The 137,977-nt window shown below is 34.3% G+C and overlaps 29 protein-coding genes across 34 annotated transcripts in view; 15 read left to right on the top strand and 14 right to left on the bottom strand.

Annotated features, from left to right (window-relative positions):
• Window positions 1–613, top strand: part of LOC106715427 (cuticle protein 19.8-like) — a 1,336-nt gene extending 723 nt beyond the window's left edge. Inside the window, exon 2 of the mRNA XM_014508715.2 lies at window positions 1–613. This exon is cut by the window's left edge and continues 385 nt beyond it. Coding sequence (XP_014364201.2) covers window positions 1–539 — 539 coding nt within the window. The 3' untranslated portion in view covers window positions 540–613.
• A 1,960-nt stretch (window positions 614–2,573) lies between these two features.
• LOC106715446 (larval cuticle protein A2B-like) lies at window positions 2,574–5,698 on the top strand. Its single transcript, XM_014508736.2, has 2 exons — window positions 2,574–2,663; window positions 5,266–5,698. The coding sequence occupies exons 1-2, from the start codon at window positions 2,652–2,654 to the stop codon at window positions 5,635–5,637; spliced, it is 384 nt and encodes a 127-aa protein (XP_014364222.2). The 5' UTR covers window positions 2,574–2,651; the 3' UTR covers window positions 5,638–5,698.
• A 1,198-nt stretch (window positions 5,699–6,896) lies between these two features.
• On the bottom strand, window positions 6,897–8,678 carry LOC106715403 (outer dynein arm-docking complex subunit 4). Its single transcript, XM_014508688.2, has one exon. The coding sequence runs from the start codon at window positions 8,676–8,678 to the stop codon at window positions 6,897–6,899; it is 1,782 nt and encodes a 593-aa protein (XP_014364174.2).
• A 718-nt stretch (window positions 8,679–9,396) lies between these two features.
• On the bottom strand, window positions 9,397–11,178 carry LOC106715402. The gene has a single exon (XM_014508687.2). The coding sequence runs from the start codon at window positions 11,176–11,178 to the stop codon at window positions 9,397–9,399; it is 1,782 nt and encodes a 593-aa protein (XP_014364173.2).
• Window positions 11,179–12,199: 1,021 nt separating this feature from the next.
• Window positions 12,200–14,002, bottom strand: LOC106715400 (outer dynein arm-docking complex subunit 4). The gene has a single exon (XM_014508686.2). The coding sequence runs from the start codon at window positions 13,985–13,987 to the stop codon at window positions 12,200–12,202; it is 1,788 nt and encodes a 595-aa protein (XP_014364172.2). The 5' UTR covers window positions 13,988–14,002.
• Window positions 14,003–15,216: 1,214 nt separating this feature from the next.
• LOC106715475 (larval cuticle protein A2B) lies at window positions 15,217–16,841 on the bottom strand. The gene is made up of 2 exons (XM_014508768.2): window positions 16,748–16,841; window positions 15,217–15,907 (listed from the first exon to the last, which is right to left on the bottom strand). Exons 1-2 carry the CDS (start codon window positions 16,757–16,759, stop codon window positions 15,275–15,277), a joined length of 645 nt encoding a protein of 214 aa, XP_014364254.1. The 5' UTR covers window positions 16,760–16,841; the 3' UTR covers window positions 15,217–15,274.
• Window positions 16,842–18,383: 1,542 nt separating this feature from the next.
• On the bottom strand, window positions 18,384–22,895 carry LOC106715479 (larval cuticle protein A2B). Of its 3 annotated transcripts, XM_045682266.1 has the most exons (3): window positions 22,853–22,895; window positions 22,381–22,734; window positions 18,384–18,589 (listed from the first exon to the last, which is right to left on the bottom strand). In XM_045682266.1, exons 1-3 carry the CDS (start codon window positions 22,862–22,864, stop codon window positions 18,455–18,457), a joined length of 501 nt encoding a protein of 166 aa, XP_045538222.1. In that variant the 5' UTR covers window positions 22,865–22,895; the 3' UTR covers window positions 18,384–18,454. The 3 variants fall into 3 exon arrangements, with proteins under 3 accessions (XP_045538222.1, XP_014364258.2, XP_014364171.2); XM_014508772.2 differs by lacking the exons at window positions 22,381–22,734; window positions 22,853–22,895 and adding an exon at window positions 19,107–19,185 and having other exon boundaries at window positions 18,386–18,940; XM_014508685.2 differs by lacking the exon at window positions 18,384–18,589 and having other exon boundaries at window positions 22,167–22,734.
• Window positions 20,125–20,897, top strand: LOC106715477 (larval cuticle protein A2B). The gene is made up of 2 exons (XM_014508770.2): window positions 20,125–20,195; window positions 20,349–20,897. Exons 1-2 carry the CDS (start codon window positions 20,184–20,186, stop codon window positions 20,853–20,855), a joined length of 519 nt encoding a protein of 172 aa, XP_014364256.2. The 5' UTR covers window positions 20,125–20,183; the 3' UTR covers window positions 20,856–20,897.
• A 779-nt stretch (window positions 22,896–23,674) lies between the features above and the next one.
• Window positions 23,675–24,378, bottom strand: LOC106715476 (larval cuticle protein A2B). Its single transcript, XM_045682310.1, has 2 exons — window positions 24,367–24,378; window positions 23,675–24,214 (listed from the first exon to the last, which is right to left on the bottom strand). The coding sequence occupies exons 1-2, from the start codon at window positions 24,376–24,378 to the stop codon at window positions 23,675–23,677; spliced, it is 552 nt and encodes a 183-aa protein (XP_045538266.1).
• A 2,615-nt stretch (window positions 24,379–26,993) lies between these two features.
• On the bottom strand, window positions 26,994–27,704 carry LOC106715478 (larval cuticle protein A2B). Its single transcript, XM_014508771.2, has 2 exons — window positions 27,610–27,704; window positions 26,994–27,539 (listed from the first exon to the last, which is right to left on the bottom strand). Exons 1-2 carry the CDS (start codon window positions 27,685–27,687, stop codon window positions 27,036–27,038), a joined length of 582 nt encoding a protein of 193 aa, XP_014364257.2. The 5' UTR covers window positions 27,688–27,704; the 3' UTR covers window positions 26,994–27,035.
• A 2,295-nt stretch (window positions 27,705–29,999) lies between these two features.
• Window positions 30,000–30,521, top strand: LOC106715467 (cytochrome c oxidase subunit 5B, mitochondrial). Its single transcript, XM_014508760.2, has 2 exons — window positions 30,000–30,154; window positions 30,281–30,521. The coding sequence occupies exons 1-2, from the start codon at window positions 30,001–30,003 to the stop codon at window positions 30,454–30,456; spliced, it is 330 nt and encodes a 109-aa protein (XP_014364246.2). The 5' UTR covers window position 30,000; the 3' UTR covers window positions 30,457–30,521.
• Window positions 30,522–31,889: 1,368 nt separating this feature from the next.
• On the bottom strand, window positions 31,890–32,381 carry LOC106715466 (larval cuticle protein A2B). Its single transcript, XM_014508759.2, has one exon. It carries the CDS (start codon window positions 32,379–32,381, stop codon window positions 31,890–31,892), a length of 492 nt encoding a protein of 163 aa, XP_014364245.2.
• A 3,517-nt stretch (window positions 32,382–35,898) lies between these two features.
• Window positions 35,899–37,396, bottom strand: LOC106715461 (larval cuticle protein A2B). Its single transcript, XM_014508753.2, has 3 exons — window positions 37,362–37,396; window positions 36,777–36,990; window positions 35,899–36,302 (listed from the first exon to the last, which is right to left on the bottom strand). The coding sequence occupies exons 1-3, from the start codon at window positions 37,365–37,367 to the stop codon at window positions 36,115–36,117; spliced, it is 408 nt and encodes a 135-aa protein (XP_014364239.2). The 5' UTR covers window positions 37,368–37,396; the 3' UTR covers window positions 35,899–36,114.
• A 1,505-nt stretch (window positions 37,397–38,901) lies between these two features.
• Window positions 38,902–42,785, top strand: LOC106715418 (cysteine-rich hydrophobic domain-containing protein 2). The gene is made up of 3 exons (XM_014508703.2): window positions 38,902–39,134; window positions 41,123–41,333; window positions 41,672–42,785. The coding sequence occupies exons 1-3, from the start codon at window positions 39,016–39,018 to the stop codon at window positions 41,837–41,839; spliced, it is 498 nt and encodes a 165-aa protein (XP_014364189.1). The 5' UTR covers window positions 38,902–39,015; the 3' UTR covers window positions 41,840–42,785.
• Window positions 42,786–47,279: 4,494 nt separating this feature from the next.
• LOC106715497 (protein app1) lies at window positions 47,280–60,813 on the bottom strand. Of its 2 annotated transcripts, none has more exons than XM_014508797.2 (4): window positions 60,557–60,813; window positions 59,154–60,028; window positions 58,255–58,488; window positions 47,280–47,686 (listed from the first exon to the last, which is right to left on the bottom strand). In XM_014508797.2, exons 1-4 carry the CDS (start codon window positions 60,573–60,575, stop codon window positions 47,372–47,374), a joined length of 1,443 nt encoding a protein of 480 aa, XP_014364283.2. In that variant the 5' UTR covers window positions 60,576–60,813; the 3' UTR covers window positions 47,280–47,371. The 2 variants fall into 2 exon arrangements, with proteins under 2 accessions (XP_014364283.2, XP_014364284.2); XM_014508798.2 differs by lacking the exon at window positions 60,557–60,813 and adding an exon at window positions 60,125–60,138.
• A 376-nt stretch (window positions 60,814–61,189) lies between these two features.
• On the top strand, window positions 61,190–70,573 carry LOC106715398 (F-box/WD repeat-containing protein 4-like). The gene is made up of 8 exons (XM_045682150.1): window positions 61,190–61,552; window positions 61,629–61,704; window positions 67,513–67,748; window positions 68,432–68,676; window positions 69,185–69,308; window positions 69,498–69,642; window positions 69,845–69,982; window positions 70,361–70,573. Exons 1-8 carry the CDS (start codon window positions 61,365–61,367, stop codon window positions 70,526–70,528), a joined length of 1,320 nt encoding a protein of 439 aa, XP_045538106.1. The 5' UTR covers window positions 61,190–61,364; the 3' UTR covers window positions 70,529–70,573.
• Window positions 70,574–71,028: 455 nt separating this feature from the next.
• LOC106715435 lies at window positions 71,029–73,503 on the top strand. Of its 2 annotated transcripts, none has more exons than XM_014508724.2 (4): window positions 71,029–71,379; window positions 71,528–71,673; window positions 72,301–72,412; window positions 73,205–73,503. In XM_014508724.2, the coding sequence occupies exons 1-4, from the start codon at window positions 71,105–71,107 to the stop codon at window positions 73,413–73,415; spliced, it is 744 nt and encodes a 247-aa protein (XP_014364210.2). In that variant the 5' UTR covers window positions 71,029–71,104; the 3' UTR covers window positions 73,416–73,503. The 2 variants fall into 2 exon arrangements, with proteins under 2 accessions (XP_014364210.2, XP_014364211.2); XM_014508725.2 differs by having other exon boundaries at window positions 71,332–71,395.
• Window positions 73,504–76,218: 2,715 nt separating this feature from the next.
• LOC106715397 lies at window positions 76,219–82,660 on the bottom strand. The gene is made up of 11 exons (XM_045682309.1): window positions 82,288–82,660; window positions 80,614–82,214; window positions 79,905–80,036; window positions 79,467–79,774; window positions 78,943–79,034; window positions 78,121–78,206; window positions 77,894–78,001; window positions 77,755–77,804; window positions 77,578–77,671; window positions 76,877–77,082; window positions 76,219–76,433 (listed from the first exon to the last, which is right to left on the bottom strand). Exons 1-11 carry the CDS (start codon window positions 82,409–82,411, stop codon window positions 76,310–76,312), a joined length of 2,925 nt encoding a protein of 974 aa, XP_045538265.1. The 5' UTR covers window positions 82,412–82,660; the 3' UTR covers window positions 76,219–76,309.
• Window positions 82,661–82,923: 263 nt separating this feature from the next.
• LOC106715440 (putative riboflavin kinase) lies at window positions 82,924–90,106 on the top strand. Its single transcript, XM_014508729.2, has 4 exons — window positions 82,924–83,087; window positions 83,187–83,287; window positions 87,669–87,820; window positions 89,809–90,106. The coding sequence occupies exons 1-4, from the start codon at window positions 83,053–83,055 to the stop codon at window positions 90,019–90,021; spliced, it is 501 nt and encodes a 166-aa protein (XP_014364215.2). The 5' UTR covers window positions 82,924–83,052; the 3' UTR covers window positions 90,022–90,106.
• Window positions 90,107–90,622: 516 nt separating this feature from the next.
• On the bottom strand, window positions 90,623–92,648 carry LOC106715431 (40S ribosomal protein S27). The gene is made up of 3 exons (XM_014508718.2): window positions 92,553–92,648; window positions 92,019–92,238; window positions 90,623–90,777 (listed from the first exon to the last, which is right to left on the bottom strand). The coding sequence occupies exons 1-3, from the start codon at window positions 92,556–92,558 to the stop codon at window positions 90,749–90,751; spliced, it is 255 nt and encodes an 84-aa protein (XP_014364204.1). The 5' UTR covers window positions 92,559–92,648; the 3' UTR covers window positions 90,623–90,748.
• Window positions 92,649–93,003: 355 nt separating this feature from the next.
• Window positions 93,004–94,763, top strand: LOC106715448 (DNA-directed RNA polymerases I, II, and III subunit RPABC2). The gene is made up of 2 exons (XM_014508738.2): window positions 93,004–93,320; window positions 94,513–94,763. Exons 1-2 carry the CDS (start codon window positions 93,110–93,112, stop codon window positions 94,698–94,700), a joined length of 399 nt encoding a protein of 132 aa, XP_014364224.1. The 5' UTR covers window positions 93,004–93,109; the 3' UTR covers window positions 94,701–94,763.
• Window positions 94,764–97,994: 3,231 nt separating this feature from the next.
• Window positions 97,995–107,437, top strand: LOC106715485 (sarcalumenin). Of its 2 annotated transcripts, none has more exons than XM_014508782.2 (11): window positions 97,995–98,079; window positions 98,319–98,473; window positions 101,961–102,050; window positions 103,278–103,610; window positions 103,686–104,404; window positions 104,581–104,902; window positions 104,977–105,149; window positions 105,372–105,563; window positions 105,795–106,058; window positions 106,283–106,446; window positions 106,732–107,437. In XM_014508782.2, the coding sequence occupies exons 2-11, from the start codon at window positions 98,392–98,394 to the stop codon at window positions 106,940–106,942; spliced, it is 2,550 nt and encodes an 849-aa protein (XP_014364268.2). In that variant the 5' UTR covers window positions 97,995–98,079; window positions 98,319–98,391; the 3' UTR covers window positions 106,943–107,437. The 2 variants fall into 2 exon arrangements, with proteins under 2 accessions (XP_014364268.2, XP_014364269.2); XM_014508783.2 differs by having other exon boundaries at window positions 98,070–98,140.
• A 771-nt stretch (window positions 107,438–108,208) lies between these two features.
• On the top strand, window positions 108,209–108,725 carry LOC106715430 (COX assembly mitochondrial protein 2 homolog). Its single transcript, XM_014508717.2, has 2 exons — window positions 108,209–108,403; window positions 108,558–108,725. Exons 1-2 carry the CDS (start codon window positions 108,323–108,325, stop codon window positions 108,723–108,725), a joined length of 249 nt encoding a protein of 82 aa, XP_014364203.1. The 5' UTR covers window positions 108,209–108,322.
• Window positions 108,726–108,746: 21 nt separating this feature from the next.
• LOC106715428 (protein Abitram) lies at window positions 108,747–109,890 on the top strand. Its single transcript, XM_014508716.2, has one exon. It carries the CDS (start codon window positions 108,747–108,749, stop codon window positions 109,278–109,280), a length of 534 nt encoding a protein of 177 aa, XP_014364202.1. The 3' UTR covers window positions 109,281–109,890.
• Window positions 109,891–109,965: 75 nt separating this feature from the next.
• Window positions 109,966–111,343, top strand: LOC106715423 (aminomethyltransferase, mitochondrial). Its single transcript, XM_014508710.2, has one exon. The coding sequence runs from the start codon at window positions 110,111–110,113 to the stop codon at window positions 111,341–111,343; it is 1,233 nt and encodes a 410-aa protein (XP_014364196.2). The 5' UTR covers window positions 109,966–110,110.
• A 1,500-nt stretch (window positions 111,344–112,843) lies between these two features.
• LOC106715396 (centrosomal protein of 152 kDa) lies at window positions 112,844–128,009 on the bottom strand. The gene is made up of 19 exons (XM_045682090.1): window positions 127,836–128,009; window positions 127,449–127,557; window positions 126,986–127,195; window positions 126,829–126,905; window positions 126,509–126,653; window positions 125,968–126,125; window positions 124,814–124,863; window positions 124,447–124,513; window positions 123,939–124,157; window positions 123,595–123,733; window positions 123,363–123,468; window positions 122,716–122,938; window positions 121,735–121,914; window positions 120,412–120,676; window positions 120,221–120,328; window positions 119,465–119,661; window positions 118,410–118,985; window positions 115,433–115,609; window positions 112,844–112,935 (listed from the first exon to the last, which is right to left on the bottom strand). The coding sequence occupies exons 1-19, from the start codon at window positions 127,953–127,955 to the stop codon at window positions 112,855–112,857; spliced, it is 3,207 nt and encodes a 1,068-aa protein (XP_045538046.1). The 5' UTR covers window positions 127,956–128,009; the 3' UTR covers window positions 112,844–112,854.
• Window positions 128,010–129,112: 1,103 nt separating this feature from the next.
• On the top strand, window positions 129,113–130,766 carry LOC106715445 (pseudouridine-5'-phosphatase). Its single transcript, XM_014508735.2, has 4 exons — window positions 129,113–129,460; window positions 129,541–129,759; window positions 129,834–130,069; window positions 130,557–130,766. Exons 1-4 carry the CDS (start codon window positions 129,406–129,408, stop codon window positions 130,731–130,733), a joined length of 687 nt encoding a protein of 228 aa, XP_014364221.2. The 5' UTR covers window positions 129,113–129,405; the 3' UTR covers window positions 130,734–130,766.
• A 400-nt stretch (window positions 130,767–131,166) lies between these two features.
• On the top strand, window positions 131,167–133,961 carry LOC106715433 (pseudouridine-5'-phosphatase). Its single transcript, XM_014508721.2, has 4 exons — window positions 131,167–131,420; window positions 131,493–131,711; window positions 132,147–132,379; window positions 133,210–133,961. The coding sequence occupies exons 1-4, from the start codon at window positions 131,366–131,368 to the stop codon at window positions 133,393–133,395; spliced, it is 693 nt and encodes a 230-aa protein (XP_014364207.2). The 5' UTR covers window positions 131,167–131,365; the 3' UTR covers window positions 133,396–133,961.
• A 1,288-nt stretch (window positions 133,962–135,249) lies between these two features.
• Window positions 135,250–137,044, bottom strand: LOC106715395 (pseudouridine-5'-phosphatase). The gene is made up of 4 exons (XM_045682235.1): window positions 136,871–137,044; window positions 136,508–136,726; window positions 135,976–136,208; window positions 135,250–135,440 (listed from the first exon to the last, which is right to left on the bottom strand). Exons 1-4 carry the CDS (start codon window positions 136,923–136,925, stop codon window positions 135,264–135,266), a joined length of 684 nt encoding a protein of 227 aa, XP_045538191.1. The 5' UTR covers window positions 136,926–137,044; the 3' UTR covers window positions 135,250–135,263.
• Window positions 137,045–137,977: the final 933 nt, after the last annotated feature.

Here is a 137,977-nt window from a genome sequence, read left to right as displayed (position 1 = left end):
CACCTGTCGTAGCCGCTAAAGTTGCCGCCCCTGTGGTCGCGCAACCGGCTGTAGTTCCTGCCCGCTACGCTGTCGCTGCCCCCGCTCCTGCTGTCGCCGCACCAGTTGTTGCCAGATACGCCGCAGCGCCCGTTGCAGCACCCGTCGCCGCTCCCGTGTATGCTCGCTACGCCACCGCACCGGTGTATGCGCGTTACGCCGCCGCCCCAGTCTACGCATCCTACGCCGCCGCTCCCGTTGTTGCTGCACGTTACGCCGCAGGTCCCGTAGTAGCAGCCGGTTACGCTGCGCCTGTTGCCGCTGCTGTTAAAGCTGCACCCGTAGCTTACACCGCCGCGTACCCCGCGCCCGTCGCCGCCGCCTACACCGCGCAAGTGGCTTACAACGCTCCGATCTCTTATGCGGCCCCAGTAGCCGCTGTGCCGTCCCCTGCCCGCTTAGTGGCCCCTGCGGCTGCCGTGGCGCCAGTAGCCGCGGTGGCGCGCGCAGCGCCAGCCAAGCTCGTCCAGCCAGTTGCCGCCGGATACAGATACCCCTGAACCAAACCACGACTTGATGACTCACTTTGTAAAGACTTGATTTGTACATAGATAATAAATATCTTTTCACTATTCTTATGTTTTCTTACTGCTTTCTGATGAAAAATTTTTAAGGGTTTCTATGTTTAACTTCATTAGGTACATTTGGTATAATTATTTACTTATTTATCTTATTTATTTTTGTTATGACGTAATAACTACCTACCGTAAATTGAATAAAACTAAAAATTACTTTTAAAACAAAAACATAAAAAGTGGTAAGTATAAAATTATTCAACAGTGTTTTTATGACAGCAAAGAAGGCACGTAAATTGATTGTAAAATAATAATGGTGAACAAAGGCAGGAACTTTTTTTAATTCTCTAATTGTGTGGCGGACGCTGTTCCAGGCTTCATTGTTTTTGTACAGTTCCTGATCCATAGATAGGAACATGTAAGTTATACATGAATTTAGATTTTAAATTATAGGAGTGAGAGTTGTGTTGGAGTGAATAACAAATAATTACTAGCATAAATGAATAACGGAGGGATGCATTAGTCAAGGATTGAGCTAGATTTTAATCTAAGAAAGGACTAGAAACTATGCTAATTCTGTTTACACTTCTTGAATTAAATACATTTATTTCATTTTTAATTTATTAGAGTTGATTTCTATTGATCTTTTTTTAACTCCAAACAAAAATTGTACGTAACATGATTAACTGTGTTTTTAATATATTCATTCTGCGCCAGCGGAGTAAATAAGTAGGTATACAAAAGATAAACGCCTTGGTCTATGTGTTGTTCATAAAAAAATAAGTGCTCTTATTTTAACAACTGAATGCTCTATGCAAGCGCTCAGCGTTGTCCCTTCTGCGTTCAAGAATTACCTATATTTGTTGTAGATCATGCTAATAAATAATAATAATAAAAAAAAGAAAATACTATTTTTTTTTAAATTTTTTACATAAAAAATCAAACTACAAATACTAAGTATTCGGGTCTGACAACTGACGACATCGGAATAAATCATTTATACACAAAACCTTTAGAATAGTACCAATTTTTCCTACTCATAGGAAATCATCATATCATAATTATTTGGTAATTAAATTGATTAATAGAGGGCTATAGGGGACAGAAACATAGCAGTTTTTTAATGTACTTTTAGACGTCACTTTTTTATCACAGAAGTTGACCACTGCCCACAGCATTCGGAACAAGTAAACAAATGCCAACAGGACAAGGGAGAATGGACAGGCGAATTCCATTTAAATGATTATTACTTTATTAATGGTCCGATGCTCATCAAATCTACTTTTACTTTCCCTAGAGAAGGGATGGAATTAGGCCTCTACGACCTTAGTTATCACACTAGAATAACTACTTCTACTTGACGCCTGTATTCTTTACTGTCGTAGTACTCGTATATTACTGGTTTTAGCCGACATCGCGAACATATTGTTGCTGTCACACTGGGCCAGCGTGATTGACTATGACCTATTCACCCCTCACTTAGGATAGGCTTCAAGCCCCTCAGTGGGGACGTACAGTGAGCTGATGATTATTGTTGTTACCATTTACGCAATTTATTGTTGTTGTGGATTCTACCATTGCCTTGCAACGCATAAGCAGCTGTTGGTTAACAGTTTTATTTATAAATACACAGCTATGTTTACAGTTGAGTCGGCAGATAGATCGAATCCTAATTATGCTATGATAGATAGATCACGCCATGGTAGGATCTATCGGTTTAGTTAAACAGTTTCTTCTATAGCTCTTTAACTCAAGTAAATTAATGTAAATTATTCCATAGCCGTCAACGCACGTCAATTAGATCCAACGCACGTATCAAACAAGGTTAGGCTTTGATGTTTAGCTCAGTAAACACCATGCTCTATAACGTATTGATTAACTGCATCTATGTGATCTATATTATGAAAGTATTTTGTTTGTAAGCGATACGTGGCATCGCTGGCTGTATGGAGCGTAACTTGTAGCACTTTCTTCAATTAGACGCGATGTATTTCGATCACGTCTTTTGTTACGCATTGGACGATATATAACGCGGTCTCGGCCTGGGACGTCCACAGTTCAACTCTGCACTGCTCAACCAACCCCAAGCAAACAAACATGAACTCCAAGGTACGTTGAACATTATATATTTCGAAATCATTAAGAACATTTTTTTAATTTGAATTGTGAAATTATCACAAATGCTTAATACATGGATAAATATAGTTGTGATAGCTCAATAGCCCAAATAGCTACATGCGATCTATTGTCGAGCATTGGAGTCTACACCAAGTGGTCATCATCCATGCTTCTTTAGTATAACTATATGGCCTTTGTTTAATTTCGTGAAAGCATTTCTTTTCTATTTTTATAAATAAAGTCCTATGAATGTTGTATTTTTAATGCCGTGTAAAAAAATTGTCTGAAAAAATAGCTTAAAAGCATTTAAAATAGTGTTCAACTAATACTTTATCACGCAATAGTTGTCTTTACAAGTTTGCGTAGACTTATAGCAACGTGTGCATGCGCGTGACATTCAATTGACCAACGGACCCATATCGGGACCAAAGAATATAATACTCTCTATAGAGAGAAGAATGACATGTTACATACTATAGTATTATAACTTTGGTCTATACGCTTATACTACTAGCGCCATAATGGTCGCCCATATGAAAAAATAAAACGCGGGAATTTTGAATATACGTTTAGTATTTTAATTTATTTATAGTTAAAAATTTATATTGGAAATTATGATTATTTTGATAATTTGGCAAATGTAAGATTTTTTTAAAGAAAGAATAATTTTAAAATGAAATAATCATTATTTCCAATATATTGTGTTAGTAAAAGTTATTAACTTAAATTAGTTAAAGGAATAATGAAATGAAACAGAGTAATTTAACATCATTTATTTAATTAAATTTAGTTCCCGATTTTTTTTAATTAAGAATCGCTTAAAAGATATAAAAATTATTGATTTTATTATGAAATCACAATTTTCATTATAATGTCTGTCACAATTAAGTAAAAAGCTGAAATCCACCATGCGCATGTAAGGATGGATTTTAAATTTTTAACTATATAATTTTTGTATCCATTTGATTCAAGTTCATTATTAATTATTGAAGCACTTATCTCCACACATTGAATAAATTTTTTACTGGCGTAATTTAAGCTTTCAGCATAATCTTTAAATTGTGTAAAAATGTGTAAGGATTTATGGTCTGATGATAAAAACAATTCCTTACAATTATTACAATTTATATTTCGTTTTTTGACCATAAATCCACACACATATGCACAAGCCTGGGCCTCTGACGTACCACTATCAATGGTATGAACTGCTTCACCAATAATATCTTCAAATTGATCTTGATGTGGATCAAATTGCCATTCTATGTCATCTGACGTCTGTTCTATTTGGCTATCGCCGGCTATCAAAAATGCCTCTAGATTATTAATATTTCAATATTTCACTTATCAGAGTCAATATCTCAAAACTTAAACACTCGCGTTATTAGTTCAAAAATACAATGCAATATCAAAGATTTCGGAACCATACGAGAACACGTTTTGAAACAAATTTGAAAACTTATTTTTTTAACGGTTATGATTTAAAATTGCCATTACTACATTTTTTTGCGATGTAGATATAAGATAACAAGTGATCGTATATCTTGATTTATAAATACAAATGTAAGAAATAAGACAATTAATAATAGGATTTTTTTAAAATCATGTTTTCTTATTTTTAATTATAAATACTTTATTATAATAATAAAAGGATGAAATATTTTTTTTATATGGCAAGTATAGCTTGGACTATCGCGAGCGAAAACGGCATAGATATATGCTCTATCTCGTTCATATTATGGAACCCAGTTAACACAACAACAAAATTGTCTCTGTGTGAAGTTTCTTGTTTTTCGTTCGAAGTTGGCGGACCCTGATCGGGACTCTTTGCGACACTCACACTTTCTCATGAATACAAATGTAACAGTTTTTGGTTACTTAAATGAGAGTGTCATTTTAATTGTAATTAAAGTCCTAATATCGATTTCAGGTGCTAAAATGAATAGTCAATCATTTCTTATAATATGAGACATAGTACCGTCGCTAATATGTAGTACATATAGAGCCAATGTTTGTATTTTGTATTTAATGTACCATGATTGAGACTCTTCAATAACCTTTGATTTTTCAAATAGAATGAAGGGTATAACTTTTGTTTTTATACAGGGAGAATCCCACGGTTATACTAGACTACCATGTATTCTAGCGAATATACTGATGACGGTTTGATTCCCGGAGGGGGCGAAGTGTAAAACTATTCCTTAGAATGTTTTAAATCGATTATCAATTTAATATTCTTCCTGCAATCAGTTACGATAAGCGTTTCTTTTCGTCGCCGTGTCGCAAGCTGCACGTATTCGTTGCGCGCACAAGTCTCGCATGTCAATGGTCGGCCCAGTGCGACTGAGACTGGCCTATGTCAACTGCCTTACGCAATACGGCTGAAGTTATATATTGATAATCAAGTTCAGAATATAAATTTTATATAATGGGCGCTATAAATATATGCATAATTCATACCTTGAAAATAAATTGACAATAAACAAAATTTTGCACTACATAAATTGAACTGAAATGATGTATTCAAAAGTACAATAAATTATTTTGAATCATCGTGTTTTCTACCTATATAATAGTATGTCATGTGTCTTTTCAGATTGTAGTATTCATCTGCATGTTCGGCGCAGCGTGTGCCAGCGTGTTCGCGCCGGCGCCAGTGGTGGCACGGGTCGACCCTCTGCCCCAATACTCGTACGGCTATGACGTTCAGGACTCCCTCACCGGTGACTACAAGGGCCACCAAGAGAACCGCAACGGAGATCTCGTCACAGGCTCATACTCCGTCGTCGACCCCGACGGTACCAGGAGGATAGTCGATTACTCCGCCGACTCCATCAACGGTTTCAACGCTGTCGTCCGTCGCGAACCTTTAGTAGTCCCAGCTCCCATAGTCGCCCGTGCTCCAATAGTTGCCCCCGCCCCAGCCCCCGTCATCGCCGCCAGACTACCAAGCCCCTACTACTTCTAGATGAATTATTACAATTTTGTTGTGTTACTGTTTGTAAATACCTAGGCTTTTTATATCAATGTTATTTATATTATAAAATGAAATGAATTAAAAAATGTTTTATTATTTACTAACATACAAAACATTTCGGCGAACCTATCGAGAGAAATACTGGTAGAGTTAATTTTAAACATATCCGTTTCTACATCCGTGACGATGTGTGCAAAATTTTATAAAATCTTAACTTTGTTTTTTCATTGAAACAAACTTTAATTTGCATTTTAATATGAATTAGAATGGTCATCCTTTAATATATTTTTTTGAAAGTAGGTATCACTTAAAATTTTGTGAGGATATGCTCTAAAAAGAAGCCGGTATGAATATTAACAAGATCCGGTAATGCACAGAAAATAAAGAATAGTGTCTCGAATTTATGTAAGTAAATATATAAATTCTATATATGTAGTCTTTATTCTAATTGAATTCAGGTCATTCGGAATTCCAATTTAAAACTCAAATCTCGTAACAGCGAAATAAAAAAGGAGAACCAGCAAGACGTAATACATCAGTCATCAGGGTAATATCAATAGTGTGTTAAATATATCGTCTATAAACTATTTTTACTGTTGAGAATAACATACTTAATTAGTTAAAATGAAAAGGTGCGACCAATTAATAGTTTTTAAGTTTTGTCTTTTATTTAGATTTATAACAGCTACGTGACTTCGTTTTTGTTTGGTGATCACATTTCGCTTGCAATCGTAGCCTTGACTAGACGCTTCAACTAAAGCGCAAGCTGTAAAAGCTCCTCCGAACACTGATCATTAATTGCCCTTATAATGTACGTTACATTATCCAGCATACAGATATTAAGAGTACATATGCGATAAACAAAATGATGTACCCGGAATTTATAAGATACCAATGTTTTTTCTTTTGTTTACTATCCTATCAATACTTTTTTAAATTTGAATCTTACCAAATAACACTTCGTCAATAAAAGCATATTTATTTAATAACATAAAATACTATATATGTATCTTAAAAAACAAAGTATAACAATAATTTTAAACAAAACATTAAATACATTACAAACATTAATACCAGAGTATAAAACTTATAAAAGTAAAGTCATACATCTTTAAAAATATAACAAAGTACATATCATAATATAAAACTTAAAAAAGGTAAGTAAGAATTTAAAATAATAAAAAAATATTTATACGAATACGCGTGTATAAAACTTAAAAAAGTAAAGTCTAACAAATATAAAAAAAACATTAAATATCAAATTCTTGAAAACCTACTGTATCGGATTTGGGCGGCGGCGGCAGCGCGCGTGGCGGGCCAGGAATGACGGTGAGGCCGGGCTGGCGCCGCCGCCGCCTCTCTGTCTTCTGACTTGCGAAGTCGACTCCCTGAGGTAGCACTGGGAATCTACGTCCTCGTGGCAATACTGAAATTCTCTTGAATAGCACTTGAGTCTCGACGCGCTTCGCAGGCTCCATGATGTCCAATATTTGTTTTTCCCGTTGCTCGATGATTTTTTGCTCGTCTGTGGCAACCTGGTCTGCCATCATCTCGGCGCATTTGCTGAGGAAGGCCTGCACCTCTTCAGGATCTTGTAGTTTTTTGGAGTATTCGTAGGCCTCCTCGACTTGTGCCCGTACTTCGTTAGCATTACTCTGCTGCATATCGCCGCTCATCAATACGAACAGTCCGTTCAACCACCATGTCACATTCGATATGGTTTGCGCCTCCCGTTGACATCTCTTGGCGTAATACTTGGCGAGTGCGTAATTCTTTTGAGTCGTCAACAGTCTAGCCAATTCGTACATCAACCAACATCTCATTGTAGAGTTTTCGCACAATTCTAAAGTGGCCGAAACTTTACTCGTAGCTTTTTTTATATCAATAAACTTATAAGGATAATTACCTAGGACTGAGTCGTAGGACTTCGGCCGGCCGACTGGGAGTCCCATTAGGAAAGCAATTCTTCGTCTATTGCTTCTTTCGCTCAGAGTGTAAGAGACTCGGTGCTGACATAAGTAAGCCTCGCCAACCGCCCTATACAGGCGATCAATGTAAACATCTTTGTCGGGTAACGTACGCGGTGTCTTCAGATCGAGGAATATTTGCAAGCGCTCTGCGTAAATCATCACATCCATTACGCGTTTCGCTTTCAAGCTTTTCTCAATTTGTCTCAATGACCTTTCAACGGTCTGTGCGCCTATTTCACGTTCTTTAATAAGAACGTTTACCTTATATTTATTTTGATATTTGGATTCAGTTTTTTCGGCCAATTTTACTGAGTAATATGGTCTCTGTGCACGCAACATTTCCTGTCTTTCGGTTAATGAACATAATGTTTCGCTTACAATTTTCTTCAATTCAATACTACCACCTGAATTGGCCGACATTAGTCTTTGGTCTTCTGTTAGTTTCTGAAGAAAAAACTTATCATTTGCCATTGGACCCAAGTATTTCATAGCGAGAACGCGGGCTAAAATTGCATGCTTTCGAACCTGCATTTGAGTTAAGTTTTTTTTCTTTTCCGGTCGAGGAATTCGAGATACATGTAGTGTTTTCTTCGGCTCATTTTCGTCAGCTAGTGTTACCTCTGATTTTTTAATTAAAGGTAAAAAATCAAGCATCACGTTCCCGGCGTTGACTCCTATGCAATCCTGTATAGTTTCTATTCCTTGGATTATGCCTTCCACAAAATAAGGCGGTTGACGTCGCACCCTGGCTCCACGGCAGTTCATTACAACTGACCTTTCGAAGTTAGACATGGTGTACAAAGCTCGAGCTTGCATACTCCGGGCGTTCATGTTACTTGGCTCTAGCTTTAGAGCCATTTGGGCGTCCGAGTATGCTTGAATCGGTTGGACAGCATCAGAACATACCTGACTGCGTCCAATGAGAGTCCGTATATCTTCAGGGACGTTTCTAAATGCTTCATCGTATGAAGCTTTTGCTTTTTCAAATTGCTCCAGTCTCCTTAAATATGCTCCTCTCTCCCGATACACAGTTAAAGCACCAAATAGTCTTTTCTCTTCCATTTTAAAAATATATTCAACACAAAGCAATATTCCAAAGAGTACAATAATATATATGTATAGAAATATTCTTAAACGATGTTATGTTCGTGAGGTGACATAAATTGATAGATAGCAAAGATTGTCAAAAGATTAAAGCAAAGAAGAATGTGTGTCAAATACTGGGAAAATATTTTAAAAAAAATAACAGTTGTAAATGGGAAAGGAAGTTAAAAAAATATTTGTCTGCGTTACATAGGTAATGATACATTGGGTGAAGAAATATTTTTCATAACAAAATCTGTAACATACAAGACGCGTAAAAGCATAATGTGTCTAAAAATCTTTTGTTTGTTAGTGCACCGGACCTCAGTGGAGAGTGCCTTCCTCTTAACTTTCTTCCTAACCTGACACGAAATTCTTTCGCCTTCAGATTAAAATTTTCTGTCGTAAGTAAACGTCGATGGCATGATGATTGCTTATGAAAACTCAATAGGTCTAGATGTTATCATTTACATTCAAACTTATTGAGAAATGCAATGCTGCGAAGGCAAAAATAATACTTTGTTGACTCAGAATGAAACAACTTAAAATTGAAGTTGAACCACGAAAACAATGAAAGTATACTATAAACCTTATTTATTTAATAAAACTAAAATATAAAACTTAAAATTGAAGTCAAAGAATAATTAAGAATAATAACCCTCAAATATATAAAGTATACGACTTACAGAAAAATAAATTAAACATCAAATATCTGAAAACCTCGTGTATCTGATTTCTTTGGAGCCGGTAAGGTCCGCACCGGTCCTGGGATGACGGTCAGGCCCATTTGGCAGCGGCGGCGTCGCTCCACCTTCAGACCAGCAAAGTCAGTTTTCTGGGGCAGCACTGAGAACCTCCGTCCTCGTGGCAACGCTGACATCTTCTTAAACAGTACTCGAGCTTCTACACTCTGTACCGGGTCCATGACGTCTAATATTTGTCTTTCCCGTTTCTCAATAATTTTTCTTTCTTCGATTTGAACCTCGTCCTCCATCATCTGGACACATTTCCTGAGGAAGGCCTGTACCTGTTCCGCATCTTGTATCTTTTTTGAATATTCATAGGCCTCTTCGACTGCGGCCCGCACTTCATTAATATTGCTCTGCTGCATTTCACCACTCAGCAATGCAAACAGGCCGTTCAGCCACCACGTTGCATTAGATATTTCTTGCGCCTCCCGTTGTACTCTCTTGGCGTAAAACTTACTGAGGGCATAATTCTTTTGAGTCGTCAACAATCTAGACATTTCGTACATCAACCAACATCTCATAGTGGAGTTTTCGCACATATCTAAAGTTGCTGAAACTTTAGTCAAAGCTTTTTTAACGTCAGCAAACTTATAAGGATAATTACCTAGGACTGAGTCGAAGGACTTCGGTCGTCCGACTGGAAGTCCCATTAGAAAAGCGATTCTCCGTCTATTGCCACGTTCGCTAAGTCTGTAGGAAAGACGGTGCTGGCATAAGTAAGCCTCTCCTACTGCTCTGTAAAGACGATCGATGTAAATATCTTTGTCAGGTAAATGGCGTGGTGTCTTCATGTCGAATAATTGTTGCAGCCGCTCTGCGTACGACATGACTTCCATAACTCGTTTCGCTCGTAAACTTTTTTCAATTTGTTTTAATAAGCGATCGACGTTTCGGGTGTTAATCTCACGTTCCCTAGCGAGAACTTCTTCTTTATACTTATTTTGATACTTAGATTCAGCTCTTTCGGCAAATTTGATTGAGTAATAAGGCTTTTGAGCGCGCAACATATCCTGTCGTTCAGTTAATGAGCGTAATGATTCTCTTGCTATTTTTTTAAGTTCAATACTACCAGCCACATTGGCGGACATTAGTCTTTCGTCATCTTTAAGCTTCAGAAGGAAAAATTTATCATATGCCATCGGTCCTAAGTATTTCATAGCGAGAACGCGAGCTAAAGTAGCATGTTTCCGAGCCTGCATTTGAGTTAACTTTTTCTTATTTGCCGGTTGTGGAATTCGGGAAATGTGTAGCTTTTTTTTCGGATCATTTTCATCAACGACTGCCACCTCAGATTTTCTAATTAAGGGTAAAAAATCTAGCATAACGTCCCCGACGTTGACACCTATGCAATCCTGTATAGTTTCTATTCCTTGGTTAATGCCTTCCACAAAATAAGGCGGTTGACGTCGCACCCTGGCTCCGCGGTAGTTCATGACAACTGATCTTTCGAAGTCAGACATTGTGTACATAGCCCGACATTGCATGCTCCGGGCGATCATATTATACGGCTCCAGCTTGAGCGCCAGCTCGGCGTCTGTGTACGCTTGAAGAGGCTGAACAGCATCAGAACAAACCTGGCTTCTTCCAGTGAGCGTCCGTACATCATTGTTTGCGTTAGTGTACGCTTCATCGTAAGCAGTTTTGGCTTTTTCAAATTGTTCGAGTCTTCTTAAATACGCTCCCCTCTCACGATACACAGTCAAAGCACCATATAATTGTTTCTCAAACATGTTAAAATCTCTATAAATATGTAGGGAAATAATAACTGTGTAAAGGTTCAAAATACTTGTTATTAATCGTAATATACTTGATAAAACAAAATAATTGAAAGTAATGTCACAAAGATTGACCAGAAGTAATGATTGTCATTATTTTAAGAATGTATTTTTATTTTAGACTTTAACGTTTTTTCTATATTGCTAGTACAGCAAAGTAGTATCAAAGAGTATATAACTACTTCGTAGGTAGTATTCAAAAGTTAGTACTGAAAATAAAAGAAATATTTATTTGTATTTAAAAAAAGGAACATAAATATAAAAGTAGGGGTTTTGTAGTATATTTGACTCTTAAGTTAAGGAAGTACAGTGTAAACTCTATATAACGATACCGAAAAGACTGTGCACTTTATGGCGTCATAGAGGGCTAGGATAACAAAGCGACAAAAGAACGTATACAGCTGCGCAGTTTTTACCAATTTTAGCAACATAAAAGGATCTTTTTATTAAGTGGGTGTGATGCTATGTGTATCATTCACATCAACATAGCATAACCATAGCATAAAATAATTGTTCCGTCTTGGTTCTGCTTATCTTTAATCCGGCACTCTCCAGTTTATCCCGTCATTATCCAAATATCCAATTTTCTTTATTAGTATGCATATAATTAAGGATAGGACGCACTTTTTATCTAAAGACAATAATTATTAAGTTAAAATATGTCATCCGCAAATAAAAACATTTTAAAAGGTTGAGAAAAGATCGTTCTTTTCGTTCGAAATGGGATTACGTAATCCTATTTCTTAAAATAGCTTATACGGGTTAATCAGCCTTTCTTTTATATTCACTTTTATATGAACCAATGTTCACATTGTAACGTATTAGGCTGTTTTTTTAGAGTTTCAGTGTTACTGAGAAAACTTAATAGTGATTACTAGTACAACAAAATTTATTATATATAAATTTATTATATAAAAGAACACATAAACTTGTATATAAAAGTAACAAATTATAAAGTGGTAAAAATAAATACATATTATAAATCAAATACTTGAAAACCTTTCGTATCAGATTTTGGTGGAGGCGGTAAAGCCTTTTCATGTCCTGGTAACACAGTTAGCCCCTTTTGACGTAACCGGGTACGTACTGACTGCTGACGCTCTGATTCCGTCTGTGTTTGTGGCAAAACAGTAAATCTCCTACCCGGCGGAACATTTGAAATTCGTTTGAACAACACCTCCGTGTTGACACGGTTAGTTTCATCCATGACGCCCAATATTTCTTTTTCTCTTTGCTGCATTGCTTTCCGATCGTCCGCCGCACCTACATCGGCCATCATTTCACTACATTTCCTAAGGAACGCTACTACATCTTCTGGATCTTGTAGTTTTTTGGAATATTCGATAGCTTCTTCGACTTGTATTCGTACTTCGTTGGCATTTCCTTGTTTCATGTCACTACTCATTAAGACAAACAAACCATTCAGCCACCAAGTCGCATTGGAAATTTCTTGTGCTTCACGTTGACAACGTTTCGCATAAAACTTAGCCAGCGGGTGATTCTTTTGAGCGGATTGCAGTCGAGCCATTTCGTACAATAACCAACATTTCATGGTAGAATTTTCACACATCTCTAATAGCGATGCCACTTTACTCGTAGCTTTTTGGACATCAATAAATTTTTGAGGATAGTTTGCGAGAACAGAGTCAAAAGATTTCGGTCGGCCGACGGGAAGTCCCATTAAGAATGCGATGCGCCGTCTATTCCCTCGTTCGCTAAGTCTGTAAGAGAGTCGATGTTGACACAAGTAGGCCTCTCCCACTGCCCTGTATAGCCGTTCAATAAAGCTCTGTTTATCTGGCAAATTGCGAGGAGTTTTTGTATCTAAAAAGGTTTGTAATCGTTCTGCATAAGATATTACATTCACAATACGTTTATTATTTAAGTTATCTTCGATATGTTTTAACAGACGTTCAGCTTCGTGCGCCCCAATTTCTCGTTCTTTTGCGAGTACAGCTTCTTTATACTGAATTTGATGTTTTGATATAGCTTTTTCTGCTAGTTTTATCGTATAATAAGGTTTTTGTGATCTTAGCATTTCTTGCCGCTCGCTTAATGTGTTAAGCGTTTTATCCACCATTGTTTTTAATTCTTTGCTACCCCTGGAATTAGCGGACTGTAGTCTCGCATCATCTTTGAGGTCTTGGAGAAAAAATTTGTCGTATGCCATGGGCCCTAAATACTTCATTGCGAGAACACGCGCCAAAATGGCGTGTTTTCGAGCTTCCATTTGGGTTAACTTACGTTTTTTTTCTTGACGTGGAATACGAGAAACATGAGACTGTATTTGTGGCTCATCTTCGTCGAATACTGCTACAGCGGATCGTTTGATTATCGGCAAAAAATCAACCATTACATTACCAGCATTCAAACCTATGCAATCTTGTATTGTTTCTACTCCTTGATTTATGCCTTCAATAAAGTAGGGTGGGTACCGACGGAGTCTGGAGCCACGATAATTCATAACTACTGATCTCTCAAAATCAGACATCGTATACATAGCCCGAGCTTGCATATTGCGAGCCACCATATTTCGTGGCTCTAATTTTAATGCAATTTGTGCGTCGGTGTAGGCCTGAATGGGCTGGACGGCATCGGAGCACACTTGGCTGCGACCGATGAGCAACCGCACGTCTTGAGGAGCATTGTTGTACGCTTCATCGTAAGAAGCTTTCGCTTTATCAAATTGTTCCAATCGTCGTAAATACGCCCCTCGTTCCCTGTACACGGTCAATGCACCAAACATACGAGGTTTTTCTTCCATGATAAACTTGATAGAAAACAGTAAATTGATAAAAAAAATACAAAACAAATAGAAATTAAAAATTCTACTACAATGGCATTTTGACGTAATGCATGTTTTTTTATTTTTTTTAATCTGGTTTTTAGGTGAAAGATGAAAGAATAAATGCAGTATTATATAGTCGCAGTCATATTGTATAATCCGCCGTATTACTAATTCGTATTTTAGGTTAGATTTTCCACTATTTTTGACGTAACTTTGACAATTATCTATATATATAAAAGAAAGTCGTGTTAGTTACACCATTTATAACTCAAGAACGGCTGAATCGATTTGACTGAAAATTGGTGGGCAGGTAGCTTAGAACCAGGAAAAGGACATAGGATAATTTTTACCCCGTTTTCTATTTTTTATTCCGCGCGGACGGAGTCGCGGGTAAAAGCTAGATTTTAATAAACGGACAAAGGCTTTGTCTTATACAGTCTCATGTCATGTATTTTACTTCAGTAAATTAAAAAAAATATTGTATTTAATTCGTTTAAAGTTTTTAAACCAAATATACTATTTTAATTTTGAAGAAACAGAACGCAAAACGCAAGTCACAGAACTGAATCAGTCAACCCCGTCTCCACGTGATACTTTCTGTCCTACCCCTAGAGTGTTTGTGAAAAGCCGGAAGCGCGGAGTGTGAGCCGTTGCAAATTTCTTGATTTTCATTTTAAACATTGTTTCACAAATTAAGTATTAGTACGATGTGGCCAAACGTGGGCTTCCTTGTTTAAGAACGTATCGTAATGTCAATCCAGCTACTCGTTGAACCGCCGCATTACAAAACTGTTTTTGATAACAGCTAGTCGTAATGTAATACGGCGGATTATACAATCTGCCTGCGACATATACATTAATTACGAGAAGAAGAAATATATAATTCGTATTTCTATTTAATTTATATACTTAATTTAAGCACATTATTTGTACACTTCAAATTGTTCATAGTCTATGTTGTGTTCTTTATGTATGAATAATTTATTTTTATTTTATTACCAATATACAATTTTACAATAAAAATATTACAAATAATTAACGCTATATAAACCGCAGTGGTTTGTCACTCGCGCTAAAGTGACCGTCTTGCGAACATAAGTAATGTTTTAGCTTGCGCTTAATGTTTCTGTGTTATGCATTAAACATCCTGTTGGAGTAGGAGAAAGGTCTGGTAAGAATATGATTTTCAACATAAAATGATTCTCAATTAAAAAAGTTTATTATTCATTCAATCAATAAAATCAGTCCATAATTGTTTGAGATTTAAACAGCAACGAAGGGGGCGGCAGCGTAAGGAGCGGCGAACCTCGCTACAGGGGAGTACAGAGGTGAAGCTACCCTGGCAACAGGCGCGGAGTAGGCGACAGGCACGGCCGAGGTGTAGGCAGCCACCCTAGCCACGGGAGCAGTGTAAGCGGCGTAGGTCAGAGGAGCAGCTACTGGCGCGACGGGGGCGGCGTACTTGGCGGCGACCACCGGGGCGACGGGGGCGGCGTACTTAGCAGCAACTACTGGGGCAGCAGCAATACGGGCCGGCACCACAGCGGGTTCAGCAACTACAGCAGGTGCGGCCGCCACCAGGGGCTCTTTACGGACGACGGCGTTGAAACCGTTGATTGAATCGGCGGAGTAGTCGACGGTACGACGGGTGCCATCGGGATCGACAAGGGAGTAAGAGCCCTGGACGAGGTCACCGTCACGCTGTTCCGTTTGGCTCTTGTAGTCACCGGTGAGGGCGTCGGCTACGTCGTATCCAAACCGGTACTGGGGAGCGGGATCGAACTCCTCTAGCTTGGCGAGTGCGGGTCCAGCAACCACGGGGGCAGCGGCCAAGGGAGCGGCGACCACGGGAGCGCTGGCTCGGGCAAAAGCCAACAGGCACGAGAAGACGACAAACTGCAAGAGACGTTAAATATTAATAATGGAATTGTAATAAGTTGCATGCATTAAATGAAATGAATATATTGAAGACTAGAGGCGTATTCAAATTTGAAAATCTATCTGCAGTTGTTATTGCTTTCGGTATATATGGAAGTTAAAAGCAACTAAACGACGAATTTTAAGGGCTTTTGGTTGTTTATATTCTATATTTATGTTTCTTCATTTCTATGTTTACATATAATGTGGAGTAAAGCAACAAAATAAACTTTACAACGGCTGTACTTGAAACAGTGACACCGTTTAAGAGGGCAAGACTAGTACGGTTACGCAAGGTTTGCGTGGAGAAATTACAAACAAGCCAGCGTGGAGCCGTCAAGGACGCGGTCGCTGTCTCCCGCATCTCAATGAGCTTAGACGATGAGTGTGCGGCATGACACTTCTTTCTTAGACATTTGTAGTCGTGAACACTTTTACTTGTTGATTGTTATTGTACGTATTATATTGAGTTAGAAGAACTCGCTACTCAGGTATAGAACATATTATATTGGTAATTAAATGCAAGTTTACTATTTTAAAATATATCTTATGATGGCTGATTTCATTGTGATAATGGTTATAACAATAGTTAATATAATGGACCGTTTCTATAATTGATGGCGAATTTATAAGAATATTTTTATCTTCAGTGAGATGTAACTTAATAACAATTCCTGTTGACGTCGAAGTTTAGAAAAATGTTTTTAATATTCCCTATGAAATATAACAAAAAAATTTATTCAAAACTAATATTTTTCTGATTAAATATTAACTTTAAAAACAAAGACTTGGTGTCTTAGTAATAGTGATTTGTATTACCTTAAAGGCCATTGTTGATGGTTGAGGTTAAGATGAGATGTTTTGTAGAAGCCGAATGTGACTATGCTCCTGTTGGGTTCGCCAGTGTATATATACTGCTGACGAGTTGTGACACAGTACCAGAGTATGCTTAGTATTATTCAGGTGCATCACTCTGGATGTGCGCGCAATTGAAAATGAGCTTGTAATTTGTCAATGGCGGAAAATTCGAACGCGTTCTTGACTTTAGGCCAAGTTTGTTATGAAATTGTAACAGATTGGCGTGCGATATACTTACTCTATGTAAAGACTACTAGCAGTCATGCACGTATCAGATACCTGTTTTTAGTTACTTCGAATCGCACCGGCATACTGTACAGACGTGTACATCAAAGTTATGATTTTTTAAGTTCTTGTCTCCAACAAGTATGTTTTAATAATAATCTGATTGGTTAGTTGAATTATAAAATCTATAGTAAATATTGGACTGGAAACATAAAGAAGAAATTCACAACACCATCTTTAAACCCCTTATAACATATACGTATAACGAAGTGTTGGAGACTAATAAGTTGAATTGTAAGATGGACGTGGGCTAACACTAATGTAATGGCTATATAGAAAAAGCCTGAACAGAACTTCAGATATAGGAACAGGAAAACTGAATTTTGATATAGTGATTAAATTGGATATAAATATATTGTCTTGAACAAGTAGAAAAAGTAAAGAAAGTATTGTACATGTTAAACATTTTAGTGTGCAATTTAACATCTTCTTGGACGACATAAGACAATAAAACTAATTATTATTTTTTAAACAAGTAATAAACTGAGAAATTGAATAGGCAGTTTTATGTTTGTTAATAAAACATTAGTTGTTAAAGAAGTGACAATAAGTTCTAGCATATGCGTGTACTTGGAGCCTGCTACTTAGTGCAATTCATCATGCTAAATTTATCTCATTAAATTGATCAACGTGATATAAACCGAAATGTCAGATCAAGTCGAATTACTTAAGTTCACGTTTTGCCTCCATTTTACATATAAAGGTCTTGTCCGAAATATTAAATGCCAACATTTCTTTTAATGGTATATAACCTTATGAGTTTTGTAAACATTACTACATTATTATTATTAATCTTTGTATTTACAAAGGTATGTCTTTAAAATTCAATAAATAGTGTTTTTCTATACGATCTCTACACTTTGTAATGTTCTCCACAAAGTCTCCTATTAATTTTATATCATTAAGTGTGGATGTTTATTAAACTTTACTATCCCGCAAACATTGTATTAAGTCCGTTATCGTACGTAACATCCTATATGTTACACATATGTTGCATATTGTTGTGGATATTTGTTGTCTTTCACACTTTCAATGAAATTTGTTTTTAAAATAAAATATTTCTTTCTAAAATGTAATATATTGGAAAGCCATTAGTTACGCCAGATGATTTCTAAACTTTATCCTGACAGAATAAATACGTTTACTGCTACTTGCTAACACAATATAACCCCTTAAGTTTTAGTCGTTTATCAATTTAGTTTATGATAGTACATTTTTAATTACTGCTTTCTATGATAGTAAAGAAATACAAGTATTATATGGTACGTTTTTTTATTAAATAATTATTTTATAAAGTAAAAAAAATATTTTCTATTATAATGTTAAGAATTGTTTCTATTTACAGTGTTTGTGGTCAGTTTCCATTCGAAATGAAACATTAATTTAATGGTGGTAGATGGGCGCAGAGTACGCTAGGGGTGCGGCGTGAACTACGGGAGCGGCGTGGTAGGCGACAGGGGCGGCATGATAGGCAACGGGGGCAGCGTGGTAAGCGACGGGCGCGGCGACCTTGGCGACCTTGACGGCGACAGGCTCCTTGTTGACGACGGCGTTGAAACCGTTGTGCGGATCGGCAGTGTAGTCAACGGTGCGCTTGTTGCCGTCAGGGTCGACGACCGAGTAGGATCCGTGGACAACGTCGCCATCACGAGTCTCATGCTGGGACTTGGAGTCTCCGGTGAGACCGTCTTGAACATCGTAAGCGAAGCTGTACTGCGGATGTGCGTCGTATTCCTCTACGGCGAGCTTGGCGACGGGCGCGGCGGCGTAGGCCACGGGCGCGGTGTGGTAGGCAGGCGCTGCATACGAGACTGCTGCGGGCACCAGGCCGGCGCTAGCGGCTGCTACAAGGCATGTCAGGACGATGAACTGGAATTAATAAAATTTACATGAGTACTGATTTTATCAAATCTGTTTAAACTATTTAAACGATTTCGAACGAGAAGTGGGTTCTCAATATGTATTTACGTTTTGTTAACGATCATCAAGAACATAATTAGGTATATATCAAATTTTTCCCTCATTTACTACTCACTTTAAAAGCCATTTCTGCGAGTGTTATGATCGACTGCTAGATCGAGTTTGATGTTGAGTGGAACAACGCTACGAATTTATACTTTCGACGCCGTAGCCTGAGGCAAAGCTTTAACATATGACAGTATACGGTACACCGCTTTGATATAACAACTATTTTGCAAATACGAAATGTTTATCTAAGATTTATCGCATAACTTAATTGTTTTAAATAATTAATTTTAAAATTATGATATCCGAAACGTTCTTGAGTAGTTAAAAAGTGTTTAAGACTTCTAAGTGTAGCATTTACCCACTTTTACTTTATTACTTGAGTTTTAAAATGCACGTCTAAAGGTGTTGAATTGCTCGTCACCTCAAGTCGCGAATCGAAGCAAATCGGAAAGTAACCTATATATCAACGCTAATACATAACATAAGAACAAATATATACTTAACTGTGAATAAATGAGATGAAATGCACCTAATGATTAACAAAAGATGCGAACTGTAAAATATATACGAGTATTACTACAAAATCTGATTCGTATGAAACAAGGAATTCCAAATTAAAAATCGTAATTATAAAAATATTTTTATATTCTTATATTTGATACGATATAATCACTATACTTCATACTAATATTATATATTATTATACTAATATTACATTATAGTACATACTAATATTAGATACTAATCCAAATGTTTAGATGGATGGATGGATGGATGTTTTGGCACAACGGATCTTGACGAAATTTGGCACAGATGTAGAACATAGTCTGGAAGAACACATAGGCTACTTTTTACGTTTGTCGTATTGTTTAATTCATTTACCGTTCAACGATTTTTTAAATGCCATTGATTTGAAATGTAAGAAAATAAAATAAGGATAAATGTCAATATGCAAAGTGCTTTCTTTAGCAATAAATTATCGATCCGGTGACCTTGCTCTACTACCACGTGCGGTCTAGCTAAAAAAGTCGTCGGTCGCGGCCGGCACGCCGGGCTTCAACGAACTTTGTCGAGTATAAAAGCTCCAACTTCAATAATTTACATATCATTGTCATAACTGCACTAGTGCAAAACACACGTAGCAATGGCTTTTAAAGTAAGTGTGCAGAGACATCGTTTTATGTTTACTTACGACATTTATAGAGCGTCGAGTAATCAAATGGCAGAAGAAAATGAAACAGTTCTGTGATTTATTTTGTGACTTATGATTTAATGAAAATTTGATTGTTGCATTTTTTAAATTTTACAGTTCATCGCCCTGGCTTGCCTCGTGGCGGCCGCTAGCGCCGGCCTGGTGCCCGCAGCAGTCTCGTATGCGGCGCCTGCCTACCACACCGCGCCCGTGGCCTATGCCGCCGCTCCCGTCGCCAAGCTCGCCGTAGAGGAATACGACGCACACCCGCAGTACAGCTTCGCTTACGAAGTGCAAGACGGTCTCACCGGAGACTCAAAGTCCCAGCATGAGACTCGCGATGGCGACGTCGTCCACGGATCCTACTCTGTCGTCGACCCTGACGGCACCAAGCGCACCGTCGACTACACCGCCGACCCGCACAATGGTTTCAACGCCGTCGTCAACAAGGAACCTGTCGCCGTCAAGGTCGCCAAGGTCGCCGCGCCCGTCGCTTACCACGCTGCCCCCGTCGCCTACCACGCCTCCCCCGTCGCCTACCACGCCTCCCCTGTTGCCTACCACGCCGCACCCGTGGTACACGCCGCACCTCTAGCGTACTCTGCCCCCATTTACCACCATTAAATGAGCCATTGCCAAAGTAATTTGTAAATAGAATCAATATTTAATGACAATAAAAATAAGTTTATGAATAAAATGTTATTTTTATATTTCATAAATTTTTAAAAGTCCAGTCACTGCTAAACGGCAAATGAATACATTCATGTGATTTTTATGGAAGTTCAGTCCTTAATTATTAGGACTTGAAGAGACACGACACGGCAAAAAACAATGCATTTCCTATTCACTTATCTGCAAGCAAATTTTGCATTCATCTTTGCATTATTATAATTTTTTGGAGTTCTAAAAAATGGTATTGCAATGTTAACGTACCTTTCATTGTTTTTTATAGTATAAGGTCACAAACGAACAAGCGGCCATCTGAATTCGCTAAAATAGCGCAGTGACCATACATCTGCATTTGCAGTCACGTTGTCTATCTTAACTTTTTTTTTTACTTTTACTGTTAGCCTTTAGTAGATCAATTGGATGATTACCTTAATATTGTTGTTATAAAGACATTTTTAAATTGTTGTATACAATAGAAATAGTGATATGAAAATTTTGCTATGCTATTCTTACACAATTTATTGGTTCGCTTTCTGTACACATAAAACTGTAATAAAAGAACGAAACAATACTCTTACCGTAAAAGTTGTGTTATGATAATGCAATAATTGGGAAAATCCCTAATTAATTACAAAAAAAATTATATTCACTGCACTGCGTTGTATGTGATCATAGAATGTAATTTTTTATTTTTAAACAAAAAGATTCTAATATACATACATATGCATAGTTGATATAAAATGTCTTTGTTTCTCGGCTATGATAGATGTCGCCCGCGACTCCGTCCGCGCGGAATTAGGTAAAACGTAATAAGAAGCCTATGTGTTCTTCCAGACTATGTTCTACATTTATGCCAAATTTCATCAAGGTCCGTTGAGCCGTTCTAGAGATACCTTCAAACAAACATTCATCCATCAAAACATTTGCATTTATAATTATGAGTATGATTTTAGAGACAAATAGAAATCACAATTCAATCAATATTGAAATTAAAGTGTTGATGAAAAAGAAAAGAAATTATTTCGGGATTGAACAACAAAAGGCTTTCTTTTATTTTATGAGGTTTAAAAGACAAATAATATAATTAAAAATTAATTTGCTCAAATCTTTACTTTACAAATTGCATTCAAAAGTTGCCATGTTTTGATTTTATGGCGTCCTAATTACGCTGGACCATCACAAAAAACACATGAATTTAATAGGTTATAAAACTTATGGTTAACTGGAAATTTTCATAAAAATCTTAAGGTGAATAAAAATAAATTATTATTCATAAACTTATTTTATTAGCATTAAATATTGATTCTATTTACAAGCTGCTTTGTCAATGGCACATTTAATGGTGGTAGATGGGTGCAGAGTATGCTAGGGGCGCGGTGTGCACTACGGGAGTGGCGTGGTAAGCGACAGGGGCGGTGTGGTAGGCAACGGGAGCAGCGTGGTAGGCGATGGGCGCGGCGACCTTGGCGACCTTGGCGACCTTGACAGCAACAGGTTCCTTGTTGACAACGGCGTTGAAACCGTTGTGCGGGTCGGCAGTGTAGTCAACGGTGCGTTTGGTACCGTCAGGGTCGACGACCGAGTAGGAACCGTGAACAACGTCACCATCACGAGTCTCATGCTGGGACTTGGAGTCTCCGGTGAGACCGTCTTGAACATCGTAAGCGAAGCTGTACTGCGGGTGTGCGTCGTATTCCTCTACGGCGACCTTGGCGACGACGGGCGCGGCAGCGTAGGCCACTGGCGCGGTGTGGTAGGTAGGCGCCGCATACGAGACTGCTGCGGGCACCAGGCCGGCGCTAGCGGCCGCTACAAGGCATGTCAGGACGATGAACTATGATCACAAGAAAAATTAAATTAATTTAACATCATTTGAAACAAAGTAAATGATGGTACAGATTAATACTTAATAAATATTAATAAATGGATATAGTTTTAATGTGTCTACTCACTCGGAAAGCCATTGCTGCTGTTGCAAGTGATCGTTGTATGTGATGTGACAGTGCGAATAGCAGTGAGTTTTATACTGGCCGAGCGGCGCCTCGGGCACTGCTGCTACTAACTAGACCACGCGGACTCCTGTCTCAGTTGATAACCTGTCAGATTTGAGCCACTCTATAGGTCAGTACATACAAGGATACTATTCATTGATGTCACACGATTGAAAAAAGCTAAGTATATTTTATTGTTACTCTTTTTAATTACCATATACATATTTTTCTTAAGTTACATTTTTTTTATTTGTATAAGAAGGTCTAATACAAACATGCGGCCACCTGAATTCTCTGAAATAGCGAAATGACTACTGCTGATGGACATCTGCAATTGCAGATGCATTGCCTACCTTTAATCATCGGAGGACGACATCCCTTCCTACACATCCCCTCCTCCGCTAAATCCACTTCCAATTCCCATCATTTCGTTATAAGATAAGAGTAAGAAAGAACAGTGGACCAAAATTGAACCTCCGATACGCACACTTATCAGAGGTAGCGCTGAATTGCTTTGACTTGACGCCTGTCTTCTTTGTAGTATTTCACCGGTCGACCAGGCCCATTAGTGCACCAAAAAAAATATTGTTGCGGGATCTACCACTGTCGAAATGTTACTATATTTTTTCGTGATAACTTAATTACTTATCTTATAAAAAAGATTTATCAGGATGATTTAGGGAGGAATAATTGAAAAAAGTTTTAAAAATCAAACCAACTTTTATTGATAATAATAAATATACACAATTACGTACAAATTAAATACAGTTAAAAATTATTTATTTAGTGGTGATAGATGGGACCGGAATAAGCGAAGGGAGATGCGTGGACGACTGGCGCGGCGTGAACTACGGGAGCGGTGTGATAAGCCACTGGGGTGGCGTGATAAGTCACAGGAGACGCATGCACCACGGACGGAGCGTGATACGCAACTGGGGCTGAGACTTTGGCAACTGTGGCTACCTTCACCCCTAATGGCTGCTTGTGTACTACTGCGTTGAATCCATTTTGAGGGTCAGCAGTGTAGTCGACCGTACGTTGCGTGCCATCAGGATCGACGACGGAGTAAGATCCTTGAACGATGTCGCCGTCGCGAGTCTCGTGTTGTGACTTAGTATCTCCAGTGACGGCGTCATGGATATCATACGAAAAGCTGTACTGAGGATGAGCGTCGTAATCTTCATCGGTCTGACTTACGGGTACAGAGGCGTATTTGGTGATGGGAGCATTGTACGCAACCGGGGCTCCGTGGTAGGTGAAAGGGGCGGGGGCCACGGCAGCGCTGGCTACTGCCACCAAGCACGAGAGTACCAAGAACTGAAAGTAAAGTTTATTTTTAGAAATCAATCATCGAGTAGTTTTATTAGATTTTCTACAAAAACAAGCTATTACGCTTCAAAATTTATTATTATAAATAGGCACAAATACTTTTTCCCTGAACATTTACAAAATTTTTATTAAAGAGATTTACTTACTTTGACAGCCATTTTTCTCGAAAATGTATTCCTTAAACTTGAAGTGCAGAGAGGAAAGTGTACGTGATGTAAAGAAATTTGGGATTTTATACTGCAACCAAGATGCCTGAGGCAACGCGCCCTACGACATAAGGGTACTGCATATAGTGGTAATAAAAGCGGTTCAAAAACGTTCAATTTTACAACAACTTCATATCGAATCAACTGCTACCCAAATATGCAACTACAATTATAACTAATAGCTTTAGATTAACAAATAACAGGAGAAGAAAATTGGAAAGTGGGACTAATTGAACATTCTTCACCTCGCTTATTATATAATTAAAAAAATAAATATAATAAATACAATAACAATTACACTACAAGGTCATAAAATCCATACATCTTTAACTTAACATATCTTTACCTTTCTACATCATAAGGTGGAGAACGAGCAATTCGCCAAAATAGCGAAGCGACCGTTGCCTATAGACATCCGCAGTTGCAGTTGTATCGCATAGAAAGAGCATCTTCAGTCAAATCCATTTCATCTCTTCCTCCTTTTCCTTATGAGAAATGGGTGGAAGATTAAGAAGACTAAAAATAGGCCTCCAGCACGCATGAAATGTGTAAATACGCCTGTCTTTTGTGTGGGCGTGGTATATCAACGGTCATGCCGGATTGTGCCGTATAAAAACATCATAATCATTTGTTTCGTTTTAAATACCTATAATACATTATTATTAAACATTATCGTTTCCGCTTATGGATATAACGTAGGCCTAAGTTCGCGAGGCAACCGACTGCTGGGTCCGATGACAAGTTCTGATCGGGCCATGCATCAGACAGTGGCGCAAGGACTACCAGGTGTTGATGTCCAGTTTTAAATATATAATAAAAATGGACAATTTACACAATGCGACGTACGAATGAAGCTTTTGTATTGCAAAGGTTAGTGCCGCTGTAAACCAGTTAATTTTAATGCTATCCCTTTTTTAAAAAGATAAATAAGTTTAATGAAATTGGAGTGTCTGTATGTTATATCGACATAAAACATATTTATACTACATATCTATATATATAAAAGAAAGTCGTGTTAGTTACACTATTTATAACTCAAGATCGGTTGAACTGATTTAGCTGAAAATTGATGGGGAGGTAGCTTAGAACTAGGAGACGGACATAGGAACTTTTTTATCTTGTGTGCATTTTTTTTATTCCGCGCGGACGAAGTCGCGGATAAAAGCTAGTGATGTATAAAATAAAGTATTATTATTATCAACATAATAATTGTGATATGTGCAATGCATTTATCATTTTGCATGTGTGACCCTTAAAAATGGTTTAATGCTTTATTGTCACCTCTTGTAGTTTTAATATATTTACCGATTCTGTAGAGTGAGGTGCTAGTGCCATATGGTGCACATATCACGTCAGACTATAAATTATCTTATTATTGTTTTAAATGCGAATGTTCAGATGCATGAATGGATGGATGTAAAAAGGAATATCGAGAATGGCATAGATGTCGATCATAGTCTAGAAGAACAAAAAGCCTATTTCATCGCCGTAAAATATAAGATTCCCGTGGAATATTAAGGTATTTGTTATTTAAAAATTTACTCTTTAAGTTCGCAACATTCAACACATTTTATTGATATTTGCCACATAGTCTCGAGTAACACATGAGATACTTTTCTAGGTTTTTTTTTAATTCCGCGCAGACGTACAAAAGCTATTTGCTAATAAATTTATACATTGTAATTTTTAAAAGATATGCGTAGCTTAAATCACAATTCTGTATTTTTAGCAATTAGTATAAATCATTAAGAAGAATAAAATAATAACTTATTAACATTAACCATTATTTTAAGTTGAACCTGTGGAAACCAACGAATCAGAATGTTTGTTGTCTATGATAGGATAGAAACTTTTCAATCTAGTGTTAGTTGAATTCAATCAAACATCAGCCAAAGAACATTATAGAAATGTTTCTTTGAGATATCTATATATGTAAAAGAAAGTCGTGTTAGTTACACTATTTATAACTCAAGAACGGCTGAATCGATTTGACTGAAAATTGGTGGGCAGGTAGCTTAGAACCAGGAAACGGACATAGGATAATTTTACCCCGTTTTCTATTTTTTATTGCGCGCGGACGGAGTCGCGGGTAAAAGCTAGTTTAATATGTTTTTAAATTTTGTTGTTCTTGTCATTAGTACGAATTTGAGTTAAGATATAAGAATTGTTGATGCCAGTCAAGTGTCCACTTAATTCTTTCAAAGTAACAACGCTATTTTAGGTTTACATTTAGTTAACTGTATCTCTGCTATATTGTTAATATTTAAGTTTACAAAACCTTTTTAATTTTACTTTTCTTCTTCAGGGATAGCTTTTTCATTTATCAAAATACAAAATATAATTTGCTTTCCAGTATTCCTTTGTTCCATAACTGTGAAACTTTACTTCAAACCTGTGTTAATACATATTGCCTCGGTTCCGAAGATAATTAGATGATGACAATATGTTTACATACCAATTGTGTTGACAGTGGGAACTGACATTTAATATTTACAAATTTTACATAATTTATTTTGGTAAATTAAAACAGAATATTTATTATAACATTTTTATTTGCTTATCATAAAATAATTTAATACTTTTCATTTTGACTAGCGGCTTTCAAGTTTCTAGTGGTGGTAGATAGGTGCGGAATACGCGACGGGTGCAGCGTGTACAACGGGCGCAGCGTGTACAACTGGGGCGGCGTGTACAACTGGGGCAGCAACTTTAGCGATGGGGGCACCGATGGGTTCTCTGTGTACGACAGCGTTGAAACCGTTGTGAGGGTCAGATGTGTACTCCACAGTGCGCTTGGTGCCATCGGGGTCGACGACCGAGTATGAGCCCTGGACGACATCGCCGTCGCGGGTCTCGTGCTGGGACTTGGAGTCACCGGTGAGACCGTCTTGTACATCGTAAGCGAAGCTGTATTGCGGGTGCGCGTCGTATTCTTCGACCTGGGCAACTTTAGCGATGGGCGCTGAGTAGGCGACGGGGGCGGCGTGTACGACTGGGGCAGCGTGTACAACTGGGGCAGCGGCATAAGCTACTGGTGCGGGGTGAGCTGTGTACGTCACGGGAGCGACCACGCCAGCGTGGGCCGCTGCGAGGGCGCATAACAGGACTACGAACTGAAAATTAAAGCAAAAAGTTATTTCAATCTTATTATGTTATTGTTATTATGTGTACAATTAAACCCACCTTGAAAGCCATTTCGTAGGGTTTGATTGTGACTTCACACAAAGGGGAGCTGAATTTGAATGTGTCGTAGTAGAGCATCGGACAGTTTTTATACGCTCAGCCTCTGCCCCGGGCATTGCATTGTATCATTACGCTTGCTCTCAGCTCTCAGCCTCACGAGTATAAACCGGTCGCGTTTGAAAGTTTCGTCACAATGAAACGTTTTGTGGAAGTCGCTGCTCTCCCGAAACGGTAGTATAACAAGATATCAAGATCAAGCGGGCCATATCATTTTATTAATATTTCCATATCATATTTCTTTTAAATCAGATATTCAGAAATAAGTAATGGTTAAGAAAAGATAAAATTACTTGTATCGCATATTCAGTTCTAAACTAACACAGTTACAAGAAACTGTTTAGTGAGGTTAAAACACTTTGGTAGAATAACGAAATGTTACTCGAACGAAATAAAATGGCATAAAGATTAGGACAAGAAGAATCAAATTCCTCTATTCGAAATTTCCAAAAAAATCATTCTCAAAATCCGTTGCCATTATACAACTCTGTCAGATTGTGTTATGTAATTTGGCCTCTAGTCCAACAATCAGGACTGTTTCCTTTTAAGCGGTGAGCGTGGTTACCTTAGCTATGATTGATCTGTGACTTAAAGATCACTTGCATTTTAATTGTGCCGGCTTTCTTCAAGCACGATGTCCTTGCGCACGCGCATATGTATTGCTGACGTAAGTTTATTGTTTCATCTCGATCAATGCAACTAAAATATAGGTCGATTCACATGCACTTGTTATGTATACAAGAACAATAGACTCAACTGGTGAGATTGCTTGTTAATTATTTTTTTGATTCCAGATAAAGTTGTGAGATTTATTTTAACCCGACTGACTGTGAGTGGCAATGTTTTACGCGTATTATATATACGTGTTAGATTATATATTTATTATATTGTACGACGGTTTTGGCGAATGGGATGCCATTTGTATTTTTCGCCTCAAAGTATTAGGGGTACAGTGAAGTTCTTTGGTTTGTAATTAACAACTAAATTGGGTTATTTATTGTAAGGTTTGAATGATATTATGCCCAGTTTTCGTTTTTCCATTCTAGAACTTGAATACAAATCGTCACCTGATTACAATTAACCACACCGGAAACCACACATTTCATTTGAGTGTGGGTACATTTTTCCAGTTCTTAACTAGTGCTGGATTTGACCGTGGTACTGGATTAATTTAAACAAGACATTAAATTAAGAACACAGGTCTTAGCTATATCATAAATCTTATTATAGTACAAAAAGGACAGATAGATTAAAACACCGATGTGCAAGTTTCCATGTCCCAAATGTAATAATTTGTTGGGTTTTTAAATGCATAAAGTTCACAATGAAATCACATTGAACCGGTTTTTAACCAGTTCATGTTAAAGGGCAAAAGATTTGTACGTCATATATATTTACCTATTAATATAATTTCTGGCTGAAATTATTGCAAAATAGACAATTGCATAATTATAATAAATATTCGATATTTATAAAAAATAATGTAGATAAAATGATTTTATGACAATTTTATTGCTGCATATAATTTGTTGAGGTTGATCAATTGGATCTCTAAAAAAAAAATGTATATTGAGCAGTTGCATTATAGTTATTGTCAAACTTGAAATTAAAAGCAAATACGTCAATGTCTTGTTTGACAGCAGTTGGAGTTTAATTATTTTTTATTAATTTCATTTATCTTAAAAGAAAGCTTTGCTTTGGTTGTGTTTCTTCAGATCCCATTTTTTGTTAGAAATACACGGTAAGTCATGATATTTTCCATCTTTATAAAATTTATTGTTTACTAGCGGTCGTTCGATACTTCGTTAGCGCAGGATAACAAACTGGCCTATAATATGGCTACGGGCATCAGCTACCATCCCGAAAATGGCCTATCAAAATCGGTCGAGCCGTTCCGGTTATTACCTGGAGATTTTTACAGACAGAGAAACACAAAGACAATAATTTTTTAAATTGGTTTTTCGTCATCTGCAACGCAAATATATATGGACGTAGAATGATTTTTTCTCCATATTACACACAGACACTCCAGTTTTATTAATATTTATAGATTTTACAGTGAATTTGAACTGTCGTAACATTTGTTTACATAAAGCAAATTCTACACTTACTGCCTAATGAAAAGTAAACCAAGTTACGAGTTTTAGAGAAAGGACTAGAAATCTTTTGTTAGGCGCTTTAATTTTAAAAACGCATTATATCTTTCCATGTCAAATAATTTCATCGAATTATATCATATACGAATTATACATAGAATCGCTATAAAGAACCTACAATAGCTTAGACTATTGTATATTATTGCACTAAATAAGTTATTCATCACAACAGTTAGCAATGTGGCGGCGGCGTGCTATGAATATTTTGCGTGCTGGCACCAGGTACAAAATGCACGACCACCTGGACCACGTTACCGGCCTGGAGAAGCGGGAGCTCCTCGCACACCTTGCTGGTGACTGCGACCCTTTCCGCATGCTTGCCATTAAAAAAGGTTTAATTTTTCTTTATATATCTTATCTCCCGTAAAAGCTCGTACTGCTACACTCAGAGACAAATAGTCAAATACTACTTTATTATGACAAGACAGCATGCTTAAATCAAATCTCTTGTAACCTAGGTCCCGGTACTTGGGCGTGCCCGAATCTCATTCCTAGTGCGTTCAACAAGCGGATTGTGGGTTGCGTGTGCCATCCGGAGACTAACCACATCGAGTACATGTGGCTGCACCTAGGAGAGCCCAAGCGATGCGGCTGCGGGTACTGGTTCGAGTTATGTCCCGTTGCACCATTGTAGACGGTACACTCGCAAACATACGTATCACTTTGTCCTTTAATATTACGTCTTAGAGTGTGCAGTACAGCCACATAGAAAAATATTTTCAATCCTTACCGAGTGTGTACGAATGTGTTAACTCCCCTGAATGGCCATATCCGATATGGCCGTTATTTCAATTATTTCAGGAAACTGTTGAATTTCTATTTACTTTGTTTTAACTTGAGTTAGTCTGTTGTTAAAGTTTGTTGAACTGAACAATAATGATAGTAAATCTTTAAGTCTATCGAATAAAAAAACTATGGTGTTCTATTCTTTACTTATTGTTTGCTAGTGTAATATATAATGCTCAGCACACCGTATCTGATTTACCAAAAGTAAATAACTAGTTAGAAGTACTTTAGAAAGGCGAACTAACCCATAGTCTTTAATTATAAAAATAAATATCTATTACTAAGCAACGAAAATAGCTTATAGAAAAGCCCATTGAATGCTGGCGTTGCGCGTCGCGTATTGTTAGCAAGTAAGGTCGCAGAGAGTCCGTTCGCCGACCCACTTCCCGCGCGACCTTGAAGTTGGTCGCTACTCGGCTTAGCCTCGCTTATTATATCCTTTTGCAAACAGATTATAAATCAAATTATATCATTTATTGTAACAAATTACTTTATTTTTAACTTCTAGGAACTTATAGGTTGTTATATAAATTACTCGCGACTGCCAACATCACCTGTTCAAAACATGCTTTTATTTACCTTTTTTTTTAAATAAAATAAAAGTTGTTTTTTATACAGGTGTTTTGGTAGTGGAAACTTACAGTAAGAATAATTTATACATGCATACATCAACGTATTTACTTCCCGATGAAATAGTTTATGTTGAAACATTTATTAAAATATCTTCATATTTCAGATTTAACTGCAACATAAATAAATAATATCTATTAAAATAAATGTTGTTTATTGATACTTTAGTTACGTAGAAATATAATCACGTTAGTACAATTACCAACATTAATCAAAATCATTGTGTTAAAGTTACTATGATGCCATAAATCCCTTGCATGTATATTTTAATAAAAATTTAATAACGAGTTATTATTTTTATCAGCATATATCTTTACTCATTGTGGTAGACATTTAATTACAAGTCTTTGTGACTAATTTATTTCTGTATAAGATTATTTAATTGATTAATAAAATTAACGGCTTCCGCAGTTGGTTTCTGTAGATATTTATGACGAAATGATACTGCACAATCTCCGCTCTTTTTCAACAACTTTTAGCAGTACTTTCCGGTCTTGTAAAAGGAAGGAAAGCAAATTTTAAAGAAATCAAACACAAATATTAAATTGTTTTATTAAATTTACACAGTTTAATTATCATTTTTAAATTATTGACTATTATCACAATAAGGACATGATAATTTATTCGCAAATGAGTACTTTAATGACATAACTAGATTCTATTTGAATGATAATCTTTATTAGGTGCAAAATATTCTCCTTCATTAAGAGCTGGTTTATCCGCAACTGTGGGACCCGGCGTGAAGTATCTTCTATTGTTAGTTTTAGTAACTGGCACGTAAATTGGACGCGGCTGTACTTTATGCACGTAAGGAATCGGTGTTAGTTGAACTAACGGATGACTATGAGTAGGGATTTGTGGATTATAAGGTGTTTCAGGTTCACTGTGTACGATCGCTTTGAAACCAATCTTCGGTCCGGCGATGTATTTTACGGTGCGTCGTGTCCCGTCAGGATCTATAAGGGAATATGATCCAGTGACTGTATTTCCTTGTCTCACCTCGTGTATACTTTTCGCGTCGCCTGTCGATGGATTTATAACATTATACGAATAGTTATACTCCGTACTCGTAGGTGGGTAGTCCGTCACTATGATACTGACCACTGCAGGAATAACGCACGCACTCACGATCACACACCACATCTGGAATAATAAGAAGCACTGGCTTATAACTATAATTATTAATTAAAGACACAAAATCGACTGACTGTAACACTGTGAAACTTAGGAACTACAAATCGAATGACACTTCACTCGGCAAAGTCGGTTCATTTGTTTAGACTCCAGGCGGACATGATGGAACTTACATACAAACCCTCGTTAAAAGTTAAATACTTGCGATAAATATTGCCCTCCTGAGTCAGTCGCGTAATAATTAGATTTTAATTGTGGATTTAGGGTGATTTTTACCCTTGATATGTTCGAACCGGCTCGCTGTTAGGGTTGTAAGTAAATAGCGTGGTGCCTCGAAGCTGCGTGTATTTATAGAAGTGTGCGTTCACTCGAATGTTCCGTATTGCACAGCGCTCTTTGTCACAGAGTAATGCACCTGCAACTCGAGACACTACTTACCATTACTAATAATTAATAAATTATTATAAATCTTTACGTCCGACTTACGATCGCTACCTTTACTTTCGTCCCCAGACATGCTCTAATAACTTCAAATTTATCAAATCTTAAATTCCTTATTTCTTATTTAGATAACCAGATTTTACAATCCACTTATGGAAGGGAGAAGTGACAGTGTAGGCATTGTCATAAACCAAATAATAAAAATGCGAACAAAAACAAAATACTACGTAGTATTTTTAAAATAGCACAAAGATAAAAAGTGTGAAATTTAACGTAATTCTAGCATTACGTTACTTGACTAGTAGAAATACATAAAAAATATGATTTGTTACAATCTATGACTGTGCTATAATAAAATAACTAAAATATTTTTCATTAAACCAAAACTAAAACTATACATGTTCTGTTCATTATTCTATTCAGTGAACCACATAAAATTCAACGAACTATATGCAATATAACACTTCCTGTAATTCACGACAAGTGACGTCATTCGTCGTACTTTAATTGTACATATACGTTACTTGGGCTATGGGAAGTAACGCTGTGTAGGAAGTTTCCTTTATTTTTATTGTAAAATTAAACGAGTACTACTAATAAATAGAATTCCCATATTCTTGTAGAATGCTTGTGTACATTAACATGTTTAAAGTAAACAACAATAATTAAAGTAAATAAATAGCGCATGTTTCACTAACAACAGGTTAACTGATATTTTGCGTTCGCGATCAAAATTTCTGGCGGATTTTAATTTTTTATCGCAGGAAATATGCTTTATTTTTTAGCAAACGTATATATCCAGTAGAAGTTGTAAGTGCGTAATATATAGACCGAGTTAGGTAAGGCATTATTACAGCTTATACATGTTATTACCGCTCACCACGCTACCGACTCATTAAAGCTTAGAAATAATTTTCTTTGTATACAATTTCAATAGAAATTATATTCTATATTCACTTAGATTTTACATTTGAGTAAAAAAAATAAACGATTCAAATTACGAACTAATACATTGGTCTACGAATAGTTCAATACAAAAGACATCAACGCGCATCAAAACATCGAACATCTTTCGTACCACAATAATTTAATCGTCTAAGCCACGAAAAACCTGTAAATATCTATTCTCGTACTTTTTTCTACATTGGAAACCCACGGTTGTTTTAGATCAAAGCTAGTAACAAAATATCGTCAGCTTTAGACCAGTTTAGTTGACCGCAAACTTTTGTTACCGGTCCAGATTCGGATGTTTCGTAACGTTTTATATAGCCTGTGCCTTTGTAACTTAACCTCAGTTGACTTTGTTGACAATTATACTTTGTAGGTGAAAGGACACATACACACACAATTAATTACGCCAATGGAAATTTTTTACTTATAATTTTGTTTGTTTTTTCCGCAATTACAGCATAATTTCTTACCGTTAACAATATTAAAGCTAGTGTAGTTTTTGACCGCGACTTCGTCCGCGCGGAATAAAAAAAACTTAATGGGGGGGGGTTATGAAAAATAGATGTCGGCCTATTCTCAGACCTACTGAATATGCTCACAAAATTTCATGAGAATCGGTCAAGCCGTTTCGGAGGAGTTTAACCACAAACACCGCGACACGAGAATTTTATATAGGGTGTCTCAGTAAGAGTGCACTTTTTAAAATTGGAATTTTTTTTTTTCGTGCAAGTGGCAAGTCTGAAATTTTACAGTTGTCACCTCTGTTTATTCCGATTATTAAAAAAGGTGCGCTTTTCGAAAGAACAACGCGTTATAATTGTGAAAACTTATTACAAAAATGGGGAAAATTACAGCCGAGAAAGTGCACCTAATTTGTCAACCATTCGAAGAGTGGTCAAAAAATTGATATGATAATAAGAATCCTTTGCGTCAACGTACCGGTCGGTCTCTGAAAACATTGCTGCTGTAAATGAGAGTGTCGCTGAAAATCCGAAAACATCAATACAACATCGTTCTCAACAACTTTAAATAAGTCATTTTCTCCGATGATCGTCGTGAATACACAAAATTGTCGAATTTGGGACTCATAAAATTCTCATGCAATCCATGAGAAACAAATGCACCCCACAACGAGTAACTGCCTGGTGCGGATTTTGGTCAGGCGGCGTGATTGGACCTTACTTTTTTGAAAATGAGGCCGAAATTGCAGTGACTGTGAACGGCATTCGTTACAGGAATATGATAACGGACTCCTTGTGGCCTCAACAGAACGGTATGAATCTGGACAACATGTTGTTTCAGCAGGACGGCGCAACCTGCCACAACGCGAATGAAACAATCGACTTATTGCAGCAACGATTTCCAGAAAACATTATTTCACGAAATTCTGATGACAACTGGCCACCAAGATCATGCGATTTTTTTCTTTGGGGTTTTGTGAAATCTCGGGTTTATGCGAATAAACCCGAAACAATTCCTGAACTCTGATCGGAAATCTAACGCGTCATCGGTGAGATACAGCCACATATCTGTGCAAAAGTCATGGAAAAATTCATGAAAAGAGTAATGGCCTGTCATCGGAGCCGTGGTGGTCATTTGCCAGATTTTTAATTCCATACTTAATCGGAACATGTCTTCTTTACAATACAATAAAAATATCACAACTCTGTCATAAAATACTTGTTTTTATTTTAAAATGAAAAAGTGCACTCTTACTGAGACACCCTATATATTATATTAGATGTTCTACATGCCAAATTTCAGCGACATCTAATACAAATAAACGAGTGATGACTGGATGTAACATTCTCTTCAATGCAAGGCTTTATCATTTCTCGGAGATTTATTCATTTTATTAATTCAACAAACCCTAGCCGTAGGTTTTCATTGCCGTAACACCTGTACAAAAATGAAATGTCATCCTTATCATTCTCTCTATCTATATCAATGCAATTAATAAAATTGGTATTTCTATGTAATGTAGAAAATAAAATTTCCCATTTCTTTATAAGAAAAGAATGGGAAAGGACATGGAGTAAACTTAGTAATACGTAATAAAATATAAACAATTTCATATTTGTGTATATTAGCGCACAATGTGTGTATTATGGAAATAAAACGAAATATTGGATTCCTCTAATTTATTACCCTAGTATATTAACATTTAAAACAAAACACTACAAAATAAACAAACATTTCGGCAACAATACAAATAGGTTCAGGTCACAGAGGCCATATACGCTTGCTTAAACACAACTTTACATTCAAATAAACTGATAAAATATTATAATTCACACAATTTAGAGAGCTTTTAAAAAAAGTTGCAACAAGCGCGTTTATAGCATCAAAATTAGTGCAAGTATCCAGGTGCAACAGCTTTGACTGCACCCAGAGGTTGTCTGTGTACGACTGCGTTGAAACCATTGTGTGGGTCAGCGGTGTACTCGACCACGCGCCGAGTGCCATCAGGATCTACCAGCGAGTAGGAGCCTTGAACTACGTCACCAGAGCGTGTCTCTTGTTGGCTCTTAGAGTCACCTGGATTTACGAAATAAAAGTGATAAGTGCAACTTCAATGATATTCGTTTATAATTATGTAAGGTAAGTAAGTATACTTTCATATTAGTTTTGTTTCGCTACGTCAAGAAGAATTAAAAGTCTGGACTTTATAACTAGGTAATGAACAGTGGTAGTGTTGCCATGTATAATATAAAAAAAGACATTGACGTAAAGTTCTGAGCACATAACAACCTACAAATCATTTAATTCATTGCCTGATCATACTAATACTATTATAAATATTATACTATATATTGTACTATTATACTATTATAAATGCGAATGCTTAGGTGGATGGATGGATGTTTGTTTGAAGGTATCTCCAGAGCAGCTCAACGGATCTTGATAAAATTTGGCACAGATGTAGAACATAGTCTAGAAAATACATACTCGCGGAAGGAGTAGGGGGGACACCTAGTTAAAAATAAAGAAGCAAATACGTGACTAACTTACCAGTAAGAGCATCTTGTATGTCATAAGCGTAAGAATACTGAGGGTTAGGATCGTAATCTTCAACAGGGGCGACTTTAGCAATGGCCGGTGCTACCGCGTAAGGAGCCAACGCTGGCCTAGCGATTCCCAAGGGGCTGGTATATGCGTACGGCGCCAGGGGCAGACCTCCAGCCGCCTCCCTGCACACCATCAACACAGCTGCTAAAAATAAGACCTGAAATAAAAACATTTTTAATTACCTCTTCTCCTTAAAGTAACATCTGCTTTGGAAAGTCAACGATCATTACGACAATTGTGATTGCCAATTTTACACATACGAAAAGAGATTAGTTTAAAAAATATAAGTGAAACGAAATTTAATTATATATTTTAAATAGGAAAGAATATCATCTTTGTACGAAAATGTTTATTCCAATTTTTTTTTAATTCTTAATTGAATAAAATTGTCGAAAAAAAAATTATTCTATGTACTATTTTATACCAAATTAAAATGTAAATTATGCTTTATTATGCCATAAACTGCATTTTAATCTTATATATCTAATACAACAGCCAATAAGTTATTCTAAATTTTATTAGATTTACCTTCATTTTGAGAGCCTCTGTTGGGTACTGGAACGTTTAAGTGCTTTTGAATGCTTAGGGGTGTTCGCAGTCGCCTTATATACTGTGTGTCTAGACTGAACGCGTCGGGGCCTAGCAAAAACATTGCAATTGTCACGGCCCTATACCCTTTATCGATCACTTGAATTATTTATACCGAAATTCTTATGATGAAATCATTAATACTGAAGAATTTTTTGAAATGTACTGGATCTAATTTAGTAGTAATCATCTGTATTTTCGTTTGTCTTCAAGAGGTTTCTAAATATTTCAGAAAGTGATGAAATTTTAACTTGAGAAACAGAACAGAAAAAAGTTGACCCCATCAACCAATTCCAACAGTTCCCCAATCCCATCAACAAACGTAACTTTAGAAAAGTTAAGTTTATGGCATTACATCTCGTCTGTAGTTTTAGGACGATGACTTTAACCTTTTTTACCTTTTACTGTAACTCCTAAATTTAAATAAATCTTCCTTTTTTATTTCTTTCTTCCAGCAGAAGTATGAAAATTGTCAATGATTCTATATACAAAAATTCATCATGCAAGAAAAACGCTTTTATTCATAAAAAAAATCCTTGTCAGTAATTACATCACTTGGTATCATTCAAGTATAAAAGGCATAGCTATAGGGAGGTTGTATTACGAACATGATCGTTTTTAGGTCACAGCTGCACCTTATCAGAGCGTGTGAGACATTGCATGTATGATAATTTATAACAGCCTGTCCTTACACGACAAACACACCTAATCATAACAAAGAATGTCAAATAAATGCAATGAAATCATCAGAAACCCATCAAGTTTGTACTATAAAGAAATACTTTAGACTTTAAATTATTTCTTAATTAAAAGATATAAATTAAGTTAAATGATGCAATAAAAACCTGCGTTTCACTATTTTCTATCAGGTTCAATGTAGATTAGAAGTTTTGGAAAACGTACTAATATTCAATACGCTTAAATAAATGTTTTGATAACTGAATTCTTGATTAAAATTAGCAGATTTTCAAAAATATTGTTTTTAATGTTCTATATGTGAAATCTATAACATTATTGCATCAGTTCATATAATGTAATTCAGCTACATTCTAGTAATTACAAATCTAAGCCTGCTGAATAGTTCGAGTAAATTTCCAAGAACGTTTATTCACTAGTATAAAACTCACAGGCGCGTAATTCAAAAATGTTTTTGACTGTGCCTTTATTAGGTAAATTATAATCAAAGTCAATCAAAGAAAATATTTTCTAATGAAGAATTAGCTCAGTGACTCCAAAGGAATAAAAGGTTTTTGATACCTTCCAAAGGTGCTTCTAAAAGTCCTTCGCTTTTTCCTTCAAGTGGTCGGAGTATCCTAGGTGTAAACCTAGGATTCGAATTTCTTAAGCAAACATTTATTTTTTTTCTTCTTTATACATCTAAATTAGAAAACATAATATCTTACGTTATTTAATAAATGAAAACAAAATCAAAAAAATAAATAATAAAAGTGTATGGCAACATTTCGTGTTTAGATGAAACGTCATTCAGTACTTTTGTCATAAATAAAATCCAAGTCCACCAAACATTGTGCTTTGTTATGTCGTTACATCAAACAAGTTTATTTGTAATTTGCTAAGTTAGTGAATAAGAAAAATGGCAGACTTTGACGCAATATATCCTGACGAAACTGAAAGTGAGGAGAATATAGAAGAGACACATGTGACGTTAGTGCCTGATCCGATCGTCATCCGCGGAGCTGGTAACATGACAGTGTAAGGTTTATTTTATCAGCTGTTATTACAATTATCGAATAAAATATGTTTTATTGATGATTCAATATAGATATAACAAGAAAATGCGTTCATAAAAAGCATCCTTTGTCATTGTCGATCAATGGCATTGAAGCTTTTCTTGAACGAGGACATTGACCAGACGTCAATTTATGAAATTTAATAGGGCACTAAATTGCATTGAAGCGAAAGTAACAGGCTTAATATCTGCTAAGTGTCCGGTTACGTTATGAAAGCACTGCACATTATCACACAACAATCCTGTTATTTTTGCTCAGTACAAAAATAGATTTTTCATATGCATAGATTAAACTTTGCAACAGAATTTCCCTCTAAACCAAAAACATAGTTTGAATGACATCAATTACTTTTAAATTTAATATCTAGACTATTATTGAAAGTTATATGTGTGATACTATTTTTTTTTAAACATTGAGAACCATAAATTTAGTAAAAATGTGGAAAAATATGATAACAACTAATAACATACAAATGTAAATTTTGTGAGTCATAACAAATGTAACAAATAAACTGCCTGTTATCAAAGTGCCACATATTTTCCTGAATTCAATGAAATAGGTCACACTTTGATAACATTTATATAGTAGCTCTTTTTGTACTGTTTTTTATTCATTGAAGATGTTTGAGAATTCATAATGTTTTTACAAATTTTTATTGTTGTTATATTTTTAAAAGTAATTTTGAATTTAGCTATAATTATTTAGTTTATATTATATTTAAGATATTCCTCCCAAATGGGGTTGGCGACAGGCAGGCTGGCTTTACAGCTTTACAGTAAGAGATTAAGCCAAAACTTTAAGTTTTATAAAACCTTATTACCCAACCCCATGTAAGTGCAGTAAGGCCAGGGAGATGATGTTAATGTCTGAGAATTCATCTAAATCATCCAACTTTTAATTGATGTTTTATTTCATACTGAATTTCTGAACTGCCATTGCATATTAAAATTTATTTCAAAGATTTTTAAGGAATATCAACTTCATATTGATACATTTACCAATTTGATTAACCATCAGTTATGACTAAAACATGTTTTTGTGCATGTGCATGGTAACATTTTTGTTTATCATTTAAACTAAAACATGATTCCTAAGCAAAGTCTAGTTACATAAAAAAACAAATTGTTCATTCTGACAGTCTCTTTTTGCCATCCATTCTATTAAAGTTTAGATGATAGTTTAAAATCTGATATCATTAACAAATCCTGCTAAATCTCACTACTATAAAAATATAGGTTACTAGGTACTCAGAGTAGTCAATGTTGTCTATATTTTTATGTAAATACAACACTTGTATGGCAACTCAAGAAGTTATTTACAAAGTATTTTTCAACATTGTAAATGTAATTACTGGGCAAATTAATGTCACTAATTAACCATGTTATGAAGAATTTAATATATATTCCATTCGATAATTACAAGATATAAGTTTTTTTAACTTTCACTGAAACCTTTAAAAGCATTGTTGTCATAAAAATTAGTATAGATGATTATTTATCACACACTAGCTTTTACCCGCGACTCCGTTCCCGCGGAATTAAAAAAAAAGGAAACGGGATAAAAAATCCTATGTCCGTCTCCTAGTTCTAAGCTACCTCCCCATCAATTTTCAGCCAAATCTGATCAGCTGTTCTTGAGTTATAAATAGTGTAACTAACACGATTTTCTTTTATAGATTACTAGCTTTTACCCGCGACTCCGTCCGCGCGGAATAAAAAAAAAAGAAAAAGAAAACGGGGTAAAAATTATCCTATGTCCTTTTCCTGGTTCTAAGCTACCTGCCCACCAATTTTCAGTCAAATCGATTCAGCCGTTCTTGAGTTATAAATGGTGTAACTAACACGACTTTCTTTTATATATATAGATAGATAGATTTAAAAGTTAACTAATTAAAAAAAAAACAGCATTTTCATTTAACAATTCTTTTATTGTTGTCCATTAAAATTTCAGTTTTGGTTTAAGCAACCGTTTCAACAATGAGTTCCCCTCTGGTCTTCAGTCAAGAGTAGCCCCGGAGGAATATCAGGCTACTGTGGCTCGTATCAACAGCGTTCTGAAGAAGACATTGCCGGTTAATGTGAAGTGGTTGTTCTGTGGATGTGTTTGCTGCTGCTGTACTCTTGGATGCTCTCTTTGGCCAGTTATATGTCTAAGTAAAAGAGTAAGTGTTTTTTTTTAAATATAAATTAAGCGGGCAGAGACTAATTCATCCTGACATAACTCTTTATCTATATAAATACATGAATGCAAACATGCTTATGGATAATAATAAATAAATAGGACATAAGGAGATCTTACGAGCTATTTATTGAGTTCATATGGAACTAATTTAAGCTATATATTTTAATTTATACTGGCATAGCAAAAAATGCAAACATTATTTAGGAGAAAGTTTCATTTAAAAAGCTAATGTTGATCTAGTGCCCTATTACAGTTTTGTCTTTTAAGATAAATTTATAGTGAGATTTATGCATGAGATAACATCATTCATTATTTCAGACGCAACATTCACTTAATAAGCTATTGGAATGGGAGAACAGTCGACTTTACAACAAACTGGGCCTGCGCTGGAGACTCACCAAACAGCACTGTGACTCATCTTCCATGATGGAGTATGTACTTCTTATAGAATTTATACCCAAAATACCCATATACAGGCCTGACTAAACGCTACATCCAATGTCATTTGTAAATACATTTTTACCTATTAAAAAAAAATAATTGACATGACTAACTCTAATAAAATAAAAACAAGCCGAATGTACCATGTACAATTTATATTTAAGGAAACCTTTGTAATTGGCATTGTCATTCATCAAGCCATTTTATATTTTATAGAGCAAGTAGGTGATGTTTAATGCTTTTTGTGTATAGATGTCACTTCAATTGCAAGCTATTAAGTGTTAAGTCTTTCTAAGCATTTGCATTACACTTTATTGTTGATAATGCATTGTTAATGTAGTCATTCTAAATTTAAAAGTGCGACAGGCATCTTTTGTTACGTTGATGATATTGACAGTTAGAATTAGTGTTGCCAGATAATAAAAAGCTAATTCTTCCAAATGGGGGGAAAATTATGTATGGAATAATTACTTTTGTAAATATCATATCATTGGTGTAAATTAGATCTTAATTAAAACAGCAATAATGTGACTATAAAATAAGTAAGAGATAAACGTGACCATGAACCAACTTATTAGTCTATAATAATTTCTAATTTGGTTTCTAAAAACACCTGGCAGTTACTTTTGCTGTCAAAAGTGACAATTTACAATATAACGGAATAAACGCCGTATTTGGCCACGTGCCAAAAGTTTCTTGTCGCACTGAAATGAGGCTGATAGAAAACGAAGCGGATTTTCAGTATTTTAATGTTTATTTTGCAAACGCGAAAAATTTTTATGATGTTTAAATCATCTTTCCGAATCAAACATTGCTTCAGATGTAATGATCTGATAGTTTATGTTATAGTTCGGGAAAAGAACATGATTATTAAAAAAAAAACATTAACAAGTCAGGTGTTAATCGAAGTGGTTGAGTTTTTTAATAATAATACCGCGCACATCAAAAAGCGAAAAAAGATCTTATTATTTGCCCTTAAATTAAGTCTCTTTTATAAAAACTCGATATTTTTTACTAACGAACAATTTTTTAATCCAAAAAGATGTTTTGTTTAATATACTTATGTATTTTTTTATAACAAGTACCTGAATGACGACTTTAGTTTCGATATAAGATTTTCAGTTGAAAAAAAAAATTATGTGACATATGCTTGTTCTGTGAATTTAATTTAGGGAGACTATTTGGGACTGTGTTACTAGTAAATTAATTTTTGTAGCATATTTTATATTAGTGAAAGTTCGCCCTCTTTTCTCTTTTCAACATGTTGTGAAGAATATCAGTGGGTAGACGTTGTCACTGCATTATGTATATTAAAAAAAAACAATCTCGAAGTTTCTTTAAAAATAAAAATTATGAATAACTTAATGAAGTAACAGCAATGGAGTTGTCTTGCCACCGCCTTCTCTGCCGAGGACAACGGTTGAAAAGTGAACAGGGTATGTTGACATTAAGTTATTATATAAGCTAAATTGTAAATATTTGAATTACATTATACATATAGAATATTTTTGTTCAAATAATAAAACTCACTTTGTGATAATAAAAATCTTTTTCTACCCGATATATCTTTAAATGTTGCTTAATGAGAAAGAAAGAAAGACATTTATTACCACACAAAAAAAAATCAAAAAGAAAAAATACATACATACAAGGCATACATAAAGTGTGGCAAAAGGGAGCCAGTTCAGCGAAGCAGGGATAGACTAAACTGCCCCTGTGCTGGTTTTCAGCTGACACCTTTGTAATAAATAAAATCTACATATCGACGCTGGAAAGCATAAACGCTGTAACCCTTGAAATCGCGAATATGTTTTTCACACGTTAATAATTTCAACCATTATCAAACGATAATGATTTTATTATAGGTTAGCACAAACTACACAACATTGCTAAATACCGCATGCTTGTAGACGTATCAGCTCACGAGTTATCATTTTTTGGCTCTCCTGTAAAGTTCATACTTTCGGGGTTACAGCGTTTACGCTTTCCGGCGTCGATATATCAATATCCAAAATTAGTTATAGGAGTAGTTCTCTATAGTTAAAAATTCTGATGTGATCTTTGTTTAAATTCGTAAAATCACATTAAATCTTATATATGTTTCGCCAATGCTATCTCATAGTTAATGTGTAATAACAACGTTATCACAACAATCGGAATATTCCAATGAGCTCAATAGATGTAATTCGACGGCACAATCTGTTTTACTCGCAGCTGTCTAATCGTGGGTTTCTAATACCAAAAATCCCGTTTAAAAATTTGTTATCTCTCTTTTGTCCAAGATAAAAAGGATGACGATATATTTAATACAGATTTCGATCTCAGAAACCAACGGTAAGTAACGTTCATCTATTTATATTTCAGAATGTTTTCCGCATTGAGATGGTTCGTGATTACATAAATCTATACCTGACCTTCGTGGCACGGGTACAATTTGATACTGCACTATTGTAACACTTAATTCAAGGTCTTATAACACTTTAATTTGTTGTATGGAATCTCAAAATTATTTCATTTCTCATTCCCCTTGTAAAAATTGATTTATTGGACGGATGATATACAATACATCCCTGTATTCGTGATATGTACCAAATTTTTTGAATAAGCAAATCGACAGTTTTCCTCGATATTATTACCTGTAGTTGCTTATTAGGTAAGTTTTCTCGTTTGCTACTTTATTTCGTGAAAAAACTTCATTAAGAACCCGACTGCAATAAGGTCAGTGTAACAGTGTGTGGTTAAAGTAATTGTTTACTTGAAATATTTATATTTAATCCAAACGTTTTCCTTTATACGTACTTTAATTACATTTCATATTATCATGTTTTTTTTCCACATTCGCCAAAAAATTATGCAAAACAGTTTATTTTTCTTTATATACCAGTCGTTGAATTATATGTTAAATGAATTTATACATCTGCAAGTCATAATTACTATAGAAAAAAATAAAAATAATAGATAACCTAATCAGTGTTTACGAAACCAATAATGTGACAAATTTATTAGCAATGAAGTCTTAGGTGCGTCTGTATCTGACGTCAATAATTACCGAGCTGCGTTCTAATCGAGACTATGTTTTTAAAATTAGTAGACCGAAAAGAAATTCAGAAGATTACGAGCATATAATGAAATGGGTTTCATAATATTCGAAACTCGACTAGCAGTCAAGCAAGCAGCCACCTGAATTCACCTAAATAGCGAAGTGACGTCGATAGACATCTTTTACTCGACCTTTAAATGATGGAGGAGACGCACAGATAAGAGAATATTACCCCTTCCTATGCGTACCCTCTTTTATCAAATCCACTTTCCCTTACCATCCTGTCCTTGTAAGTATGGGAAAGAACAAAAATGAGACCTATACGCACACTCATCAGACTGTATGCGAAATTACTTTCACTTGACGTCTGTCTTCTGTGTGGTCTTGGTATTTCACCGGGCAAGCCGAACCATTCTTGCAACAGATGATTCTAGCGTCTACTACTGCTGTACAAAATGCTAAATATTTGAAAATTAATTACCTCTTAATGTATATAACGTCTGTTTTATGAGCAAAAAGTAATTTAAAAGTGTATTTACACAGAGAAATGCGATTTCTGTAACAATATAGTCTAAATTAACCCTGTAAAGTAGCCGTTAATAAAACAAAAATACACATTTGCATTAGATTTTATTATAAATTACATCATATTATACATATAAATGGAGTTAAAAATACCTGTTTAAGGCACTTTGTGTTATGGTCCCACCAACTAAAAAAAAAACAATTAAAACTACTTACAAATTAAATGACACAAAAATATTACAATGAAGCTACTTATATACATACAACTTAATAAAATATCAACCAGTTTTAAAGCTACAAAATCATTAATCACGCATATAACATCATCTCCATGATTATTATACAAAAACAATAAAAGCAAATGGAAAATTAATACATAAAATAGTAAACCACACTTTGGTATGACAAAGTATGTGGATACCATCACACTGGAGTTAACAAGCGAAATATAATTGGTTTATAATTTTAATATTATCAGATCAATTCAAGACTATACACAACCCATATTTATATGTTTATAAACACAAATAAAGCATATACTGGAATTGTAATTAAAATATTAGGTATGTTCCTTGAATATCGATGTTTAGATATATCAAAACTTATTATATCGATAGTCAAATTGATAGCGAAAGCTACTCTACATATTGCCATAATATGAGATTTTTTTAGTATTCAAAATTAATCTTTAAACATTATGTCAGTGTTTATTACATGCTTGTTCTGTTGTTTGTAATTCAGCATGTTCTTTTTCACAACAAATTAAAAAAAAAGAAACAGAATAAGTCAAATTTCATAAAACTATCGATATTATTCCCATCTCTAGTAAAACACTGACTCCAGTACATGCTCAAGTTATAGACCATATTTGTATTTACAAAGTTACGTAATATTTTTCTCTTTGCGTTATTTAGAGCGATGACATTTCATGTCAAATGGTAATAAATCTAGTTAGAGTATACTTATGTTATATGGCAACACTGGTTATGAAGGTTCGACTCATTGTACTGCATTTAGTTGCCAGTTAAAAAATTAAGTCAATAAAAAGCATACGTAAAAATACATCATATGAATAAATATTAAATTCAATTTTTACAATGGCGCATAAATTTAAAAATATAACATTATTATGATAAGAGCAAGAATTTTATTATTACATAATTTATCGACATACTTTAAGCCTGGATAAGAGAGAAACCTCTAGGAGCGAGAAATATATCGCGATCCCTTGAACTCTCGCTTATCCAGATTCGACTGTAATTAATTTATCATATCTGTACAAGATTTTTTTTTTATTATTGCACATTGAACATAAAATAATAATAACATAAATCATAAATTTACATCGTATTCCTTTTTAAATATGAACATATCATTTTGAACATCGCGATGTTATGCGAAAAGATTTAGATGTTCAGTTTTAGGGTGGTATTACATTGAAATTTAACTAATCGATTCCTGATCGAACAATATTCATTTTAATAGACGTAAGTCTTATGTTACGAGATAAAATTGTTTTTAGTATTAGGTTTGATAGCACCTTTTTATTCATCTATAATAAATTGCGGAATTTTACATAAAATACATAATATGGGCGAAATAAAAAATAAAAACAATTGATATATGAAAACATACAACAATAATGTTTTTCATTTACACATGTATAGTTGTACATAATGTTGAACAAAATTAGAAAAGCTAGGAATCCCTATAAATCCTAAGCGGCTAAACTCGGTATGTATCCAACATTGCTATTTCGATTCGTAACACATAAATATCACATCGTTGCGTTCATTGGAATTAACATTTATACCTGAATGTTAACATATTACATATTATATTATATTTATATAAGTGATAATAATGTAAAAAGATGAATTATTCTATTTTATTTAATCTCTTTACATATTCCAATTCATAATAAAATATGTAGTTCCTAAAATTTACGTTTATATTTTGAACCGTTTTACCAGATAGAATAAACGCTTAGAAATTAAAATATTACACCTTATTCAACTCATTTGGACGTAATTCGCAGGAAATTGTCCTTTTACGCCTTTACACTCTCCGAAGTACCATTCTTCGTTCAATTTTTGCATAACTCGTATACTATCGCCTGTTGAAAACCGTAAATCACCGGTTTGTACTGGATCGAAGTCGTATAATGCGATCGCCTCACCAAGTATCGGTTTTGTTGCTATATCATTTGGTAAAGGCACCTTAATCTCCACGTAATTGGACGGAAAAAGACCTTCGACGCCATTTTTTAATCTTCCCGACAGCCACTCCTCGTTGACACGCCTTGTTAGAAAGATCTTTGAATTCGCCTGTAAGTAATAAAAAGGTGGAAATTAATATATTTTAATCTTACTTTAACTATGAATACCAAAGATGTGATGGATGGATGTTTGTTAGAAGGTATCTCCATAACGCCTGCATTGATCTGGATGAAATGTTATACAGATGTAGAACATTGTCTGGAAGTACATATAGGTTCCTTATCAAGTTTTTTTTAAATTCCGCGTAAAGAAAGCCGCGGGCGAAAACTATATTTAACTAGCTGTCGCCCGCGACTCCGTCCGCGCGCAGTTAAAAAATGGGGGGTTATGAAAAATAGATGTTGGCCGATTCTCAGACCTACTGAATATGCTCACAAAATTTCATGAGAATCGGTCAAGCCGTTTCGGAGGAGTACGGGAACGAAAACTGTGACACGAGAATTTTATATATTAGATTAAAGTACACCAAAAATCTCGTATTAATTTTGACATGACCATGACGATCCGAAGGCGTTTGTCGCTAAAATTCGTGCTAAAACCACCGTTCTTCAGAACGTTTCAACGTATGTATTATGTATTAATATAAACTTTCATGTCTAAAACTATGATATACCGACAGATAATTTTAAACCTGCTTTATCTTACACTTGTGGTTTTGCAGTAACTTGATGCAACATTATAATTCTATAAGATATCAATAATATCTTATTTTTAGCCGACTTCAAAAAGAATTTAGCAATTCGACTGTATTTTTTTTATGTGTGTTACCGCGAAACTCCGCCCCTGGTGGTCCGATTTTCTAGTATCATAACAACTGGTTGTTTTTAATTATCTGTTTGAATGAAAAAAAAACCACTTTGTGTTCTAACCGTATTTACAAATTAAATAAATTATGTAATATGCCAAGAAAAAAACAATTATCAGTTATAATAATTAATTGAATTCTTTATGAATGCATTAACCGTTATCAGTAGGTTGTTGACCAGAGATACTGCAATACTTAGCCATTTAATTGTTAATATTACACTTTTATCTTACTTCTTACTAATATTATAAATGCGAATGTTTAGATGGATGTTTGTTACAAGATATCTCCAGAACGGATCAACCGGTGGAAATTTAGCATACATGTAGAACATAGACTGGAAGAACATAGGCTACTAATTAAGTTTTAGTTTTTAATTCCGCGCGGACAGATTCGCGGGCGACAGCTAGTATTTTATTATTACTATTTATTGCATTACAGATTGACTATAATTAGCTATTAATTGACTTTAACACACAGATAGGGAAGGAGTTAAAGTTCAGTAAAATAGTGTTCTTCGGAAGGAATAGAAAATTTACACTAATTCTATACAGATTTCAACCTAAATATTTCGATTCAAAATTAGTAATATATTTAATCAGTAATCAGTAATATGATCAAAGGAAGCTAGTAATATGAATCACACAGATAATATGAATAATTACATAGATAAAAAACGATAACAAATGAAAAATTGTACTGATAAAGATGCAAGCAAAATACATTTAATACAATTGTTCTGTCATATTTATAAGATAACCTTTATCTTTTAAAAAGTCCTCAAATTTATTTTAAAACATACTTTCTAATAAATTAACTTTTACAAATTACTAAAAAAGGTACAAACGACATATGTATTAAGGATTGGAAATTTATTGCGACTATGCTTTTTTTGGGCAGGACCACGAAATAGTGACGTCATTTGTCTTTAATCTATAAGAAAGATAATTTTTTAAAAGATACAAAAGTTAACAACTGAATAGAAGATGGCAGGAGGCGACAAATCCGGCCATTGTTGTATTCGAGCCAAGAATTTATTAGACGGAAATAAAATCAATAATAATAAAAATATTTATTACCTACATATTATAAAATGAGTATCAATTGAATTAATGTAACGTAAACACTTTTGTACAGAACTATACTAAAGCCGGAATAGATCTCATCTTTTCTAAGACATTGAACAAGTTCAAGGTAAAGATAAATTTAACAAAGTACAAGGTGAAAAAAAATTAATATACTAAGGAACGCATATTTTGCCAAATTATGCAGATTAAGACGTTTGCGTAGGATTAAGTACGGAATAGTTTTGAGTTTTTGTTCTTGAACCGACGTAAAAAGAGTTGCCTTCCATTGTTTTATGCGATTTATGGTTGTCACCATAATGCACGTTTGCATTATTCTAGTTCAGCGATCGTAAACTGGATTCACTGGACCACTGAACTGGAATAATGTAATATGGGCATAAATTCTGTGAAAGTTATAATAGTTACTTATGTAAGATAGATGTTCGAATACTTCAACAAATTTATTTTTTATTAGATACTAGCTGTCGCCCGCAAGTCCGTCTGCGCAGAATTAAAAAAAAACATAGTAAGTAGCCTATGTGTTCTTCCAGACTATTTTCTACATCTATGCCAAATTTCACCAAGATCCGTTCAGCCGTTTCGGAGATACCTTGAAACAAACATCCATCCATCCATCCAAACATTCGCATTTATAATATTAGTAAGATAGTAAGATTCTATACGAGTTTCAATAATACGTATGTAAATATTGGTACATTTAAAAATCAGTTGTTAGTGGAAATGTTATTTTGATAGCGGCCGTCAGTTCCTGTGAATCATTGATACAGAGCGATGAATGGAAACAGACATTATGATAGTTTCACACGAGGACAGAGCAATAGGACAGGGCAGTACTGCCATTTGAATGCACAACGCAACGACAGAAGTGTTTTAAAAAAAGGTGCGTTTAAAAAAACTGAAACAGAGCAGTACTGCACTGTCCTACATATCTGTCTCATTGTTCTACCCTAGTATAAAATCGCATTATCGCCCCGGTATCGGCCCGACTGTGCCGCGAATTGGCGCCTACGCATTTGATAAAAATTACAACAACAAAAATAAAGTAAACGCCCCGCTGTAACGATAACACATGGCTGAATGTCGTACATGCGGCGTAATTCCATTGCGTCAATTGCATACGTAAAATATAAACTTATAAATGTAGGTTTCCACTCAGTCATATAAATACCTATTTTTATGTCGCTGCGATACTTTTTAAAAAGATTCATTCATGCTGAAAAAAGGTAATAATACGTTTTTTATAAATGTTTTGGCTGAAGAAATGCACAGTTATTCATATACTAAAAGTAGTCATCGTGAAGACATTAACGCAAATTACGTAAATAGGTGCTACCAACATAAGAAAATAATACAAGACGTGTAATAAGCCACGATTCTCGCATATTAGTGCAAATATGTATATTGTCCCAAGTCAGACTTCACAAGCGTAACATTTGTACAAATAATATGAAAGACCAACAGCTTTGTTCACTTAAAAAAAAATACTAATTTTATATATCTTCTGATATCTAAAACATAGACTAAATAATAAAAACCTTTACTTAAAATATATTGATTTAAAAATAAGAACAAAATCAGATTGTCATTGTGTACAATTTTGGCAGAGGCCACCGATGATGACCGCAATTGACCTTTGAAAACTTCAAAACAACACTAGTTTTTTTACGTCTAAATCTATGAGCATGAAAAACATTTCTCACAAACAACGTTATTCTTCTTAATTACTGCGGATATAAAAATAAACAACGACCTTCATACATTGCAAATTAAAGTCGACAATAGTTTATAAGAAAATAAATTGTTCTAGAATGATCCAGTCAAAAATAATATAATATTTTAACCTTACAAGATTTCGGTGCGCTGATAAGTGAAGTACCTTTGTTACTTATACCGTAATTCAAAAATTAACAAAGGTAGGAGTATTTACGTAACTTTGTGATTATTTAACAAACAAAAAATTTTGACTCCTTTTTTTACCTTTAAATACACCGAATTACGTTCAGATAAATGTTTTCAACTTTAGCCACAGAAGAGGGTCAATGACTAAAAAGAATCGACACTTTTACGAAGACTTAGCCTACTTTTTTAGAAACACGACACTATTGCAAATGTTTCTCAAAGTGAAAACCATTTTTTAGTTTTAACTAACGAAAAGCGATTCGACTGATTGAACATTGTTGAAACTACAACTAATTAGTACTTATAACATAGATCTGGTCAGGACTATATAGATATGAACATCAATGCACCATATAGGTTCCTAAACTAAACATTAACGTCTTACAACGTACAAGTTTTATAACAGATAATCATACTAATATTATAAATGCGAATGTTTAGATGGATGGATGGATTTTTGTTTGAAGGTATCTCCAGAACGGTGCATGGATCTCGATGAAATTTGGCATAGATGTAGAACATAGGAAGGACACATAGGCTACTTATTAAGTTTTTTTTTTTTAATTACGTGCGGACGGATGGCAACAGCTAGTTATACATAAATCAGATAACAATAAACGAAAGTCGATGATGGAATCCTCTATCTAACGAAATATTAGTTACAGAAATAGATTTCTGTAACTGTCACTGTCACTAGAGTGAATGATGAATGAATAATGTAACGAAAAACAAAAAACATAATTTGCAATCGATCTGAAAATAATAAACAAAATACTAATGATCCTAGAATCGTAATAAGTCTTTGTAGTAGTATATCTAAATATGCAGTACGTCAATAACACAGCAGCACAATTAGGCACAAGTTAAATTAACAAATGTCAGTACAATCAACTTAATATTCGTCAACATTAATAACACGAACCGACAGGAAGTGCATAATTTAATGAATTGACAAAAATTATTGCTCTTTAACTGCCGCCATATGCTTATAAAAACTATTGCAATGAAAAAGAAATACAGGATGTTTCCTATTTTACGGTAAGTCGATCGGCCCAACGGAATTTTTCCCATTGGGTAGATTGAATCCATTGAATTAATCGGACCAATGGAAATTTTCTTTTTGATTCTATGAACTCAATCGCAATATTTTTTTGTTCTTTGATTGATCGGTAGACTGATCGGCCCAACGGGAAACACTCGAAATATCTCCTCCAATTTGATTTTCATTAAAATTAAATTAGCATGAACGAAAATAAATTCAACTTTAGCAAAACAAGTCTATGCAAATTAAAGAATTGAAACTATGCAAACATTTGTAATTAAAGGAATTAGCAAAAAATAAGTGCCGAAAGTAGGTCGATGGTAATATTTGCTAATTGCAAATTATACGCTGATTTGCCAGAAATTTAGATCAGGCAATAATTTTACTGTACAAATGTGAATAAAAGATTTTAAAACTTGTGCTATGAAATTCATATAAAGTACAAGAACAAAACCAATTATTCCATTGGTTGCAACAATATAAACTTTAGTAGAAATGAAATAACCAAACATTTGTACAAATATTGGTTTCCAACATTCCAAACCTATAAAAGGAAAGAAAAGAAGGTTGAAATTTTTCAACCAATCAATATTGCAATTCCAAGCAAATCATAAGGTAAATTAGCATTGAATGTAAAGTGACGGTCGCTTGCATCAATTGAGGCGGGTGACACACTCATCAAGTGTTGTAAAGTGAATTCACATTAATCAGTACGTCCATGAACGGATATTATCATGTGTTTAGATAAAAAAAAAAAACGCGCGCAATGACCGGGATATTTCCACGAACTAACTGCTCCAGATTATAACCAGAACAACTATTTGGGAGAAGACATAAATTGTATTTACACGTGTTTTCGTTACTTACGATATAACATTGCTTTCAAAATCTGAATGAAATATTTTAATGTAACCTTATAACGGCACAGTCAAATGTCAGTATTCAGTGAGACGTATTCATTTATTTCCCGATTGTAGATTTAATAAAAGAAATATAGACCACAAAGTACTGTTTAAATCGTTACCCATAAATTACAACTTAAACTTTCGTTTTCAAATTGCCTAATTTTCTAAGGGTCCTAAAGTAACATAGACTCTTTGTAAGTTTAAACCAATTTATTGTAACTTGTAAAATATTATGACATCATTGCTACCAAATTAGTGCGGTGCAAGATTTCACCGAAGTTACCTTCATTGGTATTGTGGGGGGCAGGAGTTGAAGTTTATTCGAGTTCCATAGTATAGGTGAACGGACGGACAATGAGTCATAACCACAGAAGCAATATTAATAATATACTAGCTTTTACCCGCGACTCCGTCCGCGCGGAATAAAAAATAGAAAACGGGGTAAAAATTATCCTATGTCCGTTTCCTGGTTTTAAGCTACATGCCCAACAATTTTCAGTCAAATCGATTCAGCTGTTCTTGAGTTATAAATAGTGTAACTAACACGACTTTCTTTTATATATATAGATTAGAAAGCATTGAGACTTGACGGATTCTTAAGTGAAATGCCTTCGTGAAAATTAATTTTAAAACATATTCCAAAACGCTACAATAGATCAAATAATCTCAAAATAACGCTGAATTACCAAACTTTAGTCTTCTTACTGCCACTCTCAGTCGCTTTATGGCAAATTAAATTAACAATTTAATCTATGGATTTTTCTAGTTTCTCTAAGTGTGGCAGTATTTTAAGTTTAACAATCATTGGTACATGTTTCGATCGCGACTGTACTTTGAACAATGAAGATGTCAAGTCAGACCGAGCCGACACTCTATAATCGCTTTTCCTCTCAACGCCCCTCGTACAAGCTTCCTGTGACGTCAGCCAACAGGACTGTACCTATAGACTATGAAGACAAGATTCTGTCTATATTTGGTGTCTATAATTGGTATGCAATAACTGACTATTTCTCAATAAAGAAAACAGATATATATTTAAAATCATACGTCATACTAATATTATAAATGCGAATATTTGAATGGATGGATGTTTGTTTGAAGGTATCTCCGAAACGGCTCAACGGATCTTAGTGAAATTTGGCATAGATGTAGAGCATAGTCTGGAAGAACACATAGGCTACTTATTACGTGTTTTTTTAATTCCGCGCAAACAGAGTAGCGGGCGACAGCTAGTATACAATAATCGAATAATTAAATACCTAAAAACTAAATCAAAAATCCAAAGCGCTGGTCTCTTAAGAAGTATTTACAATTGGTCATATTTCCCGTATTACATACATATATCATAAATTATACATAAACATACAAAGTATAAAAAATACAAGATATATTAGGCATATACATTACAAGTTATATTTAGATAGTTACAACAGCTGACAGTCTAGTCACTAAGCGTGAGTTAAGTAACGTTGGCTTCGAATCCTAATAAATACTAATTATAATTAAGTTGCCGCTTATTAGCCGACTGACGGGTAATTTAACTGGTAGATAAAATCTGTATATGTTACACAAATATAATATGTTTTCTAGCAAGCATTCAAACAAGAAAAGATTTATCCAAATGGAAAATTACAAGATGACACTCGTTTTATTTTTAAACATCGTCATTAAACTCATCAAGTTTATTGTCCTTTTAACCTCTTCTCAGGTAAAAAGAAACAATAAACTTGAAATGTTTTAATAGATTAGTTTATTAAACAAATATTACGACCAACAAAGAAGCGCTTGAACTTGAAAACTAAGTGTATTCGTATATTATTGTCTCCGTCATTGTTTTCGAAAAAAAAAAAACACTGAAATAACAGTATACAGTCAAAATCTGTTATAACGACATCGAAGGGACTACTCATATTGAGTCGTAAAAACCGATAGTCGTAACAACCGGTGACAGGTATTAATAGGAAAGATATGTAATAACATTCAGCCAGGACCTGTGATTTTGGTCAATTTAATCGGTATGTTGTTCTAAACGATGTCGCCATAAACGGTTTTGACTGTATTTTCGTTTAAATGTTTCGGCAGTGGATATTGACAGTAAGGCGTCAAACATACAAGTATGCGTCAGTAGAAAATTAACACATATAGTGCAATACATCTTCTATAATTAGATAAAGACTTGGCTTCCAGCCACGAGAAATATTCTGTCAAAACAAACCACTGTTTAGGCGTAGAGTCTAGAATATTTACACACTAAAAATAATTACTACTAGATATTGATTTTCCAGAATCTAATATATAAAATTCTCGTGTCACGGGGTTCGAACTTGAACTCCTCCGAAACGGCTTGACCTATTCTCATGAAATTTTGTGAGCATATTCAGTAGGTCTGAGAATCGGCCAACATTTATTTTTCATACCCCCTCCCCCCATTTAGTTTTTTTTTTCAACTGCGCGCAGACGGAGTCGCGGGCGACAGCTAGTTTTAGTATAAAAACTACTGAACAATTTCTTAAAACCCTTTCACTTATAGAAAGGTTTCTTATCTGCGAGAAATCTGACTATATGCCACAAAATAGATTTCTCATACTAGTGTACATCCCATATTAACGAAATGTGCGACAGTATATTTTTATTTGTCTATCTTTCTATTATCCTTTTGTATTAACAACATACATGTTTTCATTGTTAATAACCAAATAGCACGTTTAACGGTCTTTTAACGTCACGAATACAAGCCAACGAATCGGTTCCGCATTTTGTCATATCTATACTAGGTCACAAAACTAACGTATTGTCAGCGTTGTAACTAAAGAAGTAGATAAAATAATATACAAAAACAAATGCATATGGAATATAATTAAGTAGGATATAGTTTAGTTGTAAGATAACAGGATGTTTTATATTTTTAGGTTCTTGAAAATGTATCTAATTATAATGTATTGTAATGATTTATATTTTCATATTGATTTTTCAAATTATTTGAAACTGAAGAGTAAAGTGATAAATTATAATTATTGTTTTTATAATTTACTAGCTATCGCCTGCGCCTTCCGCGTGGAATTAAAAAAAGTTAATAAGCAGCCTATGTGTTCTTCCAGACTATGTTCTACATCTGTGCCAAATTTTATCAACCTCCGTTGAGCCGTTCCGGAGATACCTTTATACAAACACCCATCCATCACATTTACTAAATGGCTTTTGTTTTTTATCTTCTGAATTTAAATGTCACGATTACTAATAAGCATAAAAAAAAAAAAAAAAACAATTGTTAAAAGTAAAAATAATGCACAAAACATTATTGAATTACTTAATAAGTGAGATAAATAAAAAGGTCATAATATAGAACAATACGATTACACAATATTTTGTCTTTAAATATTCATTTGACTTCACCCATTATTGTAAACCATTTTTATTGGTTTTATGCGCAGCTTTGCCCAGAATACTTATTTACTACTTGTTAGAGATCATCGAATGTACAATAATATGCTGTCACAGTTTGCAAGATTTTTTTACGTGTTAAATATATCATGTGTCTTTTTTGAAACTCCTACCAAAATTATCTATTAAGAGGTTATGGTATTAAAGACTGAAAGTCAAAGAAATTAATATAATATTTAGTAAAGTATTATATATTATAAGTATATAAGATTTTATATAGTTCGTAAAAATAATCGCAGACATTCCAAACACCCTGTATCAACAACTTTAGTCTCTTTAATTTCCGTACCGTACGTTTTTCTTTTTGCTTCCTGTATCATACAATTCCAGACCCAGCATATTATATTTTACATAACAAATAAACACGGCAATGACAATACATGATCATTTATATAAATACTAGCTTTTACCCGCGACTCCGTCCGCGCGGAATAAAAAAAAATAGAAAACGGGGTAAAAATTATCCTATGTCCGTTTCCTGGTTCTAAGCTACCTGCTCACCAATTTTCAGTCAAATCGATTCAGCCGTTCTTGAGTTATAAATGGTGTAACTAACACGACTTTCTTTTATATATATAGATTTGTTACAAATCACAAATGTTTTTATAAATAAAGCAAGCTAACACAACACAAGACTAATGGTCTGTATATTTCAAAAATTACTGAAACTATGATTTTACACTGACCAGATGCAGTTAAAAAAATGTAAATTTGACATTTGACCTTTTTGGTTATCGTTCTCCTAACCAACGGGAATTTACAAAAATAAATGAATAATAATTCTTTGAAAAGTCAGAAATGTGCCAAAATTGTGCCACCACTGCATTCTAGTGATGTAAATACTTAGTTACCAAAAACAGACTAATCACGAAACGTTATAAGCAATTTAGCTTACGCTAATGCTTCACGATTATTTTACAATACAAACGATTTGAATTCATTGCCTAAAGTACTGATTGCGCGATCGCGATCCTATATGGAGCGAAGTTAAGGTGTTGCGCATATGTATTGATGCGTGTGCGCATGTAACGCAAATTTCCATGTTACCACGAAATGTTATTATTTAGTACATTATCATACATATTAGAGATAAGCTACATGAATAACGATTAACTAGGTATGGTGAACTAAAGTTTATTTAAAATCTAGAACATCAAATCTAGATTAGAGACATTACATTTTTAACGATGATTGTTCCCACAAAAAGACTGAGTACAATATACGCGTTATAAAATCTATAAAGCCAATACTACACCACGACTTAGCTAATATTCTCTATTGATTATTCATGATATTAATTATCATAATTCAGACATTAACCAAGAAATCTAAATTCAAAGACATTTTAGAGCACGCTATAAGTTATACCATTGACCTTGTCCGAGATTCGTTCACACGCTAGACAAAGGTGAGTAAAATAAAGAAAAAAAACTTACCGAAAAACATAAATCCTCTTCATGATCTGTGAAATAGTCGAATAAAGCGATCGCGTATGGTTGCGTATCTTCTATATTTTCGAGCATGTTCTCAGATAAGAAATCTTGGACGTCTTCGGGCCAGGTCGGGTCGTCGTCGACCACGGGCGGCGGTGGTGGTGGTATCGTCGGCATTGGGGGTGACGGTTCCCTCTCCGGTGAACTTTCGTCATCCCAACTGAATGGTTTCGACTCCTAATATAAGGAAAGAAATTAAAATATATAGTGGCTGAAGGAATGTTTGGTGGGTAGATAGTAAAAAATAAGCTTAAGAAAAAATGGGTAGAAGAGTGGTAGAAGTGGGTAAGCATCTTCAACAAGGTTGCAGATGTATTACCATGCCTAATGGACAAGGGAAATGACAACGAAAAAAATCCGTTAAGTTATCTACCATTACGAATTGTGCAACACAATATTTTAATGTTGTATTGGAGATCCATTTTTCCAGTTTTAAGTTTACTAACATTTTTGTTTGCCATAGTAATTTGTTTTATATAAATAATTAATACATGAATCACTCTATCTATAGCAGAAAACTATATGAAAACCCATTCACTATACTATAAATAATAATTACAAATGAATGGATGCATGTTAGTAAAACAATGAAAAATATATTGAAGAAAAACACAACTGAATAAACTGTTTACATAACTTAGGACAACTTCATATCTATAATATTTTTTATAAGAACAATCATAATTTATGAAATGAAATCAAATTAATCAGAACTTAATAAATTGCAAATTTAATTGTTAATTCAAAAAATTAAGAGCTTTTTATGTACACAAACATCAAAATTTAAAGAAATGGTTAAATACAAGCAATGAGTGAGAATATAACATATATCTATTACTTACGAAATCTCCAAAGCCACTGCTAATCTTCTGTATAGGGACAGTTGTGTTCACATTCATAAAAGAAGGTGCCATATTATTTATTGTACTTTTCAATATTGCTGAGCTATCAGGTGGTTTAGGCCTGGCGGGTTTCGCTCGTATTATTGTTGGCCCTTTAAACACAGAACCCTGAATATTGCTTGTTGAATCATAAATATCACGATATATCACCGGTTTTTTCATAATAGGCGGCTTTGTTAAAGGTTGGGGTGAGAACGGATCTGCTATGAACAAATCTTCTAATGTATCTTCTTTATGTATTTGCTTTCTATTGTTTAAGAATAAATCGAAATCATCTTCGAATCCACTCTCAGGTTGAGAAACGTTGCCACCATTAAAGTGATTATGATGATTTGTTGACGTAGTAGCATCTGAACCAAAGCTGTCAACACTGAGACCGTCACTGCTAGACCGTGTGGTGAACGTTGGTGAGCTCGGTGGTGATGAAAAATCAATCAATGCTCCAGTTTGCACATTCCTCGTTTCGCATTTGGGAAACATTTTATTAGTGTCTACTTCACTTCCAAAATCTGTGTTCACGATATGTTGTTTCACTGTTGAATTTTGTGTCACTGTTTTACTTTTACGTGATAGAAGTGATGAAAGAACTGTTGGTTTACGGATGAAGTGGGAAGGTTTAGCTGGAATATCCGGCTGTCTGGAGAGCTTTGGTGGTGGGGGGCGAGGTGGAGGCTTCTTTTTCTGTGCAAACTGTGGTGTAGGTTCAAAGACATCAGCTCCGAAGGGATCATCATTCCAATTGGTGACAGGTGAGTAGCGATTCACACCATTTAGCGGTGGAACTGAAGGTGCTGGACGTAAGGGACCCTTCATACCTGTTGACAAATTACTTACATTAAAAAAAAATCTAAAATTTTCTATTCTAGTGATTTATTAAAGATTTAATAAGTATATGTTACTATGATCATTACCTTAATCTTTTAAACACACAATAGGTATGTAATAATTCCTTGATTATATGTGAAATTAATTTCTATAGTTAATTTTAACTAATAGAAATTTACACTAAATAAAATAATATATAATTATTAAATCAATTAAGCAGACTGTCTTCACAGCTGAGTTATTCAACACTAAACTGTCATACAAACTTAGCACAGGCCGAGATAAAGCACTGATAACGTCGAGAACCACCCACTGACGTACAGCATTGCATTTGTTAGTATCAATGTATCAGTGCTTGCAGGTACCTGGCACCAAAGAGAACGGCCTTGATAACATACGCCGTAAAAATGCACAAAGGAATTTAATCCTTTATTACCTTTTCCAAAGTTATCCCACTAAATTATATTTAAAATTAATAAACCCATAGAAAATGTGGTGTAAAAACCTTAAATACATACCGTGCTTAAACAAGTCCATTTTTAAGTTATTTACGTCTCTAGCTTGACGGTTACTTAGCCAACGTTCATTTATAAATTCTACCCGGTAATATGAATAATTAAAAAAATGTTACTTTTAATAGTTACTATAAGTCCTAAAACAAGAAAGGAATGAATAGATACAAAGCTAACATCCGTGTAAACAGTTAAAAATGCGTAGGCAATGCGCCAAGCGCCAACCAGCAGTTTTCTTAATTTCTTATAAGATGACTCACTGTCAAGTGTCAACTGTCAGTGTCACCGTCACTTTCAAACTTAAAGTCAAAATACTTCAGGCAAAAGCATGATGCATCGTTCGACTTACGTTGTTTGCATGTTAAAAAAACAAGCATTTCAGAGGGAGTAAACTATCTGAGATTTTAAAACAAATTATAATGAATATTGTTTGTATAAAATAAGTCATTTAATCATAAATCAAAATTAACTGATACGCTTGAAAAATAAAAATAGACACAATTAAATGATAAACTTATTTCAGAGAAGTTTCAAAGTTACTTTTTCGATCAGTTGTTCAACTGTCATTGTCATCAACTGTCAAATCACAAAACCAAAAAACATTCCTCCAAACTCCAAATTGAAAAAAAAATAGGCAATGTCAATGATTGGTTATATTATTTTACCGTTGTTTTCTATTTATAGTACTTATTGGAGAAATAAAATTACTTTTTATGTACATTGTTCTGATGAAAAATAGGAATTACGTCTAAGCTGAGAGAATCTTAGAAATCATCGCTTCATAATGTTGTGAAACAGATAACAATTTATCAAGATGTATGGGATAACGTTATTAGAATTACCACTTGATATTTTAGCAAAAATATTCAGCATTTTACATGAAAGTGACCTTTCTAATTTGATACTCACATGTAAGACATTAAAGAACTTTATTCTGCAAGATAATACCATTTGGAGAAGCATAGCTAAGAAGAAATTAATAATACGAGATCCTCTAGCCAGGTACAATATTCTCCTTGTTATTGATTCACTTTTGTTATTCATTGACTATTGATTGATTTTATTACAAAATTTTTAGTGTCCCTGATTCTCGAAGTTGGTATAACAGATGTCGAATTTCTCATAATTGGTGTAAAGGAATATTTAAAAAACAGGTAGGAGTTTAGTTGTCTATTTATTTTACCCTATAATCTAAATCTGAAATTATGTTTTAAACATCTGTGGCTTTTTTTCTTTTCGGGTGACGTCGAGTGTGAACACAAGTGTCTTCGAAGTTTCCCGGTGTTTTTTTTGATAATATTCGCCTATTTGCTGTTGACTTGCGCTACTAATTCGTGTTGGTGTTGGTATATATCTACCGTGAGTGTAAATATATTGTGTTTGTTCTATTGTTAATAGGTAAGAATCATGGATGACCCGCACGATCCCGGGGGAGGTTATATAGGATCATGTGCGCCCCACTCGCAAAATAATTCCTCTCAGATGGATATTGATTCGCCCAATCCCAGAAAACGACCACCACAGACTGAGGAAAACATTCCCCCTAAAAAAACTATTACAAACCCTTCACAAACTTCGCCGTCGATTCAGTCTACGTACACACATCCCGATTTTGTAGAACGTAAGACCTGTTACTCCGAAGGTGACATTGCCCCTTTTCTAGTCCACGTTAGTAAAACGGTAACAGATGTGTCTGCCGGCACCACCTTGAAACCCATCAAATTCGGACACTTTCTATTTAGGAACAGCATAAAAAATATAATTCAGGATGGTGTGAAACGCATTGGCCGCAACAGGGTTTCAGTGGAATTTAAATCTGCTGCTGCGGCTAACACTTTTCTAGAACACCCTGCACTTCAGTCGGCTAAATTTGAAGCTAACATCCCATCTTATAATGTTACACGAATGGGAATTGTGCGTGATGTACCAGTAGAATGGACTTTAGAGGAGCTGGTCCAATCGGTAGAAGTTCCTGCTGGCTGCGGCGCAGTCATTAAAGCACGCCGCCTGAACAGGAAGAAGATAGAAAACAATATTCCTACCTGGATACCTACCCAATCTGTAGTCTTAACCTTCTCTGGTCAAAAGCTTCCAAAGCGTATTTTCTGCTTTTTTACTTCCCTCCCTGTTGAAGTATATGTCCTCCCTACTATCCAGTGCAACAAGTGCTGCCGATTCGGCCATATTTCAACGCAGTGTCGATCCGCCCCTCGCTGCTTTATTTGCTCCCAACCCCACGAAGGAATTACCTGCTCGAAGTCATCCCCACTATGCCTGTTCTGCTCCGGCCCCCACTCTGCCACTGACACATCCTGCCCAGAGCACAGTCGACAAAAATCAATCAAATTAATTATGTCACAGGAAAGCATCTCATATTTAGAAGCATCAGCTAGGTTCCCGCAGGTGAGTAGATCATTTGCCGATACTGCTCGAATGACTCCACCATTTATGTCTACGTATCCTCAAACAGCTCACTCCGACCCCTCTCAGCCACTACATTCCATTTCTCAACCCTCTTCTTATAAGAAGACTATTACTATAGCCCGACGCCCTCATTCTGCTACCCTAAACCCAGGCTACGACAGAGAAGCCCACCGTCATATTGTAAATACACCACCTTCTACCACCCCCGATGGATGCGCTTTGTTATCCCCCAACCCCCCTCAACAAGAAAATCTATTAGAACTTCTTTTATCCACCCTCATCAACATCATTTCGAAAATGAATGACGTGGCCCTACCGAACAATGTCTACCAAAAATTGACTCAGCTGATCTCCATTTTCAACAATGTCCCCAACAATTCTACAATGGAACTGTCGCAGCATTAAATTAAAAAAAGCTGAACTGATCTTCCTCATAAATAAACATAACCCCTTGATTTTTGCTGTCCAAGAGTCACGCCTACTCCCGGGCTCACGCTTCAGAGTCCCTGGTTTTGCCTGCCTTCGTGATGATAAAAACAACGGAAAATGCGGTAGCTGCATTTTAGTTTCGAAATCCATCCCATATTCTCAGTTGACCCTACCTCCACATGACAGTGACCGTTTCAATGTAGTGGCTGTTAGAACTTTAGATATATCATTTCTATCCGTTTATATACCGGATCCTAACATGTCCATTCTAACAAATCTATTCTCAATCATTGGTGCCCTCCCCCCACCTGTTGTTGTATTGGGTGACTTTAACATTCACCACACTTCATGGGGTTGTTATCATAACGATTCCATATCCTCCGCCTTTCTTGACCTAGTTGATGACTATAATCTCTGCATCCTCAATGACGGCTCCCCCACTCGCAGAGTACTCCCTGGCCAGAACCCAAAATCCGCTGTAGATCTTTCTCTATGCACTCCAGCCATCTCCACACGCCTCACATGGTTTACGTTGTGCAATTCGCATGGCAGTGACCATTTCCCCATCGTTATGTCCTTTCCTGACTCTTCTAATTATATATCCCCCCCTTGTAACCCTCGACTTAAATTTAATTTATCTAAGGCTGACTGGATTCAGTTCTCTCAGTCTGTTGACGCTCTTTTGGCTAATCTTTCTCCAGTGTCCCTTGAGAACACCCATTATGCTTACACTATCTTTAGGAATGCTTTACTTACAGCAGCAGAGACAACAATTCCTACTAAAAATGCTTCTAGGGGTAAAATCCCATCACTTCCTTGGTGGGACTCTGACTGTTCTAATTTATGTAAACAACGTAAAGATGCCGAGAAGGAATACGCGTTACACATGTCTCCAGCTAATTACATTAAATATAAAGAAGTAGCTGCAAGGACAGTCAGAACACTATCCGAACGAAAGAGACTGGGCTGGAACATGTTTTGTGAGTCTCTTTCCCCCAGTTCCCGCCCTTCATTAGTCTGGAAGAATGTCAGGAGATTTCGCGGATCTGTATCAGTAGATCACAATTCTTCTTCCAACGACCCATCGGTTTGGATCGATTCATTCTCATGTCGACTTGCTCCCCCTTACGTCCCCACCTTAGCTGAGTTCTCTTCCCTCCCCCCTCCGCTCTCATCTACTCATGATATTCTTGACGCCCCTTTTTCACTGGACGAACTCACTACAGTTTTGGAGTCTCTTAAGGACTCGTCCCCGGGAGTTGACGGAATACCTTATTCATTCATTGTTAAATGTAGCCCTACGTCCAAATTAATTTTTTTAAACATATTAAATAATATTTATTCTTTAGGAATCCCCCCAGATGAATGGAAAACACAAATAATCGTCCCTATCCTCAAGCCAGCGAAACCTAGTAACGAGTCAAGTAGCTACCGTCCCATCGCCCTATCATGTACCATGAGTAAAATTTTAGAACACCTTGTTAAAAATAGATTGGAGTGGTTTGTGGAGAGTAGAGGCATCCTTCCTAAAAGTCAATTTGGCTTTAGGAAGGGATTAAGCACCATGGATAGCGTAGGTTGCCTTGCAACGGATATACGCATTGCTTACTCTAAAGGAGAGTCCTTGGTCGGGGTGTTTCTTGACATTGCATCCGCATATGATAATGTCCTTCTTCCTATACTCAGACAAAAAATGATCCAGCTGAGTATACCAGAGAAGATGGTTAACTTCATATTTAATTTATTCTCCGCTAGAGCCATTTTAATTTCTTCCCAAAACTCTTTACTTCCTCCTAGACTTCTATGGAAGGGCCTCCCTCAGGGATCAGTTTTAAGCCCACTACTATACAATTTGTATACCTACGACCTAGAACTTTCCGTAAATTCATTTTGCAACGTACTACAATACGCGGATGATTTGGCTCTATACGTCTCAGCCAAGGACTTAGGGGATGCCTCTGCTCGCCTCAACTCCGCTATTAACTATCTCCATGACTGGTTAGGTAATCATGGTCTATCCCTTTCAGTTGAGAAGAGCAGTGTAGTGACATTCTCTCGCATGCGATCTATTCCCGACGTCATTATTTCATTTGATGGAAAAATATTCCCAGTGCGAAACTCAGTAAAATTTCTCGGGGTCGTTTTTGACTCGCGTATGACCGGTGTCCAACACATTAATCACATCATCAAAAAGTGCGAAAAGAATATCCATATCCTTCGTTCCCTGTCAGGCGTATGGTGGGGATCACATCCGTACACACAAAAGCTATTATATAACGCTTTGGTGCGCAGCCATTTTGATTATGGCACCCACATTCTAGAACCCTGCAATAAGTCTGCCTTAACCTCCTTAGACAGGGCCCAATCAAAGTGTCTGCGTATCATAATCGGAGCAATGAAGTCCTCTCCCATCAACGCCCTTCAGGTCGAATGTGCAGAACCTCCGTTGCACTTGAGGAGACAGTACTTATCGGACAGATTCATTTACAAAATTTTTCAGCTTTCCAACCACCCCCTTATTTCAAAGTTACATACTCTTTCAGAACACATCTCTTCCAGCAGTTACTGGAGACATAAGTCCCACCCAGTCCTCTTCACTAGTTTTGTTAGATTTATCAGCCTCCCCTGTCCCGTCTATCAATGTAGGTTAAATCCTTTATTTCTTACATCCTATAATGCAATTCCATACCGCCCGGACATCGTTCTAAATATCGGAATAAACAAAGACGACCCCGATGCAAACGCCAAATTTAACTCTGTCGTTAATGATAAGTGGAATGGTTGGCATACTATGTTCACTGACGCATCAAAAATAAGAGCTGATGGCTGTGTAGGCTTCGCTATCTGGATACCGGAGTACAACATCATTTTAAACTTTAAGTGCCCCCCTCAAGCCTCGATTTTTACAGGGGAGGCGCTAGCTATTCTTGAAGCCTTGATGTTTATAGAATCACATAAGCTTCACAACACGGTGATATTCACTGACTCTAGAAGCTGCCTACAGGCTATCCTTGCAAACCAATTCAGGTCCAAGTCAAAATTCCCTTTTGTTCTGAATATCAAAGAAATTCTTTTTCGGTGTCACGTATCTGGCATAAAAGTCACCCTAGCTTGGATCCCGGGACACAGCGGTATAGTGGGTAATGAGGGTGCTGATCAGTGTGCTAAAGATGCCACGAAAACCGGTAGTGATACTCATTATGCAACCTATGCACAAGATCTAACGTCTCTAGCTAAGGATGATCTTATATCATGCTGGAATGAAGCGTGGAACCTTTCGAAACGCAATAAAGGCAAACATTACGCGGATGTTCAAGACTCACTGCTCGCTCGGCCTTGGTTTTTTAAATATAGAAAAGCCAACAAGAGGGTCACGTCCACAATATGCAGGTTAAGGCTAGGCCACGCTTGTACCCCGGTTCACCTAGCTAAGATAAGGGTCAAGGATAGCTCCCTCTGTGAATGTGGGCTTGAGGAGGGATCAGCAGAACACATTTTCTTTAACTGTCCTAGGAGACCGTCCCTTTACGAAGCGCTACCGGACACTATCCCCAGACCGACGAATTTCAAATCTTTGTTAGGCCTCGTACATACTCCTTTTGTAAATATTTTATGTGAATATGTTAACCAGAATAACATTAGACTATAAGTTGTTTGTCTTTACTAACCTTCTAACAATCTGTTTTGTTATATATATTGTTTGTCTTGTTTTAGGTAAGTAATTCAACAGTCGATTACTTTGTCAAATAATTATAATCAAAATTGATGTGACCTTGTGCAATCACGAAACCCACCCAATAAACAAGAGCCCACACCTAAAGACACCTGGATTCAGTCAAAACCACAGACCAAGCTCTATGAACTGGATTTTGGCGAAATCAAAAAGGACCGCCATTAAAAAAGAAATTGAATTGAATTGAATTAAACATCTGTGATTTAGTATAGATACCATCTCATATTAAAGACCAAAACATTTACTCTGTATGTCCATTAGTATTTCCTTGATCTCTGAATAGCTGAAGCCTTCAAATAGCTTTTTACTTTACATGGTATCAATCCAAAATTATTTTATCTACAACTACATTTTATATCCAAAAACTTTTTTCTAGAGAGCACTTCACTATGATACACTTTATATACCATGGCTCGAGTTACATAAATCACAAATACTGCTATTGGCACTTGGTTCAGATATGTTCTGCTTTCCAACAGACAGAAAAGGTTCACCAAACTGTAGGACCAGTCTCTGGTCTCTACATGTGCCCATTGTAAGGAGATATGATATAAGAACCAATGATATATCAAGATTTGTCATCAGAGATAACATATTACTATGTGGAAACAGGTAAATTAAAATGAAAATTGTTATTAAGATGCAATGTGTAATATAAAAAAGGAATAGTGAATGTTAATTTAAAACTATCTAGTATTATTTAAAAAATACTTAACCTGATTTTATTGGCTACATAGTCATATAAATATGACCTATATTATTGTTATAATAATTTTCATTTTGTATAAGAATTACAAAAATCAAAATTTTTTATATTACAAGGTGGCAAACAAGCAAGCGGCCACATGAATCGCTGAAATGGCGAAGCGACCACTGCCCATAGACATCCGCAATTACAGATGCATTACCTACCCTCAATCAACGAAGGAGGGGATGCACAAAAAGAGAATATTTAACCTTCCAACATATTTCCTCCTCCATCAAATCTTTAGTTATTCAGAACAATAAGTTGTTTCTCTTTTATGTTACTGGAAAAGACAATTAGTATAATAACTTTCATTCTATCTATAAATAAACAAATACATAATTTATTATATTATATTCTACTAGCTGTCGCCCGCGACTCCGTCCGCGCGCAGTTAAAAAAAAAAATGAAAAATAGATGTTGGCCGATTCTCAGACCTACTGAATATGCTCACAAAATTTCATGAGAATCGGCCAAGCCGTTTCGGAGGAGTACGGGAACGAAAACTGTGACACGAGAATTTTATATATTAGATTATTATACTTTTCAGAGATGGATCTGCAGCTGTTTTTCTATTAAACAATCCAAGAAAGAAGCCATCTTTACTCTGTCATATTGATGATTGCCATCAGAATGGTGAAGTGGAAGTGACAGCTATTGAAGGAATTAAGACTGAAGATAAATTATGTTTGCTGACGGGTTCATGTAAAAGTTCAGAGCTTTGTTTATGGTCTTGGAACTATTCGGAGGATAATTATGACCATTTATATGACAGGATGCAAAATGCAAACAGCAGTAAGTTTTAATTTTTATATTTTAGCTAGCCTTTAACTTTCTTGATCAAAAAAATGCTAACAATAAACAGAAATTCCTAAATATAGTCCCAATCTTGTGGTAGTTTTTTGACATTGACAGGTACACCTACAAGTTTTAGGATGAACAAAAACTTCTGAAAGTTGTCCATGTTGCAACTTCAAGCAATTTATTTGCATGTGACCTGACTAGTAGCAGTAATTCCGTACTATATAAATTGATACAACCAAACAGATTAGCAAAATAACCTACATGTTTTAACATTATGCGTGATATTATTATGGAATTTGAAATTATGAATATGGCAACATTACACCATGTTTGCTGCCGCTCCCTCGTTGATCAAAATCTGACTCTGTCAAAAGATAACATTGCTATTTCACATATTTTCCGACTGCGACAATTTCCTTGTGGAACTATACATAAAATCTTAGTTTAAATATTATTTGGTGATTAAATCTTTATGTTTTCTTTTGGTTTTCATTTACAGAACAGACAATACAAATTCAGTCTGAAGAAGTTGGTATAAAATGCTTATCTATGAATAAAGCAAATAACAAACTTGCTATTGGCTTAGCTGGCAACACTAAACCACTTTTATTGGATTGCCAGATGTAAGTTTTTCATCTTATAAATAAAGATATGTATAGAAAAAAACATTTCACATATCGGTCAGATATCTGTAAAGATGCGTTTTTTTTAAAACAATAGAGGAGGAGAATTAAGAAACAATATTGGATTTTACATAAGAATGACCTAGACTGTAGACTGAGCTGAATTAAAGAAAAAAAACTGTATTCCAGGTGTGCCTTACAATTACCTATTGATCCAAGTCTAAATATGAAAAGAGATGCAGTCAAAGACATTACATGGCACAATGAGAACACAATAGCATATGTGTCACATGCAGGAAGAATGCAACTCCTGGATATTCGAACTAACCATGTGGTAACTTACAATTGTTTGTTAGCCTTTTAAATTGTAAATGGAGCTAAGGTCAAATAAAAAAAGGTTCTAAAAGATAATTTTTTATACGGCAACATTTTACTATAGCTAATCTATGTAGGTGTTGAAAATGTTGTTTTTTTTTTTTAAAACGAGGTTAATACAAAGGACTTATATTTTTGTTTGATGTCAGTTTATTTTGTAGATTTACAGAAATATGGATCCATTTCATTCATCATTATATTGCCTCAAGTCTGATGGCAACAATGCATTGATAGCAGGCGCCTCAGAATTTTCACGCTGCGTATTATTTGATGACCGTCAACCTGGAAGACATGTACAGGTAAACACACAATTCGCCGTTCTATCAAATTTGTGTTTTTGATGTGAAACATCTATAGGCTCACTTGTAAACCGAATTGTTGGCATGGCGACGGGTCGCCACGTTATACTTAGATATACATATATATATTTTATGTGTAGTAGAGTGTACGGTGTGGCGACGGGTCGCCACTCTATACTGAGGTATACATATATATATATATATATATATATATATATTATTTTAATAATATTATCTTTTATGCATATTACTTGTACACACGCGATGTTTCACATCTGCCAGGCGTCCCATGACGACTCACATTTTTTATTTGTTTTATTTATTTGGTAAAAATATAATAACTGAAAAGTTCATTTGAATAATTCTATCTTTATCCAGATGTATTTCACCCAAAAGAACGCCTCGCCAGTTTATAGCTTGGTCTTCAATTCAACGAAACTGATCGCGGCGGCTGATCGCAGCATCGGTCTAGTGGACTTTGACGTAAACTCTTCAGTCACAAGAAGATACGACTATTCTGACGTTTTTGAATTTGTAAAAAGATGAAAATTATTTGCAAATTTATGAACACACCATTTATAAATTGATATTACTGGATAATATATTTTAGTTAACTCTTGTAATGTCTTTTATTTACTTTTAATAATAACATGGTTATTAAATCTTCCATGGAGCTCGAATTTACTTCTGTTTTAAAGACCTGTACCTGTATTGTATTGTACCTGTATTCACACATATTGTAGTCTGTCCGTTGACAAAAAATAACGTAAAGGATGCCAATATTCTTAATGCGTTTTAGTGCAGTGGAGTTCTAGGGTTAGAACAAAGCATGGATTGACGGATACGGTGGTCATAAAAGGTCCACTTAATTCTTTAGTTATGCAAAAATATACTCTGGTGCACGACTGAATATCTTTTTTTATTACTTAACATTTATTTTAAAACAGTCGATTTTTCAATTAACTAATACTTTTTTTTGATCTGTGAAAAAATAATAGAAACATTGTCTAAAAAATGTCATTGTCACCGTCTATCACTGTCATGTGTGATAAATAAAAATAACGATGAAATAGTTTAAAGATAAAAAAAAATCTACAACAACCTGCAATCCTAGGCCTCACCATGTTTCAATATAGACTATTTACTGTATTAAGAGCAATAAGAAGAATTCCGTCTAACGTTTCAATTTCCCAAATCCGTAAATACACCCCTACTACTTTAGGGTTGCTTGGAACAGCAGTATTTTGTGCGGAAAACCACGACGGGTTTAGCAATGGTTTATATGATGGGACCTTAGAACATGAATTTTTAATACGACAAGCCACAACTGTAAACGTTAACGCAGCTACGCAACTCCTTACGGTTACCCTTGTTGCCATTCAAGATACGAGTGAGAGGTGACAATTTTTTTCGGTAATAAAATTTGATTGGGCGATACAGCTTATCCTTTCATTTTCTCATCTATCTGTATCTTGTACGTCTGCATATCTTGCCAGCCCACTCCTGCAATTTTGTTTTATTGTGGCTTCCCCAATTTTATTTAAGGTTAAGGGATGCTCTATCAAAAGAGATATGCCTTGTGCAACAAGCAATGGAGTGGGGGGAAGTAACTCCTCCAGAACACTGGGACCAGCTGGTTGCTGTGCGCGGCACTCTCTGTGACTTGAGGCACAATCTGAGAACACTTTATAGTAAGTCTGATATTACTTACCGATACAACTTTCTATGTAAAAATTTAGCAATTTTCAACATGTTCATTGTTATAATGTTTAGCTATGTATGTCTTGTATATAGACATGTCTTCCTTCCTGGTCACATTCCATGTTTATAATGCAATTGTTAGTGTAATATAGAAACTTTTCGTTCATAATATAAGGATTCATTGAAAACCATATTTGTAGCAGTCACAACCAGTTTGGTGTATTTTTATTTACTTAAAGTAATCTATATTTTGTTATACTATGTATGTGTTAAAACAAATAAAATTTACTTTATTTCTTAGTTTCTTCACTTATATCTGAATTTTTTCAATTAATATATCTCATTTGCCTTTATCTAATATTTAAAATTCTCGTGTCACAGTTTTCGTCACCGTACTCCTCCGAAACGGCTTGACCGATTCTCATGAAATTTTGTGAGCATATTCAGTAGGTCTGTGAATCGGCCAACATCTATTTTTCATTTTTTTTTTAACTGCGCGCGGACGGAGTCGCGGGCGAGAGCTAGTATTGTATATAAATATATATTATGAACAATAACTCATTTTAATGTCAATTTAACAAACTTTCTATAACATCTAAATATTTATACTGTTTAAGGTTATATGGATTATGCAGAGAAGCTTGCAACAGTAGCAGCAGAAATATCATACCTTTCAGGAAATAATGCAGCCTCCGATGCCATATGTGAAAGAATAGAGCAAGCTCTCAGGTAATGTAATAATAATTACTCTAAAGAAAAAAACTTTAATAAAGCATTTATACTTTGTTTAATCTAAGTTGATATATAAGTTTTATATTACTTATTTTAATTATATTGAAAAAAAGACATAACAAACTTTTATAAACACCAATATTTTCATTCACAATAATAATGATTGTCCAACTTCACTATATAGGTCTCCATATCAGAAAATCTTTTTAAAAAAATCATGTCATAATTTTATACATGTATTTCAGGAGTAGAAACCCATTGTATTAAGAGATGACATAGTATTTTATACACATATATTAACTTATCCACATTAGAGCTTATAGTAACAAAATAAAAAAAAAATCTATTGATTTATGTGTATATATTGAGATTACAATATAAAAAAATATTTTGGTTTTAATTTTTAAACAGAATTTCTTTTTTGTTTAAAAAAAATAATTAACACTGTTCAAATTAAAAGATGTCATTCTAGTTAAAAAAAAGTTATAAATCTTTTTTTGTTTGTGGAAAACATTACAAAAAAAAATTATCTAAACATGTTTAAAAAATGTTACATTTAACAATTTTTTTTTTACATGCCACATAATATATTAATAAATTTTAATTAATTAATTTTTTTTTTAATTAATTAAATTAAAGTGCATGCTTTGCATAAAATTTGCCACCTATTTTTTGACAGGAGTTTACATATGTATTAAAAATGAATATACACATTTTTATTAACTATAATGTTAATAATAAGCATTTAAATGATATATACATTATGTAAATAAGCTAATTTCTCCACAGGTCTTGCAACATCCAAAAGCAGTTAAATCAAGTACTTCAAGAAGAGAGCTTAGAATTACAACAGAAGGCGATCATCAGTTCACCACAACTTGAAGAGAAATTCGTAAACGATGACACAGACAAAGAGAGACTGACAATAGATGATACCATAGACAAAGGGAAACCGACAACAGATGATGCTATAGACAAAGACTCTGATAATAAATTATGAAAGTTTATTTTATCTTAACAACTTCAATGCCACTGACTCGGCTAGTTAATTCCATACGAAAAAATGGTAATGGCATGGAATGTGTTAACACATTATAACAAAGTAAACACATAGGCCGTGTTGGTGGCATTCAATGTGTTAATGCTACATCAATTGGGAAATTGGGAAGATCTTAAGTATCTACTTGCATTGGTAATTTTATATTACATCTCTACGTGTACATTATATCTATAAATCTAAATCATTTTGTTATTTTCACATGTTGTCCAACATTTAGTTTTAAATATTACTTGCTAAGATCATAATGAGATTAAAAAAATTAATTTTCTGAAGAAAAAAAAATTCCGAAATGCCGAAATGGATTAGCCCATTTTTGCTTGGCCAAATTTATCATTACGAAAATAAAAATACATTTATATATCTTGCAAGTAGAATAGGGTCCGGGAAGTTCAATAACTATTTTAAACTCTATTAAAATTATTGAATAGAACAAATAAAAGATTATGAAGATATAAGATATGTCTATTCAAATAAAAATCGTCTAGTTAAATGTTTTTTGAAGATCAAAAAGTGATTTAAAATTTTTAGATACAATGTCCCAAAGAAATAAAAAAAAATGTTAAAATACCCTCGGAATATATAAAACAAATATAACACATTTATGTGCAGAAGTTATTTCCACAACAATTATTTTCAATGGTACATACAACAATAGTCTTATATACTATCTTACCAAATATTTTGAACATAGACTACATCAGACATTTAATTGAAAATTGTTATATATACTAATACATCAATGTCAAAAAGTTAAAATACTAAAATTAACCAAACGGTCTTTTCATCAAAGATTACTACAGTTGGGTCTATTAGTCCATACCAATCAATTAGCTCTGCGGTAAACAGCTTTTACTGTACTTTACCACTGCCAAAGACATTTTTAAACACATATTTAAATACCGCTGAATCTCTGAAATAAAAATAAACAAATATAGGGTTTTTCAACAAGAACTTTGTTTTTCAATTGGGGCCACACCAACAACATGACAGTTTTGACATTTAGTTTTTTGACCTATTCGTAGTAGATGCTTTGGCAATTATTACAATGAATTCAATTTCGCTCGAAAATCGCATTAAAATAATTAAAATCCACTATGAAAATGGTGCAATTTATTGCAAACCAAATTTCCCGATCGCATAATTTGACGAAATTCAGCTGTTAAATGGCCAGCCAGATCGTGTGATTTAACACCACTGGATTATTTTTTGTGGGGCTATGTTAAGGTCTATACGGACCCAATTGAATCGATCGCGGCCTCAAAATTTAAAATCCGTGAAGTGATCAAGATCCGAAATAGACCCGCCATTTTGCCAAAAAGTGATTAAAAACTTTGATGAAAGAATCGACATCTGTCAGCGTGGTTGTGGTGGTCATTTGCCAGATATCATTTTTCATTCATAATTGTCAAACTTTTCTCTTCGTAATACAATAAAAATTTTAATCATCTTCATCTAAACTATTTGTTTTAGAAAACAAAGTTCTTGTTGAAAAACCCTATATAATGTCTTTTCTTGTCTTTTGACAGTGGGACTCCCATAATAATGATGCATATAACATTTACCTATTTGGTATTGAACATGATGAATGTACTTGTTAAATTTAATAACTATTTAATATTCTAAGGACATGACAATCTTTGTATATTTAAATAAAAAATATATTTACATTTATCAATCAATGTATGGATTATGGGATAGAAATGTATGTAAGGATTGTGTCAAAAATAAATATGAAGAGCCATGAGTTCAGCCATTCAAAGTTAAATATATTACATGGAACTACTTTTTAGTATTATTTTGCAATGAAAACTAACTTAGCAAGCTATTTTTGAGCTTCACCAAATTAATATTCACAGAATATCCATAGATGGGTAGAATTAAAAAAAAAATCACGGTAGTTCACATGTAAAGAAGAAAAATATTATACTATTGTAATTTTTGGTAAGATCAGGAGAGTATGAATAAAAAATGTGAAATATAATGTTTAAAAATGAATACTTAATAAAACTATTTTGATATTAAACGTTGGTTTCTGAGACCAAAATCTCTGTATAAGACAAACCAGAGATAACAATTTGTTTTATATGGAGATTTATGTCTCAGTAACCCGCTGTAAGTGAACTAAGAGTTAAAATTATACATGTAAAATATTATAATGTTTAATTCAATTTAATCTTATATCTTGTGCTTATTTTTATTTCTATAATCTTGCAAATCAAGTCAATAGACAACATTTGTCTATACTTAGGCCATTATGTTGTAAGATGTTGGTTATTTGTCCGATAAACTGCTGCGATGTCAGCATCTTGAGGAAAAAAGTTAATGCTTATTTGTTTCCTTAAAGACTATTACATAAATGGTTTGTGCCTGCTAAATTTATTCAGGTCAAAAAAATAAACAATTTTATCTATATTATAGCCCAACTGACAGAATGTTTTTGTGGATATGTATGTATGAATGTTCATCGATGACTTCTCTATCCACTTCCAATGATGGCGCCTCTCAAAAGTCAGCACAGTCGATATGGACTACTCATTTTTTGTTTTCACTCCGAATTATTATTTTTTAAGTTTTACTGCTTTTTTTTAATTTGTTTCTAATAGTAGACATTCATTAAATGTTAATTCGTAATAATAACAGAGTTTTTTATTTGTTAACCTACTAACCATCGTGTGACGTCATGAGGTCACCGACAAAATTTTGACATTCTGCAGCTAAAATGTTTTATCTGAATTTGTGTAGTTTTATTCAAGTAATTTCCAAGAGTGTCACATTTTAAGACGTATAATACCTGTAACACCGTGTATTGTTGTGTTGTCGCGTGTTGTACGCGGTTAGAACGCGGCGTCCTTGTTGAGGTGCGTCTCGATGTCGACGCGGCAGATGGGGCAGTGCTTGTTGGTGCTCAGCCACTGGTCCACACACTCCATGTGGAACAGGTGCATGCATGGTAGACGTCTGTTGACAAAATATTGTATGAAATGATGTCATTGTTTCAGCGTCAGAAATAAAATGTATGAATTAAGTTTTCGTTTGCACAAGTATCAAACAATATTACTATTAACCACTTTTCTTTGATATAACTATAAAATTTACAACACTTTTTTCTCAGCATGTATCAGTTGGTATTAAAAATTAACAATTGCATTCTAAGATTTTTTTTTGTGACTGAGTAGTCACTGTTTGCCTTGAAGAGGCATTAACAGTTCCACCGGGTTTAAGGTGGCCGGGCGCAGATGACGCTTAGCCTAAACCTCGTTTAAGAGTAACTCGGCTCGAGGGCTCCCTCAGAAGCCTCGGCTCGGGTTGTTACTTCATTATTATTACCGCATTCTTGGATGCATCTTTTGAAGTTGCTAGGGAACATTTAAATCCGAGTTTATTTTTTCTATTAATCTGACCTGCAATCGGAGTCAACTTCAAATATAGAGAGGCATATGGTGCACTTCTCATCCTGGTGGTGAGGTGCAGGTCGTGCGTACGCATGTCTGTATGTATTGCGCTCTATGACAGCGCGCGAGGCGCCGCGGGAGGAGCGCCGAGCGTCCGCAGACGACGTTGCGCGGACCATCGCCGCCATATGTGCCGCCAGAGACAACGATGGACCCTAACAACAAAGATATTATTAACTATAAATTACATACTAATATTATAAACTAGCTTTTACCCGCAACTCCGTCCGGGCGGAATAAAAAAAAATGCACACAAGATAAAAAAGTTCCTATATCCGTCTCCTAGTTCTAAGCTACCTCCCCATCAATTTTCAACTAAATCAGTTCGACCGATCTTGAGTTATAAATAGTGTAACAAACACAACTTTCTTTTATATATATAAGATGAGAATGTTTTAGTTGGATGGATAGATGTTTGTTACAAGTATCTCCAGAACGGCTCAACTGATTTGGATGAAATTTGACATAAATATAGAATATGGTCTGGAAGAACACATAGACAAGTAATTAAGTTTTTTTAATCTACGCGGAATGAGTCGCGGGCGACAGCTACTTTTTTTTGTCAATAAGAGAGTATACAATGTAATCTGAAAAGAGCATCTGAAAACTTGAAAACTTCATAAAGAACTTTAAGTGATGAAGAATCTTACCATAACTGATGGCTGTATTGATATATGCAGGTGCGGAGAGGGGTTGACCTGCATGTGATGATGATGCATGTGGTGATGAACATTCTGCCCGTCACTGAAATAATATTCATTCAGTTATTTATTAAGTTGAGAAGAATTAACAGATATTTTTTCATATATTAAATGTAAAAAACTTACAGCATAACAGGCATTTGTCCATTATCATTTTGCTCAAAGTGGTCCGGAAACTGAAAAAATAAAAACAAAATTGTCATAATGCAATAGATGCACAAAAGTGTCCCTTAGTAACCAATTAACAACTCAGAGTATATCTTACAGAGAGATATGTGGTGGAGCGCGGAGTGGGGGTGTACGCAGGTGGGTAGGGTGGGGGTACATTGAGGCTACCCGCTAGCTCACCGATCATACTCCGCCTTTGTACCTCCTGGACATAACAAATTTAAAATGCATAAAACTGTAAAATAATAATAAACTTAAAAGGATACCTAAAATTACAAAATTAAAATGTATGAGAAAAAAATCTATAAATATATAGCTATGTACCAGCATGTGGTGTTGCCTGTGCCAGAGACGCTCGTGCATTATGTACGGTGGCGCTATCGGCAATGAATTGCGACGTCTTTCACCAACTGAAAGTTAACAATTATCAGAATTCATACAACGTACAGATACGATTCTTCTCAACAAGGTGTGACGTCACTGAAGACAAGATGACTGATTATCGTGTTTTCGCTGGACTTTAAAATTTATTTTTGAATACACAAAATACACAATTGAGTTGTTTTTTAAAGAATTACACATTTAAAAAAATACTAAGTTTTTCATACCAACTGTGACAATTGGCATGAATAACTGGCATTAACATCACTGGAGACAGAAGTGCTGTCAGCTACCTCGGACAAAGAATTAGTCTAGCCATTCAAAGGGGGAACGCTGCCAGTATCTACGGAAGCTTGCCTAAAGGGACACCAAAACCAAGACCAAAAACTTGTTAAATTGATACATGCAATTGTAAAATTTTGTTGGATTACAACTTATTGAAACATAACTGGCGTATAAAACGCAATTTTAAACTTTACTTACAACTTAAATATGTCCCTAATTTTCGCAACGCATTTTGAAGTTAAACGCAAAATCTACTACTCTTCTAGTTATTTAAAAAAAAATAGGGGGTCCCATTCACATCTGCAAGCACTTCCTTTCGATTAAAATAATTTTTATCAAAATCTGAGCACCAGGGGCGGAGATTCGCGGTAAAAAACGGTCTAATTGATGACCTCATTCTTTTAAAGGCGGCTAAAAAGGTGAAGCAGCGAAGTGGGTACATAAATATTAAAGTATGTTTACTATGAGCTGTATACATACGATGTGCCATGGGGGGCGTGGCGTGCGTGCTGGGCACGTTGGGCGCGCAACAACACGTCGGACACGGCACCATGCACGTGCCCACGCGCACCCTACATACAAACACCAATCAAAAACAATTCATTATAAATAGTTGTCTTTGTTATCCAAAGACAATAAGAGAGGTGACTGTAATTTTATACAAGAGTTTAACAATGGACACCATTAAGGTCACTAACATATATAGTAACATGTGTTTGAACTTCTTTTTGAATAAAAAAAAACAACTATCTGTTATGAAATCTGTAAAAAGCAACAGTTATGTGAATTTAAGCATTTATTACTAATATAAAGAGGAAAAATTTGTTTGTTTGCATTGAATACACTCCGAAACTACTAAACTGATTTGAAAAATTCTTTCACTGTTGGGAAGTTGTACTATTCCCGGGTGACATAGATTATGTTTATAACTAGATTTGATTTAATTCCATGCGGACGAAGTCGCGGGCGACTGCTAGTAGTCAATATTCGTAACATATAATTACCTTGTACGAACAAACGAATGGTGAGGGATGTGTGAATTGGGATGGTAGATTGGTGCCTCAGTGACCCTCGGGGCTTCGTACATCCGGGGACCGAAGGGCGCGCGACCGGCGGAGCGACAGTTGCCCCGGGCTGCTTGCGGCTGAGGCTGCTCCCTAGATTGTGCTTGCGGCTCCGCTTGAGGCTCTGCTTGAGGCTCAGCTTGAGCCTCAGCCTGGGGCGGCTGAGGCTCCAATGTCGGGGATGCACGCACTGGGGACTCAGGTGGGGCACTCGCGCTTGGAGAACTTGTGAGATCAATCACCTCTTGCTGGAATTTAGGACTACAATTTTAGTATGCACTTCAATATATATATATTACAAAATTTTCATATATATCTTGCTCTTTGCAAAATACTTTTGAATAATCTATGATACAAAATTGGAAAAGATTTACTCACTTGATTGTTTTCTTCACCTAACACCTGGACATCATCATCGGAGCTGTCGGTGAACCAATCGAGTTGCAAGTCGGGAGCCGATAAACCTGGGTTATCTGACCTTCTTGCAGCTGCATTATCATACTGTGGTTCCTGAAATGTAAAACATGTCAAGTATTGCAACATTTTAAAGCAGTATGTAAAAAATCTAATGGGATTAAACATCATCATCATCAGCATACTTCCCCACTTAGGGGCTCGGAGCCTACCCTAAGTTAAGGGTGATTTTAACAATGTCAATGTAGCATTAAACATGCATGTCTATTTGTAAAATTAGTAGTTAATACAAGGTATTGTTGTATTTAAATTTGAGGTTATGAAATTTATTAAAAACTGTGTTCTTCCAGACTATCTTCTACAATTATGCCAAATTTCATTGAGATTCATTAAGCCATTTTAAAGATACCTTCAAGCATCCATTAATCCATCAATCTAAACATTCACATTTACAATATTAGTAAAATCTATATGAAATACTGAGAGATCTCTCTGTCTGTATGTGTGAACCTAATATTGGATTATTTATTTCCACTTTATAAGGAGAATTTTGATATTACAATATAAGTCAAATATTTCTTTGTGTGTTATTGACTTAACTAATATAGGAAACGGCTAAATTGTTGTTGACTTATACCTACTATACTGAACTATCGTGTGAATATGTACTAACCTGATTCTGATTGGCATGTGCATTATCATTATCATTTCCTCGTCTTGCACTTGGTCCGGGTTGAGGAGATATTCCTTTAACTTTCCTGTCTCCACCAGCATCTACAATACAGCATCTCCTAGTACTGTTGTCATTTGCATTTGGTTCAATTTTCACAATCACATTCCTGTTCTCGTCCATATTTCTCAGTTGATTTGAGCATCCTGGCTCTATTTTAATGACCTGTTGGTTTGCTTCCATTTTGATATTGTTAACTGCTGGCATTGGTTGGTTTTCATCTTGACGTGCTGCTTGAGATGCTCCAGGTTCTTGTTTCACTGCTGAAGCCTGACTAGAGTGACCGGGCTCTTCTTTGACGTTTGCGGAATTCAAGTTACCGGAATTTGGCAAGTTACATGTGCATTTTAAGACCCTGTGGTGGTGATGATGATGGTGGTGGTGGTAATAATGGTGATGAGCTCTATTCGGAGTTGCATTGTTTTGATTATTCCATGTACAGTCATTCCCACAATTTCTTTCTCTACAATTCTGATTTCCGGGGTGGCGGATAACGGGTGATACCACCGCGGCAGACACACTTGGTGCATTTTGTCTGTAATTATCATTACGTTTAAATGTTGCTCTTATATGAATAGTATTAACATTATTTCCAGTCCCAATGGTAATTTCATTTGGCCTTCGTACTACCTCGGCATCTCCTCGTGCTTGTGTAGAAGCGTCTGAGTGCTCCATTGGCTCCCTTTTTATTTCCACTCTAGATATAACATTGGCATTAATCTCATTTGCACTTGTGGACACCTCCATCCGCACATTGGAGCCTGACTGACCTGCACCATTATCACATTGCCTCTTCCTAGGGCCTGCAACATTATCTTCCTCTTCTGAACTTACTTCAATTAAGTTTGAATTCACCTCATTCTTTATAGACAGCCTTCTCCTAGGAGAGATATTTAATTTACGACTCGGTCTTTCTAAGCTACTTGGGGGATTCCTGTCCCCATAATTGTTATCTGGTGCAGATATATGATTATAAATATTATTTGATTGTATATCATCATAGCCTCTGTTCACATTGTCCTGCAATTGTGGAGGAGTTGAATGCACTGTGTAATTTATTGGCTGGTTTGAATAACCACTAGCTTCATTTTGCGAAAGTCTATTACTGGCATATGAATTTGCCATATAATCTCTAGACTCTCTTTGATTTGAATTTTGACCGTAATGTCTGTAGTTAGGAAAATAAAAATCTTGAACTGGAGGAAATTGTTTTGGTTGGTAGCGGATATTTACATCAGCAAATCTCTGCCCATTGCCATTAGTACTATCTGCATTGTTATTTCTAAGAACATAATCCAATGAACTTGAGCTATCAGGCAGAGGCTGATATTCTTCGGGTACGGGTGTGTGAGATGATCCAAGGTGTGACAGTGGTATATTTACAACATATGACTGGGCTGGCGAAGTTGAATTAACAAAGTCGGATGAAACTGCATTTTTAGACGTCGACTCATTTCTGGGCAATGAAAACTGATCTGGGACAGGAGGAAGCACTTCTACATCATCGTCGCTTTCTGCGAATAGCGGCTCACAATCCATTTCCTCTGAAAAAGACATGCAATACACAAATAATTAAAAGTCTGACCGCTTTATGGGAATGTTAACAATAAACCGTACCATTTCTTGGCTGGTTGTCTGAGGAAGACGTAAAAACGGTGTCTAGAATAGCCGCCAGTGATGAAGGACCGGGCATATCCCACGTAGGTGGAGATCGATTACCTTCGAACCCGTTTTCAGTCATGTTAATATTAGTTTTTATTAAACATATTGTAAGTTACTATTTTCGCCATCATTTGGCTAGCTCTTGTCAACAACACAATCCTAACATACAGATCTAAGGACTATGTGCCATTATTTAAATTATTTGAGTCGCGAATTCCCTTAGATAATTTAGGCGATATTTGACTCAGATTTATTAGTTTCTCACTCACAAATAATAAAGTAAATAAATTTATGAAATAAATAGTGCGACATCACGAACGAAAATTTATTATTCCGTAGACATTATGACCATAGACCTCACAGATTATTAATAGAAAAAATTTTAGTTTTCACAATCAAATTAAAATTACATCACTCCAAGTAATTTGTGTCGAATAGTATGTCGTGATAAAATAAAGAAATCTGCAAAACTCTAGAGTTTTAAGCTACAACAACAACAACAAATGACATTTTGCATTTCGTAGTGATGCAAATGACGTTCCTTATCTACATCTGTCAGTTCTGACAGCACTAATCAAAAAATATATCAACCAAAAACATCAAGACTTGCGATGTGAGGTGATTGTGATATTCAAACTCAAGTACGAGACAACTACCAAAACGCCAGCATAACAAGAAGGACGTTTGAAAACGAGGCTTTAAATTGTTCTAATTATTTTTATGCAATGCTGTATTTTTTTTATGAAACATATTAGGTTTGTATAAATTATAGGTTTGCTAGTCGAATAGGATACTGTAAAATGTATAAGTACATGTTGTTACGTAGTATTCTAATAGATAACGCTTAATTTTAGGAGAATTAGAACAATGACATCGTCTTTATTACCATTTTTTATGGAAGGTGAGGTCGTGAAAGGTTTCGGAAGAGGCTCCAAAGACTTGGGCTGTCCAACAGGTACGTATATTGATACATTTTAATATAGCTTCAATAAGCTTATTAGGTTTTCACAATAGTAATAATAAATGATGACTTAGCCAATGGGTTAGTTGCAAAACAAGTTTGCTTCGTTTTAAACTTGATGAATATGTAAATATTGATTTAAATATTTTATTGTTAGATTATGATGATAATTTAAAAACCATATAGTTTAATAATCATGAAAATATATTAGAAACAGTAAAGATTACACTATTAAGGCCTCACAAGCGCATAAGTCTTCGAAATTAATATCATATCCTTGCGTCGCAAGTATCGCGTTGCGTGTTCCATACAAAGTTGAATCGTCGATGCATGTCGTCCATTCAGTCAGTACAGGTGTACCAACTACATGTTAAGTGTGGACCTAACACAAATGTTTGTGGCAATCACCATCATATCATCATCGTTAAAATATGTCAAAATTAGAATGAGATTTTTGGTGTACTTTACGACCGATAGGGACCGCTGCTCAAAATTTAAAATAAATCTTGTTGATAATGATTGTCACTAATATTCATGCTTGGCCCATTGTAAAGATTTGCTTCACCAACTTGAAAATCGCAGCAACTTTTCTCAAGATGATCTTTATAAACTGGTTTTGGGGACTAAAGAACATAATGTAGACTATGCATGCCTGTCTACGAACAAATAAGACATTGCAATGAGTAAGTCGCATAGCAACTGAAATCACCTGGTTTCAATAATCTATGTTTCCTTGTGTAGGAAGGGCCTAAGAATTTAGTCACTATGTAATAAATATGCTTTCAAAGTAAGATATAATAACATATAAAAACCTAAATATGTTTTAATAGTCAAATATCATTTTTGATATTGCATAAAATGTTATCTATCAGATAGACAAAACCTCATAGTATTAGATTGTTGACTCGTTGAAATTAGGTCTCTTTACAATGGCATACATGATATCAAACAACATTGAATGTTTTATTTAGATAAACAATATTATAATACTATCTTGAATGATAAATATTCTTGGATACACTAGATTAGGTTTAGGTTTAAAGATCTTTATTTCTCATAAAAAACACAATGTTTCACTTACAATGAGAAAAATAAAAAAAGAAGTATATATAACATACAGGCTTGCGGGTATACGTAATATCGATACAGAATACAGGATCAATATAAAACAAAATAAACCTTAACACAACTATAGAAAAGAATCTAAATTGACAGGAATTACAAAGTTATATATGTAGATAATATTGAGAGATTAATTACAGTTCAGCGATGATATATGATTTAAGTTTATTTTTGAAAACATTAATACTGTTACAATTCTTTATCTCGTCCGGCAGTTTGTTAAACATTTGAACGCCTTCGAATAAAATAGTTTTATTTCCATAGTTAGTTCGCGGAGTAATTGATTTTAATTTGTGTTTGTTACGTAAGTTATGGTTGTTATCTCTTTTTTCGAGTTTAATGTTAGACTTAATGTTTTTATTTGTTATGTTCATTATGAGAGTACAGATTTTAAATTTAAACATTTTAGTGACATTAAGTAATTTTGTTTTGTTATAAAGTTCATTAGTTGGAGTTCGGTAATCAAAATGATATAATACCTTTATAATTTTATTCTGTGTTCTTTGTAATGAAAGTAAATTAGTCGATGCTGCTGATCCCCAGATTTCTATTAAGTACTCAATATGCGATTTTACTAGAGAATTATATATAACTGTCTTAACTCTTTTAGGGATACAGTGAGCTGCTTTGTAAAGAGCTCCTAGGACTGCTTTTAATTTTGACTTAATCGTTTCTATATGCGGCTTCCATGTTAGTTTGTCATCTATTACTAATCCTAAATACTTTTCTTCATATGATCTTTGAATAGTGTCATTATTTATTTTGGGGGGAACAAAATCTGGTATGGGCTTATTTTTTGCTGTTAATATTATAAAAGACGTTTTCTTTATATTGATTGTTAACAAATTATTTAGGAACCATTCATTAAGTCTGTCTAAATCGTTTTGAGCATCCGCTAGTAGAGTATCAAAAGAATTACCATAGTAGAATAGGCATGTGTCATCCGCATATAGCGTAAGATGGCCCGTGAGACCTATTGTATTAATATTGTTCATGTAAATCAGAAACAACAGTGGACCTAATATTGATCCTTGTGGAATACCAAAATCATTCAGTTCCCGAATTGAACTTTTAGAATTACCGATTTTAACGACCTGCTTCCTATTCTTTAGATAACTTGTTAACATTTTGAGGGCTGTTCCAGTAACACCGAGTTTACTTAATTTGATTAATAGCTTTTGGTGACTAACAGTGTCAAATGCTTTTTTTAAGTCAATAAATATACCTAATACATAGTCTTTTTTGTCAATATGCATTTTGATTTTGGTGATTAGATCAACCGCTGCTGTAATTGTACTAGATTGAGGACGAAAACCGTATTGTTCATCAATTAAAAAATTATTATCAATAAGGTAAGTATTTAGGCGTTTGTAAATAACTTTCTCAAAAATTTTCGAAATAATGGGCAGAACCGAGACTGGTCTATAGTTACTGGGGTCAGCTCTGTTACCTGATTTATAAATAGGGCTTACTTTGGCAATCTTAAGAGAATTTGGGAATGACCCTATCTCTAAACATTTATTGATCGAATTTACCAACGGTTCAGCAATAACATTTTTCAGACATTTTAGTGATTTAGTGCTGATCCCGTCTACCCCAGTGCTTGTATTATTGTCTAAATTATTAATAATGGAAATGACTTCTTTTGAACTACAAGGATGGAATTCACTTAATTCAACTTTATGCAGGTAGTCTACTCCATCCGCTACAGTATTAGTTTTGTGATATTTTTGAGGTATTTTATTTGCTAGTTCTGTGCCAATTGACGAGAAAAAAGTATTAAACGCACTACATATTTCATCGCCGTCCACAATTTCTTTAGAATTAAATATTAACTTAGGTACAATATTATTATCCTTAAACTTATTTATTGCCAAACTATTGATAACCTCCCACATCTTTTTTGGTTGATTAGTATAATTACTAAATAATCGAAAGTAATATTCTTCTTTACAGGTTTTGATGAGAGTATGGACTTGCTTTTGTGCACGAGAATATGCCTTCCTCAGATCTTCATTTTGTGGATTTTGCCTAAGTTGCCGGTTCAGATCATTTCTCACATTTATAGTATCGATTATGTTTTTGTTGATCCAATCATTTCGGGGTAAATTATTATATTTGAATTTATCTATCTTACAATCGTCTATTATTTTTAAAATTGATTTCTCTAAAACATCATAATTATCAATAGTGTGTATATCATTTGCTTGTGAGCCACTTTGGAGAAGTTTATCATAATTAATCGCCTTATAATGTATTTTTTGTGGTTTAGGCGGTGCCCATTTGCCTATTTCAAGATATCGCTGCTTGTGGTCTGACAAAGATGACTCAATAATCGACATGCTAAAAGAGTGATTGTCTACATTTGTACAAATATGGTCTATGATAGTCTTCGTCTTGTCCGTGGCGCGGGTACAGTAGTCTGAGTCTATTTTATTTAGTATTTCATATCCACTCTCTGTTATGGCTTTTACATATTTCGTGACGTAATTGTCCTTTTTTAATAAATCTATATTGAAGTCGCCGAAGACAACTGCCCTTTTTCGTTTCTCTAATTGTGATGTGTATATGTCCAAAAAATTATCCATCGCTGCATCACCGTCAGGCTTATATATCACTCCAATATTCAGACATAACTTGCTAGTATATATCCATAAGTAATGGTTGCCATTATCATAAATATCCTCAGTTACTTCAAAATGTATATTTTTATGAACATAAATGGAGACACCGCCACCTCCTTTGTCTTTCCTGTAGTTGTAGACGTGTGAGTAATTAGGTAGATCGTATATTTTGGCCTCTTGGTCCGATGTAATGTGGGTTTCTGTGAAGATTAGGAAGTGAGTTGTCCTTGGTATTGATTTTATTATGCAGTTTATTTCATCAAATTTCCTATTTGTTCTAATACTTCTCAAATTGGCATAAAAGAAGCGGAGTGATGACGGATTATGGCTAAGGTTTTCATATTTAATTGCTAGATGATGACTTATCTTTTCATTATGTTGTGGTATTCGTTTTTTGACTGTTGAGTTATAATCTTTGGTGTTCCTTTTACATATTTTATAATAAGGTTCTGTTCACCCTCTTGTTGGCGTGTCAGCAGTTCCTCTTTAAGTTTAGACAGATATGTGCGCTGCTTATACGTCTGATCCGAGTGTATTTTAAATTCAGTTTGTTAATATAACTAATATAATATACTAAAAACAATGTTGTTTTAATGAATTCTGAAATTTTTTACTGACAATTTTTACAGCAAATTATTCACTAGAAGTGGTGAAATCTATTCCCAAAGACATGGCTCCTGGAGTTTATTACGGTTGGGCACAAGTTGACTCTCAAATGGTACATAAAATGGTGGCAAACATTGGTTGGTGTCCGTTCTATGAAAACAAGGAAATGTCTGTTGTAAGTTGTTCAAACCTGTATAATTTAGACAACATGATATTTATTTGCAGAGATAATTCTGATTCAAGTGTGTATGAGTGCTTTGTACAAATAGATAAAAGGCTTCCTATTAGCTTAGTACTTCATTGTTAAGGCTAGCTTCAAGTATGAATAATTATCATATATTTTAAAATGTGACATTGAATGACGTTTTTTTTTTATTAAAATGAAAGAGTTCATGGACACCTATGGGCATCTGCAAAACTAGAGGAACTGTACATGTGTTGCCAATAATAATAAATACCTAGTGAGATTGACTGCAGATGGCTACAAAGGTAGAGATAAACCGAAGAAGGGAAAATGTTTGTGTGAAAGTGGATATGGCTATGAAACGTGTGAATTTAGATATGAAGGCTAATAACCCTATCTAGGGTAATTGCATTGTGATGAAAGCATTAACAGGTGAATGAAAAAGTTCCTCTGATGTTTTATGACCACTTTTTGTTCCAATTAAAAAAACAAAAAAAGCAAAATTCACATCAAATTATTGAATGTTTTGCCAGTAAACTAAATAAATGTGATATAGCAGAATTTTCAAATATCTCAATTGCAATGTAATGCCGACATTGATTGCTAATGATACACAATACAAACCTTTGTTAGGCGAACAATATTTATCTCTATGTACTTGCATATCACAACTGAGTCAATTGATCCAGGTCAATGGATCGTAATAAGTAATTTATATATCGCGTACAGAACAAATCACCCTTGGGTTTTTATATGATGATTAGTGATGCAACGGATGTCTGTTTCCGTTTCCGCAAGTGCGGAAGTTCCGCACGCTTTTCAACATCCGTTTCTGTTTCTGTTTCCGCAACTTTTATAACGGAGATAAAACGGAACTTTACGACGGCTGAGAGATCCAAATGCGCGGCGAGAGACGCGCAGTCCGTGCGCGGCCTTTCGGCACTTGTCGCATTTGTTTGTTTACGTATTATTTTGTGAATTTAAGCGCGTAATATTTTCTGCTGCAGTTTGAAACAATCAGTTTCTCTTGCTGGAGTGAACTGTCTAGTTGTTGTCCATATAAAATTTGACAACTGGCAAAATGTGACTATTTCATACTTACGAGTTATTAAATGTACTTTTGAATAAGTGATAACCATGTAATTTATCATCATCATTATATAGTTAGAAATATATTTGTCGTTTGTCAACACGAGTGGTTTGGCGAACTTTAATTTGTAAATAGTGTAATTTTGTTTCCTGAAAATAAATTAAAAAAACGCGTATTTTAACTTATTGCAGCGCAGTAAAAATACATACATTGAAGGCTAAAGGACACCGATATGCAATGCCTTAATAAATTAAAAACGAATACACTGTTTTTACCGAAAAAAATATTTTTGTAAATATGTTTTTTATTATTATTTACACTTCTGTTTCCGCATCCGTTTCCGTTTCCGTTTCTGCTAAAAAAAAATTTTGACATCTGTTTCCGTTTCTGGTTCCGGTAAGACACTTCCGTTGCATCACTAATGATGATGAGCATACAGAAAATCGAAATATTCGTTGAATAAGTTTCTTATAATAACACTCATGACGTTACCCAGAGCCGTATACAAAAGTTACGAATACCCTTGCTCGGGGATTACCTTCCAAACTTTTTTCAGACTTCTTGCTATTTGTTAAGATTTTTTTTTAATTTTATAATTATTATTTTTTCTTTAATGTTCTGTTTCTGGTTTTTGTTTCGTGAATGGTTTGTTTGCTGTCTGTATGAATACTAAGCATATATATTATACTCGTGCTTAGATTTAATTATTTAAAAATAGTACATTGTTATAGTAGTTTACTGATAAAATATTAATTTTGTAAAATAAACGATAAGCGACAAAAATATTGTTCATAATAATTACGAAGCGTCAATAAAACTAACAGTCAAGTGTTTAAGTACAGTCATATTCTGTTTTTTTTTTAAAAGTACCTTCTATTTTTTTTTCCAGGAAACGCATGTAATGCATAAATTCGACAATGACTTTTACGGATCTAATCTAAAAATATGTGTAATTGGATACTTAAGACCAGAGAAGAAATTCGATTCCTTGAATGATTTAATTGAAGCTATTCAACAAGATATAAAAAATGCTGATGCCAAACTAGACGAAGATGAAGCAAAAGTATTGAAAGAACATAAATATTTTAACACTAATATATAACTGTATAGTGCAATTGTTAATAGTTTATTTTTAATATATAATAAACTTTAATACTTCCGAATTGTTAAGTGTTACGTTTTGACTACAGAGATTATGTTGATTTAATAACAGTTTATGTTTGTTGATTGTACTTATAGTGTAAAATTTTTTTGTTCACAGCTAGTTTGTGATATTGTTTTTATGCGGGAAAGGTACCTTTGTACTTATGTTCACAAATATTTATTTTTAAATTGTACTTACGAATTTATAAATGAAATAATTTCGCAATATTGTGATATATTTAGACAAATGAATTCCAATGTAAATAATAAATGTTTTTACTGAAGCTTTTTAATTAGTTTTTCACTTATTTCCTAAAGCGAAAGGTTTTTTTGTAGTTACAATGAAATGATAACAATATAAATAATGACTATAATGTACTGTGATTTAAAACCAGACTTATCATGGTGAACATGAGCGAGGCTATTATTGGCTAGAAAATTATTCATACTTGTCATTTCATATTATGGCACATAAACATATTAACTTCTATATTTATTTGTTATGTATTATGTTATAATAAAACAAGACATGGATGGAATATCTAGAACAAACACAAAAATCCTTTCGAAAAAGCCTTTATTCACGCTTTAATGGATCCATTTTAATGAATTAGTAAAAGTATAATTCGTTCACAGAACTGGAAATAAAATGCAAATCTTAAATTAGGGCTTCTCTCAAGGATAACTTAATGTTGTTTTCTTCTAAACGAACAACCTGTAACAGATATAAAATTATGTTGTTAACAAATAATTTTTTATTCCTTCTCAGAAAATTTTAAAATGGCTTATTGGTGTAAATGTTTCTATCTATCACATTGAACACTATTTATTACGCTTTTTTTAAATTCCGCGCGGACGAAGTCGCGGGTAACAGCTAGTCACTCATAAATTTAAAATAAACAGACAATTAACCCACAAAAAATCACCAGCCTAATCAGTGTTAATTTTAATATATTTTGGTAACCTTCACTTTAAATATTTATTTATTAACACTTTTCAAAAGATTAAAGGAATATCAAATAAAAGTGGACAACACAAAAAATCATCAACATCAAATATGAGGAAATAAAAAATGGTGTAAAACTATACTGAATTAGCATCAAAACTTTAAACCATAGACTAATTAGAATTGCATAAATTCTGGCATAATTCAAAACATTTTTTAAATCCTCACATACTAAAAAAAAGGAAGTTTTACTTTTTTTTAAAACTTAATTTTTTTCATAACTTTGTATAAACCTAATTTTATCACTCAATATTAACTAAATAACATGAAAATCAAATATCAATTTGGCCTAGAATTTAATGTGCCTCTGTAATTTAAGGACAAGTTTCATAATTATAAAAGCCAATATTATAATTTACATTGTGGTAAATACTAAAATTGTCCTAAAAATCACATTCTATAGGAATAGTAAAATTTATATTAACTTTATTGCACAACATGTTGCATTTACTGAAGCTGATACCCTATGTTGTGCAACAGATTCCTTCAAATTACGGTCTTGAAAATTATTGCACCATATTTTGATATGCAAAATATTGCACCAAATTATGATACTGTAAGTTCTTTAACATGAGTGTCCCATGTGTGTACCCTGAACTTGTGACTTAAAATTAACAGTTAATTTTAAGTCACAAGTCCAGGGTATCCAGAAAAACTTTAATGTAAACCAAAACTAAACTTTGTTCTTTTAAGAACTACAAAATTTTTAAGTTTAAATATTGTGTTTTAGAAAAATATTTGAAGGTTTATAAAGATAAGATGATTTGAATGAATCAGTTTTTATAGAATTTGTATCAAAACAATCAACAAGTGCATAAACTTTTTTGTTTGAAACTATTATTTCTGTTTAGGAACTTACACATTTGTCTAATATGTAAATTATAGGTTTAGGTTGCAGAACTTTTTGATTTACATAAACTATCCTAAGTAGTATGTGAGGAAATTTTTACCTTCGGTTAACCTAGCTCGACCACCAGTAGGCTGGCAAAGGATTGTTGAACAACCAGCGCACACCACTACCCTTTGCGCGTGACTGAAAACTGTTGTGATTTTGTAGCAGCCGGGGCATTTTACATCCATGAAATATGAGTTTGGATGCGGCACCAGCCTCTTTAGCTTGTGTTTCCTCCTCTCCGACGCGGGCGACGGATGCAAAAGATCAACAGCGAGCTGAAAACGTTTTTATTTAGGTTAGTTTCACAGCACTGAGTAATCCGATTCGTTAGTCGCATTTCACAAATTAAGCCACTATACACTATTGTTATTTTAACTTTTTTTCCTGAATGGAGGTTAGATTATTTTGTTGAATGTGTAGTCGAGATGTCAACTCCTGCCATGTGTTTATCTCAACTTATGCGCAGTTTGAGTTTCAATGTATTTTTCAACTAAAATAAGTTATCAAAATCAATAGCGGAATGTCACAAAGAACTACTTAATTTAACATATTAAGGTATCACTGATTGATAATTTTTAATAAAACACACCGGCATGGTTACAGCTTCGATGCAGAACCGGAAAAGGAAAGACGTAAAATGTAGCAAAGACAGGAGAACAATACCATAAATATTACAGATAAAATATACAATGCCTTACGTTCCATGTCAAGCAAATTGCGTAAATTTCACTTTCACTAAAACTTAACTGATACCAAGCAAAATTTTAATTAGAACTTTAAAGAAATCTTTAATTTTTAAGCGAAATGTCCAAATTGCTAGGTAACTTTTGTATGAGTTGGGTTTTGATAAATCAAGATAAGAAAGCAAAATGAAAGCACACAAGATAAATTTTGAATATTCGGACAAAAAATATTGTTAAAAGTACTCATAGTACTTTTTAAACAATAGTTTTATTTCTAATTTTTTCTTTCATTGATTTCTAAAGACACATTATAATTTCTTTTCAGTTTCATCATTTCAATATTTATCTGTTGAACCTGTCATTTTGTCACATTGTGATTTGTTGTCGTATACCGTATTTATTACAAACCGTACTTAAAATATTAAAAGAATTTAACTTATATTGTATTAAACTCATTATAATAATGGCTGACGAAGAATACGAAGCTGAGGATGCGGGTGCGGATTACGATGACATCGCAGAAGAGGACGATAACATAGAGGAGACCGAAGAACAAGAAGAAGATGGTTTCAATACCCAGTGTGTTGCTCCGGGCCAAGCTGGTGGTGGAGTAGAGAAGTCCAAAAGAATTACCACAAGATATATGACAAAATATGAAAGAGCTAGAGTTTTAGGTAAAGTAAACAACATTTTTTTTAACTGAACAAAACACTTAAACCATAAGGTTACTGTTATCTTTTAATAATACAGTAGAATCCGTTTATTATGACTCCGCCTATATTGACCAACCGATTATTATGACGTAATTGCACTAGGAAGTTTGTTTTCCATATAAAATTCTTATAATCAAGTCGGATATTATGACTTTCCTTACAGTGACATGTCGCTTATTATGACCGGTTATAATGGCCGACATAATTCTTTACACCTTCGGTAAAGTTCACTGATTCCCAATGATATTCGGCACGTGGCTCATTTTTGTTTTGAATCTCAGTTTCTCAGTGAGTAATTGACACTTGAAGGTCACGCAGAGTGAAAAAAAATTCATCTAAACGGCGCGGCGTAAAGCATTTACGATTGAGGAGAAAGGTGCAATGCAGATTAGAAAATGGAGAATCAAACTCGTCTCTCGCAAAGGAATTTGGCGCGGGTCATTCGACAATCTCAATGATTTTTAAAAACAAGAACCGCATTAAGCAATCCTTCAATTCAAATGTTTTGAAACCGAAGAGGCTTCGAAAATTGCGACAAGAAAATGTTGATCAAGCATTAATTCAGTGGTTTAAAATCATAAGAAACAAAGGAATACCTATCAGCGGCCCTGGGTTACATAAAAACGGTTTTTTTTCCATAAAATGCTTTGTATGACGTCCGCTTATTATGATGTGTTTGTCAATTCCTTTCGATGTCATAATAAACGAATTCTACTGTATATATTGATTTATTTTTAGTGTAGTGTTTATAATTAATTAATATGCATTCAGTAAAATAGAAAATATTGCATTAAATCTGCAAAATATTGTTTTATAATTTGTATTTGAGGTTATAAACAATCAAACACTTTGGTTATATTCCCTAAGTTTGTCTTTATATTTTTTTTTTCATTTTTAAAACAGTCACCCCAATTAGTAACAAGCTACAATTCTATTCATCATAAAATTATTTAAAATAATAATAATGATAATCTTCATTTATTGCAAATATATGATAACAATATAACGCAAAATGTTTAAATATGGGTTTTCACTGACTCATATAATGTAATTTATCTCATTCTTTAACAGCTAAAATTAAAACAAAAACATGTTTGTATAACTGTTGCAGCAGTGGAAACCCAAAGTAATGTTAGATGTAATATTATTTCAGGTACTAGAGCTCTACAGATAGCTATGTGTGCTCCAGTTATGGTGGAATTGGAAGGTGAAACGGATCCTCTACAAATAGCTATGAAAGAATTGAAACAGAGAAAGATACCTATCATAATACGGAGATATTTACCTGACCATTCCTACGAAGATTGGAGTATAGATGAACTTATTATCATTGACCATTAATGCTAAGTAGAAATAAGAATAACTTTACAAGACGAAAAGATTTATAACATACTAGCTGTCGCCCGCGACTCCGTCCGCGCGCATTTAAAAAAAAAATTGAAAAATAGATGTTGGCCGATTCTCAGACCTACTGAATATGCTCACAAAATTTCATTCATTCTCAGACCGATTCTCATGAAATTTTGTGAGCATATTCAGTAGGTCTGAGAATCGGCCAACATCTATTTTTCATTTTTTTTTTTAAATTGCGCGCGGACGGAGTCGCGGGCGACAGCTAGTATTAGATAGACTTATGTCAATTATTGAGCTTTGGGAAGAAATGTTATAGTAATTTTTTTCTATTCAATCAAAAACATGAAATGGCACTTTTGATAAAGCAAAAATGATAAAAAAATATAAATCAAGATAAAACTGTTTGTGTATAATTATTTTTTTTATAATACAATAAAGTTGAGAACAGTGCCATCTAGTTAGAGATGAAAAAAAGTTTTACATTACTATGAAACTTACAGATCAAATTACATAATTAATATTTATTCCAAAGCTCATATTTTTATTAAATTGAAAATAACTGTTGTGTAAAATTAAATAATTTTAAATCTCGTAATAAATAAGTTTTCATATTATACTTTTTCAATTATTGATTTGCAATTGCAAATTTGTAAGTAATCCTACATTTTATTTACTAAATGCAATTTGTTCGAAATATCATACTTTAATCTCAGAATAAAATATTTATCTATTTATAATAATACTAGCACCAAATGGAAATCTTTATTTACTTTTGATGGGTGTTTCAGCCCCCGCTTCAATCTGCTTAATTTGAAACATGCCTTTGGACCATACAGGACTACAGTAACAATGATATATTCAAAAATAGTTTTCTAAAAAGAGAGTAGCTTTTTCTTATCGAGGCTTTTGAGTTTCCTACATAATAATCAATTGGTTATAATGTCCTGTTTGTAGTATGTAGTGGATAACACCTTGCAACCTACAATTATTTGGCTAAAATTAGATTCGCAAATTTATTTTTTCCTTTCATTATATCAACAATATCTACTACATTTCTTATTTGACATGTGAATCAATATTATTTTCCGCTGTTCTACACCAAGGCCTTCCGTGGACTAGAGGGGTTCATCTGGACTACTTTGAGTGATCCAGGAATTAAGTAAAGACTGTATGCCAGAAATTAACTACAAATTTCGTTGTTGCTTTGTTATTTTAACTGAAATGTACATTTAATCTATATATATTTATAGAACTGGTGTGTCTGTATGAATTATAGAAAAAAGATCATATTACATACAAATGATGTGTTTGCGTTGATGACAACGAAAAAGTAATTTTCATCTTGTATGTTTGTCTGTCCGCAAGGCTGTCTTTGTTCAGGATAATCTCGGTATGGCTGGAACGATTATAACGGAACGGAAAAATTTTGACGGGAAGGCTGATGAACGAGGGCATATTATAGCCTAATTTTTTTTTAAATTGTGAGCTGACGAAGTCGCGGGCCACCGCTAGTTACAAATAAAGATACATGTTGTAATTTTAGGAATGGCAGTTTGAAATGTAGGAGCGTGTGTTGTCGCGCATGCCTAACTATTGCCAAGCGATGTTGTACTGCCGTTATTAATCAATACACTTGTTTGTAAATGTTCGAAAGGCGAAAGGACAACCGTGTACATTAGGCTTGTCAGTTCCCCCACCGTAAAGCACGCAGCACATCTAAGTTATGGAGTGATTAGGCTTTAGTCCACCACGCTGGCCGAGTGCGGATTGGTTGATTTCATGTGGAAGTTGCAGCACAATGTTCACCTTCACCGTATTTAGGATATTGGAATCCAGTAGTAGCTGTCTATTAGAATAGCGGGGTCATTTTAGTTAAGGGGATTCTGCGGTAGTACACTAATTTTCGTTAAGTAAATGGTAAAAGAAATGATTAAGCTTTGGTAGTAAGTAGGTTTGTACTGGTATTACTAATCGAAAGCCTTCGGACAACCGGCCTTATGAGATTACACGTAGTGCATTTGTTAATGACCATATCAATAAGTTTTTTTTTTATATTATAAGGTGGCATACGAGCAAGCGGCCACCTCAATTCGCCTAAATAGCGAAGCAACTGCGGCCCATAGACATCCACAATTGCAGATGCGTTGTCTACTTTTAATCGACGGAGGAGGAGACGCACAAAAAGATAATATTTCTCCTTCCTATGCATCCCTGCCCCCCATCACATCCATTTCCCCCTTCTATCCTTTCCTTATAAGAAAATAATGGGAAGGGAAAAAATATTGAAATTGCGCCTCCGGGACATACACTCATCAGACGAAACGCTGTATATTACTTGACGTCTGCCTTCTGTGTGGGCGTTGTATAGCACCAGGCGAGCCAACCAATTCGTGCAAGAGATGTTGTTGTTGCTGGCGACTACCACTGTTTGATGATTGTGTGCACATTCTTCGTAAACATCGAATTTTATTGGCAGCGTATTAATTCTGTCAATGGAATAGTTTAATAGCTTAAATTCATTTTATTTGTTACTTGGTATGTTTAGGAAGTCAATTAAAGCGATAGTAGCTGAATTAACGTTGGAATGTATGGTATTCAAATAACTGTAGAGTTAACATTTTAGTGTTTTCATTACAAAAAAATGTGTTATGCTTATAATGTAGTTAACTATGCGCAGTGTTTCTTTAAGGGATAAAATCCGGACGGTTCTTAAAATCATTACGCTGAAGTGGCGATGGGTTGGTCACATCTGTCGTTCTAACGACGCCAGGGTAGAAAATCCTGGAAAGGAGACCACTAAAGGGGACCAGGACGGCGGGAAGTCGTTCGATGCGGAAGGCATTGGGGAAGGCCTAAACTATGTCCTATGATAATGAATGTTGTATTTTTATATGATTACCATTTATATAATACTCTTCAATAAATTTTACTTTTCCGTGCTTAAAATAAGAAGGTTTCATTTGAATAAGTAACAACCATCAACCTATCCTAACATTGTATATCCTGGAAAAGACAAAGAAATCAACATGGTTTTCCCCGTTCTTGTTATAAAAAGTAAGTCAAATTTGTGGACTGTGCGTACTGGAAATAAGTTCCTATCCGTGGTATCCTTTTGTGTCTTTATAAACGCTTCTATCCTGACATCTATTGTATCGACTAACGATGTAGTACCTTCTAAATTACTATAATTTTATTAAGAGTGTATCTTCAGCGACACGTCGACTTGTCATTTGTGATTCGGGAGAGCGAGGCGCGGGCGCACCCGCCTCCCCCCGCCCGCGTGTCTTGGCAGAGTGCGAATGCCGCAGGCGCGGGAGAGCCGCCAGTACCCGTCGACCAGCGATGCTGTGCTGTCTCCGGAAATAGAGTACGTCCGATCCATGCAGTGTCGCGAACCGCCCCCGAGCAGCCGCGCCATTCAAACTGTGGTTAATTATAGAGCGATACAGTTTACTTGCATTTCTAGACTACAATACGATTTCAATAATTTCACGAAGCGCTCTCATTAACCCCGGTTTGAGGAAAGCGACGCGAGTTGCATTCCGTCGAATGCCAGTCGCGTCGCGTCGCTGGTGCTTTGCGTGTGACCGTTGCCGTGGTCTGCAGGTGGAGGGTTGAAGTGCGCGAGTGTGTGTGCAAATGACTGGCCGCCCGCTCGACCGGGCCCAAGTTTGACACGATGTGGACCGAAAGGTTGAAGCTATGGCGGTTTATGTTGTGCGCGCTGCTGGCCGTGTCGGCGCTTGCGCTCCTCGCCAGAGGTGAGTCCGTTACACCGCGCGCTCGCTACCCCCGCGCTCTGCGTCACGTAAACCAAAACTATTTTCGGACGAACTTGCGCTGAAATTATGTAAAAGCTCGTCCGTGCTCTATTTTTGGCAATAACCTTAAGTGTGAATTATTACAAAATAAACTGCATTGCCTACATTTGAAGCGCACCTCTAAACCGCGAGAAGGTCGAAAAGTCGATTCGAGCTCGGCGCAAAGAAATCGCAGTCGCGCTCTTCCCGTTGTGCAAAGCTACGCAAATAGAAATACAGGGATTTGTCGTTATGCGTCGCCATCTTGTGAAAAACGATAGGATCATGACGACGACATTATAAAAATGAGATTCAAAAATAGGTCATATCATAACGCTTTTATAAATACCTTAGACATTGACATATAATGCGTTAGTTACGAGAAATAGTACAGTTAATATTTAAAAATACTGTCGTAACTAATTTAGTACAAGATTTTTACTGTATTAGGCAAAATTTGGTGAAAAATCAGTTACTTTGTCACTAAAAATAGATAAGACATATATAAAGTGTTAACGATGTAATGATTTTATGGTGACAATAAATTTGAGATGTTAATGGCATAACAAGGTCAATCTTGAAAGATCATAAAAACTGGATGAAAAATCTTCGACGAAATAATCTTGCACGCAGAAAAACAATATAAAACGCATATATTAATAAAACACATAATTTATTACAAATCTGACTATGTATAAAGTATAATTTAAACACTTACTGTACTTTTTTCTAATAGTTTATAAGATACGCAACTACCCACAATATTATAGTAAAATACGCAACTACCCCCAATATTATAATTATAATTCTCTCCTGGACTGGATTTAATTTTCCTCCCTAACTCCCTTCCACTATCTACCGACCTTGGCTAATGAAAACGTCGCGGAAGACAGTAAAATATCCTTGCAGTCAACAACACGTGGTTGTCAATAGTAGAGTATCGTAATTGTCTACTATTACTCCACTGTCCATTTATAAATCAAACTTGTAAATTATTTATATATAAATAAATATACTATCTACAATATTGGAATTTATTGTATTAATTCCGAGGACTCAACTACGTACTATATCTTACTTCTTACTAATATTTTAAATGCGAATGTTTAGATGGATGGGATGGATGTTAGTTTGAAGGTATCTCTGGTACAACTCAACGGAACTTGATGAATTTGGTACAGATGTAGAACATAGTTTGAAAGAACACATAAGATTTTTCTTAAAGTTTTTTAATGCCGCGCGGACAGAGCCACGAGCGACAGCTAGTAAAATATAAGGTAAGTCGGTACATGAAATTTCGAAAAATTCGAAAGTCGAAAAATATTGATACATTGAATCGATCCCGGAGCTGTAGATTCGAAGTCTAGTGTGCGTATCATGTATATTTGCGACGATCGCCTTCATACCGTCATCGTCAATTATGTTAAATTAAGGATGAGATTTTTGGTTTATAAATTTTGTTGATGACAATTCTATGGCGATTGTTCCAAATATTTCGACAGATATTATTATTCCGACAGGCCCACAGTCCTTGCTTTAATCCTTGCGCCGTCTATGCCCAAAAATTGTCTCGTATATTTAAGACTAGCGGTGTCCGTGTCCTCACTACCTTCCCGTCAAAGTCCCGTCAAAATTGGTCCAGCCGTTCAGAGATTACCAGGAACGTGCCCTAGCGGATAGACATATAGACAGTTACGTATCAGCAAATAAATAAATCTATATCAGTTTTGGTTTCTTGCTCAAAAACATCGTTTTAGTTTTAGTTACCTACGGCCGTAGTAGTTTTCAATCAATTTGAAACCGTTAATTTTAAATTGAATCGGTGTCATCTCACATATATCAAAGACTCACGTTTTAAATATTTAAATTAAACAATGAAAATAAACATTTTAAACTAGATCCATTGAAGTGAGTCAATCAGATTGATTTCATTCACACAGATTCGTGTTAATATACATCGGCTTTAGTGTTTCTACCAATCAATGTATCAATGTATTCGGGAAAAGATTCGACTTTCTGGTATAAAAAAATCAAAATGAAACTCGACATATTTCGTTATTTCAGATTACATAAATTTAACAATTTACGAATAATCTGTCACAAACAAATAATTATCGGTCAAAGATATGAAAATTAAGTTATATTCACTGAGAGGTTAGAGTTGTGAAAAAAACGTTCCAGACCGGGGAAAGTAATCGATTCTCTGATAACAATATTTTCAATATGGCGAAGCCCTTCAGCGCTCATTACGTAGCGAGTCCTTGAACGTCTCGCTTCCTAGACCATGCCTTTGATTGAAGACAAGTATAGAATCCAAGGGCTATTTATTGCCTTAGGTTATAACGCCATTGTGGATCAATATGATTTTTATTTGCATGTATTTTATTGCGTTAACCCAAAAACGATTTTTATTTGGTTTGTGTAGATTTAACTCTGTAGGTAACTATTTTATTACAACGCAGATCACTTTCTTCTGGAGCTATTTTAAACGCAAATAACGTAGCAAGGTCTGAGATGACGTCACCACTTTGTTTTCGTGACCTAGTCAGTTTATAAGCGTTACGCCAGCGCACAGACTTAATTATTTATTTAATTTTTATTTCACCGAGCAGGAAAATAAAAAGCTCCGGTTAAAAAGATTTGAAAATTGTTTAAGTTTTTTTTTGCGTTTTATGTTTTTTGTTAACAAGAAAAGCTTGGAGTTGGTATGATTATTATAATGTAAACGTATTTAAAAGGTAAAAGAGGGGATCCTCACAGGAAATTTGCTTACAAAAACCAAGGACCTCATTCTGACTTCTGATATGTATTCTGATTTCTGTATTTGTTAAAAGTTAAATTAGGTACATGTATATATTGAAAAAATATTTGTTTGTTCATTGGTGTCTCATACAAAATCACAGTAAAGTGTTTTAGATCTTACCATAATATTATAAATTCGAATGTTTAGATGGATGGATGGATGTTTGTTATTTGGTATCTCCGGGACGGCTCAACGGATCTTAATGAAATTTGGTGCAGATGTAGAACATAGTCTGGAAGAACACATAGACTACTAATTAAGTTTTTTTTTTAATGCCGCGCGGCCGACAGTCTAAATTTTCGAGTTTTTATGCCCTTTTTTTATATTGTGAATGAGAATTTTTGCAAATTCCATTGCTTCTGTTTATAAATAAGATTGAAATAACATTTTCTGTATCAATTTCATGAAGTTTTAATATTAAATATTTTGTAGTGTAATGATTACGAACAATTTATTTTTTAAGGATAATTAGGAAAATGTATTTTGTAATATTGACCAGATTGTTATGTTGCTTCTAATAAACTCGGTTAATTGTAACATGTTGCAGATAAAACCTTAGATTTCGTTTAAACTCTGGTGTAATTTATTTAATATTTTTAGTAATAATATTTTTTGTTAATTAAAAAACATTTTTTCTGTTTACAGCTGACGATGACGACATACCTTTAGAGTCACAATGCCGTCCATATATCGAAAAAGCACTAAAAGAGCTCGAATCTGGAGACACTGAACCAGGTACTGTATATCAAATACCTACACAAAATATTATATAACCCAAACCATGAATCGTAATGTAACCTTGAGACAAGTAACTTTGTAAATAAATACATTGATTTCAGTGTACATACATAAGTAAACAGAAGTTACTTAGGTAAAGTTTCCTACTTAGTTTAGACACTAATCCAATCTAAAATACAGGGTGAACCTAGCTTATATATGCAGCCACAGAATTGGTATGCGTTATTTATCTTTCTTAATACCTTTAGTATTTTACTCCTTCATTATAAAAATCTTTGAACTGGCTGCCATTTGTCTAGTTTTCATTTTCAAAGGTTATTTTTTAGTGAGTTACTTTTTTATTTAATGTATTGTTTACTTGATACGTTGTATACTTGATAAAAATAAACAATACTGAATTACACGCTAGAATTTCCATTCAAAAAGCATTGGTACTATTTTAACTTTGACTAACAACCCTTCTGGTGTAGACTAATCTTTGGCCTAAGATCTCGCGCGGCATTTTGGGAGCTGAGCAATATTCTTGGCAATCTTTTGTCCAATTTTTTTAGCTACGATACTACGCTCCTATACACTGGATACTACTTTGACAACATTTTTTAAACAAGAATTTTGGTCTCAGAAACCTACGTTTAGACTGGGATATATTTAACAAAGGTGTAACCATTCTATCTTGTTACTATGTATTAATTTAGCACAATAGAAGACGTCACTTGACCTCTTTAAAATATTGTAATAAATCTTAGAATAATATCTATTAATATTGTAGCGAACGCAGTGCAACATAATAGAGTATTTGGATATAGTAGATTACTAAATTTACAGTAAAATTTTCATGAAGATAAAATTGAATGAATTTGTATCGAAGCCTAAGCTAACCCGTACGAATTGGTATACCATTTAGTTAACATGAAAGTTTTCGTAGACTGATTTCCTTTTAACAACCTTGAGTTCTCAATGTAAGTCACGATGTGTCAAATAAAACTATTTTAACAGCGAACAAGCGTCAACAGAACATTACGTCAGTAATTAAATATCAGGAATAGATATTGCTAAGCCGCAAATAAAACAAACGAGTCACAATAATTATTTCGTTGCGTAATTAACATGTGTCGTAAATTACCCCATGAAAAGAATCACTTTTAGAGCCGAGTAATTTTTTCGCTTGCAGATAATAACTCCTTATGATAATTCGCTGTTGTAAATTATTGTAATTGTTTACAGATTCATCAAGCAAAAACGACTCCAGTGAAGTTACCATAGATGACGAAACTAAAGAAATAAATTCTGCAGAAGATAATGTGAACCAAACTGGAGAAGATAGCAAAGAAGATGAAAGCAGTCAAGAAGATCTTCCCGTCGTCCAAGTCGCAGACGAACCTTACGTGTCTCAAGCTTTTGAAGAAGATGAAAAAAGTAGAGAAGACAACGATTCGAAAGAAGATGCGACTGCAGAAGCTGATGACAATGTCAGTGCTGAAGAACAGGTCGATAGCAAAGAAGACGATGGAGACAGTGAAGAACAAGCATCTGCTGATGAACAAAATGCCGAAAAAGGTAATTAAGCAAATATTTAATTTAAACAAAGAGTAATATACAGTTCAGATTTATATAAGAAAAATTTAATTGCAGATAGTGGTGAAATCGCAGAAGAGGTAAACGTGGTTGAAACCGATGATGATAAAAGTGAAGAAGATAACAAAGAGGATTCATCAGAAGCAACTGAAGCCGAAAGTCAAGAAGAAGAATTAGGTAAGGAAAGTGAAGAAACAAGTAAAGAAGGAGACACGGCAGAAGATGGAACAGAAGAAGCTGATGATTCAAAGGAAGAGGGTGCAGATGCTGAAACGGCCAACAGCAATGAAGATGATAAGAAAGACAAGGACGACGACGGATCTCAAGAAAAGGCTGAATCTGATGAAAAAGACGTGGAAGACAAGGAAGACAGTGGTTCTGAAGAGGTAAAGGATAACAAAGAATCAAAGGAAGAAAATGAAGACGAAACTGAGGCTGAAACTGAAGTAGAAGAGAAAGTTGAATCTGACTCGACAGCAGATTCCGAAGAAACTCCAGCCGAAACGGCAGATGAATCTGCTGAAGCGAGTGAGGACGAAGGTGAGAAATCGGCAGAGGCTGACGAGGCTACTGATAATGAATCTGAAAAGTCTGACGAAGCAGACGGCGAAAAGTCAGGAGAGGCTGAGGTAGATAAATCAGGAGAGGTCGACGAAGACAAGCCAAAAGAGGCTGAAGAAGATAAGTCAGCAGAAGCTGACGAAGAAGCCACTGATGGCGGCAAAGACGCCAAATCAGGAGAAGAAGAAGAATTGCCAGAGGAAGAATTATTGAAGGTATGTTAGGAACGAATATATATAATATCTGTGTGGCAATATTATAAATATTCCTTTTTAAGAGATCTAAGCAACATGTATGCTTTTAACTATTGTGTAAAGCAAATTATGCTGCTTGTAATAATCAGGTACTTAAATAAACAAACATATTGCTTTTTTCATACATCTTATTTTAGACAGGAGAAATCCCGGAGAATCTGAGATCGCGTGACCATATCATCCAGATATTGAGATTAGACGAAGAAGCCAGCGAGGCGGAGTTAATCATAGAAAAATCAGCAGATATCATACTGCGAGATTTGAAGAGAGTTTACGAGAATTCCATAAAGCCTTTGGAAGGGCTTTACAAATACAGGGACTTAAGTAACAGACACTTTGGTGATCCAGAAATATTTTCTAAGCCTTTAGTATTATTCATGGGACCATGGAGCGGAGGAAAATCAAGTATTTTAAACTATTTAACCGGTTTAGAGTTCACCGAGTGGTCTTTGAGAACTGGTAATTGTTTGTTTTTAAATTTTATTTTAATTTATCTAAAATAGAAATCCCTTAAATGATTTTGATAATTTTAGGCGCTGAACCATCACCAGCCTACTTTAACATTCTAATGCACGGTAAAGATCCAGAAGTGCTTGACGGGACTCAACTGGCAGCCGATTGGACATTCTCCGGATTACAAAAGTTCGGCCAAGGATTAGAGGAGCGCCTTAGAGGTCTCAAATACCCTAGCAAACTATTAGAAAAGGTAAATATTTACAAAAAATCATACGGCACCGTATTGGAACAAATTACCGGCTTCAACATTGTCCTAGTGGTAGAGTTAAATTGGAGTAAAAAGGTATTCGAAAGATATTGAACTAGAGCGTTACTTCTTCCGACATCTGCATTGAACATTAGATGAAATTGAGGTCAAGTGCCAATTTCTTTAAAAAAGTAGTAAGTAAATATTACGTTTTACCTGTTTCAGGTTAATATAGTTGAAATTCCCGGCATATTGGAAGTTAGAAAGCAAGTGTCCCGTGTGTTCCCGTTCAACGACGCCTGCCAGTGGTTTATCGATCGCGCAGACATTATCTTCCTCGTCTACGATCCCTCCAAGCTCGACGTCGGACCTGAAACTGAAGCTATACTCGATCAACTCAAGGGTAGAGAATCTCAGGTGAATCTTGATTTTTAAATTCCAAATGTTCGATATGCAAATGACTCATTAAGAAAATCAACGGATTTCCTAATAACGGAGTCATATAATTATAAAAAAATCGATATCTATTTTTAATTGCATTGCAGAACTTGAAAAATAAATTGGTTAAATTTTGGCAAGAAACTTGATTACCTTTGAAAATTCTATGTTCAAAAAAAAAAGAATATAAAACAAATTTTCCTCTTTCAGACACGTATCGTCCTTAACAAAGCAGACACTGTAAAACCTGAGGAATTAATGCGGGTTCAAAGCGCTCTGATATGGAACATCTCACCGTTGATGAGTTCAGCTCAACCTCCAGTCATGTATACAGTGTCATTATGGTCAATGCCATTTGAAGCAAGTGCACCGGCCCGGTTACTTCTGGCCCAAGAGCGGGAGCTACTGAGGGATCTTCGCCAAGCAGTTGACAGACGTATTGAGAATAAGATCGCCAGTGCTAGAAGATTCGCGGTAAGTAAAAATCAGGGAGTAAAAAAATTACGGAAGTGGGTCAAATAGTTTTTTTTCGATTGTAAAGTAGTCTAGCATAGTCTATTATTTTTTTATTTAGTATGTTTTTGTTCGTCTTAATAATAAGAAATTAGTTTCTCTTGTGTATGTGTTGAAAAAAAAATAGTTTTATTAATATAATTAACAGAAATAATTTTGTAACTGTAAATTTTATATATTTGCAGGTCCGTGTAAGAAATCACGCTAAAATGGTTGACTGTTACCTGACAACCTATTACAACCACAAGACCATTTTCGGCAACAAGAAACTGATTGCCGACGCTATCATAGAAAACCCTCAAAATTACCACATTTACGAGGGACTGAGCACACTAACAAACATTTCTAGGTAAGTGTAATATTTTATGAAAACAATGCTTCAATATAAAATAACGTAAAATTATTAAAAAGTATAGGTTGACTAATTTTTTCTATTTATAATTATTTTCTTTCTTATCCAATTATTATATATGTATTAGTACACCAATAAAATTACTTAGATTATTTCATATTTTCTGTTTACCGGCAACAACAATGGCATAAATGCCTTGTTTTTATTTCTTCAATTTTCCTTTTTTTTTATAACATGACTGTCTTCTTTGTAGCATTTAAAATATTTACTGTGTATTTTCAGATACGATCTTCCCGATCCGGAAACCTACAGGGACTTCTTCAGACTCAATCCCCTTTACGAGTTCCAACAGTTGTCCGCGACGTGCACTTATTTCCGCGGCTGTCCCATCACGCGGCTCGATGTTGCCATCGCCTACGACCTGCCCGAGCTCGTCGGCAAATATAAGAAGATGGTGGAGACCGCTACCCCCCAGGGCATGCCCAAAAGTTGAGACAAATTAACCCCCTTACCTTGTAACGCCTGCTTTTTTATTTTAGCAAATTGGTATAGATAATTATTTTTGGGCACATTATGCATTTCTTTATCTAATTTGGCGTCGAATCACATTTTTTAAAAGTTTCCTCCATAAATCGCATTTCGTATTCGTTCGTTGTTACCTTAATTTGCTTAAACACTCGCTTGTTCCTGTTTCTTTTTTTACGTGAATGGTGTCGTGTCGAATGTTTTAAATATTTTTATGGGTGTATTTTTCAAGATAGGAGATGCAAGCCAATTTCCAGTTTCCTTTTAAACACAGTTATCAAAATTTTATGATTTATATCTAGTCATTATGTTAAAGTTTGTTAGTGAAAACGTTGTTAATTTATTTATTTATTGGGGCGAGTTCCTTGAATTTTAGGTCTTAAGTACCATATGTATTAATGCGGTCTCTGCCATGATTCATCTTGTTCGAAGGAGGCGCAATATGGATATTTTATGGTTAATAAGTTAAATAAAATAAATAAAAAGTTTTTGCATTTTATTTTATAACTAACTTAAAAGATAAATATTAACTTTCATAATGTATCCCTGTTTGAAAACTTCAGACGAAGCTGGCTACAAATTACCTTTATGGACGAGTCGCTAGACTCGTATATAAATCAACCCTAAGTAGACTTGCTTAGCAATAAACTAATAGTTCGATTTGATAATGCTAGACTGTTGAGTCGAATAAACTACAAAACTTGAAAAAAACATTTTTGGATTATATTTTTAGAACACATATTAATTTTAAACATTGTTGTCTTACTAATATTGCAAACGCGAATTATTATGATTAATGGATGTTTATTAGAAAGTATCTACAGAACGGCTGCAAAGATCTCTCTGAATTTTGCCATAGATGTAGAACATAGTATCGAAAAACAGTTAAGCTACTAATTAAGTTATTTTTTAATCACGCGTGGACGGAGTCGAGGGCGACAGTTAGTTTTTAATAAATGCAAATAATTATTACTACTTTTAACAAGCCACACTACAAAGGCATTCTTTCAAACTAGCAACACATTACATAATTTTTTCAAGTCAATTTAAATTTTCTCTCGTTTCTCTGGCCTGTTTAATTTACAATGTTAAAAACACTAGTCCTCCACTTTGTCGGTTTATAAAAAAATGTGTTGTGTGTACAGTTTATTAAAAATATTTCAAAATATTCAATTTCGCTAGACAATATCTGAAGATAATAAAAAATCATTTTATTATCTGTAGAAGGAAGTGAAAGAAAAATAAATGTAAGTCTGACACTTTTTGTTGTAAATATGATAAGATTTTAATTTATTACAAGTGATTGATATACTATACTTAACGTAATTAGTTAATATTTAACAACGGAATGCATACGGATTTATCACCCCACTTGCATACTCATGAGTGCAATATCCTAATAAAAAAATTACAAGACTGTCATGTTGAGGTTAGTGCGGTTATAAGATAATGTTATTTTTTATTTGATAAATAATATTTTCAGAGTGTAGCACTTAGTGATAAAAGATTATTTTGACCTCTCGTTCACTATTAATAATTTAGAGATATTTGTATTTAACTTACTAACTTAGGTTATATTTCAGCATCCTTTCCGAAAATTTCTGGGATATTGCAACGATTTTGATAGGGATATGAGAAAGTGTTTGAAAGGCGAACGTTTAAGACGTCAAAAGGCAAATCACGAAGAAGCTATAAGAAGACATGCTGAAATTAGAGCTCGGATATTAGCTCAAGAACAGGTTAAACAATAGTTAGTGAAAAAATAAAATAAAATGGAATATGACATACTGCAGTCGATTAACTTAGAAGATTTATCCCACTTCAAATCCTTTACAGACCGTTATTTTAGCAAAAGATATGTACTCAACGTTAATGGAATTGAAAACAATGATATAATGCTTATGTTCCACTCAAATAGAATAACACTTTTAAGTCTTGCACCAAGTCATTTCTTCTTCAAGAAAACCGATCAATACAAAATTAATTTCAATATTGGCAACATTGATAGATTAACAAACACAGTAAAGGGTAAAGGAAAGAAAGGTGGACAAATGTTAACTCCAAATTCTGTTATTTGTAAAATTGAATATGATGATGGGACAACTTTTGACATACCTTGTTGCATGAAAGGCACACTTATTGAAGTTAATAAAGAATTAGCAAAAAACCCTGAACTATTAAGAGAACAGCCAGATTCTAGTGGTTTTATTGCAATTATGTTGTCAAGTATTGCGATATCCGATTCAACAAAAAGTGAGCTTTTAAATCATGAAGAGTATGTTAAAACTTTTAATGGTTGTTATTAGTAAGTAGAAAATAGATTGTTAAATAAATAGCCATAAATATTTTGTATTTAATTTGTTTTCTTTTATCACCAATGAAGGGACACAGAAAAATAGCTATTCGATAGGTTAATGTTAACACACACCTTTTGTGTATGCAAATAAATCTACAGTTTTGTTTATGACATTGTGATTGAACTAAGAGTTTGTAACATTACTCACCTTATTGTTACCAAACCACTGTACTAGCAAATTTATTAAATGACAATATGAAATTAAATGGATGTTAGTACAGACCAAGTTTGTCAGAGTTTTCAGAGATACAGTGTAAACTCTTTGTAACATTATCCTTTATAACAAATTCCCTGTAACATTGAAGTGAGCCCAACTTGGTTGGTTTGCGTTAAAACCTACATATTGAAACACTCTATAGCGATATGCCATTCTCTATTATGAAGAAATGTGTTCATATTTGTAGACAGTAAATATTTATTATCGGTATTATTGTTTATGTTATGTTATCTTGTTAATTTGGTTGTTTTTTTGTTCACTCCATATAACGATAACTCTCTATAACGACAAAAAAATGCTCAGTCCCATGAGTTACGTTACAAAGAGTTGAATTTAAATTTACACTGTATTTGAATTTAAATCTACTAAAAGTCTATAACTTTAATGATGAAAAAAGTTTGTTGCATTTATAATTAATGCAAAGACAGTGTACTAATTTTCTTATCACTAATTTATTTACTCAATTGCCTGACCTTAGACCTTCTACTTACGAAAGTTTGATAAAGTTGTGTGGCTGATGTCCAAATGTTCTTTGCTACAAAAGTGTCAACGTAATTACTAAGATGTGCTCTCAAAATTTAACGCGCGTGCTTTTTACGAAACAATCCAATTTAAAATGGTGTATTAATACAATAAACAATCGCTTATATAGTGAAAATTCTGTGAAACCAAAGAAGACACCGTTGTACGATCTGCACGAAAAGTATGGAGGTAAAGTGGTTGATTTTGCTGGATTTCTGCTACCAGTACAATACTCAGACATGAGTGTTTCAACCTCACATTTATTTACTAGAAGCAGTGCATCTATTTTCGACGTATCACATATGTTACAAACGAATGTTTACGGCAAAGATTGCGTTTCTTGGTTCGAGTCTATTTGCCCGGTGGATTTAAAAGGTATGGCCAACGGAAGTAGCTCTCTGACTATATTCCTGAACAACAATGGAGGAATCATCGACGATTTGATCGTTACTAAAGTAAAAGAAGATCAATTGTATATTGTTTCAAACGCTGGGCGAATGGAAGTTGACAAACAACATATGCAAAAGACTTCGGAGATATTTAAAAAATCTGGTAAAGATTTGACAGTTGAATTTTTAGATGTTAGTCAAAGAGCTCTTATTGCGGTGCAAGGTCCGAAAGCGGTGACAGCATTACAACCATTGACAAACATACCACTAGCTGATTTAATATTTATGACGTCTACTACCGGGAAAGTGGCGGGAATAGATTGTCGTGTGACACGATGCGGGTATACTGGAGAAGATGGAGTTGAAATATCCATACCAGCGGACAAAGCAATCACAGTAACTGAAGCTTTGTTACAAAATAGTGATGTAAAACTAGCAGGATTAGGTGCTCGAGATTCTTTACGGCTTGAAGCCGGTTTATGTTTATATGGTAATGATATAGACGAGACAATAACACCGGTGGAAGCGAGTTTGACCTGGCTTATAGCTAAAAGACGTCGAGGTGAAGCAAATTTTCCCGGAGCTGATCTTATTATGAGACAGATTAAAGAGGGAGTAGATAAACGACGTGTGGGAATAAGAATAGAGAAAGGTGCACCGGCAAGAAAAGATGCGGTGCTGAAAAATAATGAAGGGAAAGACATAGGTAAAGTGACTAGTGGATGTCCCAGTCCATCACTAGGAGGTAATGTTGCTATGGGTTATGTTGCAGAGCAATTTAAGAAGTCTGGTACTGAATTATTAGTTAACATACGCGGTAAAGATGTAAGCTGCGTCGTAGCTAAAATGCCTTTTGTACCGTCGAGGTATTATGTCAAGAAATAAAAAATTAATCATTAAAATATTTCTTTATTATTCTAAACTATGCTAATTATGAAATAAGATACAAAATACTACAAATTGACATTTCCAAACTTGATACATATTAAATTTAACAATTTGCAAATTAACAATTGAGCAATAACAAATTCGAGATAACATGTTTAGAACATTTAACTTCTATTCAATACAAGGGAATATTGTGCATGGAATAAGAAGGAATGTATTAGGTATATATTTCGCACTTGCTAATACTGGTAATTACAATAAAATGTGTACTTCATTATCACAGGAATATTATATAAAGGAATTAATTCTCAACATACTATACTATCATTGATATTAAATAAGTACATAATACAACAGAAAATTCTAAAATTTTAAAGTTTCACTAAATTGGTATTTTTAATTTTAAATTATAAGGTAGCAAAAGAGCATTCAGCAACCTGGACTTGCTCAAATAGCGAAGCGACCGCTGCTGCTTGACATCTGATTGCAGATTGCCTAATTATAAAAAAGCTATTTTCCTTCCTGATGCGTCCCCTCCTATGTCAAAACATCCCATTCCTATAATATTCTAATAAGAATAAGGTGAGAAAGGAAAGTGGACTAAAATTAGACCTCTAGCACACACACATAATACTGTAAGCTGTTATTACTTCCACTTGACGTCTCTCTTTGTGGTCATGGTATACCGACCAATTTGTGCAACAGATGTTTTATAAAATTTATAATTATTAATTTTTATAAAAAAACCACTCTATAATAATATAATTAGATGAAATACAAATAAAACGGATCTGAACTTAAGTATTGAATTCAAAATTAATCAACTATTAGACCTAAAATTCATTTTCTATGAGCAACAGATGTACCAAATAGAAAGAAACATTAAACATTCAATAAAAAATACTCTGAGAAATTATATTAATATTTCTGAGAAATTTATTTTTTTGACCAGTAACTTAGGTGACATTAGAGAAATGCATATTAAATTTATATCATTTATTTTTCGTATAAAAATTACAATGATACTAGCTGTCGCCCGCGACTCCGTTGGCGAGAATATAAAAAAACTTAAGTAGTAGCCTATGCGTTCTCCCTGATTATGTTCTACATCTATGCCAAATTTTAGCGAGATATGTTTTGCGGTTCTGAAGATACCTTCTAACAAACATTCATCCATCTAAACATTCGCGTTTATTATTAAGATTTCTAACTGGGAATACATTGATAGATATAGACCCTATACTTTAGCTCCAGGCTATAAAAAAACATTAAAAAAGTCATGAATATTGTCATTTATATGGAACACAATGTTTTAATTTTTTTTTAGCGACATTATAGTCATACTAACTCAGAGACAGTCTTACAATAATTTTAAGTACATTTTCTGCCTAATTCTTGGTCCCATTTAATTTGGGGATAATTAAAAAAAAACAGTTTCAATATATTTTACACAGAGTAGAAGAGATCCGTACAATAATGTGTTGATAACAGAATTCAATCTGTTTGTTTCACTTACTTTGACCATCCTTGAAGTTGTCTTGAGCAAGTCGAGAAAAATCTTCATTCAATTTATTTATCATTTCTGTACACTGAAAGAAAACAAATGGAAGCATCACATTTTATTTCCCTACCAATCTGTATATATAATATTCAAGACTAGCTTTTACCCGCGACTCCGTCCGCGCGGAATAAAAAATAAAATAGAAAACGGGGTAAAAATTTTCTATGTCCGTTTCCTGGTTCTAAGCTACCTGCTCATCAATTTTCAGTCAAATCGATTCAGCCGTTCTTGAGTTATAAATAGTGTAACTAACACGACTTTCTGACTATATATATAGATATAACAAATTTATAAATTGCATTTGAAGTAACAAGACTTACCTTTGGTTTCTGAGACCAAAATCTCTGTATAAAACATATCTCCATCCCTGTCATTATCATTGATAAAACAGAGATAACAATATGTTTTAAAAGGAGACTTTGGTCTCAGAAACCCATCGTTAAAGAACTTTGGTTATTTTAAAACAGAAACAGATAATTTTCTTCAACTGATATGAAATGGTTAAATTGTTCTAATAATTTAAACTCTAAAATTAACATGTGTTTAAATGTTACAATATTTTATTTTTTGAAATTCGAATTGATTAAAAAATAAAGCAAAAAAAGCATAAACAACAGTAGAAAATGAAAGTTTGTACATGGCAATACCGATTGACAATGCTGAACCACATTATAAATACAAACTTCAATAGTTTGTCAAATTATTTGATAGTATGGCTTTGTTTGACGTTTTGGTCAATATGAGAGATGTTTGATCAAACAACTTTGTCAAATATATTTGATATTTTATCAGAAACCTATTACAGTAGCCACTAGGGATACCATAGACACTAAGGGTTGTTAGTTTATAATTTATACAAAATTAGCTTTTACCCGCGACTCCGTCCGCGCGGAATAAAAAAAAATGGACACAAGATAAAAAAAGTTCCTATATCCGTCTGAGTTCTAAGCTACCTCCCCATCGATTTTCAGCTAAATCAGTTCAACCGATCTTGAGCTATAAATAGCGTAACTAACACGACTCTCTTTTATATATATAGATTATCCTGGATGAATGAAATGGATAGAGTCACAGGTGGGCACAGTTAATCGAAAAGTTAACTTCGTTAATCGTTAATTCGTTAATAAAAAAATTAACTTCGTTAATCGTTAAAGCGTTAAATTCTCGAAAATTTAACGCAAGTTAAAGTTAATCGTTAACAGTTAACCATACCAAAATTATACATACTAATTTCATATTTATTGTGGCGACACTTGTTAAAAATAGTAATTTGACTATACACTCTATAACACATTAGTATTAGAGACAAGTATGAATGCATTATAGTATATTTCATTACGAGTGCAGAAAGCCTGTCATTTCAAAGAGTTCAGACAAATGTCTACCCGAGCCGAAGGTGAGGGTTGACAGTTGGAACAAGTTGTAATGGCAGTTCCGCACGTGTACTAAAAAACTATTTTAAGTACAGTTGCGAAAAAATGAAGCAATTTAATAGAATAATTAAAACCCAATAAACTCAATCTAAAATGTTTGAAAAATGGCGCCAACCGTAAAAGAATACAAACAGAGATTTTTTTGTTTTCTTCATCCATTCTGGGTAGGCAAAGGGAACTATGCCCAAACGGTCAAGTCTTCAGTAGATTATTTTTATTGATATGAAATGAAAATGAAATTTAATGAGATGAAATAAAATGAAACCTAACCTAATTCATTGAATAAAATCATTTAATCTGATATTGTAACAAATTAGGAGCTTCTTTTTAGAAATATTTGCATGAAGCATAAAAACTTCAATGATTTTTTTTTTTGTAAAATCTTCGTGGTTGCTTTTTTCTTAGACAATATTTTGACAGTTGGGAAAGAGAACGCACGAGTTTGGAAAAGCTAAAGAAAAAGCACGAGTAAAAAAGTGTTTTAATATAGTTGCTCAAAAAATGGCGTATTGCAGGGACGAAGAGCGTTCGGGATGTGGGCTATTACATACTCTTGCTTTTATATACTCGTAATGAAATACACTAATTAGAATCTTCTTTTGATTTTGTCCTGTTGGTCACGTCTTTTCCGAACGCTCTGATGCATCACACTTGCACGCGAATTTCACATATATCAATTATCAACTCGTTCGTTCACCATTCGAGTCGCCGACAGTCGCCCAACAAAGTTGAACTTACGAGCGTGGCGTGGAGCGTAATTTAAACAAAATGACAGCACGTCTACAATTTTCTAATTTAACGATTAACGGACTTTTATTAACGGAAGTTGAGTTTAACGGAAGTTAACAAAAGCGTTAACACTTTATGAAGTTAACTTAAAAGTTAATCCGTTAAGCAAAATGTTAACTTCGTTAATTAACGATTAACGGATTAACGAGTTAATGCCCAGCTCTGGATAGAGTAATATTATCAGAAGTTATATACAATATCTCCGGTCACTAATTGTTTAATGTTGTATTTCTTTTTTTTTTGTTTCTACTAACATTATTTATTTAAGCCTTTACTATCCCTAGAAGAACATTATGGACTTACGTCATATTCGGGATATTGATTTGCGGGTGTCCGTTTCCCTCTATTTCTATCTTCTTGTACTCTGCAGTTAATCTGATAGTTTATTTGGTTCTGCAGCTTCACAAATATCTTTCTGTATTCATCTTGTATTCTGTTTATCTCACTGTTGATGTGGGTGTCTTTCTTTGCCATATATTCCTGAGAATTAAGTGAAAATATTAATAAATGTATGGGGGCGCAGCAGTGCCCACTTCAGCACGAGCACTATTAAACATTTTATTATATCATCATCATCAGCTCACTATACGTCCCCACTGAGAGGCTCGGAGCCTACCCTAAGACAGGTGTTAATAGGCCATAGTCAACCATTTTGACCCAGTGCGGGTTGAATTCACACATATCTTTGAATTCCTTCTCAGATATTTTTTTTTTAATTTATTTAAAAACAACTGCATAGCATCCTTACAGTAGGCAACCAATTTGACACTATACATACTAGTTTACACGATAACATTTATAATAACAGATAACAAAAAACACATAACAATGGCAAGTAAAAAAAAATATAATGTATGTTAAAAATATAATGTAAAATATGTTCAGCATCACGATGTTTTCCTTCACCATAAGAATGTCAGATAAATGTAAATATGTAAATCGAAAACACATTGGTACATGGCATGATTCGAACTCAGGACCTGCAGATTGCAAGTCTAATGCTCAACCCCTGAGCCACCGACGCCCTTTGATTGTATATTTAGTGAAGCAAATAAATTTTTTAGACATCAATGAATATTTTAAGCAAGTAACATAGGATGTAATATATATTTTTTACCACGAAACTGTAAACCAAAACCAAATTAATGACTTATAAGTAGTGATGCAACGGAAGTGTCTTACCGGAACCAGAAACGGAAACAGTTGTCAAAAATAAATTTTAGCAGAAACGGAAACAGAAACGGAAGCGGAAACAGAAGTGTAAATATTAAAAAAAAACATATTTACAAAATTTTTTTTTGGTAAGAACAGTTTGTATTCGTTTTTAATTTATTAGGGCATTGGATATCGGTGTCCTTTAGCCTTCAATATATGTATTTTTACTCGTACTGTGCTGCAATAAGTTAAAATACGTTTTTTTTTTAATTTATTTTCAGGAAACAAAATTACACTATTTACAAATTAATGTTCGCTAAACCACTCGTGTTGATAAACGATAAATATATTTCTTTATTAATACACTAGCGACCCGCCCCGGCTTCGCACGGGTGCAATGCAAAATATACCTACTACAGAATGTCCTTATACACAACGTTCACAGCGTTCACATTAGAAACCTTTAAATTTATCAGTGTTTCTCTACTATATTATGCATTTATTATACATACAAACCTTCCTTAAGAATCACTCTATCTATTAAAAAAAACCGCGTCAAAATCCGTTGCGTAGTTTTAAAGATCTAAGCATACATACGGACATACAGCGAAAGCGACTTTGTTTTATACTATGTATTGATTCACTGCTGACCACTCGGATCCGAGTGGGCTGAGCTATTAGTAGCGGCGCCTCCCCCTCGGATCCGAGCGAGGGGCCCGTTCACTTTATAGTAGCCAGTAAGCCGCCGGCGTTTGAAACAAGTCCATGTTGCTTTGTGTGGCCACTCTGGCAATATAGTCAACTAACGAAAAAGAGTATTAGTTTAATTCTTACAATGTTGTAGTGATTAGTACCACGTTCGTACGGAGGCAAACATACAAATATCTTGTATCACATGAAGCTAAGGCTGAACTTTATGTTATGTATGTATATTTTTTAAATATATGTATGTCCTGTATGTGTGTGTACGTGTGTGTGTATACGTGTGTGTATGCGTGGGTGTGTTTGAAATGTTACAGGATCTTGAACCGAGAAGATAAAAGCTGGTTTTGATTAGTATCCTTACATGTTTTACTCAATATTCTGGAATTTGATGAAAAACTTGACTTTGTCAAAATCTTGTAACATATTTGTACACAGAAATGCGATCGTGGAACAAATATCTACATACGAGTATTAGTGAACTAAACCATCGCCATCCCTAGTGCTCAAAATGATGATCCCTAGCGCTCAAATACAAAAAACATTATTAATTTATCTATATATTCAAACACTCCCAGATATACTAATTAAAAATTCACCATAAAAAGTTTTGGCTCCCAGATGTTACCTTTTTTTATTTTGTAAACAATGAATGTGTTAAGTATCAAAAACACCAAATCTAGATTAGAAAAATATATAATTATTAGGCACTTGACTTGCAATCTGCAGGGCCTGGGTTCGAATCCCGCTATGTACCAATGTGTTTTTCGATTTAGATATGTACATTTATCCGACGTTCCTATGGTGAAGGAAAACATAGTGATGCTGCCTGCACATATCTGAGAAAAAATTTAATGATATGTGTGAAGTCAACCCGCTCTGGGCCAGCGTGTTTGACTATGGCCTTGTCACTTCTAATTTGGGCAGGCTCCGAGCCCCTCAGTGGGGATATATAGTGAGCTGATGATAATAATGATGATGATACATTACATGGTTATCACTTATTCAAAAGTACATTTAATAACTCGTAAGTATGAAATAGTCACATTTTGTCAGTTGTCAAATTTTATATGGACAACAACTAGACAGTTTACTCCAGCAAGAGAAACTGATTGTTTCAAACAGCAGCAGAAAATATTACGCGCTTAAATTCACGAAAAAGTACGTAAACAAACAAATGCGACAAGTGCCGAAAGGCCGCGCACGGACTGCGCGTCTCGCGCCGCGCATTTGGATCTCTCAGCCGTCGTAAAGTTCCGTTTTATCTCCGTTATAAAAGTTGCGGAAACAGAAGCAGAAACGGATGTTGAAAAGCATGCGGAACTTCCGCACTTGCGGAAACGGAAACAGACATCCGTTGCATCACTACTTATAAGAGGCGAAACTGGGGGTATAACAAGTATTGTAAAAAAAAAAAAATTACCTTATAAGTGTAAACAGTTTTCTTTGCATTCTTATACTTGTCCTGCATATTTTGATATTCAGTTTGTAATTTGGTATATGATTGTTCTTGTTGTGCTAATTGTTCCTGCAATTCTGTCACTTTCACTTTAAGCGCTTGCCATTCTGACGCACATACGTTAGTCTTCTTCTTCCAATCTTCTCTCTCCTTCTTTAACATATCTTCTAATGAACCAAATTTCGTTAATCTATCTTTATATCTTTCCGCTTTCAATCTCCACTCGATACTACTATCTTTTGCTTTCTGACATTCATTAATTAATTCATTATGTTCTTTTATCAACACTGATATCTCTTTCTCCTTCGCTTCTAATATCTCTGTTACTTTTGCACGTTCTGATAAAATGAATTCTTTTAATGTTTCAACTTCATGCGCTTTCCTTTCTAACATTTCTTTTAATTTATTTATAGTTGTTGTTTGTTCTGCTTCTAACTCTTGAATACGTCTCGTGCAGTTCATTTCCATTGTTTTCATTTCTAATGTAAATTTTTCCGCTAATTGTTCCCTTATGGCTTTTTCTCGCATCATAACTGATGTCTGGAAATAATTATGTTTATCTAGACAAATCACAATATAAAGGTTTATAATAGCAGCCGTGAGAAGTTCAACTATCTAGCTATACAAACATCATAAATATTAATAAAGTTCAGTTCAGTCCTTCAGTATACACTAGCTGTCGCTCGTGACTCTGTCCGCGTAGAATTAAAAAAAAAACTTATTAGTATTCTATGTGTTCATCCAAACTATGTTCTATATGCATGCCAAATTTAGTTCAGATCCGCTGAGGCGTTCTGGAGACACCTTCAAACAAACATCCATCCATCCATACATACATCTAAACATTCGCATTTATAATATTAGTAAGAAGTAAAAAGACAGAAATAAATCTGCCTTATTATCCTGTCGCCTATAATTCTGTTACCTTACCCATCTTTCCTTAAACTGGGAGATCATAAGTGATCGTAGTTTGGTTGTAATTTAAACCTTATTGAAGGTGTAATTAAAGTAATGATTACCTTGGCCGCCATATCATCATCACTGTCTTGCTTCTGCTGCAGTGTTCCAGGTGAGGCTGGTGTCATGGTGTTGTCAGTGTTGGTGGCGACACAGCGCTGGTCCACCAGCCTCTTGTAGCGCTCCACAATGTACTGCTGGAAGAACTCCGCTTTGCCTTTCAGCTCCTTCATTAGTGTCTCGCTGCTTTCTTGTGTTGCTGTATGGAATTTATAGTATAAAACTCTATTTCCACTGAGCAACTGTTTAGTATTAAGCTTCTTTTTCACAAAGCAACTAGGAACGAGTTTATTTTAAACCTTAATTTTTACTAATTTATTAGCCGTGAGTTACTTATTTATCAATGACTAGCTTTTAGCCGCGACTCCGTCCGCGCGGAATAAAAAAATGCACACAAGATAAAAAAGTTCTTATATCCGTCTCCTAGTTCCAAGCTACCTTCCCATCAATTTTCAGTTAAATCAGTTCGACCGATTTTGAGTTATAAATAGTGTAACTAACACGACTTTCTTATATATATATAGATGTCCGGGATTGACTTAGTTTAAGCAATCTCACTCCTGCCTGACTTAATTTATCAATTGCAGCTGCATCAGTGGAAATGGTACGTATATTGTTCCATATTAATTGTTATTACAAGAAATGTAGAGATCATTATCCGTATAACAATGAAATTACAAAATTTACTTGCAAAAAATATTGAAGATAACATAGTTCAGTAAATATGGTGGAATATTTAAAATGTATATAAAACTTACATAATTTGAGTGTGCATTTGTTGAGTTGTTCCTCCAAATATTTGATTTGCTTCAGAAGTTTCTCACACTGAAGACAAGGGATTTCTTTTCGCATTGCGCTCTTTTCATCTACAAAAAAAAACAATCAAATATATTTAACTTGTAATGAAATATTCAACAATAAAAAATTATTATATTTTTTAAACACTTACCTTCTAAATATTTATTTAATTTTTCAGTGAATTCTTTTTGTTTATCAGTAAATTCTTTTTGTAATTCGGATATTCTTTTATTAGCTCTGTCTAATTCTTCTCTAGCGTTCGTCAGATCATTTGCCGCCTTCACCAACTCCTGCTTCTGTCTCTCTATTCTCTCGATGTACTCCCTCTCTTGCGTTTTGTACATCTCCCTCTCTTTTTGGATTTTCATTTGATTGTCCTTCAATTCTCTAGAAACAGCATCTCGTGCGCTACACACCTTAAATGTATTACAATTGTATTTTATCTTTTAAAACATAAAAAATCAATTTTTACAATCCATCTTACGGAATTTTTGGTATCAATGACATTATATTGAGAGCAATGGAAAAATCATTGACTACAGAGCAGTGTTTCTCAAGGTGGGGCGTATGCCCCACCTTGGGGACATTTGGATTTAGAGGGGGGCAATTCGGAGATTTAAAAACTTAAGGCTACATCCTTACAATGATAGCTAGTGCTAAAAAGTACATAAAAACGTTTTAGAGACAAAAATCCGTTGCATTTAAACTATTTATATGTGTTTCTGTGTTTAAAAATTTTATATGAAACTAGCTGTCGCCCGCGACTCCGTCCGCGCGCAGTTAAAAGAAAAAAAAACAAATATAGATGTTGTCCGATTCTCAGACCTACTGAATATGCTCACAAAATTTCATGAGAATCGGTCAAGTCGTTTCGGAGGAGTACGGGAACGAAAACTGTGACACGAGAATTTTATATATTAGATTGATATAGTCAGCCAAAAGTAGTATTTAATTATTTCTCTAACATTGTAAATTTAGGCCTCGAGAGAAATTTATTTCTAAACAAAATTTATAAGGGGGCAATAGGCATGTTCATCCTGAAAAATGGGACATGGATCCAAAAAGGTTGGGAAACACTGCTATAGAGAAACAGACTAGAGAAAGAGCTACTGTTGTACTAAATTAATTTTGCAACTTCACTAGGCTGAGTTTAAGATGACGTTTACAAATCTGCTGACATTTACGTCTATGAATGCACTAGCTGTTGCCTGCGACTTCGTACGCGCTGAATTAAGAAATATTAAGTACCCAATGTGTTCTTCCATTTGATGAAAAATTTCATCAAGATCCGTTCATTCTTCATACAAACATCCATCCATCCATCCATCTAAACTTTTGCATTTATAATATTAGTAAGATAATGATTACAACTAAGCAAGTTTAGAACATATCGTTCATTTTTACTATACAGAAGGGAATGCGTGCGTTTAATCTAGTCTTGTCTCTTCAAAGGCAAAGGTACCTAAGTTAATACCTGTAAATATAGATTCTTTAGTTCTCCATTTTCCTTTAGCGTATCTTTGAGTTGTCCGCTGCATCTCTCCAACTCTCGCAGCAGATCCGCATTCGCCTCTTGCACGATGGAGGCGCGACTTCCTTTCTCAGTTTTTAATTTCTCATAATCCATTTCTAGTTCTGTATATTTCAAATCCAACTGTAAACGAAAAAAACTTTAATAATAAAGTAAATTTCATCAATAACCGATGATTATATAAATATAAATAATTATAAAATGTTTTAATATTAATCCTTAAATTTATTCTACACGAAATTAAATTGACTAAGATTTCTATTTTTTTTTTATTTACAACCCTTAAACTTGTCTTATATTATTTACTATTTTAATAATAAAACTAAACACATATTTTCTAAACTTAGTAAATGGTAAGTCTCCACTTTGGTAACATATTTACTAAAATATTGTCATACTAGTCATTCGCTTTGTAAATACAGATACAGTCGAACCTGGATAAGCGAGAGTCCAAAGACTTCGATATTTTTCTCATTTATAGAGTGTTTTGCTTATGGAGGTTAATTCTCGCTCATAGAAGTTTATTTAAAACCTAAATTTCTCTCTTATGGAGATCGTCTATCAGGACCGGAAAATTATTCTCGCTTATAGAGGTTTATATTTAAAACGATTTTGTCGTTTATGGAGGTCGTCCATCGGGACTGGACATTAATTCTCGCTTATAGAAGTTTCTTTATAACCTAAGTTTCTCGCTTATAGAGATCGTCTATCAGGACCGGAAAATTATTCTCGCTTATCGAGGTTTATTTTTAACACGATTTTGTCGCTTATGAAGGTCGTTCATACTGGATAGTGGCTCTCAGGTTTCTCACTAACACGAGTTTCTCGCTTATGGTTGTCCATCGGGACCGGATCTCGCTCTCGTATATAATGATTTCTCGCTTATCCAAGTTCGACTGAGTTACAAATTACAAACAAACATACAGATTTAAGTTCAGCTCTAACTTCATCCAGTTCATTTTTAAGCTGTTCATTGTGCTGCTTGTAGTTGTCCAATAGCTCATCGTTACAGCTGTTGCCGAGTAGTTCCAGCTTGTTCTGTAGCACGGCCAGCTTGGAGTTAAGCTGCATCTCTATACCTTTGTGTTCTTCTATCTTTGATCGTAACTCAGATTCTTGTTTACGATGTTGTTCGAGTTTTTTATCTCTGTAAATATTTTGAATAGGAATGTGTAGTTATTAAAAATTATATTCTACAGTACTTGACTTGCAATCTGCATGTCCTGGGTTCGAATCCTGCTATGTACCAATATGTTATTCGATTTAAGATTTACATATGTATATTTATCCGACGTTCTTACGGTGAAGGAAAACATCGTGATGCTGCACATATCAAAATTCAATGATTTGTGTGAATTCAACCCGCACTGGGTCAGTGTGGTTGACTATGTCATAGTCACTCCTAACTTGGGGTAGGTTCCGAGTGCCTCAATGGGGACATATGTGCTGATGATGAATGAATGATATTTATAATATAATTTATGTTGTGGGAATCAAATCGAGACAGTTACTTGGATGATGAAATATTATAAAGAAAAATAAAAAAAGTACATATTTTGATAATCAATTACCGTTTAACAACTTCTTCTTGCAATGTTGATAACTTTTGTACTTGCAACTTGTATCGATTGAGAATTTCTTTTAGTGTTGCCAGTTTACCCGGCGATGGTGGTTCTCCTGTTAAAGATTGAAAAATGTTTTTAAAAACTTAATTAAAGATACACTCAAACTCGTAATCTTGAAACGCCTCTCTCCTTTCTTCGACATCAATACATAGATATGAAAAAACTTTTTTATATCTACCTATTTTCAAGGAATTATCAGGAACAGACTCCATTAGAATCTGGTTAAGAGTAGTTCGCCAGTTTTCATATTCCTTCTGACTGTTTGATAATTTGTTACGACAAAGTACAAGTTCGTGCGCTGTTAGCTCTAATTTTGACTGAAAAAGTGACAAAAAAAATTAGTAAATTAAATTAATAAAGAATTGTCGAAACTAAATTATTCACACGATCCTTCTAAAAGAAAAAAACTTGGATAAGAACTTCGAAGCGTTGGTAAACTATTGTTTGTAGGAACATCTATTTTTTTTCAATATTAATCTTAGTTTTCAAATCGATATTGAGTTATATTCATTTTTTACTTACACCGAGTTCCTTAACTTGTTCTCTTGCTGTATTCCTCTCTGTTGTTAGCTGAAGCACTTTCTCCTTCAGTCTCGCACTTTCTCCACTCACCAGTCTACTCTGTGCTGCTTCTAATTCACTGGCCAATCTGTTTATTGTCCCTCCCTTCTCTATCAATATCTCTTCTTTCTCTCTGTCTTTCTCCATACAACGTTTCTCGAGAATTTTTATTTCATTTTCCTAGAAAAATTTTAATTATATAAATGAATGTTATACACACAGACTGTATAAATATATAACACTCCAGGGGAAAAATACAAATAAAACTCCATTAAACAAAATCGGTGTAGTCGTCTTTCTAAGCCGTTCTAAAGGAATTTACATACATACAAATCCACATACATAAAAACTTACCATCAAAGTAATTCAGTAAAAAATATCGAAATTTTAAAAACATCTACATTCAATTGCTAAATGGAAATGAATTTTGTCGAGTTATAGGAAATATGATAGTAAAAGAAATGCTTACTTTTTCATCAAGTCTTGATTTAGCTTTCATCAAATCATTTTGCAGTCTGTCCATTTCTTCTCGATGTCTAAAAAAACATAAATTAATAGTTTTCATAGAAAAATTATATAGGAAGGTCTCCCTAATTGAATATTTACAATCGAACTTGGATAAGCGAGAGTTATTGTCCGTTCTCGATGAACAACCTCCAAAAGCGAGAAACTTGGATAAGCGAGAAACCTCTAAAAGTGAGAATAATAGCTCGGTACCTAACTTGCTTATGGTCTATGGTAACGTTATCTCTGTCTATGTGAAGAGAATTAGAGATAAAAAAATATTCATAAGAATGAAGACCATAGTAAATATTACAAAAATATTCTCCACTTACCTATCTTGTTGTTCCCTAAATAAAGCATCTGTGTCATGTGTGTGGGCTACCTAAAAATATAATTGAGCCTTAATAAAAACCCGGAATTATTTATGTATAGATTTTATATATGCATCATATAAGTAATTAATAAGCATAATATAAAACCAAGCGACAATAGCCCAATGGTCAAGAATTCGGATAGTCGATCTTTTGGTGGTTAATTCGAATCCGGTTATTGGAGTTTTGTAGTAAACCATGTCTTAGCACAAGCTTCGAGCTTATTTGGAATGGTTACAATAAATGTGTGAAAAAATATTATTGTAACTTTTTTTTATACTTGTAAAGTGTAACTTTATGTAAAATTGTGTATTAATCCAATAAATTATTATTAATTATTAATTTTAAATGTCAACTCAAGTCTTGTAATTTAATGTATAACAATGTGCTGTGTCAATTTTTCTTTAAATTCAAATTTTTATGAAAGGTGGCAAAATAGGGAGGGACTACCTGATTTCGCTAAAATAGCGAAGTTACTACTGACCATAGATATCTCTAACAAGTCGAAATATTGTCAAATTTGGATGAAGAATAGCATAAGCATATAGAGTTGCACAAATTGTCCAGCTCGCCCGGTGAAATACCACGACCACACAGAAGACAGCCATCAAGTGGAAGTAATTCCAAGTACAGTGTAATGAATGTGGTGCCGGAGGCTTAATTTTAGTCCTCTTCCCCTTCACATTATATTCTTATTAGGAAAGGATGAGAAGGGGAAGTGGATTTGGCGGAAGAGGGGACGCATAGGAAGGGGAAATTTCCTCTTTCTGTGCGTTCGCTTCCGTTTCCCTTCTCCGTTGATTAAAGTAGGCAACGCATCTGCATTTGCGGATGTCCATGGGCAACGCCTTGCTTTTTCGGCGAATTCAGGTGACCGTTTGCTCGTTTGCCACCTTTTCATATAAAAATCTACTAGTCTTCTAATTATTTAAAAAAAAAAAAAACAAAAAAATGGGACCCATCTGCAAGCACTTCCTTTCGATTAAAATAATTTTTATCAAAATCGGACCACCAGGGACGGAGTATCGGTACACGGTAACACACATAAAAAAAATACAGTCGAATTGGTAACCTCCTTCTTTTTTAAGTCGGCTAAAATAAATAAATAATAATACCTGTAGAGTATGTAGTCTTTGTTGGACATCTTGTAAGCTGATATTAGCGGACCTGAGCTCTAATCTAAGTTGTTCCTTCTCTTGTTCATTTTCTACTAACTTCTGTGTGAGTGTTGTCATCTGTTGTTCTAGTTCTATTGACTTGTGCTTACTTGATGCTGGAATATAAAACTTTTCAAATAAAAATGTAACCAAAAAAAGAAATATGAAGACTATATCTAAATATTTTTGTAAACTAGTATTAATTACAACCATCTCAGAATTTGTGTAGAGTTTAATTGAATTATGTAAAATATAATATACTAGTTATTAAATTTGTACAAATACTGGTCGCATGAAACTTTATCAGTGCAGAATAAATTTTTTAAATTGTTTTATTGTTATAAGTAACCCTAACAAAAAAAATCAGTCGAATTGATAACCTCTTTCTTTTTGAAGTCGGCTAAAAACATTTTATTTTTTTAGACGACTTCAAAAAGTTTTTTTTTTTTTTTCAGTATTACATACTGACACTCTAATTTTGTTTATATGTATAGATTACCAAGCAAATGATGAGCTTCTTGAAGAGACAGTTCTGCTTTATCCTTATCATTGACAGCTGCGGCCAGACGAGCCCGCAGGCTCTCAATCTCTGTGTCCGACTTTTCTATCTGTGACGCCAACTGTTGACATTCTTTCAGCCTCATCTGTTAAATTGAGACAGGTATTAATTATCTATGTTTAAAATAAAAATAAAACAAGTCTTATTTGCCATTTGCTATGCTGCTATTTTAATGCAGGATTCAAGCTTAGAAGCTTTAAAAAAAAGAAGCTTACATTCTTAAATTTTTGGCATTTTTTTTTAAATATTATTGTACATACCTCATACATAACCTTAAGTTGTTCATTATTCATGTACTCTTGTCTAGCATCAAAGTTATTTATCCCGTTGTGGTGACCTGAGAAAATGTTGCTATTAAAAAGCACCATATATAGATATAATAATAACATAAATATAGAAGTGGAAAATATAAAATACCTCTATAATCTTGATGAAAAAAATGATTTTGTCCATCTCCTCCACCATAAGGACTATAAGGTGATTTTATTCCCTCCTCATGGTGTGCATGAGTTATATGACTCTTTGGTGTGTCACAGTAAGCCTTCGGAGAGTCATTTGTGGCTTCTTTGAGATGATTGAGAGACTCAATATATGTGGGAGGCAATCCTGTCCTCGGTTGACCTTGAGCTGGAATATACATTTATATTTCGAAGCTAAGAAATGTCTATCAGACAGTCATAATCCAATCCGGAGGGAATACCTCCATAAGTGAGAAAACTATATAAGCGAGAAAAATATTTCAGTCCCTTGGACTCTCGCTTATCCAGGTTTGACTGTATACAAGTTTTAATAAAATTAAAAAAAAATAAGAAAACAAAAAAAACAATAAATCCACACATAATTTTTATAACACAAAAATTGTAGTGGTATAAATATTTACCTCCATTAGTATGTGTAGCATCTAATGTGAAATTACCACTGCTGTTAACTGAACTTGCTTCATCATCATCATATAAATCATCAAAAGCATTGGCCAGTTTGTGTTTTAACTGAAATTTAAGCAACAGATAATATTTAAAAAAAAAACAGACAAATCTCAAATTACAGTGTGGTCACCACTAAATATCTGTAACATTGAGTAAATTTTAAAGTCTAGAAAAATTTGTGCATTTGAGAGAGCTGGTCTAAAAAACAGTAGGACCAAAACAGAACATTTGTTCTGTGATTTTGGAATGCAAAGATGTTTATCTATTATCTTAGTATTATCTTACTGTGTGTCGTATTCTAAGGCATACATATTTTTAATTAGTTTTAGTTAATTTTTTACCTCCTCGTTACGACGTTTCTGGTCTTCCAGTTCCTCTTGCTCTTCCAATCTATCTTGAGCACTGTTGTTTATGTGTATACTTGCCGCGCCTTGAAACAAACTCATACCCGGACCTTCCATATCTCAGATATATAAAACACCTCTTAACATAGATTTATCTGCAAGTTTATCTTTTGTACATTTTACTCCATTTTATGGAAAACACAGTTGTAACTTTAAGTTTGTTTTGTTTTCAAGCTTTCAGTCACATTGACATTTCAAAAGTTCAATCCTGTTTATGTTTATACAATGTGTAGATCTACATTACAACGGCTTAAGCGTATATTAAATATACAAACTGTTAGAAGGTTATTGATATAAAAAGAATAATATTATTTGATTTATTTTCTTTTTCGATTATTACTTTTCTTAACTTCTGTCGTCAGCGTCAAACTCAAATACAACAAATTGACATATGACATCACAGATTACAGATAAATAGAAATTTGACATTTTGGTGGACTCGACTATGTGGTATGTAGTAGCGTGTAAAACCGGATATAAAGTTCAGCTCATATAGTTTTGAGCTGCTTACTCATAAACGAGGTTTAGGCTAAGCGCCATCTGCGCCCGGCCACCTTAAGCCCAGTGAAGCTGTAAATGTCTCTTCAAGGAAAACAGGCACTACTAAGTCACAAAAAAAAATTGAGCTATCTAACGCAGTTTCGCAGATACCTCGGTCGCGGAAAATTTTCATAACTTTACCCGCGGCAATAGTGAAATACTATGTAAGCCGACAAGCCGTAAGCTGCATTGTGACTTGCAGTTCGCAACTTAATCGCAAATCAAATTTTAGTTGAATTAAGCAAATTAGGCAAATTTTAGTTGTGTTACTCATGTCTATTTGTAACTGTCGTTCGAAAATATTATATTTTATCGTAAAAGTACTACCTACTATGTAAATTTTTTACAATGTATTTTCAAATACTTAGCTTGAACTCGTAGAACCGATAATATCCATTATCTTATATCTAACTATTATTTTTATCATTGTTATAAAAAAAAGATAAAAATGAAATAATAAATAGATTACAATAATATACTTTGTGCCAATGCCAATGGAATAATCTTAGTTAAGCAAAACCAAAATATTAGTTATGTGTAACTATTTATGACTGAAGATTGAAGATCAGCTCACGGTTCACATGTGTAAACCAAACTAGCCATTGGCTAGTTACGAAGAGTGGCGAACGGCGAACAGTTCATATTATATCTCAATTTGTAGAAAAGGATGGGAAAATACCTTCTAACCTACTTTAGTGTTCTTATTTTGGCGGTTGATAAATTACATTGCGAGTACAAAGTAATCTAATATAACATCTTATATAAGGTCACGTTCGCCGTAAATGTTCCCAGTAAATTTTAGAAGTTGACACATGTTTGACGTTGAGAGACATATGTCAGATATATAAATATATTTCAGTTTTTCAGTTCCATACCAAAAATAAACTGTAAATAAAACATTTTATCACTGATTTATACGCGGTGAAGCATTTTTTGTAAAATATAATTCAGTTCTACTTATAAAAAAATGGTTTTTAATCCGGTAACCCACGTACTTTTTGATATGGATGGGCTTATACTTGGTAACTATATTTTTGAATTTAATTTAACTTGTATTTCTTGAATGAGTAATGTTGCATTATTATTTTGCGATTGCTTTCAGACACTGAAAAGCTATACACAGTAGCATTTCAAAATATAGTCTCCCGCTATGGAAAAGAATTCACGTTTGAGATGAAATTAAAACTTATGGGGACTCAGGCACACGAGGCCGCCCAAATGTTAATAACGGCTCTTGATCTACCGATGACAGTCGACGAATTTATAACTGAAAGCAAGGAGCAGTTTCAAATGTTGTTTCCTGATACAGCATTAATGCCAGGTGATAATACCATCTTTAAAATTTAATTATAACATTTTAAAACTTTATAACCTAATAAAGTATGTATGTTACAGGTGCTAAGAGACTAATAGAACATTTCCATAAACAAAACATTCCAATTGGCCTAGCAACAAGCTCTAGTGAGGAAGGTTACCATTTAAAAGTTGATAAACATCACTCTGACCTCTTCTCTTTGTTCCCGCATAAAACATTTGGGTCATCGGATCCAGAAGTGAAAAGAGGAAAGCCATATCCTGATATATTTCTAGTTGCTGCAGCCAAATTTCCAGATTCACCAAAACCTGAACAAGTAAGCATTGGCTAGTACAATATAAAATACCATAACTATATTTTATTAATATTTAGCCGTGGAGTTGCGGAAATTGAGCCCTTACAACTAACTGATATTATAAACTGTCAATTGCGACTTTGTTAGAGGAATTAAAAAGTAGCCAATGTTTCTCCAGCATAAATCAGCAACAGTAGAAGTCCTATCAAAATGGCTTGAGCCGTTTTGGAGATTACCCCACATTTCAGTCTGTCTGTATCCAAACTTCGAACTAAGTTGAGGGCAACGGCTGTGTTCGAAACAGCTGTGCTGATTCAGATGGAATTTTCACTAGAAAGTAGCTGGTGTGTGGGCATATTTTAGGCTAATTTGATTTTTCTTACTCCCACACTAAGTCTGAAATGTCAGTGGGACTTCGATATTGCTATCCGGTAGCTGATGCCTGATGGAATATTATAGGTTACTTCTTTAAAATTCTGCATAGTTTCTAATATCATTTATATTTTAGTGTCTAGTGTTTGAAGATGCAATCAATGGTGTGAAAGCAGCAAGGGCTGCAGGTATGCAGGTTGTAATGGTACCAGACCCTCGGATGGACAGAAGTCTGACAAAGGAAGCCACTTTAGTTATAGATAGCTTAGAAGATTTTCAACCACAACTATTCGGATTACCTCCATTTGAGTAAATATCTGCCTCTACTAATTGTATGTACTTAAATGTAGAACAAATCATTTTGATATTAGAAAATGTAAAATTTTATTTTGTGATCTTTTATACACATTTTGAGATGTTTCTAATATTGTTAATTCTAATAATTCAATGTTATTTATTTAGAATATAATTCGTGGAAAATTAGCACAATTTTTTTGTTTGGTATAAATTGTACAAGGTTAGTAAATTAGCAAACTTTTAAGCTGCTTGTTAGTTATTTTATAGATTAATATTTTCACCTAAGTACATAAAGAATTTATCAATTTTGATAATAAATTACAAGTGTTGGCTAAATAACCTAGTAGGATAAAAGCTGTTAATTTTGTTTTAAATATGTATTCCAATTACTGGTAATATTATTTCAAATTATACTCTAAAGTATTGTTAATGTATTAAAAGTTCCGTGTAGTTTATAAATTAGTTGTCTTTTAAAATACCCCGCGCTGTAAAGTCGCGAACTTAAAACCATAGATAAGATAACAAAACTGTGATGTCACATCTTTTTTAGTCGTAATATAATTTCGCTAAAGATTTATTTATTATCTACACATTAATTGTGCTTGTGAGTTTATTAATTGTGTTATTAATTTATTGTTGTGAATAAATATGATTTATAAACCTGTAACTCACGTTTTATTTGACATGGATGGTTTGATATTGAGTAAGTATTAGAAAAAAAAATCGTTTTTGTTTTATTTATGGAAAAATATTTAAGAGCACAATAATATTTCAGATACGGAAGACTTGTATACGATAGGTTTTCAAAAGATCGCATCAAGATATGGCAAAGAGTTTACATTTGATTTGAAATGTAGAATTATGGGTCAACAGACTAGGGAATTTGCCGCCTCTATTATCAACGGCCTTGACCTACCACTGACCGTGGATGAGTTCGTGAAAGAGACACGATTCATTTATGAAGAATTGTTTCCACAATCTAAGATAATGCCTGGTTTGTAATGTTAATTTGTTTTTTAGGTTACATTTTATGTTGATCAAGTATTTTTGTCCAAGGTACGGCTCCTTTTTGGTTTATTGTACAGAGATATATTACCAACAAGGATTTTTTATTTATATAAGGCGTTGAATTTATTGTCTCTCCAATAAAAAACAAACGACATATAGCTCTCATGGTCTCAAATGTGACAAGTATTGCGCTATCATATCGGTGGCAAAACTTAATTCGTTGGATCTTTTTTGAACTCGAATCCAATAATTGTAGTATTAGTATACATACAATGAAACGGATTTACGTCCGTAGTTGGGTAGACAGAGATTATGTCAACCGCTTCTCCTATATACTACGCATCCTTGATAGATGTCTTTGTATTTAATTTAGATTTGGTTCGTTAAAAAAATAAAAAACAATTTACAATACCATTTCTAGGAGTCGAAAGACTTATACGACATTTACGTGACAATGGCGTTCCTATTGGCCTTGCAACGAGTAGCAGTAAGGAAACCTATGATTTAAAAGTAAAAAATCATTTAGGATTATTCGATATGCTGAAGTTTAAGACATGGGGCTCTTCTGATCCTTTAGTGAAGAGAGGAAAGCCCTATTCAGATATATTTCTCGTGGCTGCAGATAAGTTTCCAGACAAACCGGCCCCAGAAAAGGTACAGAGAACAAAAAAATTTTTGGAATTATTTCCATAGTGACAAGATATCCATTTCATGTTCTAATGTTACATACAGATAAAATAAGTTTTATCGTGTGGATGCTCTACTCCGTTTATATAACAATTTAATAAGTAACACTACTTAAATACATTTATCTACATAATATATACAGTGTTTTTAAGTGATATGATTATTATTTTTACTAAATTGTAACTAATATAATATGTTGCTTGGCGTTAACGACGATAACTTTAAGATACGCCGTGACCGTATTATATTGCCATAGTAATTTATTTAATGGTAAAGGCAACTATGTCTTAATAATACACAATAGAAATAAAAAAAACACTTTTTTCCGTCGGTACAAACTTCTATTTCCAATTAGGAAATTAGGATCAAATTTCATCAAACTATTATCATAGGAGCTATGATTTATGCTACGTTTGTATGTTGATAGAATAAGTTTCCAATCTAATGGCTCATTTCATTAGCCGTAAACTCGGCAGTTATACCGCTTGCAGTCCTTGCATACGGACTAACGAGTAATAAAATTCATCAGTCGATGTAAAGCACACATCGTGCGGGGAGTGAGATGACGAGTATAATGCGCGGTAAAATAATATTACAAAACGTATGCGGGCCAAAACGACTAATGAAAACGGTTCTTGCATGCAGGCCCTACGAAATGCATGGACAGAAATACGGGGCGCGAGACACCCCGTATTCGGGCGCTAATAACTAATAATAATTACGCCATAAATGAATTGTGAACGTCAAAAGCTTTACCGAAATGGGTCGAAGAAGTCCTAAAACTGCTTATGTTTCAGGTGTTAGTATTCGAAGACTCGATAAATGGTGTAAAAGCGGCCCACTCCGCTGGTATGCAAGTTGTGATGATACCAGATCCGAGACTTGACCGGTCACTTGCACCTGAAGCTACACTTATACTAAACTCTATGGTGGATTTTAGACCGGAATTGTTTGGTCTGCCGCCATACACACAACCAAAGTAGTTAGTTTTATAATTTTTAACAACCCACAACTTGGTAATAGTATTTCCTCTGACGTAAATCATGTTTAAGACGTATTGTAAATCCCTCATTATTTGTGAAAAAACAAATTTAACAATCAAATAATATGCCTTTGAACCTATTGAATTTCACGTTTACATGCATGATGTTAACAGTACTTTACTGTCTACCCGAGGTTTAGGTTAAGTGCCATCTGCGCCAGGCCACTTCAGGCCCGGTGAAGTTGTAAATGCCTCTTCAAGGTAAACAGTGACACAGTCACAAAAATATAATGTCCACACACCTTCAGTTTTTACTGAACAATCGAACTGTACAGTTAAAACTGTGCGTGTAACTGTCAGTTGAACTACGTGTAGTATGAAAATTAGTGAAAATCGCCATCGTATCAATCTTTTCATCGACAAAATTTTGACCATGACGATACTAAGGCGATTATCACAAATCTTTGTCCTAAACCCACTGTGCATTTGGATCCGATTGACTGTACAATTAAAAAAAAAAATGATGGACTTTGACAGCTGAACGGATCATTTGATTTATTACAATAAATCTCGAATTTTACAAATAAATAGCTCTGTATGTTGTATAAATGTCAATTAATGAAAAATATTTTGTACACTTTAATTTTGTTTCGAATGTTTGATCTAGTTTCTATACAACGAATCTTTGGTGTTTAATTTGTCTTTTATTCCTTAAACCAATATCAGTATATGTTTTAGTAACCATAAAATATATATTTACCTACCGTAACAAATTTTGTACAGTCACGAGGTTAGAACATGATTTGTAAACGTGTTTAATGGCAGTTACATTAAATGTTTTTAGTTAAGATAAAAAAAACTTACATTTAGTTTGGTTTAAAATGTAAATAAAAAAAGAACTATGAATGCATCAATAAATTATATATTTTATTCAAGTTAACATTGTATTTTATTTTATACAATATATTCCCTATGGAGTGAAAAACTGTGTGGAATTTTTCTAGAGGTTATTTTTTGAACAATGTTCGTGGCTACTAGAATAAAAAATAAAATAAAAAACAATCACGTAAATCTTTTATTGTCAGAAATCAAACACTGACTAGAATTGATACAATAAACTTACACTAAAAAGACTAATTACATAAGTAAACTTTTGCCGTTTTAGGACATTTAACACCTATACACAGATATAACTACATAACATGTTACACAGATAAATAAATCAACATTTACTACAGGCTGGCTACAAAAAAAAATAATTTCAAGTCAGCTTATCACATCCTAGACCAGTGTTTCCCAAAGTGGGCGATAACGCCCCTTTGGGAGCGTTTGAAACCTAGGAGAGGGCGATAAGGGGCCCAAAAATGGGGGGCATTGAAATTAATTAAAGTAATGAAATTGTGTTTCTAAAAGTTTTAGGGCTGAATAAAAATTAGGGGGCTCTGAAATATAATTGATTTTCAAAGGGGGCGGTAAAAGAAGTAAGTTTGACAATTACTGTTCTAGACGATTTTGTAACATTCATCAAAAAGTTGCCCAACTATTATTTTTCCAAGACCTAGCATAGAGAAATATTTAAGTAATTTTAAGAAGTAAAATATATATTTATATACTAGTTACATTAATACTGTTTTTGAAAGGAACAAAAAAGAGGTAGGGAATTGCATTTGTACTGAAAACTTTTATCCTTATTTACTACATAAAAATGTTACTCTTTTACTATTATGTAGCAAACACAAATTACAAAAATACCTTCATAACCTAAAAGTCTTTTAAAGAACAAATAACAAAAAAAAAGCTCTTAACCTAAAACATGTATTTTTTTTACAACTGTCAATGTCAAAATTTTGCCATTAAAAAGGTACAACTCTAATCAAATGGAGGCAATCCAAATAGCTCTGGTTGAAAATCTTCCAATGATTTCAAACACAATGTAGCATCTTTTAGATCTTCTGTGTCTATGCGAGGATCGGGCACAACTACAACCTGCATGTTAGCAGCCAATGCGGCTTTCACTCCATTCACTGCATCCTCAAACACTAAGCACTGAAACATAAAAAGATTATCATAATATTAACAAAAAGTTCTAAATAGCACAAAATATTAAGAGCACCCAAAACCGACATGCATGTATGCATAGATGTATGAATGTTGAAGAAGCGAGAGAGGTATTAGTGGTCCTAATACCTCTGGAGGTCCGTGGTCTCTACTTAACCCTCTGATTTATCGGCGTGAGTTATGTTGTTGTTGTAGCACAAAACATATATCATTTGATTCACAATCTAGGCTCAAAATTTTATAAACAGAAAGTCTTACCTTTTAAATTAATTTCATATATCACAATAATACAGTTATTTGTTCAGTGTTGTAATTTAGTTGAAATTTCAACAAAATAATAATATGGCGTAAATATTAAATTATAAACTCGAACATTTATAAAAATGTGTTTAACTGATTTTATTTATTGATTTTAAAGCCACATTTTAAAAATATAGCATCGGTTCATGCACATTATTGTTTGGTACATTGTGTGAATTTATATAGCACATATCTGAGTAAATTTATCTATTACTGTCTATACCTTTTCTGGATCAGGTTTGTCAGGAAATTTCGAAGCACAAACTAGAAATATAGCTGGATCCGGTTTTCCTTTCGTAACTTCTGGATCAGTAGTACCCATGGTAAGATGGTGGAAGTTACTGAGGAAATCTTTATGCTTTTGCATTTTCATGTCAACACTGTCTTGACCGGAGCTTGTAGCTAAAGCTATGGGCACACCTTTACTGTGCAAATGTTCTACCAATTTCTGTGCTCCTAAAAAAAAGTGTAATGAGTTAAGATTGAATGAAAAAATAATTAATTAAAGTTATTTGATATCTTAAGTTATTGTTTAGAATTATTTATTCTTTACACTAAATGAAAATCCTAACTTGTTTAATTTCCATTACAGTTGTCACTACAGGAGTCAAAGCTTAAGTGACAATTACATGACTTTGAGTATGGTAGATTGTAGTATTATCATTGTACAAAGTTTTGTCCTCAAATCTTAAGGCTTAGGGTATTTCATACCATAAGACTGACAACAGCTTGATTAAATATTATGTGATATTTACCAGGCATAAGTTGAACATTCACAAAAACTTTCTCATATTCTTTTTTACACTCTTCCATAAAAGATTCCCCTGTTAGTGGTAGATCTAGTGTTTTTATTATTCTCTCTGCACATTCATGGCCTTGAAAACCCAAAATGCTCCTCTTTAATTCCCAAGTAAACTCCTTATCATACTTGGCACAAATATTAGAGAATGCTTCAGTGTATAATCGTTCAGAATCTGTAATCAGAATTAAGATTATTAAATAACATTTTAATTAAATGAAATTTATAATTCCACACATATTTCAAATACATCCAACGATACAGGTTATTATACATCATAAGTAATCATTGGCATAATTTTATGTAAATTAAGTATTACCGATAAGTAAGCCATCTAAATCAAATAGGACATGGGTTACATTTTTGAAAATCATTTTGATTATTTTCTTTGTTGACTTTGCTTATCAAATTAATTTGTCACCTTTATACCAAGTTAAGTATCAGTATTTAAAATCAATCATGTAAAGCACATCATAATAAGCTAACAGAGATTTATATAATTTTGAATTTAAATTAAAACATTTTTTTTGTATAATTTTGGTTGGAGGCCAAAAATGTCAATGTGCCAATGTCAAAGTCAAATTGACACAATTTCTTGAGGGTTGTCGAAAACAACAACAGTTAATTATAAGAGTAGACTAGCTATTATATTTTTTATTATTATGAATTTTTTCAATACAGTTATTTAATACATTATTATCTCTATAATAAAGTTTAATCGTCAAACAGATTCTTCTTGTTCTACTCAAAACAAATCAGGAACAAGAAGAAAACAGACAGACATATCCAAGATTGCAGTGCAACCGGGTCGATAGGCACCGCCTGCTGAAATGTCATTGGTATCTTCAGTTTTAACCACAATCTTCTCTTCGAGCTCATATGAAGAGTGAATTTATCTTGGAAATATAATTGATGCACTCCATGAAAACCATGGTGATAATTGCTTAAAATGATAGCTATGATTTTTGCCTAATAAAACATTGCTCTTTTTTCCAACTAGGCGTGTAATTTTGCAATAATATCTGTATGGTTACCTAGATCATAACTGGTAGCGGTAGGCACTGGCATTTTTCTTATCACTATTTCGAACTATACTTTGATGCCATAATTTTGTGAAAATGGTATCACTGTGAATGATTTGAGGTAAATTGCAATCGCTCGATTCCGCAATCGACTTTAGTGCAATATATAATGCAACTCCAAGAAAATATACGAAAAAACTTAATTCAGAAACTAGCGGTCGGCCACGACTTCCTCAGCTCAGAATAATTTAAAAGAAAAGTGGGCTATAATATTCCTGCAAGCATCAGGTACCTTCCCGTTATTGTGCCGTGGAAATTGGCCCAGCCGTTTCGGAAATTACTTGGAACAAATGAGGACTTCCCAGATTTAACAGACAGACAAAAGTTTTATAAATGGTCTGTTA

This window comes from Papilio machaon, chromosome 18 (assembly GCF_912999745.1).
Source record: "Papilio machaon chromosome 18, ilPapMach1.1, whole genome shotgun sequence".
NCBI lineage: Eukaryota > Metazoa > Arthropoda > Insecta > Lepidoptera > Papilionidae > Papilio > Papilio machaon.
Note: the sequence above shows the minus strand (reverse complement) of the source record. Positions and strands in the feature narration are given on the sequence as shown.

What these genes read in the sequence shown, in the direction of transcription:
- LOC106715400 (XM_014508686.2), bottom strand. Translation starts at nt 13,987, where the DNA reads ATGGAAGAAAAACCTCGTATGTTTGGTGCATTGACCGTGTACAGGGAA.
- LOC106715418 (XM_014508703.2), top strand. Translation starts at nt 39,016, where the DNA reads ATGGCAGACTTTGACGCAATATATCCTGACGAAACTGAAAGTGAGGAG. An exon ending in GGAGCTGGTAACATGACAGT is followed by an intron (nt 39,135 to 41,122) that starts GTAAGGTTTATT and finishes TTAAAATTTCAG; the next exon opens with TTTTGGTTTAAGCAACCGTT. An exon ending in TTATATGTCTAAGTAAAAGA is followed by an intron (nt 41,334 to 41,671) that starts GTAAGTGTTTTT and finishes TCATTATTTCAG; the next exon opens with ACGCAACATTCACTTAATAA.
- LOC106715396 (XM_045682090.1), bottom strand. Translation starts at nt 127,955, where the DNA reads ATGGAAGGTCCGGGTATGAGTTTGTTTCAAGGCGCGGCAAGTATACAC. An exon ending in AGAAGCTCATCATTTGCTTG is followed by an intron (nt 126,126 to 126,508) that starts GTAATCTATACA and finishes TTTATATTCCAG; the next exon opens with CATCAAGTAAGCACAAGTCA. An exon ending in TTAGAGCTGAACTTAAATCT is followed by an intron (nt 121,915 to 122,715) that starts GTATGTTTGTTT and finishes TTTCGTTTACAG; the next exon opens with TTGGATTTGAAATATACAGA.
- LOC106715448 (XM_014508738.2), top strand. Translation starts at nt 93,110, where the DNA reads ATGGCTGACGAAGAATACGAAGCTGAGGATGCGGGTGCGGATTACGAT. An exon ending in TGAAAGAGCTAGAGTTTTAG is followed by an intron (nt 93,321 to 94,512) that starts GTAAAGTAAACA and finishes ATATTATTTCAG; the next exon opens with GTACTAGAGCTCTACAGATA.
- LOC106715423 (XM_014508710.2), top strand. Translation starts at nt 110,111, where the DNA reads ATGTGCTCTCAAAATTTAACGCGCGTGCTTTTTACGAAACAATCCAAT.
- LOC106715467 (XM_014508760.2), top strand. Translation starts at nt 30,001, where the DNA reads ATGTGGCGGCGGCGTGCTATGAATATTTTGCGTGCTGGCACCAGGTAC. An exon ending in CATGCTTGCCATTAAAAAAG is followed by an intron (nt 30,155 to 30,280) that starts GTTTAATTTTTC and finishes CTTGTAACCTAG; the next exon opens with GTCCCGGTACTTGGGCGTGC.
- LOC106715431 (XM_014508718.2), bottom strand. An exon ending in TCGAGCTAGGTTAACCGAAG is followed by an intron (nt 90,778 to 92,018) that starts GTAAAAATTTCC and finishes TATCTGTTACAG; the next exon opens with GTTGTTCGTTTAGAAGAAAA.
- LOC106715397 (XM_045682309.1), bottom strand. Translation starts at nt 82,411, where the DNA reads ATGACTGAAAACGGGTTCGAAGGTAATCGATCTCCACCTACGTGGGAT. An exon ending in TAGGTGAAGAAAACAATCAA is followed by an intron (nt 79,775 to 79,904) that starts GTGAGTAAATCT and finishes CCTAAATTCCAG; the next exon opens with CAAGAGGTGATTGATCTCAC. An exon ending in ACAGGCAACACCACATGCTG is followed by an intron (nt 78,002 to 78,120) that starts GTACATAGCTAT and finishes TGTTATGTCCAG; the next exon opens with GAGGTACAAAGGCGGAGTAT.
- LOC106715445 (XM_014508735.2), top strand. Translation starts at nt 129,406, where the DNA reads ATGGTTTTTAATCCGGTAACCCACGTACTTTTTGATATGGATGGGCTT. An exon ending in TATGGATGGGCTTATACTTG is followed by an intron (nt 129,461 to 129,540) that starts GTAACTATATTT and finishes GATTGCTTTCAG; the next exon opens with ACACTGAAAAGCTATACACA. An exon ending in TGATACAGCATTAATGCCAG is followed by an intron (nt 129,760 to 129,833) that starts GTGATAATACCA and finishes TGTATGTTACAG; the next exon opens with GTGCTAAGAGACTAATAGAA.
- LOC106715466 (XM_014508759.2), bottom strand. Translation starts at nt 32,381, where the DNA reads ATGTGGTGTGTGATCGTGAGTGCGTGCGTTATTCCTGCAGTGGTCAGT.
- LOC106715433 (XM_014508721.2), top strand. Translation starts at nt 131,366, where the DNA reads ATGATTTATAAACCTGTAACTCACGTTTTATTTGACATGGATGGTTTG. An exon ending in CATGGATGGTTTGATATTGA is followed by an intron (nt 131,421 to 131,492) that starts GTAAGTATTAGA and finishes ATAATATTTCAG; the next exon opens with ATACGGAAGACTTGTATACG. An exon ending in ACAATCTAAGATAATGCCTG is followed by an intron (nt 131,712 to 132,146) that starts GTTTGTAATGTT and finishes TACCATTTCTAG; the next exon opens with GAGTCGAAAGACTTATACGA.
- LOC106715428 (XM_014508716.2), top strand. Translation starts at nt 108,747, where the DNA reads ATGGAATATGACATACTGCAGTCGATTAACTTAGAAGATTTATCCCAC.
- LOC106715430 (XM_014508717.2), top strand. Translation starts at nt 108,323, where the DNA reads ATGCATACGGATTTATCACCCCACTTGCATACTCATGAGTGCAATATC. An exon ending in TACAAGACTGTCATGTTGAG is followed by an intron (nt 108,404 to 108,557) that starts GTTAGTGCGGTT and finishes GTTATATTTCAG; the next exon opens with CATCCTTTCCGAAAATTTCT.
- LOC106715440 (XM_014508729.2), top strand. Translation starts at nt 83,053, where the DNA reads ATGCAATGCTGTATTTTTTTTATGAAACATATTAG. An exon ending in TTTTTTATGAAACATATTAG is followed by an intron (nt 83,088 to 83,186) that starts GTTTGTATAAAT and finishes GCTTAATTTTAG; the next exon opens with GAGAATTAGAACAATGACAT. An exon ending in AGACTTGGGCTGTCCAACAG is followed by an intron (nt 83,288 to 87,668) that starts GTACGTATATTG and finishes CAATTTTTACAG; the next exon opens with CAAATTATTCACTAGAAGTG.
- LOC106715398 (XM_045682150.1), top strand. Translation starts at nt 61,365, where the DNA reads ATGTATGGGATAACGTTATTAGAATTACCACTTGATATTTTAGCAAAA. An exon ending in AAGGAATATTTAAAAAACAG is followed by an intron (nt 61,705 to 67,512) that starts GTAGGAGTTTAG and finishes ACTTTTTTCTAG; the next exon opens with AGAGCACTTCACTATGATAC. An exon ending in GATGCAAAATGCAAACAGCA is followed by an intron (nt 68,677 to 69,184) that starts GTAAGTTTTAAT and finishes TTTCATTTACAG; the next exon opens with AACAGACAATACAAATTCAG.
- LOC106715497 (XM_014508797.2), bottom strand. An exon ending in GCAGTGGCTTTGGAGATTTC is followed by an intron (nt 58,489 to 59,153) that starts GTAAGTAATAGA and finishes TCCTTATATTAG; the next exon opens with GAGTCGAAACCATTCAGTTG. An exon ending in AAGAGGATTTATGTTTTTCG is followed by an intron (nt 47,687 to 58,254) that starts GTAAGTTTTTTT and finishes TATTACTTACAG; the next exon opens with GCGAATTCAAAGATCTTTCT.
- LOC106715395 (XM_045682235.1), bottom strand. Translation starts at nt 136,925, where the DNA reads ATGATTTTCAAAAATGTAACCCATGTCCTATTTGATTTAGATGGCTTA. An exon ending in TTTAGATGGCTTACTTATCG is followed by an intron (nt 136,727 to 136,870) that starts GTAATACTTAAT and finishes TTCTGATTACAG; the next exon opens with ATTCTGAACGATTATACACT. An exon ending in ACAAACCTGATCCAGAAAAG is followed by an intron (nt 135,441 to 135,975) that starts GTATAGACAGTA and finishes TTTATGTTTCAG; the next exon opens with TGCTTAGTGTTTGAGGATGC.
- LOC106715403 (XM_014508688.2), bottom strand. Translation starts at nt 8,678, where the DNA reads ATGGAAGAGAAAAGACTATTTGGTGCTTTAACTGTGTATCGGGAGAGA.
- LOC106715478 (XM_014508771.2), bottom strand. Translation starts at nt 27,687, where the DNA reads ATGCTCTACTACGACACATTCAAATTCAGCTCCCCTTTGTGTGAAGTC. An exon ending in CCTACGAAATGGCTTTCAAG is followed by an intron (nt 27,540 to 27,609) that starts GTGGGTTTAATT and finishes TTTAATTTTCAG; the next exon opens with TTCGTAGTCCTGTTATGCGC.
- LOC106715485 (XM_014508782.2), top strand. Translation starts at nt 98,392, where the DNA reads ATGTGGACCGAAAGGTTGAAGCTATGGCGGTTTATGTTGTGCGCGCTG. An exon ending in ATCTGGAGACACTGAACCAG is followed by an intron (nt 102,051 to 103,277) that starts GTACTGTATATC and finishes AATTGTTTACAG; the next exon opens with ATTCATCAAGCAAAAACGAC. An exon ending in CCAGTGCTAGAAGATTCGCG is followed by an intron (nt 106,059 to 106,282) that starts GTAAGTAAAAAT and finishes ATATATTTGCAG; the next exon opens with GTCCGTGTAAGAAATCACGC.
- LOC106715435 (XM_014508724.2), top strand. Translation starts at nt 71,105, where the DNA reads ATGTTTCAATATAGACTATTTACTGTATTAAGAGCAATAAGAAGAATT. An exon ending in ATTCAAGATACGAGTGAGAG is followed by an intron (nt 71,380 to 71,527) that starts GTGACAATTTTT and finishes ATTTTATTTAAG; the next exon opens with GTTAAGGGATGCTCTATCAA. An exon ending in CAATCTGAGAACACTTTATA is followed by an intron (nt 71,674 to 72,300) that starts GTAAGTCTGATA and finishes ATACTGTTTAAG; the next exon opens with GTTATATGGATTATGCAGAG.
- LOC106715402 (XM_014508687.2), bottom strand. Translation starts at nt 11,178, where the DNA reads ATGTTTGAGAAACAATTATATGGTGCTTTGACTGTGTATCGTGAGAGG.
- LOC106715461 (XM_014508753.2), bottom strand. An exon ending in CATACAAGATGCTCTTACTG is followed by an intron (nt 36,303 to 36,776) that starts GTAAGTTAGTCA and finishes TCGTAAATCCAG; the next exon opens with GTGACTCTAAGAGCCAACAA.